Below are 105,043 nucleotides of genomic sequence, written 5' to 3'. Positions count from 1 at the left end.
AAAACATACAAGACACATACATGTAAAAAAAATCTAACATAGTCTCTCTTAAGAAAAAAATAAACTAAAGAAAATGCCACAAAACAACAATCCTCTTCTGATTGAACCCTTAAGCTACCTTGAAACTTGCAGCTCCATCATGGGAAGCATCTCTTCTTTCTTTTTCACCTTGTTTTTCTGCTCATTGTTCTGAATTTCTTTTGAAGACACGGGCCAATCAATCAAAGCTTTTTAAAAGCTGATACATGTTAAACTTCGACCAACATGTGGCTTTTAATTCTGAAAGCCACTATTTTATACTTTCAGCTATAGAAGAGTCCCTAAGCACTGTATACACATTAAGGTATAATCTGGGCAGACTACACAAAATCTAACTACTTAGAAAAATTTTCAAAAATTAAGATTTGCATTGATCACATTTTATTCAACCACAGTTAAGTTCCTCTGCCTACCACTTAAAAACCCTTAATAATGTAAACAGTTTTACTCACTGTATTTATGGTTCCCTCAAATGCTACAACAGGATTATCTAACCTAAAATACATTAGGTAAACTAAAAAAAAAAAAACGATCTCCAGCTGGGTGGCTGACTGCTCCTCTGTTAACAGGCACTGCCCACAGAAAGAAGCTCACTGCTTATACACCGTAACACCCACCCGCCCTCATTTAGGCATCCTCATCGCAGGAACATGAATCTGCAGTTTACTTATGAAAATCACATCCATTACCACTGTCATTACTTCATCTCCATCGCCCGTAATAATACATTTCAGGGGAAATGTCTAGATGTCAGTTTCACTTAAAGTTTCTAATCAGCAGGTCAAAAGCAGCTGATTTTTGATGGTGACAAGTTTGGGGTGTTTTTTTGTTTTTGCTTTGTTTTTTTAGTGTCAGAAATTGTCTTTCCTGATTAACCTTGGAAGGAATGGGGGGAGAGAAATGGGAAAAAGTCAAGGAAGACACTGAGAGAAGGGAAAGCAGCCAGTTGAAGGTTAAGAGCAGCACCCTCCAGAATCACAGCGACCCTGGAGCTCAACAAAACCCACAGAATCCCCGAGATTCACTGAGAACAGCAATGACAACGCCATTCATCTGAAAGGAAGTAGGATTACAAGAAAAGTATCTTATACTATTTCACATTTTTATAAAAATGCCATTAAAACTTACAGCTAAAACTGGCTCTCCCCATACGAACCACAAAATTTTCATTTACTAACATTTAATTATGAAGCAACTGCTTTAAAAAAAAAAAGAGAGGGTTAGGACAAGTCAAGTCTCTCAGTATGCAGAACAGAGAGCAGGACGGGCTCCAGGTGAGACTGTGTGCGAGGGCCCGGGGAGGGCACGGGCCTGCCGTCAGCCAGGGAGACCGGCTCTAACACTTGATTTCTGCTTCACAGAAACACCTGCTAAAATCTAGGACTCATCTATTGAGTCGATTAGAGGAAATGCTGCAGATTGTGCACACAGACACAATATTCTTAAAACAAGTGGCTTAAGGAGTGCAAATAAACTCCCAAGATTGTACCTGGGAGTAGACCCCACATATGTGAGCTCAGACAGCACGTCACCGTGGCCCTGAGCACAGCCTGCATTACAATACTGTTAGAATACAGATTGCACTCCGATTATTCTCATAAATTATATCTACCAATTTGAGTGCATTAAGACTTTTACCAATAGTACATAACAAGGTATGTATTTACATTTTCATTTGCATCTCTAGGACAAAACTGAATGATAATGATCATGAAAAACAAGATTAAAGGTGTCCATCTGGGAAAACGTGTATTAATATCATTCATACAACAACAAACATTTTTGTAATAAATGCAACACTGCAAAACAATTCACAGCTCTGTAAAAAGTTGATAACATAGCTTCACTACAATTTTTTCTAATTCAAAATTAAAGAGTTCAACTTACATTAATGCTTACCTATTTTACTCTAAAACCTGTAAAACATATAAAATACCAAGATTGTCGACAGTCACATATGTTTTGAAGTCAGGAGACACGTGTATCTTCTTGAGATTGGTTCCATTTGTATAGAAGGTCTGTAAGGATTCCCCAGTGACAACATTCCACCACTGCGGAGAGAAAAACAGCACCCTCATTAGATGGTAACTGCACTGCAGGGCCATTTGTAATACAAGCAAGAGCCTCTGCTCTGTCACTGTCCCTCTCCCAAACTCAAGCAAAGAGCAGGAAAGAAAGATTGAGGATTAATGCCAAATACATGATCAACCTGATCAGCCTTTCCCAATGCAGCTTGCAGATGGCCTCGTAGTTACATCAGCACTTCACAGCGAAGTGTGAAGAAACGTGCAGGCTGCCGGAGAGCTGCCAACACGGGGGGACAGAACACGTGCCTTTCCCTGTGGAAAGGACAGAAGCTTGCCCTGCCGGCCCCTGCACTCAATACCCCATTTTCAGACAAAGGCTGGTATTCTGACAGACTATTGGTTATATGAACTGTACGATACGAAGTTCCAGCTACCAAATACAACCTTTGATCAGGAGTGATCCGAGACCCTGTGACCAAATTTCTTTATAAAATAATCTGTATATTTACCTGCTAATTAAACACTGAACAACTCAGTGTAGCAAGTGCACTGGCAAGTTTCATTTATCTTCCAATCACAGAGTTCACTACAATTTTAATGGAACAACTGGAGACTGTGAATGAAGTCTTTCTGTGTATCTCCCAGCTACAGCGAGGGCCAGACAATGTACCTGAATACGTTCTGAAAACAACTCGGGACACCAAGATTCTGAGCATCCTCAGCCCGGTAACAGTGCCTCCCACCTCTGTGTCCAGGGCAGTGCCCAGACTGCTGCCTTGCTCGCACAACTTGGTTGTCGACTCATGTTCACTGTTAATAATGGCAGTTGGCAAAGCATCACCTACTGATTTCAGTACACCAACGTTAACCTGAACTTCCCAGAAATGTAATCAAGTCTGCAGGGGACACACTCCACCTGAGAAACCCTTTAGTAACCCTTTAGTTTTCAGTCACTAAGCCTCTGGGAGATATCCAGTCCTACCACCTTATTCTACAAACGAGGTAACGGAGAGGAGGAGGAAGGCCTTGTCACCCAAGATGACACTGCTGGCAGGTGGCAGAGGTAGGATGATTCCTGACTTCCTAATCCAGTGCTCCTCCTTTTCCCTACACCAGTCACTGTCTGAATATGGACTCCAAGCTAACGATACTGTGAAAGCAGCTAAGAGAGACGACTCTCAGGGCAGTGAACCTGTTCTTTATGGCACTATACTGGTAACACACGCTGTGACAAATCTGTCCCAATCTATAAAATGTCGAACACCAAGAATGAACATCAATGTAAACGGGGTCTTCAGGTGGTATGGTGTGCCAGTGAAGGCCCATTGCTTACAGTCAGGGCACACTTCTCATGAGGGAGAAAGACACTGGGGAGACTATGTGTTGGGGCCATGCCCATTTCACAGAAAGGTTAAGCAACTTAGGTAAGATCACAAAGCAAGTGACTGTCCAAGCCAGGTCGTGACCTCCAGCAGGCTCCTCGCTGTCACCCCCGACTGCCTCCCAGTGATGACCCAGTCCCCTCTGTCACCAGGCAGTCTGTATTCCAAGTCATCTTTTTCCTTCACAGGTATGAAATACTGTGACTTTCTTGTCCCAACAGTGTGCACTCTGTAACATTCTGTGGAGAAGCAGATAACCTGTACTTTTTTTTTTCTCACTTTTAACAGTAACAATTTTAAAAGTTAAGAACGTTCTGGCTCCTGGAGTCCCACTTTCATCTACGGGCATTCCCTTTACACAGCTTAGAGTCTAAAGTAAATAGACTCAAAAGGCCTCTTTCCTTAACCACTACAGCAGCTGTTCCTTTTTTACTTTTAATTTGCTCTGTACTTTTGGATAGTCTCATTAACAGGCCGGGTCAATGCAGGCTGAGCTAAAACATAATTAGTTTAACCAGGCAAGTAATCAAACCAGAAGGCAAAAGCAGCCTGATCCTCACTTCCACATACAGACTAAATATAGAAGCTTTCGGTTGTCTCACCCTAAGGACACAGGCAAAACAGTACAAAGGTCCATTCTGCTGCTTCATTCCCAGGTTCTCCAAGAAGACAGAAACTCTGCTCACTGAACTTTGCAGCAACTTCAGAGCTAGACACAATGACCTGACAGCACTGTACAGGGCCCAGTGAATAAATGACATGGTTTCTGCAAGTATGCTGTCAAAGCCGAGCAGTTACATTTTTTAGCAGATCATAGCTGAGGATGTCAGCCTGGAACACACACAGCAGTGTGACTTCCCTAAGCACCGTTCCTCTTTACAATGGAGTGAGTGATGTATCAAGATCCTCTCAAACTAAATAAAGCAGCATATAAAAAAAAAAGATGCAGATTAAAGTTATGTGCACAGTCTCTTTGTGAGATGGTTCATTACAATCCCCTGTTCATAGTCTCAGTATTTTCAGTAGGAAGCAACAGGACGAGGGCTGGCACCCACAGCCAGCCAAGCTTAGGCCTGTGGCCATCTTCATGAGCACCAACTCCAGTCTTGGCGCCTCCATTCTCCATCCCACTCCCTGTGAATGGCCAGGGCAAGCAGCAGGGGATGGCTCCTGGCTCCTGTCCTTGGGCCTCTGTACCCACACGGGAGACCCAGAAGAATTTCCTGGCTCCTGGCTTAACATTGGCCCAGCTCCAGTAGCTGTGGCCATTTGGAGAGTGAACCAGCGAATGGAAGATCTCTCTCTAGGTAACTCTGCCTTTCAAATTAAAAAATGAGCAATAGCTTAAAAAAAGAAAAGAAGCAAAAGTATCATGAGATCTTAATTCAGGATGTATTTTCAATTAAAAGCTTCTCACCCCTTTGATAAACAAAACACTATTCAACACACACCTCTGGAGAAGCCCCTTCCATGTAAAGCTCTGCCCGGGGTCAAACAGGCCCTTGACTCTCCTTTGTGCCTCCAGGACCTCCACAGTGCCTCACCCCCTCCTACCCTTCGGGGTTTTCCTTATTTACCCTCTGCTTTCCCTATAGATCTGTCTTTCAGACACTGAAGGACAGGAACCAAACCTTAAACTTTACAATACAGAGAAATATCTAGGCCAAGTGCTACCGCCAAGTGCAGCCCAACAGAGGGGTAACTACTAGATACAACCAGAGACAACCGCAGCACTCCAGTACTCTCAAGCCTTGGCCTTAGCTGTCGCTGCTCAGTCTGCCTAAGTAAGCCAGCTAGAGAAAAAGGAAGAAGACAACCTGGGCTTGACTCTGGTAAAGCCACCATCTCCAGGAAATCCATCTCCTTAACTGTAACCAAGGATAATAAAATTTAAGCCTCATAAAAGTGGTAAGATAAAGAAAATGAAGCCTTTTGTCATTGTAAAGCAATATTCTGCTATTATGTCATAATACACAAATATACTGTTTTACATCATTTCAAACACAATAGTTAACAATGTCTAGTCATTCTGATCAGCAAAGCTTTGTACGGGGCAGAGTGAGAGCTCTGGATGAGAGCATCTTAAACATTACCACGAAAGCTGCTCCGCAACAAGGGAGAAACAGTGAGGGAAGCCTGGAGAGGAGAAAAGCTGTTCTTTTCTTTCAAGTCTTTGAGGAAGTCTTACCTTAAGATATCCTCCAGCAGAGACGAGCATTTTGCTATCTGGAGAAAAGCAAATGTCGGTCACCCAGCCTCCATGGGTGGCAGCGCCCTCTTCTCCAGGGATGGGTGCACAGAGGTGAAGCAGCTCTCCACTGGAAACATTCCATATCTACATCAACATGACACAGCACGTCATTAGCACGGACTCGGTTCTGTGGCACTGCATCTTAGACCTCTTTCAGCAGTGCCAGCATCTTGTGCAGGCGCCAGAGCGAGTCTCAGATGCTCTACTTCTGATCCAGCTCCCTTCTGATGGCCTGGGAAAGCAGTGCAGGATGGCCCAAGTGCTACGGCCTCCAGAAAAAGCTCCTAGCTCCTGGTTCCTGGCTCCAAACCAGCCCAGCTCCAGCCTCTGTGGTCATCTGCGGGAATGAACCACTGGGGAAGATCTCTGTCTCTCTTTCTCTCTCTCTTGTTACTCTGCTTTTCAAACAAAAATAAATCTTAAAAAAAAAGGAGTATTAGCCAGAAGCTTCTCTAGTATGAACTGGATAAACATGCCTTCTGGGAAGTATTTAGCAATCCTTCTTAAAAAGCAAAGGGGTGGGCCATCATTGCGGCCTGTGACTGACATCCCATGGCCATCCCACCGTTCCCTGCTAATGGCCTGGGAAAGCAGTGGAAGATGGTTCAGAGGCTTGGCCCCTGCACCGAGTGAAGAGCTCTGATGAAGCCCTGGCTCCTAGCTCTGGCCCCAGCCACTGCAGCCATGTGGAAAGTGAAAACAGTGAAGGCAACATTTGTCTCTAACTCTGCCTTTCAAATAAATAAGTCTTTAAAACAAAAAGAAAATATAAGAAAACTAAACAGAAAAACTCAAAGACTTCAATTAGACAACTAGACAATACAACAACTTTCCCGCATTTTGTATAATCAGAGAGAAAAAAAAAGTTTTAAATGTACCAAAGAAAATGTCTCAATTAACACCCAATATTTTATCAGTGAAAACTGTTTTCTGTTTCTGAAAAATGAAGCTCCGCCTCTCAGCCGGGCCAGGAAGCTTTCGGGCGAGCGCCTGCTGGATGGAGACAGCATTGGGGTGGAGGGAGCAGCAAGGCTGGTGATCCAGGCCTCAAGCAGGCTGTCCTGAAGAAGCTACCTGCTAACACTGATTCCTGCAAACTGCATTCTCCCCCACTCTTCTGCATCATATACCTCTTCCTTCAGTTTTAAATCTTCCTCTGTTTAAAAAAAAAAAAACTGGCTCATATACACTGGTTAACAAAGCCACCACCCAGTGCCCAGCCTCTAGCCCCCTCAACTAACTGTCCAGTTCATCTAATACCACAAGTCCACTGAAGCCTCTCCCTTGATTTCTGAGCTTTCAAACGCAATACTGTCCATACTGCACAGTGTTTCCACACAAACACAACAGTATTCCACGCACTACAGGGTAACAAAAGTGGGCCTATCGTGTGGATGCTACCCCAACAAAGCCCTTCGGTGCCCACCCAGTAATGCACACGTGAGGGCCTGTACTTTTTAAATAACAAAGGCCCAAAGAGGACTGCAAAAAAAAAAAATCACACCATGACGAATGACTAATGAATATAGCACAAGAGATTTTCTTCTTTCAATAATGAAAACAATTTATAATTCATTTAAAACCTAGACAATCATTTACAAATTATTTTCTTCAAATTCTGCCACTAAAAACAGCCTTTAGTTGAAATCCAAGAATTAAGATGAATAATTCTTAAACAGCAGACAATTCTACTACAAATGACTGGGGCATCTGCCTCCACACATGTGGGAAGTGCCCCACTCTAACGGGAAATTTCTCGGGCAGTCAGGTGTGTGGCTGGGAACGTGACGTACGTGCACAGCAACACACGCACACGTCATCCAGCCACAAGCCGGGGCCTCTCAGTCCCACTAACAGGGGTCCCCAGGGAGGCGAGGGCATTCCCATGCTGTCACGTCCAGCAACTCACCCTGATCTCTCCCTTGTCATCTCCTGTCGCCAGCAGGGAACTGTCCGCAGAAAAGGCAGAACAGCGCACGCAGTCACTGTGGCCCCTCAATTCATGAAGAGGGGTAAGGAGTTCAAAACTCCAAATCTGGAAGGCAATCAGGGTTGCTTGTGGGTGGAAAATATCCTCAAGAGAAGCCTCTAACCCCTGCCTTCAGTGTTACTTAGTGATGAAATCAACCACACGGAAGTCCTGACTCTGTCAGTATAGAAATTTCCACAAGATGTCCAAATTCCAACTGGTAACCTTCTCAATTTTTCTCATTTTCTCATTAATTATTCAAGTTAAATTTGGATCAAGAACCAAAGCCACAGCTTCCTCATCTTTAGTTGTAGAAAGAAGAACACAGAATCAGTTAAGAGAATCTGGGAGAGGAGACATGACTGTGACCCTGGCTCCACTATCACCGGTTCCGGGTAACCCAAGACAACTCACAGGCTTTTCTAGTTTTGGTTCTTACATCTGTAAAATGGGAACATTACTATCTGTGGTAAGAAGACTGAATCAGATGGAACAAATGAAATCCCTGGCGTAACACCTAGCACATGGCAAGAGGCCTTTAAAGGTTACACAGTCAAATGCCGTCCACTTCCTTCCAATGCGCTCTCACAATTCTGTCATCACAACCTAACATCACACACTGAAAAATCCCATGTCCCAAATACTGCCACCTAAAAACTAGTGGCACACGGACAAACCAGACAGGGCACCTCTTCTTCAAAACAAAATGTATGGGCCAGTGTGATGGCTCAACTGGCTAATCCTCCACCTGCAAGCAGCAGTATCCCATGTGGGTGCCACTTTGTGCCACAGCTGCTCCGCTTCCCATCCAGCTCCCTGCTTGTGGCCTGGGAAAGCAGTTGAGGACGGCCCAAGGCCTTGGGACCCTGCACCCACATGGGAGACCTAGAAGAGGCTCCTAGCTCCTGGCTTCAGATCAGCTCAGCTCCAACTGTTACAGTCATCTGGTAAGTGAACCAGCAGATGGAAGATCTTTCTCTCTGTCTCTCTTCTCCATAAATGTGATCTGCATTTCCAATAAAAATAAACAAACCTTTTTTTAAACAAATAAATAAAAGTTTAGGAACTGACACGGTGGCACAGCAAGCTCAGTCGCCAGCTGCAATGCTGGCGTTTCCTGTGGACAACGGCCGGAGTCTCAGCGCCTGCACTTCCGATCCAGCTCTGTGCTAATGATCCGGGAGCGCGGTGGAGCTCGCTCACATGCTCACACGCACAAGACTCCGAAGAAGAGCCCGGCTCCTGGCTGTGGGCTCGCCCAGACCGGGCAACTGTGGCCACCTGGGGCGCAAGTCGATGGAAGGACGAGTCTCTCTACCTTTCTCTATAATTCTCTCAAGTAAAATAAATAAATCTTTTTAAATGAAAAAAACTCAACCAGATTATATACTTTCATCAGAAACAAAGTTCAAGAAGAGCCAGAGAATAACTGTATGAAGTTAAGTATTCTGGCAGAAATGAATAAAATGTAACCAAAACATTGAAGGTAGAGCAGCTATAACTGCTTAAGAGCCAGCAAAGGCTTCATTAAAAACCGGGGTGTAGAACCCCTCCTAAAACTGTTCTGCACTTCACCTGTTGACATACACCTTGTTAGAGTTATAAGCCAGTTTAGACTATCCTAAAATCTGCAAAATTAAGCTTCAACACTATAAACTGCTGAATGCTAAAATGAAAATAGTCACAAGACAGCTGAATAGTACCCTATGGGCATTTTAAGGTGTATAGAAACTGGTTCTGTGTATAAACCAAAATTGAAATGTCAATGAAGTAGTCAGAGGATGCGGTTAAGAACTTGCATTTTTTAACATACTTGTTACTCAATACCATGTCAATTAATTCCATAATGTTGTAAATTGACGTCGATGTTATGGTAGGGCTTTTAATTGATCGGGATGATATTCTGCCAGCCCTGCCTTCAGACCAGTGATGGTCTCCCCAAGAAACCGCTGAATTTATCTGGACAATAAGAGGTTGGACTCTATGCTTGCAATGAAAGAATCTTAACTGAATTTGAACTGTAATACTACAACAAGGTGGAGGAATCCACCATGGGCGGGGAGGGTGTGGGGAGGAGTTGCGGGAATCCCAGAGCCTATGAAACTGTGTCATATAATGCAATGTAATCAATAAAAAATAATATAATAAAAATCTGGGTGTAGAATGGTGAGTTATAAAGCTTCAGTTCAAAAGTGAGTATAAGGTCGTATCTAAACACAGTTACAGCACCCACAAAAGCACAGAGGCCAGAAATAGCTGGCGGAGAGGGAGCAACCCAGCAGCAAAGAGACAGAGATGGTTAGGGAGCCAGCCGAAAAATGAGCAGGGGACAGGCTCCCAGCAGGGGGTTCAGGAGCAGCACAGAAGACAGGCCGAAGGAGGCGCAGGCCAGGGCGGACGTGAGGACCACCCTCCAGTGAAGGAGGAGAGTGACATCTCGGTGTCTCTAACACACTGAAAGAACAGTGTCCCCAACAACTCCAAAGTCTGTTTGGGAAACTGAATAGACAGTGATCTCAGTAACAAAGGTGGAGAAAAGAAAGAGAATGGGGCACTCAACGTTCTCAACAAAGCCCAACAACCACTGGAATGTGATATTCATAAAAATTCACTCTGGATGTTTAATAGAAAATTTCTTCCAGTGATTTTAATTGTCCACGATACACAATACAGACTCCATCTGGAGAACTCAGAAGTCTTCAATGTCATTCATTTAATCTACATGAAACAACTAAATGCCACTGAGAGGCAGCATGACGACTCAACTAACTAATCCTCTACCTGCAGGCACCAGTATTCCATACGGGCACCGGTTCGTGCCCCGGTTGCTCCACTTCCAATTCAACTCCCTGCTTACACCCTGGGAAAGCAGTGGAGGACAGCCCAAGGCCTTGGGACTCTGCACCTATGTGGGAGACCCTGAAGAAGCTCCTGGCTCCTGGCTCCTGGCTTCAGATCGGCTCAGCCATTGCAGCCATTTGCGGATGAACCAGTGGATCAAGATCTCTTTCTGTCACCCCCTCTCTCTGCAAATATGCCTTTCCAATAAAATTAAATAATTTTTAAACATTTTTTTAATTGGAAAGTCAGATATACAGAGAAGAGGAGAAACAGAAAGATCCACCATCAACTGATTCACTCCCCAAGCAGCTGCAACAGCCAAAGCTGAGCCAATTTGAAGCCAGGAGCCAGGAGATTCTTCTGGGTCTCTCACACAGGTACAGGGTCCCAAGGCCTTGGGCTGTCCTCAACTGCCTTCCTAGGCCACAAGCAGGGAGTTAGATGGGAAGCGGGGCTGTCAGGATTAGAACCGGCACCCATATGGGATCCTGGGGCATGCAAGGGAAGGACTTCAGCCATTAGGCTACCGCACCAGACCCAAAAATAAATAAATTTTTAAAAAAGAATGCCAATGAGCATCTTCCAAACACAAGACACAGACAAGTATGAATTATTACTTTCCTGTTTTATATATCATTTGAACTCATATAAGTAACATTAAATTTTATGCAGACATTTAGACTTGACCTACCTTTGCAGTCTTATCAGCCGAGGTAGAAGAAAACTTGGCAGTGTCGGAAGAAACAGCACAAGAAAGCACTGTAGCCTGGTGGCAGACAAAGTCTTTCTCTATTTTTCCAGTAATAATATTCCATACCTTTAAAAAATGTCAAAATGTTAAAATTTCCATTTCATAGAAAGAGCATAAAGAGATATCAGACATCTGTAAAAGAACTCCAGCATACTGACTATCTTGATTTCTTCAAGCATCTTTTAGTGTAAGTGCTGATTAACACAACACATAGGTGGTCACAGTGAGCAGAAAACAGGCTTTACCTCTAGGTAGTTACTAACATTCATGTTCTTTTGGTTGCCACAACATAATCATTGCAGGATCAGAACACTTTTAAAATACTTTTTAACAAGACGAATGTTTCAAATTACCTTAACTGTTCCATCAAATGACCAAGAAAGCAGTCTTGACTTTTTCAGGAGTCTAAAGTCTGTCACAGTTTCCTGATGGGCTTGTAGGAAGACATATTCCTCTGACTGCCGATTCCACACCTAAACATAGAAACAGGCCTGCTGGCACCATTCCCAACAACATTTCAGCAGCAGCTCAGTGAGTGCACACTCACCTGAGGTCTCTTACCCATGTGTCATTGCAGAAAACAACAAAGAGTAACAAGGAAAAAAATGTATCCACAATTACAAAGAGGAAAGCTGGAGTTAATTAAGAGGCAAAATATTTTCCAGCTAAACAAAATTTGTGTGTGTGTGTGTGTGTGTGTTTCGGTTGCTTGGAGAATAGTTAATTACCAGGACATACAGGAAAGCAACAATATGCCAGTGAGCTCACCATCTGATTAAATTTTCCAGAGAAAATTATCCCAATTACATGTCACAGATTTCTGAACCTATAAGCTGGTTAGGCTTGCAGATTCTGGCTCCAAGAAAGCCAATTCTATTGCCTGGGAAAGTCAGTTGGCCAAAGCAGTTTAAAACCAGGTCACGACATTTCTAAGCGTCAAAGATCTGTGCTGGCCCTCTCTAATGCAATCCTCAAAATGACAGAGGTGCCAGTGCCATGCTGTAGCACGCTAAGCTTTCACCTTAGGTGCTGGCATCCCACAGGGGCACCAGTTCCTATTCTGGCTGTTCCACTTCTGATTCCACTTCCTACTGCTGGCCTGGGAAAGCAGAGGTTAGACCAAGTCCTCGGGCTCCTGCATCTACATGGGAGGCCCGGAGGAAGCTCTAGGCTCCTTCCTGCCTTTGGATCAGCTCAGCTCTGGCCATTGTGACCATTTGGGGAATGAACCGGTGGATAGACTAACCTCTCTGTTACAGAATTTCTTATATCCAGGATCTATTAAAAAAAAAAGAAAGAAAGAAAGAAAGAAAGAAAGAAAGAAAGAAAGAAAGAAAGAAAGAAAGAGCGAGCCGCAGAAACTCAACAACAAAAAAATCCACTTAAGAATTAGCAAAGGACATGGACAGCCATTTTCAAAGGTTGAAATTCAAATGGTCAACTGACATGAAAAACTGCTCAGGTTCACTAACCATCAGGGACATGCAAGTAAAAACCTCAATGAGGTCTCACCTCATCCCACTTAGATGACACTCATAGAGAAACCAGAAAACAATGGATGCTGGTGAGGATACAGGGAAGGAGTACCCTAATCCACCATCGGTGGGAATGTAAAGTGTTACAACTGTTACAGACGACAGTATGGAGACTCCTCAGAACATGAAAACAGACCTACCAAGTGACCCAGCCATCTCAGGCCTGGGAGTTCACCCAAATGAAATGAAGTCAGCATATGAGAGAGTTCTGTGTACCCCTATGCTTATTGTAGTTCAATTCATAATAGCTAAGATCTGGAATCAGCCCAGATGCAAATCAACTGATGACTGGATAAAGAAAATGTGACATATATATACTATGAATGCTACTTGGCCAAAAAAAAAAAAAAAAAAAACTTTGTCTTTTCCAACTAAACGGATCCAACTCCAAACCTACACGTGCCAGGATCCCATATGGGCACCGGTTCTAATGCCGGCGGCCCCATTTCCCATCCAGCTCCCTGCCTGCGGCCTGGGAAAGCAGTCGAGGATGGCCCAAAGCACTGGGACTCTGCACCCGTATGGGAGACCCAGAAGAGCTCCAGGCTCCTGGCTTTGGATTGGCTCAGCTTCGGTCATTGCGGCTCACTTGGGTACTGAACCATCGGATGGAAGATCTTCCTCTCTCTCTCTCCTCCTCTCTGTATATCCGGCTTTCCAATAAAAATAAATAAATTTTTTAAAAAATAAATAAAAATAAGAAGCCAAGGAGCAGCATCACGGCTAGTGGGTAAGGCCACAGACTCCAACACTGCCACTGAGTGCTGGCAGTCCATATGGACACCAGTTTGTGTCTGTCCCCGCTACTGCACTTGCAATTCAGCTCCCTGCTGGGCTCCATCCACACAACTGGGAGACCAGAAAAAAGTCCTAGTTCCTGGCTTTGGCCTGACCCAGGCTCAGCTAGGAGGCCATCTGGGCAGTGTGCCAGCAGGTGGAAGATCTCTTCAGCCTCCCCTCTGTTTTCCCCTCCTCCTCTCTCTGTACCACTGATTTTTAAATAAATAACTCATATGAAACAAAAAACTGCACTAAAACAAAATAAACACAACTATGTAATTCATATCTGTGTGTATAACAAAACAGATGCAAATGTATATATAAATTACACATATTGGGGCAGCAATGGGATGCAGCGTTGGAGACCCTGCTGGGAGCCCCACATCCCAGGTCAGACTGGCGGGGTCTGAGTCAGCTCCTGCTCCAGCTGCAGCTTCCTGCTGATGCACACTTTGGGAGGTAACAGGTGACGATGCAGCAGGGCTCCTGTCGGCCACACAGCAGACTTGGACTTCAGTCCCTGTCCCTGGCCTTGGCCTGACCCAACCTCAGCTCTTTTGGGAATTTGAGAAATAAACCAGCGATGGAACAGCCATTTCTCTCTTTTTTGTCGGTCTCTGCCTTTCAAATAAAAATTAGAAAAGTCTTAAATATACATATATAATAAAAACTACATATACTCATCTATAACATGCAATGTGTGTATATATATACAACTTTACATATATTTCATATGTATTTATTTATACAATAAATTGGAGTCTTCAAAAAATTATTGGAAAATGTATCTAATCCTTTAATTTCATTTACCATGGATTTGTCCAAAAACCCCTGACTGTCCCAGAGAAGACAAAGAAGCTCTCTCACCCACAAAACAAGAACACAGTGATTTTCTTTCTTTCTTTTTCTTTTTTTTATTGGAAAGACAGGTTTACAGAGAGAGGGAAAGACAGAGAGAAAGATTTTCTGTCCGATCGCTGGTTCATTCCCCAAGTGGCCTCATGGCCAGAACTGAGCCAATCTAAAGCCAGAAGCCAGAAGTCTCTTCCAGGTCTCCCATGCGAGTACAGGGTACCAAGGCTTTGAGCCATTCTTGATTGCTTTCCCAGGCCACCAGCAGGGAGCTGGATGGGAAGTAGAGCAGTCGGGACAGGAACTGGTACCCACATGGGATCCCAGCGCATGTAAGGTGATACTGGCTCTGGCCCCACAACTCTTTTCAAAATAAACAATAAAATGAACTCTTGAGCATTAAAATTAGAAATGCTTAAAATTCAATAAAAATGGGCCCAGAGCAATTACCTAAGAGTTAAATCTTTTACTCGCACATGCAGATTGGACCAATAAATAAATAAATAACATAAATAAAATAAATAATTCAAGTAAACTTCCTGAACTGAAAGACACAATATTCTAAATTAAGAATAGGTACTCAATATCCAACATAATGGATGAAAATAGACACCAAAGTTCATCATCATGAAATTTTCAGTTTTGCCCATAAAGAGAAGATCCTAAAAGCTTCCAGAGAGAAAGATTAGGAAGCAGAATAGCTTTAGACATCCCACCATGGACTCTGGAACTTAGAAGAAAATTAAGACCTTCCAAGTTTTAGGCTAAAATGATTTGCAACTACATTCAGTCAAAAGTTGAATTTCCTTCAACTGCGTTAAGCAATAAATGCATCACAGAACCCTCAGTACACACAGTCTACTTCATCACAGCAATGATGCTAAGGATCAAAACAAAATGTAACTGTATTGGGATGATGGGGATTCAGAGATGTGCACGGGTACACCCATATGTCAGAGGCGTGGCAAGGGAGAGGGGAAAGGCAGTTCTCTTACACAGGAGTCAGTAGATTCCCCAAAGGAGAAACTCGAGGAAAGCACTCTAGACACACCCTATAAGGGCATGAAGGTAAACGAAAAACAATATTTATGAACTAAAAGTGTTGCTACTGAGAAATGGGAATCGGGAGGGAGTCTAATTTGTATAATGAGCCTTTGAATTGCAAAACTACATACATCAGAACTCATATTTTTTAAGTAAATTTTATAAGAATATATGACAAAGCTTAAGGCTTCCACATCTATAAACTTTCATCATGGCAAACTATTCTCTTTTCCACAGAACTTCACTGCTTTAATAAACAATTTATCCCTAAAAAGAAAAAATGAAATTATTTCAATCAGATTTTCTACTTTAAATACAGATAAATTATTATAGCCAAAAGTTCATTTATTGTCAAATATATAAATACTAAGGCAGATAGCAAAATTCAAGTGAGTCCTTAATTTTCAAACTAAACAGCCTTCCACTGAGGGTTCTTAAATTAAAGAGCCTATCCTACCCAGAGGAAAACACAAATGAATGTCATCCAAGCCTGCACATATAATCTGAATGCAAAGGAACACGTTGCAGTCAGCATGGCACACATCAGGAGGTTGTCCTCCTCACCTGAATCGCAGAATCCGAACTTGAAATGACAGTCTTCCCATCCACTGTGAACCGGATGTGCTGTACAGCTTTCTTGTGCCCAATCCTGGATTGGAAGATTTTGTTGTTTGGAAGCTCTAAAATCTTCACAAAGTCAAAAAAAAAAAAAAAAAAAAAAAAAAAGAAGAAGAAGAAAGAAAATTACTACAAATAAATTCAGCAACACCCAGGTATTATAGCTTAGAGATATAGTAAATTTTATATAAGCACAGAAGGTTACAGAGTTTCCAATTCCTGGAGCCTTCTGTTTAACCAAAAGCGTACACACAAATAACTTACACACACACCTACACACTAAAATAACGCACCCTCTAGACTGACTACATGATGGCTGCAGCCAACAGTCTTTCTGAATATTCAACTACCCAGTTCATCAAGTAAGTGACATTCCTAGGCTCAGCTTCCGAAAACAAAAAGACATTCAAAATTAAAAATCCTGGTTGTAACAAATGAAATTCTTCATGAAACAGCAGAAACGCGAAAAAATAAAAAGGTGACATGGGAAGTTAGTCAAGAAAAAGACATGGGTGGGCCCGGCGGCGTGGCCTAGCGGCTAAAGTCCTCGCCTTGAAAGCCCCGGGATCCCATATGGGCGCCGGTTCTAATCCCGGCAGCTCCACTTCCCATCCAGCTCCCTGCTTGTGGCCTGGGAAAGCAGTCGAGGATGGCCCAAAGCTTTGGGAGACCCGCGTGGGAGACCCGGAAGAGGTTCCTGGTTCCCGGCATCGGATCGGCGCGTACCGGCCCGTTGCGGCTCACTTGGGGAGTGAAACATCGGATGGAAGATCTTCCTCTCTGTCTCTCCTCCTCTCTGTATATCCGGCTTTCCAATAATAATAATAATCTTAAAAAAAAAAGAGAGAGAGAGAGAAGAAAAAGAAAATAAAAAGAAAGACATGGTGACAAATTTGAAAAAAGAAAAACACACATACACATGAAAAAAGATAGGACAATACAACCAGAAGGCTGACCAGAATTAAAGACTACAAGTCTGTCAAATGCAGGGATTAGAAAAGCAGAAACAGAAACTCAAAAAATGATCATAATGCCAAAAAGGCTTCACACCAACTTACTCTCTGAACCCTTCCCTAAAGAAAAATTCGTAAATGTGGTTGCTTTCCTCCAAAGTTTAAATATACTGAGGAAAAGCTAAGGAAAACAGACTGTGCTACAACAGTTCCAGACATTCAAACCTAAACCAGTCCTGAAAAAGTCTCCCTGGAATGTGAACAAGATGGACAATCTCACAGTTCCTGCGGGGCACAGCCAGATCTGAAGCCTAAGCTCTGCCACTTGCTGGCGTTGGGAAAGCCGTGGGAACTGAGGAGTCTAGACATTCACAACACAGTAACGAGAACATCCAATGTCCAGAATGCCAGAATTCAGTGCAAACATATCGCAGATGGCACCGCTCTCACCTTATTTGATGACACCTGGCTAACACATATGGAACTGCCCATTTCTGAGATGAAAGCTGTCAGCTATTAGTGATTCCACATGGTCCGTTACGTGTTATTTACATTACCTGACAACTCGGAAGAGGTGAGGAGTTGATGAAGCACATGTATGTTTTATGAGCTGTTTCTAAAAACCAGCAGCCAGCACTGGTTAAGGCTGCCGCCTGCAGCACTGGCATCCCATTTGAACACCAGTTCAAGTCCCTGCTGATACAGTTTCCTGCTAATGTTTTGGGAAGTCTGCAGAAGATGGCCCAAGTGCCTGGGACCCCGCACTCCTACTGGAGACAGGAAGCGCTTGGCTTCTGGATGCAGAGGCTCAGCTATTGTGGTCATTTGCAGAGTGAACAGTGGGTGGAAGATCAATATTCTCTCCCTCCCTACGTCTATAACTCTGCCTTTCAAGTAGAAAACATCTTAAAGAAAACTAGGCGTTTTAAAAGATACTCAATAGTAAAACAAAAAGAATTTACTATCACGGCCCAGTGCAGTAGCCTAGTGGCTAAAGTCCTCTCTTTGCACACCTGGGATCCCAAATGGGTGCTGATTCGTGTCCCGGTGGCCCCACTTCCCACAAGCTCTTTGCTTGTGACCTAGAAAAGCAGTTGAGAACGGCCCAAAGCACTGGAACCCTGCACCCGTATGGGAGACCTAGAAGAGGCTCCAGGCTCCTGGCTTCAGATCGGCTCAGCTCTAGCCATTGCGGCTGCTTGGGAGTGAATCATCAGACGGAAGATCTTCCTTTCTGTCTCTCCTCCTCTCTGTATATCTGACTTTCCAATAAAAATAAATAAATTCTTTTTTTTTATAAAGATTTATTTTTTTTTTTTATTACAAAGTCAGATATACTGAGAGGAGGAGAGAGAGAGAGGAAGTGGAGCTGCCAGGATTAGAACCAGCAGCCATATGGGATCAAGGCAAGGACCTTAGCCACTAGGCCACGCTGCCAAGCCCAATAAATTCTTTTTTGAAAAAAGAATGTAGCACTAAGTTGACAGTAAGGCATTTTCTTTTTTAAAAAAGATTTATTTATTTATTTATTCAGATGTATGCAAGGTGAGGATTTTAGCCACTAAGCTACCACACTGGGCCCAGCAATAAGGCATTTTAAAAACAAATAACAAACAACAGCTTGAGAAAACAAACTGAGATGAAAAACTAAGGTTTGCTTATAAATTTACAATCTACTCTTGCTTAACAAACAGCTATTTGCTCATCTTAACAAATATTACACAACAGAGGTCAGCACAGTGGCACAGAATGTTAACCCTCCACTTGCAGCCCCAAATTCCATATGGTTGCTGGTTTGTATACCAGCTGTTCCACATCCAAGCCATGTCCCTGCTATGGCTAATGAAAACATCAGAGTCTGGCCCATAGCTTTGGGTTCCTGTACCAAATGGGAACCCCAGAAGATGCTCCTGGATTCAGATTAGCTCAGCTTCAGCCTTTGTAACCATTTGGGAATGAACCAATGAATAGAATGCTTTCTTTCTCTCTGTGTGTGTAAAACCTGCCTTTCCAATAAAAATAAATAAATCTTAAAAAAAAAACACCTAGTGTATAGCTAGAGAAAAACGTTTTTGTGATAAATTGTCATAATAACAGCATTTTTATCCAGAATGCTTTTTATTATATCAGCCCTATTTTTCTTTTGAAAAATATTTACTTGTGTTGAAAAGACGACTGCATTCATGCAGAGCAGAGACAGACAAAGATTTGGTTCACTTCCCAAGTGGCTGCAACAGCCGGAGCTGAGCCAGATCCAGGAGCCAGGAGCCAGGAGCATCCTCCAGGTCTCCCACCTGGAGGGTACAGGGTCCCAAGGCTTTGGGTCACCCTTGACTGCTTTCCCAGCCATATATGCAGGGAGCTGGATGGGAAGACAGGACATGAATCGGTGCGCCAACATGGGATCCCAGCACTTGCAAGGTGAGAATTTAGCCACTGAGCCATTGAGCCGGGACCAACCCTTATTTTTCTTACACATGACTGTATTTTTACTTATTCAGTCTTGTTAGATTAGTTAAGAGTTTCAGGTACTTCTGGGTCTGGCGGTGTGGCATTGAGCCACCATCTGCAATGCCTGAATCCCATATGGGCACCAGTTCAAGTCTCAGATGTTCCATTCCTGACCCATCTCACTGCTTATACTAAGCCTGGGAAAGAAGTGGAAGATGACCCAAGTGTTGGATCCCAGCATCCATGTGGGAAACTTGGAGGAAGCTCCAGGCCCCTGACTTTCGTCCAGCCCAGCCCAGCCCAGCCCACACTATTAAGGTCATTTGGTGGAGGTGAGTCAGTAGATGGAAAGTCTCTGTCACTCTGCCTTTCAATTAAATAAATCAGTACATCTTTAAATAAATTAGATACACTTCGAATGACAAAAGTAGAACAGCAAGGATTGGTGGACAAGCACTCATATTTCCAATGAACCCTTAAGTACCAACATGGAAATAACTTCGAAAACTTTACATGAATCTCTAACAGACACTGTTTGATATGCATTGAGAACAGGGTAACAACTAGGTACAGAATAAAACACACACACACACACACACACACGATGACAAAAAGCATGGCAAACAGTAGCAAAGGCCATCTGAAAATACCAGCTGGGTAAGCATTTTAGTCTGATGAAACAATGACCAGTAAGTACACAATGTGAACCATGTAATAATATTCAAATCAGTAATCCTACTGCACACCAAGACTGAAGAGCAGCTCTGCATACCTTGACGGTTCCATCTTCATGTCCAAGCGCAACATCCTGAAGATGTGGACTTAAGCAGCAGCAGCTAACGTGAGCTTTAGTCAGGTAATCAATCTGACCTGTTCTTCCATTAATGAGCTAATGAAAAGCAAGGCACAATCAGTTATTAGGCTCTACGAGCAGCTTTTGTCCTCTGGAACAGAGGGTTCGACTAGAAACATAAAATAAACCACAGAAAATAACCAACAAGGGCTCCCAGGGGAGCCCCAAACGCCCTCTCCCGGGCTCGCAGCTGCATTTAGCACTTCACGCTTTCATTTCATTTCACTTTGTGGTTCAAATACATTTTCATAACATCAAGCGAGCTTTTAAAGGTCTAAACAGCAGCTGCTGTGCCCACCACCTGAGACACATCTGTCTGATTTGTAATCCCACAGCTAGCCACCATACCCCGATTTCCACTTCTTCACAAAACTGTTTTTTAATAGGGCTATCATTGATTAAAATAGACTCTCCTGGTATCTTTCAAGGGAGTTGGTGAAACAGGAATGAGGTAGACATTACATAAAAAGATAAATCCAAACAAAAATGGATTTTCACTCCTCTAAATTACTAACAAAACAATATAAATTCAAACTATTTTCTATTGGAAGGGAATATTGGAAAAGAATCATAAGAAAAAATTTTTTTTAATTTTATTTATTTGAGTGAAAAAAAGAGAGATCTCAGCCTTTGGTTCACTCTAAATGGCAACAACCAGAACTAGGTCAACGTCAAGGTCAAAATTAGAAACAGAATTCAATGCAGGTCTCTCACATGGGGCATAGGTTCCCAACCATTTCAGCCACCCAGGCTGCTAACTGCGGTCCACTTCAACATGAAGCTGCAGTCAGGTGCCAGGGACCCTGAAAGCAAACACTCCGATCAGGAACTAAAGGGTCTTACCCGACATCTCAAACACTAGGCCAAATAGCTCCCGCTGAAAATACAACTACTCCATGTGGCTACCTTTGTAATCCTTCAACTAAGATTACTCGATTCCATTATCATGTGCTAATGCTATTTTTAATACTGCAAATAAAGATGATTATCGCTCAACCAAATTACATGACCTGAGAAGGTATTTTTCAACCTCTTAATATCACAATCTAAAACTGAACATGTTCCTTCTCCCAAGAATCAACTTCAAGAGCTCTTTTAACAGCTGGAAAAAATGAGGGTGGGGTGGGGGGACTGCACTGAACTGCAAGTTAAGCTGCAACCTGGATGCCTGCAATGCTGCATCCATATCAGAGCGACATTTGGAATCCCAACTACCCTACTGCCATTTTCCCGCTAAGGCACCTGGAAAAATCCTTGGGCCTCTGCACTCACACAGCAGACCTGGATGGCAGCCATCTGGGGAGTGAACCAGCAAACTCTCACTCTGTCTCTCCCTCTCTCACTCTGTCTTCCAAACAAAATAAATCTTTAAAAAAAAAATTTTTAAAGATGACTAGAGAAATAACAATTGCATTGTTCAGCAAAATGGAACTATTTATCAATTAAACTGTCTTCTAAACTCTGCCATAATCGCTGACGTGAAACACTTTTATAGTCATACGGCTACTAAGTTTCACAGTTATGACAACTGTTAAAGAAAGGTTTCATGATATTAATAAGGGAAATACATGCATGAGTCACTGAACTCACAATGAAAACTCACAATGAAAAATACCCCAAGTGTATGTTGGAGCTTTTAATTGATCGGGATGATACTCTGCTGGCTCTGCCTTCAGACCAGAGAGGGTATACCTAAGAAGCCGTTGAACTTGACGGGACAATAAGATGCTGGACTCTGTGTTTGGTATATGCTTGCAATGAGGGAATCTCAACTGAACTTGAACTGTGGTTATGCAACAAGGTGGAGGAATCCACCATGGTGGGAGGGTTTGGGGAGGGGTGGGGAGAATCCCAGTACCTATGAAACTGTGTCACATAATACAATGTAATTACTGAATAAATTAAAAAAAAATACCCCAAGTGGAACAATCAGCCTTTTAAAAACCAGTTAGTGAGGAATTCACATCCAATTGCACATCCTAACCCTAATCAACACATTGAGGGTGACAGCACAGTCCACATTTAAGGGCCTCTTACAGCTTGACGCTGATGCCCACAGCACATAAGGACAAGTTATGACAAGCCATAAACAATTTACAACCGGGGATCTGTCTCCTGAATGTGTGTTCTATCTATGTTGGCTAAATAGACCGTTGAAGCTTAAAAGTCTTAACAGCTGAATAAAATAAGGCTCAGAGAAGTGATGCAATTTACTCAGCATTAGAGGGCTGGTTGATGAAATCTGAACTGGTGTCTCCTGAGTGAAGTCACTGTTCTCTCCACTAGACCACGCTGAGCTCAAGTCACAGAACTCTGTGCCAGTGTGTCAGGGTGTCTCGAGCTCTTCGCTCTCATCTCTCCTCCCCAGCTCTACTTCGCTGTTAGTCATTCTCACACACACATTCTTGCTTCCTACTTCTGACAATTAAATCAAGAAAAATCAAATGCAAAGGTGGCATGAGATCACATTATCACTGCTTAACTCTTTTCCCTAAAAGTTATTAAGGCAGTTCTATAGCCTACCTGGGGAAAAAAATAACTTAAATTGCACCCTATGCTCTAAGAGCTAGTGAAAGGACCTAAAAGAACTAATACATCACAGCGAAGAGTTCATGGTATCATTAGCCTTCTCCTGAGACAGGTCTCGTCCCCTCCCTGCCCCTTTTCCTATATCTCTCAAAGAATCCTCAGAAAAGAAGAATGGCTCACTGGTTCATGTAAAGGTAGGCCTTGCCTCTCTTTGGCAACTCTCATCACCTCTCAGCCACAAGTCACTGACTCTGCTCCACATGCTGAAAACTCCTACAGTGGGCTACTGCGCAGCTGTCCCACCTGGACAGGTCAACACGAAGAGTTTCTTGTATTTGACTTTCCATAAGGTACACACTTAATCTGCTGCCACTGTCTACAGTGCCACCACCACTTACAGGGTTTCTACTGCCAACTGCATTGGGCTTCCCTATGGATCTCAAGTCACCACCAGAGTGGTGCTAACCTGATACTGAGTATCAATGTTCTGTAGGACATCTGTTCTCTCTGTTACACTGCTCAAAGCTCCTTAATACCATTTCTCTACCAAAAGATCCCTGGGACTCTTTCTCTTCAACCAGTCAAGATAACACGTCTGTGTCCTACTCCGTTAGGGGGCTGAAGGAGAGCAGTCTGAGTACTGCTGTCTGGATTCCTAAGCAATGTACTTCTTCCATTTTTATCACATTACCATTCCCTTCTCAAGGACTAGTAAGTATTCAATAAATATTTAAGTAAATAACTGAACAAGTACATCTCAGTATGAATGTAAACTTTTGTTTTTTCCATCTAAGTTCTGGTAAGTCATACTTTTTTTACTTATGCTACTCCCGTTCTTTCAAAGATCCTACCACGGCAAAAGTTGCGGCACAGTGTGTTAACTCATTCTTGGGATGCCCACATCCCACAGCAGTGATGGGATTGAGCCCCGCCTCTGATTCCAACCCAACCTCCTGCTAATGCACACTTTGGGAGGCAGAGATGATGGCTGTAGGACATGCAAAGACCCAGACTGAGTTCCTGGCTACTGCTTCCCATTCCTACCCCATCCTATCACTCCATCTCTCAAGTAAATAAAAATACACAGACTTTTTTTTAATCCTGTCTAGACATCTTTCAGGTTTTAAAACAAACCAAAAAAGACCCTTGGCTCAAGCCCCAGATGCTCTGTTCCTGATTCAACTGCCTACTGACGCACCTGCAAAGGCGACGGAAGATGGCTTAAGGGATGTGGGACCTTGCTACCCAGGTAGGAGAACCAAATGGAGCTCCAGGCTCCTTGCTTCAGCCTGGTCCAACCCCAGGTTTTATAGCCATTTGGAGAGTCAGGAAATGCAATATTGATCTCTCCCTGCCTCTCCCTCTCTTTCTCTATCATCCTGTCTTTCAAACAAATAAAAATAAATCTGCAAGAAAAAATACGTCTTAAAGAAGTATACACACTTCATCTGCCGATTCCACAAAGACATACCTGAATCACTATGGCAAGGACGTTCAAGCTTGTCCTCATGGTGTCGCTAGACTCTGAGGGCCGTTGACCACACATTTCTCTTCATAGGGTACCAGCTTTCCTTTAACGTAAACCAGCCTGCACTGACATGCTCAAACTCACCGTACCCATTTGTTTGGAGAGGGAATGGCTGCGTTATCGTTTACAAGTGTCTTAAACTGGACAGAGTTCAGAAATAAAGCTTTTTTTTTTAACCTTTTAATTCTATTTTCCCACAGAGTTTTTGAAGTTCCTTCACATACTCATACACCAAAAAAAGTTACTGCCTAATTTATTTAAATACTGCTGCACATCCTGTTGTATACTATCAATGTAACCAGTTAAAACTTTTTAAAATAAAAAAACAAAATACTGCTGCATCTGACCCTCAGCTCAAGACCCACATACTTATTCAGCTAACGCCTACTGGGTACTTGTCCATATCGTGCCTGGTCCACTCCATAAGAAAGAAACAAGAAAATTCTAAATTCTGAATTCAACTAAAACAAAATTTTTAAGTTATTCTTTAGAATACTCACTTGTAAACGTCTTACATCATCCACTGCAAGGACCATCACTTTGTTTTCTTGAAAAACAACATCTATTTCTTGTTTTAACACTATTGCAGAGTTCTTACATACCTTCTTTGTTTCCCAGACCTTATTAAGAAATAAAGAAACTATAAGATAACCATTACCAGTCCATGCCCTGAAATACAATATAAAGATTCTCCCCATTTTAAAGCAAGATACAAACCATGTTTTACAATTAAAATGTCCATGCTAGAAAATTTTCAGTTATGAGATTATAATTCAACAATAAATATTCATTAATACATCTTACAGTAAGAAATAGTACTGAGAGAGAGTTACGAGGCCAGCACTGTGGCACTGCACATAAAGCCACTGCCTCTAATGCTGGCATCACATTTGGGTGCCAGTTCATGTTCTGGCTTCTTCACTTCCAACCCTGCTCCCTGCTAACAGCCAGGGAAGACCTGAGGAAGATGATGGCTCAGCTGTTGGTGTCCTGCTACCCATGTGGGAAACCTGGAAGATGCTCCTGGCTCTAGGCTTCAGCCTGGTTCCATCCTAGCTGTTGGAGCTACTTGAGAAGTAAACCAGAAAATGGAGAATCTCTCTCTGTGTAACTCTTTCAAATGAATAAAGCTTAAAAAAAAAAAAGTTACAGGCTCAAAGATGGGGTTCATCTCAGAGGGTAGTAAAGTGCTTTAAGGCATCTATATCTTGTTTTACAGTCTGTGGGGTTAATGCCCAGTTCTGGCTCCTGACTCCAGCTTCCTGCTAACATAAACTCCAGGAGTCAAAAGAGAGTGGTTCTCGATTGCTTTCCCAGGCCACAAGCTGGGAGCTTGATGGGAAGCAGGGCTGCTGGGATTAGAACCGGCGACCATATGGGATCCCAGCGCGTGCAAGGCAAGGACTTTGGCCACTAACCCACCGCGGTCACTTGGGGAATGAATCATCGGACGGAAGATCTTCCTCTCTGTCTCTCTTCCTCTCTGTATAACTGACTTCACAATTAAAAAAAAAAAAACACTCTAAAAAAAAAAAAAAAGACAATGATTCAAACGATTGGGTTCCTGCCATTCACATTAGAGATCAGGATGGTGCAAGTAGGTTCAACTTCAGAAAACTGGTACAGTCATTTTTAAGAGTGAACCAGCCGGGGCCCAGCACAATAGCCTAGTGCCTAAATTCTCACCCTGCATCCACCAGGATGCAAAGTACCGGTTCTAATCCCAGCAACCCTGATTCTCTTGCAGCTCCCTGCTTGTGGTCTGGGAAAGCAGTCAAGGATGGCCCAAAGCCTTGAGACCCTGCACCCGCGTGGGAGAACTGGAAGAAGCTCCTGGATCCTGGCTTCGGATTGGCCCAGCCCCAGCCATCTGGAGAGTGAAACAGTGGACGAACATCTTTCTGTCTGTCTTTCCTTCTCTGTATATCTGACTTTTCAATAAAAAATAGATAAATCTTTAAAAAAAAGAGTGAATCAGCAGTTGGAGTGCTCTCTATCCCCCTGAATCTTTGTTTTTTCATTTCTTTATTACTGTTATTATCATTTTATGATATAGTTCCACAGGCCCCGGGATTCTCCCTACCCTCTTCCCAACCTCACTCCCCCACACACTGAGTCCTCCCATATCATTACAGCAGCATAGTTCCTCATAGACAGTCATAGGTCCATCATTGTGGGCATGGACAATGGCAGAGTCCACCATCCCATTGTCACGACACATCCAACAGTTTCACTGGGAGTCCATCCTTGATGCGGAAGTAGAGCTGCACACTGCACCCTATCCTCACATCTGGACATGTCAGTCTCCACTACACAGTCACTGGAAATCCCCACAAGTGAAAAGCCACAACAAAATCAATAACAGGAAGAAAAACAGAAAGTTACAATGCCATGAAGTTAAACAACATGCCACTGGATATGACAGTCTCCATTACACAGTTACTTATTATACATTCCCTTAAATGAAAAGCCACAAAACAAAAGCAACAGGAAGGAAACAAATAGAAGTTTACAACTCCATGAAATTAAATAACATGCTATTGAATCACTAATATGTCACTGAAGAAACGAAAAAGAAAATCAAGAACTTTCTTGAAGAAAATGATGCTACTGTATGATCTGAGTCACTGAAGAATTTAATGAAAAAAAAAGTGTTTTGAAGAAATGAAACTAAAAAAAAAAAAATCAAAATCCATGAGATACAGTTTTTACTGATCTTTGTTGGTGAGATGTATCTCCTGAAGACAACAAATAGATGGGTTTTGTGTTTTTAATCCAGTTCTACTAATCCATGATGTTCGATTGATGAGTTTAAGCCATTTACATTCAGGGTTAATATAAATAAGTGGTAATTTAGTCCTTTCATTTAGCAATGGGTTGTTCGTTGATTTAGTCTTCTGTTGTTGTTTTACTAGGATGCTCTTCACATTTGGCCCCTGTCTCTTAGTTTTGCTATCTGTTTCTTCCTCTCTGCTTCCCAAATAAATAAACTTAATTAAAAAAAAAATTAGGGGGGTTCAGTATGAATTCTAGCTCTACTTAAAATCCTAAATTTGGGCTTTTGTTACTTAAAGATAAGGACTAGTGTGTGACTCCAATCTACACCCAAACTAAGGTACTTACACCAGAAGGTAAATCAAATGAATCATTAAACACTTTATTAAGGTGCCCTTAGTGATATAGTTCGGTATTTTTAAATAAGTTTTTTTTTTAATAAAGAAAGTAGTGTATTCACTCAAGCTCCTTGGTATTAACACTACACAGCATCAATCCTTCCAAATCTAAATTTTCTGTGCCTTTTCCCTTAGTGGCAGAAAAAGACTGTTGTGACAATAAGTAAATTAATGCACTCACATAAGTATTTTCACAATATCTACTTTACAGCAGATACTGTAATTTTAGCTACACACTACATCAAATGCTATAGTGACCAACCTTGATGCCTGGCCTCAGAGAGCTTATAATCTAAGACACATAAACAAATCAGAGGAACAATGCAGTGTTAGAGGTTGAGCAGCAAATGAAATTTGCATTCTATCTCAAGTCAGAACTGATACGCATCACTGGGAATAGACACAAAATTATAAAGTATTAAAGAAGACAGACATTTCTCAGAATGGGAAAATGAAGTGGAAGCATAGGATGCATCTCAACAAAGAAAAGGAGAATATCCCAAACACATGACATCACTGAAGTACTGAGGTGGGAACTACCGCGTCTTCAAAGACACATAGGCAAACCCAGTTTGGATAGGAATCATTGGAAAAATGCAGAATGGGCTAAACAGTGATGAAATTTAACTGTAGGCTTAGGGGAGGAATGCCAAGATGGCTGAATAAGAGAAAACAACACGCTGATTCTGACTAGGGAATGCCTGTGCGAGCAAGGTGGAGACAGCCTCACTTCCAGGAGTTCCCGAGGCAGTGGAAAGACAGCATGGATTAGAATGCCGATTTAGCATAATAGCAGAATACTTTCCAGATGTGGAGAAAGAAAGCAGCAGTTAAACACAGGATGCACATGTAACATCTAAAAAAACCAATCTTCACCACTACAAATTGTAGTCAAACTTTCAATGGTAAAACATAAGAAAAAGATTCTAAAATGTGCACGAGAGAAATGCCAGGTTACCTTCAGAGGATGCCTAATCAACTAATGGCTGATTTTTCATCAGAAACTTTGAGGCTTGAAGAAGAGGGGGAGGCACAGCATAGGTCCTATTAGAAAGAGAAGTCCAATACAGCACTCCATCCAGCAAAGCTCTCATTTACAAATGAAAGTGAAATAAAGGCCTTCCAAAATAAACGGAAATTGAATGAGTTTGCCATCCTCCATCCAGCCCTACAAAGAATGCTTAGTGATGTGCTACCCACAAAAACAGAATAAACACAGTGAAAATATGTGAACGTAGAAAATCTTCAACTGCAAAGGAAATCCAAACAACAGATTCATAGGAAAATGGCAGGACCAACTCATTCCCTTTCAATAATACTCTGAATTCTCTATCCAAAAGTTACAAAAAAGCAGAATGGACTAAAAACTAAGACCTATCTACTTATTGCCTACAAGAAAACACACCTCACAAAGATTTGCCAGATGGAAAGTGGAAGGATGGGAAAGGTATTCCACGTCAAAAAAAAGGAAAAATAAGTAGATCTGGACATCATAGCATCAGACAAAAATAGACCTTAACACAAAAACTGTTATGAGAGACAAAGAAGGGTATTACATAATGTATCAATTCAATAAAATATGTGACTATAGTAAATGTATATTCACTCGGGCCCGGCGGCGTGGCCTAGCGGCTAAAGTCCTCGCCTTGAACGCCCCAGGATCCCATATGGGCGCCGGTTCTAATCACGGCAGCTCCACTTCCCATCCAGCTCCCTGCTGGTGGCCTGGGAAAGCAGTCAAGGACGGCCCAAAGCCTTGGGACCCTGCACTCATGTGGGAGACCTGGAAGAAGCTCTTGGTTGCTGGCTTTGGATCGGCTCAGCACTGGCCACTTGGGGAGTGAATCATCGGATGGAAGACCTTCCTCTCTGACTCTCCTCCTCTCTGTATATGACTTTGCAATAAAAATAAATAAATCTTTTTTAAAAAATAAATGAATAAACTGTAGACTTAGAAGGACACGCATACATACTTTGACAGACAATGGAGGTACCATTTTTCAACAAGAATGGAGATGAATGCATTGCACTTCGGGGAAAACAACTTAGAAGCAGCATGTTGAACAGCAAGAAACAAGACACCTGGCAGAGACTAATCCACTAAGAGCAGTCACAGATATTAAAGACTTCAACAGGAGCAGCAAGAATGGAAAAACAGCAGCAAGGGATGGAAAACAGAGAGGAAGAATCTATGAATATTTGGCAAGGGACTAAATATGGGGGATTCAAAGTAGAGGAAAGATTCAAAAAGTACTCTGAGGAATCAATGCTAAAGGTGTCAATTAACCAAAATACCAAAATACAATTTAATCTTTGGACTTCTCACAGTCCCTGGTAACACTAAATCAATATATGCCAAATGAATCGAGCTGTATCAGTAGAACTTTCCCAGGTTGAATATGAACTGGTAATTTCCAGTTTTATTTTCCCCAAAACTGTCCATCAATTTCTTGACTTGAATGTTACTTAAATTTACCACCAGTAAATGTTTAAAACAAAAACTCAGTATTTCTTACCCTGATGGTCTGGTCATCAGAAGATGTCAAGAATGATGATCCATCAGGTGAAAAGGTTACACCATGAACCCAACTTAAATGTCCTCTGCAGTCAGCCACCTTTAAGCATGACTCCGTATTCCACAACTACGGAACAAAGCAGACAGCAAATCACAGCCATACGTTTCAAATGCAACAACAGTGAAAACAACCTAATCTATTCCTATGAATTTAGTCCAAAATACACTATCACAAATACAAAATTTCTTAGACCAAAGATCATTCATTGCATTTTTATTTGGAGACAATCCACTGGCTAGCAATATGGAACCAACTAAAAAAAAACTACATTAGGGCCCAGCAGCGTGGCCTCGCGGCTTAAATCCTTGCCTTGAACGCCCTGGGATCCCATATGGGCGCCAGTTCTAATCCCGGCAGCTCCACTTCCCATCCAGCTCCCTGCTTGTGGCCTGAGAAAGCAGTCGAGGACGGCCCAAAGCCTTGGGACCCTGCGCCCGCGTGGGAGACCCGGAGGAGGTTCCTGATTCCCGGCTTCGGATCGGCACAGCACCAGCCGTTGCGGTTCACCTGGGGGGTGAATCATCGGACGGAAGATCTTCCTCTCTGTATATCTGACTTTATAATGAAATAAATAAATCTTAAAAAAAAAACATTAATCCCATAAGATATTATTATTATGCCATCAATGCAATGAGAAAAATACCCTAAGGACAGGCCGACTGCTCAGCTGCACTGCAGCAGAAAACAAACAAAATGCAGAGGAACATACACACCATATCATGTTTCCTGAAAGTATTTGAATATACAGATACTACAAATATAGAGATGTATGCATATGTATATAGATACCAGCTTACATGAGAGTACCAAAAAGTTTGCAGAAAATGGTTACGCTTACTCTGGTGAAAAAATTCTTTAAAACTTTTTAAAGTACATGCATGGTTTTCCTAAATATACTCATTCTGAAGATTCCTTATATGCATGGATCTTAAGATACTCTGCATAGGGTCCGGCGCTGTGGCCTAGCGGCTAAAGTCCTCGCCTTGTATGCCCAGGATCCCATATGGGCACCAGTTCTAATCCCGGCAGCTCCACTTCCCATCCAGCTCCCTGCTTGTGGCCTGGGAGAGCAGCAGAGGACGGCCCAAAGCCTTGGGACCCTGCACCCGCATGGGAGACCTGGAAGAAGCTCCAGGTTCCCGTTGCGCTCACTTGAGGAGTGAATCATCGGATGGAAGATCTTCCTCTCTGTCTCTCCTCCTCTCTGTATATCTGACTTTGTAATAAAAAATAATAAATAAACCTTTTTAAAAAAAGATACTCTGCATAAATATAAACTTATCTTTTAATTCTATTCTTCATGAACTTTTTGAAGTACTCTTGTATATGCAGGAAAAAACATGGAAAGTTAACCCAAAGTTAAAAAGAAAAAAAAAAGATTACTATTGAGGAAGGAGACTAGGGAGGGATGAGGCAAGTCTTCCCTGAAGACTTACTATTATTATAAAGCTCTTAACTTTGAATCATGCAAACGTTACATCAACGTTGCAAGTTAACCCAAAAAACTGATACATATACAGTTTTTATAGACAGACTATTTTCTACTAAAAACTGTCATCTAATCTTCATTTCAAATGACTGCAGAGCCTTACAATGAATGAATGCTCTAGTTGCAACATGCACCCATTTCCTCTGTTACTCATGTTTATCACAGACTGTCAACACCCGGCACTAGGCTGTGCTGTGTTCTCGGCTCTGGTGTCAATCACTCCGCTGCATTTCAGTCCAATGAAGCACTCACTTGTGCCTGAGCTCCTTTCATTACATTTTTACTTACACACCTACTTTGCGATTTCAGAACCAGCACGGACAACCAAGCCCTCCATCGCATGTGCAGTGGTTTCATTTAGCGAGTACGATGCTTACAATCTAATCATATGAGATTTCCTCTGCCTTATCTCAGGAATCCAAGCTGAAACAGAGCTAACGGCCAGAAATGTTGTTCCACAACCAAATATATATATATCTCTTGAAAATCCTTTCCAGGACCTCCAGCACAGTAGCCTAGTGGCTAAAGTCCTTCCCTTGAACGCGCTGGGATCCCATATGGGCGCGGTTGTAATCATGGTGGCCCCACTTCCCATCCAGCTCCCTGCTTGTGGCCTGGGAAAGCAGTTGAGGACAGTCCAAAGCCTTGGGATCCTGCACTCGCATGGGAGACCAAGAAGAAGCTCCTGGCTGCTGGCTTCAGATAGGCACAGCTCCAACCATTGCAGCCACTAGGTGAGTCATCAGACGAAAGATCTTCCTCTCTGTCTCTCCTTCTCTCTGTATATCTGACTTTGCAATAAAAATAAATAAATCTTTTTTAAAAATCTTTTCCTTTCTTATCACTCTATTTTCCATTCTCTCCTAGCATTTCTTTGTCATCTGGAGCCTCTGAAATCCAACCCACACTAAAAGAAAGCTGAGGTTATGTCCCTCCGCTTTCAAAGCATGACACAGGGTAAGGATTTTTGTAAAGCGGCAAGACTGGCTGAAAAAGACTCTCTCTTTAAAATGCCTGAAAAAAATAATAAACAGAGAAAAATTCCAATTACACCTATCTTGAGGATATCCAGATACCCAGTATCTAGACTTTCCAGTTGACCTGTAATTTGCAGTTCAAGTCCACTGACCAGCAGGACCCCTACAGCTTCCCACAGATTTGAACAGGACTTACAACCTGCTTGCAATGGGAACCTGCTAAGCAGGAAGTTCTTCCGCATGAACTGTAGGAGGCTGCGGAGCTCCTTCACTCACTCTGAGTTCCCCAGAACCTCCATGGGGAGGGGCTAGCATAAATCAACTCTGGCCCAACGGCCTGCCAAGAAGGGACAAGATGGGCAGGACCACTAGCAACGACTGAGGTTAGTCCCAGGATACAGAAGAGATGCTTACAGTAGCCCAGATCCCTCTGGAGAGGAGCCTAGGAACCACATAAATCTACTTTGCAGATAAAGATATGTATCGATCAAGTCTTCAATTAATATTAAAGTAATAAAGCTGTATAGGTTAATATCCTAAAGCTACGTGGGTCCTAAAGCTATGTTTAAGAAAATATAATTTGTCAAGCCAGCATATTCAGTGTTAACAATTTAGACAGGCGGGGCTCGGCAGCGTGGCCTAGTGGCTAAGGTCCTTGCCTTGATCCCATATGGCTGCTGGTTCTAATCCTGGCAGCTCCACTTCCTCTCTGTCTCTCCTCCTCTCAGTATATCTGGCTTTGTAATAAAAATGAAATAAATCTTAAAAAAAAAATGAGATGTATAGAAAATCTGAAACTTTAAAAAAAAAAAAAAAAAAAAAAAAAAAAAAAAAAAAACAATTTAGACAGGCAATAAACTTAAAGAGACTCAAACTTCACAGAATACATTCAACTACTCACCTCCACACAGTACTGAGACAGAGCCACTACTGCCAGGTGGTTGTGGAGGGAGAAGTCGCAGTATTGGATGGTGCTGTGACGGCCCGTTTGGATCTCTGCCAATAGGTCACTGGTACGAACATCAAAAAACTACCAACAAAAACAGATGCCTCAGAAGGTAGAAATACTTAAAAAGATAAGGTATGCCCAAACAGAATCTAAATTTACTTTTTAAAGAATCGCTTACCTTTTCAAATATAAGCCCTAAAACAAATACTACAATTGTTAATAATTTGCATAGTTAATAACGCATACATAAGATTTATATCAATATGCATATACCTTTAAAATATTCCTCATCTTGAAACAATTTTCCATAAAGGAAAATTCATCACAGATATCTCAAAGCAGTATAGAAATAACACTACCTTTGTAAAGAAATTAATGAATTAACCAAATTAACATACTGACCAATTCTACCTAATGCTAGTTTACTAAAAAAAGAAAAAAAATGCGTAGGGCCTGGTGCGGTACCCTAGTGGTTAAAGTCGTCATCTCACACGTGGGCCAGGATCCCATATGGGCACCATTCTATCCCACCTGCTCTACTTCTCATCCAGCTCCCTGAAAATCAGTCAAGGACGGCCCAATAGGGACGGACCTTGCACCTGCATGGGAGACCCAGAAGAAGCTCCTGGCTCCTGGCTTTGGATTGGCTCAGCTCCAGCCACTGCAGCTACTTGGGGAGCGAACCAGTGGATGGAAGATCTTGCTCTGTGTCTCTCCTTGTCTCTGTAAATCTGACTTTGCAATAGAAAATAGATAAATCTTCAAAAATGCATACTCATCAATAATGACCAAAATAATATATAGAACAGAAACTTGCTAGAATGAAATTAGCTCAATTACTTCTATTTCTCTCCAGAGCTACCAAATTATTCCACTTTACTATTTTTTGAAACCAAAAAAAAACTATTTTCAGATAATTTAAGCTTCTTCATTTCAATTTTTAAAAGATCTTTAAATGCTGAATGTATTCTCCCAAGATTTCTGCCAAATGATAAGACAGTTTGTACTTAAATAAAATATATTATTACAGTATAGTGACTTAAGACCAAAGCATTTTTAGGAATTTTTAAAAAACGGCTTCCAATAGGACTCTAAACAATATTTAACAAATGCATAGCCCTGCACAGCATGCCCAGACAGGAAGCGGGACATCACTGAAAGTCAAAGACAAAACACACCGAGTCAAACCTAACACACCTCCCAGGAAGGTTTGTTTTGAACAAGCATTGACTGAACGTGGCAGAAGGAATTTGGCAAATGTGGAACGGTCAACTGTCTCATACAAGGCAGCAAAAAAGAACAGGCCTAACAACAGGTGTGAGGAAAGAGAAACCCAGAGAAACCGGGATCCATAAGTGATCAAGGATCATCCTGGGAGAGCCTTATTTTGCATGGTAAAATGTAAACGCAGGCACAAGTTTTTAAAACAAGAAGGTATTTCATACAACATGAATTATCTTCCTCTCACTGAAAGATTTCTTTAAAAAACCTTTTTAAAAAGTATTTTGCTTGGGCCCGGCATGATAGCGTAGTAGTTAAAGTCCTCGCCTTGAACGTGCCAGGATCCCATATGGGGTCCAGTTCTAATCCCGGCAGCTCCACTTCCCATCCAGCTCCCTGCCTGTGGCCTGGGAAAGCAGTCAAGGTCGGCCCAAAGCTTTGGGACCCTGCACCCACGTCGGAGACCTGGAAGGGGTCCTGGCTCCTGGCTTCACATCAGCTCAGCTCTAGCCGCTGTGCTCACTTGGGGAGTGAATCATCAGACGAAAGATCTTCCTCTCTGTCTCTCCTCCTCTCTGTGTATCTGCCTTTCCAATAAAAATAAATCTTTTTTTTTTAAGTATTTTGCTTAATATCACTAACTCATTAGAAAAAACGCAAATCTATCACAATAAAATACCATTTCACACACCAGTCGCTGGGAGGTGGGCTGAAGTGCATAGGAATTATTATTTAACGGTTATAGACTTTCTATTTGAGTATGTGCTAGGCAGAACCAGGCAGGACTGCAACACCAACTGGTTCCAGTAGAAGTCGGGGCTGAAAACAGAACCAACCCAGCAATTGCAACCACCAGCTGTTCGGGGCGATGGACTATGCCGGGGCCTGGGCTTGCTAGAACATACAAGAATCTGGTCTGGGAACACCTCAGACAAAGTTTCTTTGGGGATCCCCCCAATCGAAATGCCGGACTCAGAACCCTAACCAAGAAAAGAAAGAAGAAAGAACAAGTCAATCAACTACCTCAGCTATAAGTTGGCAGCAAAATACTGGACAAATGGAGACTCTATGATGGACTGTGTCAATCAGTGGATTCTTCAACAACCTCATCACGCTTGGAGTGGCAAGACTGGCAGCAATTCATAACTGGTGAATTATCAAAACCACTTCATTAAGTATCTCGGAGCATGTCCTACGTCCGGGACCTGGGGTAGGTGGGAAACTGGGTGGGGCTTCTCCCCAATATCCCGCTTTACCTCAGATACATGAAGGAAACAATTTGGAAATAATAGTCTTACCCACTTTCCTATAGCCCCTGAACCTTTTTACCCTAATTAACTATGTAAAGATTGTCAAAAATACAATAAAAAATGAAAAAAAAAGAATTTTTATTTGAGGTGATGCGTAAGATTTGGAGGTAAAGGTGTTGAGGCGAGCAGTGAGGATGCCCACATCAGAGTGCCCAGGCTTGCTCTGCAGCTCCAGTTCCTAACTGCAGCTTCCTGCCTGCGCAGATCCTGGAAGCAGTGGACACGGCTCAAGGAACTGAGTTCCCATCACTGCAATGATTTCCTGGCTCCTGGCATTTGGAAAGTGAATCAACAGGTCGGAATTTACTCTCTCTCTCTTTCTGCCTTGTTTATTTCAAAGCTGGAGTTACAGGTTGAGGATGGTGAGACAGAGAGAAAAAAAAATCTTCCATCACTCTCCAAAGCAGTATAGGGATGTCTACCCCAAAGGCAGGGATTTAGCCTGTCATGACCCAAATAAAACATTTTTTTTTAACTTGGTAAATATACAGTGGTAATGACTGTACAACAGTGTAAATATAATTACTGTCACTGAATTACATACTGAAAATTAAAGCGCCAAATTTTACATTAATATATTTTACCACAATCAAAGAATTCTTTGAATCTCCGAATTTTACAAATGTGGTGGTTTCATTTCTGTTTTCACAACTGAAGATAAAAGGAGACTGGTTCCTTGTCTGAAGTTTTCTGCCAAAGCAGTTACCTGTAAGTAACTGAAGCCCAAAGGTCTAGCTACTGGATCAGTAAGAACCATGCACATGATCCTACACGGAGTTCTTACATAACTATTTATTTCAACTATGCCATTTAAATAGTAATAAACTTATCTACATCTTTTTAAAATTATGATTAGAAAAGTTACTCAATCATAAAACAAACCCGATCCCCTCCTATCTGCTGTAACTGCACGCACTTTAGCTGATCTGCCTTACTAGCACCATGGGGCTTTTGGAACCTATTGTATTTCTTGAATATTTATATCAAAAAAATATATATGTCACAACATTCTCAATACTTTAGATGCAAGCTATTATTAGACCTGGAAAAATAACAAGCTATCTTCTGGTCATTTACCTTTCTTCTGCACATCTTCCTCATTTACTTTAGAAAAAGCTCTCTGCTCAATTATTGGTATTTCCACATAAACCACCAAATCACACAATTTTAAGGGGGAAAAAAAAGCGCTCTGAAATAACCTCAATGAGTATATCTCAAACGGCAACAAGATGTAAAAGGAGTGATGCGGAAAGCATTCCATATTTTAAATAATTGCAAGGAACCTAGGACTCCACAACATACCTGGCTGTGCCGTGACTGAGCCGTGACTGTGCCGTGACTGTGCCACGACTGTGCCGCGACTGTGCCGTGGCTGTGCCACGACTGTGCCGTGGCTGTGCCGTGACTGTGTGAGCTCACTCCATGACCTCTACTGGAGGAAAGCAGTGTCCACACTTCGCAGAGGCGCATGCCTAAAGACACTCGTGCTCACGAAGCCACAGATTCACGGCCTTCAGAGCACAGGTGCCAACCAGCAGGTGAGGGAGCTTGCCCAAAACCAAAGGGCTCGGCTTCATCTAGATATCATTAAACAGTATCAACTGCAATAGTAAAACAAATCTTGATTTTCTTTAAATCAAACTAAATCTGACTTTCGCAAATACCAATACTTACAAAGATTTTATTTTTTGCTGCCACCATTATTCTAGAACCATCAGCAGACCACGCACAACATTTCACTATTACTTCCATATCGTCTTGAGGGTCCTCTGAGGTTAGGAAAAACTGCTTCACATTAATGCTTTTCATCTCATTCGCTGATTTCACATCCCAAAGCTGCAAATTAAAGTAAAAACAAAAAGTTTAAGCTTTTTCAGTACTCCAGTTTCATTCATCACCTTACTAGACAAAACTAAAGACTTGCTGCCTTATTAAGTAAACTGCTGGCAGAGCTTTGGATGGCATGGAGGTAGCTAAGGATTAGGACCTGACACAGGCACAGGTGCAGAAGCAAGCTGAGGGCAGACTCACAGCTTGCCACTGCTGCCCTCTGCTGTGCCAGGCAGCAAATGTGCTGCTCAGCTTCCCCACACACAGCAGGAAGACTGCACAGGACCCAGTCCAAGCCAAGTTATAAACTGGCAGACCAAAGACAGACATAAAGAAGTTCCTGAAAATAAGAAAATAAGGACACACTGAAAGGAAGCATGGTTCCTTATGTGCTTAACGCAGCGAGATGAGGCTGTAAAACTGGATCCTGAAGATTGGGACATAAAACACTCTGAACCTCACCGCAGCAGGGCCACGGGAATAGTCCAGAAGACTCAGGCCTCGGGGAACGCTCACCTTCACTCCCCTGGACTTCAAGCCTAGTGTCTCCAAGTGACAACAGCTACCATGCCCAGACCCAGGGCTGGTTCAGAAACCCCCTCCAGATCCCCACCAAAAAATAAACAAATTTAAAAATTATACTGTTTCTCTCAGACCTACTCAGCTTCCAAAGTACAGCTCTCACACAAAATCTGGTTTGTCTGGACAAGCACATAGTTCAGTCTCTCTTAAGTTTAGATAAGTGTATATGATCAAAACCAAAATCAAACAACAGTGTATGACCTGGATAAAACAAGCAGGTGCTGAAACAGTTGGCTTTCCCAAATATTACAGTGAGGCAGAGAAACAAAGAAAACAATATAAATGCCATAAACTTCAGTTTCATCAGCCAAAATATATGAGAAAGCATATTCAACCGTTGCCTGGATTTAGGAAATGAAAAGAAAGCTAACGAAACCATTAAATCATTAAACCCTGCCCAAGGACAGCACGTGGCACAGCAGGTCAAGCTGCAGCTGTGATGCCACTTCCAACTCCACAGTGCCTAGGTCCAAGCCTCACTTTCACCCGTGATTCCAGCTTTCCACCAAAGCCCACCCCGGGAGGCAGCAGGTGGCGGTGAAGCAGCTGGGTACTTCCTCCCACCTCCGCAAGAGACCCACACCGAGTTCCAGGCACCTGGCTTCAGTCTGGCCCAACCTCGGCTGTGGCAGACATTTGGAAGTAAACTGGCAGCTGTTAGATCTTATTCTCTCTGCCTTTCAAGTAAGTAAGTAATATACTTTTTTAAAAAATGAATACATAGTATCTGTCTAAACTATACCTTCTGCTTTTGCACCCGGACTTTAAGCAGCAATGAAATCCTCCCTTTCAAAGCATCATGTACCCTAATATCAGCATTTTGTTCTGAGTAAGTGACTGCACTATATTCAGGGCCCTGGTGCACCTTGTACCCTTTGTATTTTAAAGTGACAACTGCTAAATCAGAGCCAGAAAAACATGCTTATCAACATGATACTCTCCAAAAAGCTTAGAAAATTACATAATTTTCTAAGGGGTTAGGGGGAGTACATGGTCACCCTCTCAGAAGGCAGAGGCTTTAGAACACCCTGACCTTGAAATACTGCTATCTAACAGTCATTTTTCAAGATCTCTGCTTACACCTATCACTATTAGTGCGAACCAGCCAGCAATACTGGCTTAACAGCACTGCTAAGCACTGTGGGAAGACAACCACAAACCCCAGGCAGTTCTCACCCACAGTACAATACCGTCTGCCCCCTAGTGCTACTGCTCTGGGCTGCACAAGCACCTTTTGGTACGCACACATGGAAACAGAAATCAAACTCCTACATCAGATAAATGAAAACCTTTCAAAGTTTCTCTCTGTGTCTGATGAAGTCTTAGATCGATTTGGAGGGACACAGCAAGGGTTTATCATCTTTAACACATATCTTAAACACTGTGCTTCTCACTCTGAGATTATATGAGTGAATCAAGATACAGACATATGCACCACCCTCAAGGAGTTTACAGGCCAGTAAAGGAATAAGACAAAAGAAATTACTCTAGTACAAGACACATCAGGTGTGTCAGAGAAAGGCACAGCACTGAGGGACTGCTGAAAGCAAGCTATGAGGGCTGAGCTCAAGCTGCAGGCTCATTCAAACACTGTATGTTAAGAGGGGGCCACCTCACTCCTTAAACATCAGTCTCTCTGTAAAGATTAATTCTGTAGTCACGCTACAGAACTCGACACCAACTTGAAAGGGACAGCTCTGACACCAAGCAGACAGAAAAAACACTACAGGGCTTAGAGTCGAGGCTAGGTGGCAGCAGGAGCTAAAGTACAAAATGGGCAAATAAATAGGACAATAAGGGAGAAAGTCCAATCTGAGCACTTCCGAAAAGAGCACTTATCTGCTCTAAAAGCACCTCCCATCACTTTTTATCATTTTCATATTCCATTTATTCATTTACCTCCATTCCCGTCTTTAAACAACTTCAGGACAGAAAGTGTATTTTTCTGTTTACTATTCAAAACCCAAATGTCTAGTACAGCATCTGGCACACAGTAAGCACTCAGTAAATGACAGATAAATACATTTTAGGTAAAAAGATAATTATTCCCAAGTTTAATTACAGATAGCTATAGAAATAGTGTCACTAAAAGAATGAGCTCATGTTAAGGACACAGATGGAACACATACATTCCTCTCCACAACTCTGTAAAATGCAGGTAAAACAGTAAGTCAAAGGAATCTTTTTTACTGGGCGTAACTCACAAAGTGAAGCGGAATGGATGAAAAGGTAATAGAGAGGACAAAGTGAGGAGACTTCTGGAAACTGACTCTGAGGCTGTTGGGCGCAATCAGCCCCCCAGCTCACGCTACAGACCTCGTCAAGGCTCAGGAAGGACTGGGACCCAGGACCTGTGACGTAAGAGGAATTAACCTGAGAGAAATGTTTTTAAAAGTCCACTAAAATGCTTTCCTACAATCCAAGCAGGCTCTGTCCCTATGCCAGTCAAAGGACAGAGGGATTGTTCTAGATCCTACAATATGGTTAATGAAAAACAGACAAACTGAAACAAATTCTATATTCTTAATGCTGAGATCTCTACCCACACATCCTGAACTCACCAGCCAGCTTACATCCTTCAAAAGCAGACTAAAGATTGGTTTTTTTATCATAAAGTAAAGACACAAAACATTATGTCTTTGACATCTGAAGTTCATTATCAAAACACGACAGCAAGATAATCTAATAGGCAAATAATAAATACTTCACAACTACCAATCAGCTTTCCAGGGCTGTACCATTAAATATGAGCAGACAGTTAAAGATTAGATAGCTAAAATACGCGCTGAGATACAAAACAAAAAATAAAAAAACAGAAAAACAGCAACTATATAGGAATTTTTTTAAAATTAAAAAAAAACTATGGAGACTGTCATATCTAGTAACATGTTATTTAACTTTATGGCATTGTAAATTTCTATTTTTCTTCTTATTGTTGATTTTGTATTGTGACTTTTCATTTGAGGGGATGTACAGCAGCTGTGAAATGGTGCAGTATGCATTTCTACTTCCAGTCAAAGATGGACTTACAATGAAACTGTTTACTGTATCTTGACAATATTCTCTGCCACTGTCCATGCCCGCGATGATGCACATATGACTGTGTATGAAGAATTATGCTTTAATAATGATATAGAGGAACTGGGGGGGGGAGTTGGGGAGGGGAAATCCCAGGAGTCTATGGAACTGTATCATAAAATAATAATTATAATAAGAATAATAGCAATAATGAAACACTGGACAATAGGGGAGAGGGAGAAGGGATTGGTGGGGGGGAGGAGAGAGGGAAGAAGCCCTATGCCTGCAAAATTATAAAACAGAAAATAATAATAATAATAATAAAGAAGTAGAACTTAAAAAAAAAACTATTAGTAACACCAACAAAAACACAAAAGACACTACACATATAAAACAAGAATAGGATTGGCACAACGGCTCACTTGGCTAATCCTCCACCTGCAAGCATTGCCAGTTCGAGACCTGGCTATTCCACTTCCCACCCAGCTCTCTGCTTGTGGCCTAGGAAAGGAGTTCGGGACAGCCCAAAGCCTTGGGACCCCAAACCTACATGGGAGACCTGGAAGGGGCTCCTGGCCCCTGGCTTTGAATTGGCTCAGCTGTGGCCACTGCAGCCATTTAGAGAGTGAACCAATGGTTGGAAGACCTTTCTCTCTGTCTTTCCTCTCTCTAAATCCACTTCACCAATAAAAACAAATCTTTTTAAAAATCATAACACAAATTAAAAACACAATGGAAAGTCTGGAAAATAAAACTAAAAAATCTTCCAGAATATGAGACAATGGACAAAAAAATAAAAAAATAAAAAAAAATAAACATTTCAGAGAGAAAAAATTACAGAGGAAGAAATCGAACAATTCAAGGAAACATCAGAACTGAAGAATATGAGTTGCCAAACTCAAAAATGCCAGTGCTAACCAAAAACAACAAATAAACACAGACTCACACTCACAGCAAAGCATATCATCACAAAATTTCAAAAAAGAAAAATGCTTGGATAGAAAGATCCTAAAACATTTCGAGAACGAAAAAAAGATCACATATGAATCATGAGGGAAGAATGGCTCCAAACTTCTCAAGAGCACACCGGAAGCCAGGAGGGAATAAAATCTCCAAAACTCTAAGCGAAAAATAAACTATTTCAGACCCAGAATTCCAAACAGTCCAAAAATACCAATTAAACATGACATCAGGGTGAAGACCTAAAATTTACCTTTCATAGATCCTTCTTTAGGAAACTGAAGGAGATTCTCCATCAAACCAAGAGAGGAATACAAGAAGTCAAGAAATCCAGGAAACAAATTTTCAACTCAAAGGAAAAGCAAAGGGAATTCCCAGGATGGGAGGTAAATGCAGGGAATAGGATCAGCAGAGTAAGAGATCCCTCCCAAAAAGTTACTACTGGGTAAAGAAAATGGAGGGGATGTGATAAACTAGAACAGTTAACAAATCTGACCAATTTCAGAGGATTATTTGACAAAGCTTTAAGAATCACACACAGCAAAAATGAAACTATATTAACCAAAGGAAAACACTTGCATGAGAAAATACTAATTGGCTCAATTTCAATTAGTCATAATGATGTAAAGCCTGATCCAGCCCTGTTCTAAGGAAACTCATGAAACACAAAGGACAACAAAACCTGGCTCATAATAAGGAATAAAATAATTAACGTAGTTACATAGTAATGCTTATACATATCCTGTTACTTAAGTGACACCTAATAGGCAGTTAGGGATACACACAGGAAATATGAGAGCTAGAGCTAACACATCTCCATCACTCATGAAGACACGATCGTTCAAGTGAAGCGACTGGACAACCTGGCACACCAAAGAGATGATGAAAATGGCGGTCAAGGGAGAATCAAGATGGCGGAATAGGGTGGGGACACCTTGAAACAGACGAAAAATTACCCAGTGTAAAGCAGAGAGGGCACATTCCAGAAAACAGAGGACAGAACAAGAACAGAGGGGCACCTGGAGACTGACAGACACAGGAAAGCACGGAAACAATGGTGTGGTGTTGCAGTGAGCGATAACCTGGTGGCAGTCGGGGAGCTGTGATCTGATTTGCACTGGCAGCCAGAACTCCACCAGCAAGCAGGTGGGAAGGGATGTTTACCAGGAGCTCAGGAGGAGAGCCCAGAGAAAGAACTGCCTGTCCTGCTGGTCTGTGTGATTTAACCAGGAGCAGAGACAGAGTGGCAGGTCCCAGATGGTGAGGGAATAGTGGATTTTACAACCCAAGCCCCACTACAGCCAAATCTGGTGCAATCTTGTGAAGGGAGGAAATGGCCATAGGAGAGGACTGCACATGCATGAAGCTAGCAGGGAACTCATTCCAGGCTCAATGAATTGCAACTGCATGGCATCCTTCAGGTTCCACCCAAAATAGGTCCAGATAGCCTCCAGACCTAACGGCCAGAAGATCAAGAACTCCATTAGTTTCACTTAAGGTGCCATTTTGTACAGTGTAACGAAGGTTTTGCCACTCTAGGGACAACAGTCAGCTGCACATGCGCCATCATCCTGGGAACCGCTCAAATTGGAACTGGGAAAAATGTTGTACCGGCAATGGTGCAACAATAGTGCTGGATTACAGGAGGTGGAGTGCTGAACCAGGATCTGGGCAGACCATGGTGTAGGTCAGACATAAGAGCCCAGATCTGAAACTTGCTGGAGGGAGTGGCACAAGTGACTGCAAACAAAGAGCCGTGTACAACCACAATAAGTAAAATCAAACTACAGACCTGTGGGTGACACAGCTTAGAAATTTGCCCCAAGGAGAAGAATTTGCTAGCCGGAAGTACAATGACCCAGAGCAAAAGAAGCAATAAAGGCACAATGAATATTACTGCAGACTCCCCTGCATAGGAGTAAAAGCCTTTGCCAAGCTCAGAGTTAACTGAAGCAGACATCGAGAAAATGGGGGATACAGAATTCAAAACACTTGTTATAAAGCTTCTTATCAACAAGAAACACATAAAGCAGGAGTTCAAGGAATTTAAGGAATATGTCACACAGGAAATGAATCACATGAAAGCTTATATATCAGAAATTAAGAATAAAGTGGAACAAATTAAAAGTACAATGCAGAGTGCCCAAAATAGAATGAAGGAGGCAGAAGAAACAATCTCAGAATTGGAAGATATTTCTTGTCACAAGGGGGAAACAAACAAAAAGCTGGAAGCAGAGCTGGATCAGGCCAAAAACAGTATTCAAGAATTGAAAGACACTATTAAAAGGCCAAACATAAGAATTATGGGAGTCCCAGAAGATACAGAAAGAGAAGCTTGATTTAAAAATGTATTTAATGGGGCCCGGCACTGTGGCCTAGCAGCTAAAGTCCTCGCCTTGCACGCACCAGGATCCCATACGGGCACCGGTTCTAATCCCAGCTGCTCCACTTCCCATCCAGCTCCCTGCTTGTGGCCTGGGAAAGCAGTCGAGGACGGCCCAGAGCACTGGGACCCTGCACCCACTTGGGAGATCCGGAGGAGGTTTCTGGCTCCTGGCTTCAGATCCGTGAGCACCGGCGGTTGCAGTCACTTGGGGCGTGAATCAATGGACGGAAGATCTTCCTCTCTGTCTCTCCTCTCTGTATATCTGACTTTGAAATAAAAATAAATAAATCTTTAAATATATATATATATATATATATATATATATATATATATATCTGACTTTGAAATCATAAGGGAAAATTTCCCTAATCTAGAGAAAGAATTGGGAAACAACATTCAGAAGAGGCACAGAATAATGAAGTAGAATTGAAATTTATTTGAAAAGTGGGGCAGATGTTCAATCGACAGCATGAGGATCAAGTATTATGTTATAAGCCATTGATAAACAATCATTACAGGTAACTATAATTACATCAAATATGCTCCTGAAAGCTGAATGGAAGAGCTTTCTAGAGAAGTGTAAAAAACAGAACCAATTTCCAAATCCAAATCATAAGACTTTCTGTAAAATTACAACCCACTTTAATGATGTCCAAAAAACATACCTTTAATGTTCCATCAGCTGAACAACTAGACAACAGTTTATCATCTGGGGAAAATCTGCAGTGACTGACTGAATTGGTATGACCAAACATCGTATTTCGGCATTCATTTTGATTCAAATCCCAGAGCTACTTGAGAAAGATAAAAACAAAAATAAAAAAATTAGGACTGAGGAGAAGTCACAAAACATAAAATTCTTCCTTCCCTCCCATTGAAGTTTTGATTGTAGGATGTGGTTCAATTCACGACACAAAGGTGTCCATCACAAAGATGGATTTGTGACTAACAATTAACTGGGTGCATCGAAGGGTCACCTAGATTCTCAGATAATACTCTAAGTGGCTGCCAAAACAATCAGTATTATTTACAAAATGCTTATTTTTTTTTTTTATTTGAGAGGCAAAGAGAAAAAGAGGGAGCTTCATTCCTAAGGCAGGAATTCAACCCAGTCCCCATGTGGGTAACAGAGACTCAATTACTTGGGCCACGACCTTCTGAGTCCCAGAGTATACATCGGCAAGAAGCTACAATGGAGCAGAGCTGGGGCTCAAACTCCAGCATACCAACACGGGATATGGGTATCCCAAGCAGCATCTTCACTGCTATACCAAAAGGGACTAAATATATATAATTGTAAATTATAAGGGATTAAACTTAACATAAGTTAAGCAACACCTCTAAAAATTAATCAATCAGCTCCTGGGTATGACACATTCCATGAGACAAATGACTTAATTTCTCTAACAAACCAATGGCATAAGACAGAGGCAAAAAGAAAAAGAAAGTTGTTACAAGTAAAGTGGAATTTGAAGATATAATTACCAAATATATTTGCCTGGATTTTGATTAAGAAACCTATGACACAAAACAGGTTTTAAGATGACAGGAGAAAATAAACATGGCCCAGGTAATTACAAACCTATTTCATTATGTTTAGTAGGATAATGGCATGGCACTCAGGTTTAAAGAACCCAAGATGCACAATGAAATCTTACGGGTGACACAATATCCAGGATTTGTAATAAAATGTTCTAACAAAAAAAAAAAAAAAAAAAAAAAAACAAGCAAACAAAGAAATTAAACAAAAAAAAGAAAGTGAGGGAGTGTTGTATGTTATAAGATCGACAAAAGGCCCAGTGCCATGGCGTAACAGCCAAAATCCTCGCGTGAACACACCATCAGGATCACATATGGTGCCAGTTCTAGTCCCGGCAGCCCTGCTTCCCATCCAGCTCCCTGCTTGTGGCCTGGGAATCAGTCAAGGACGGCCCAAAGCCTTGGGACCTTCACCCGTGTGGGAGACCCAGAAAAGGTTCCTGGATCCTGGCTCCGGATCAGCACAGCACCAGCCATTGCAGTCACTTGGGGAGTGAACCATAGGATGGAAGATCTTCCTCTCTGTCTTTCCTCCTCTCTGTATATCTGACTTTGCAATAAAAATAAATAAATCTTTTTTAAAAAATTTGACAAAATATTAATCATTATTGGAACTAAACAATAGCTACCACAATGGTTCTTTATTATAGTCTCTGGATATATTGTGGCGGGAGAGGGTGCGGATAAAACACATTAAGCCTAGAAGAAATCCCCAAGATAAATCCCCAAGGTTGGCAGAGTTCCTCGGGAACAGTCACTGAGCCACACCTTGTTCCCCAAGCCTGTGTGCAGGCTTGGTTCCCCTCTCCCAGTCCTAAGTATACTCAGTTCTCCAGACAAGACGAGTTACACGGAGGCAGCTTCAGACCGACATATTTTTCACTGACTTCTCAGTTCAGAATCACAAGATGTGTGTTCCAATGGTCTTTACTGGTAATGCTGGTATGATCTGAGTAAGTCTTAAAATTTGTTCTTCATTAAAACTCCAGTAAGCAATGAATCCCTCCCACATGACAGAAGCTTTTGAACATTTTAGGAGGAAGGAATAGGCCAGTGGCATCGATAGCAGACTAAGCTTCTGCCTGCAGCACCAACATCCCAGATGGGCACTGGCTCGTGTCCTGGCTGCTCCACTTCCCTGCTAACAGCTTGGGAAAGCAGGAGAGCAGGGTTCAAGTGCTTGGGCCTCTATACCCACATGGGAAACCAGGAGTAGCCTCCTGGCTCCTGCCTTTAGATTGGCTCAGTTCTGACCACTGCAGCCATTTGCGGAGTGATCCAGCAGATGGAAGATATCTCTCGCTCTCTCTCTCTCTCTCTCTCCCCCTTTTTTTTGTAACTCTGCCTTTCAAATAAAAATAAATCTTTAAAAAGAGGAAGAAACATAAACTTCCCAACATGCAGAATGTCACAAAAGAACATTAAAAGTTGGTTAAATAAGAGAGAGGGATATTCAAAAAACTCATCAAAAATTTACAGTGGAGCAGCCAGGACATGAACCAGTGACCATAAGGGATGCTGATACTACAGGCAGAAGCTTAATCTACAAACGTCTTAAAAAATATATCTATTTATTTATTTATTTGCAAGGTAGAGTGACAGAGAAACGGAGAGACCAAGAGAGAAAGAAGTCTTCTATATTTCGGTCCACTCTCAAATATTACAAGAGCCAGGACTGCCAGGCCAACGCCAGGAGCCTGGATCGCCACCCAGTTCTCTCACATGCGTGGCAGCAGCCCAGATGTTTGGACCATCCTTGGTTTCTCTCCAGGCACATCAGTAGGAAATCGGCTGGGCAGCAGAGCAGCCAGAACTCAAAGCAGCACTCTTCCAGGGCAGGCTAAAGTTGCAGGCAGCAGCTTAGCCCCTGCACAATGCTGACCCTTAAGCTTACCTATTTATTCCATTTTCCAAAAACTTTTTTAAGTATACTCACAGTACAATAGTCCTATCTTTTTAAGAGGTGGATTTGTTAAAATAGGAAACAGTTTTTCAAAGTAAAAGAGAAAAATGGCTGCAGCACAATTTTATTATATTATTATATCAGTCTATTATTTTAGTTTAATCAAGTATGTTCTGCAGAGCCCGATATTTCACAAACATGCTTGATGGTCATACGGACTTTTGTTTTGTTTTGTTTTGTTTAAGTTAATATGCAAGTTTCAATCCCCGCAACCAAAAAAACATGGTAACACAATACAAGGCAAATAAAAGGAGATGTTCTGACGCATCATTCAATTGGTCAGCCTATTTCACAACAGCCACACCTACTTTGAGGAAGAAGTCGTTTGACCCAGTGGCCAAGAGGAGGTACTGACTGTGGTTGGTGAAACAGCAACAGTTGACTTGCTCTGAGTGCTCATCGTAAGTACGTACTAGTTCCCCAGTCACAGAATTCCAAATCTACAGAGAACAGAAAAAGCACAAGTTATAAATATGCATTATTTTCCAGGACACAGCCAAGGGCCAAGGCAGCCAGGAGACACCTCACAGGGCTGTCCACCCTGCCACAGCAGATGTTCCCAGTCAGATGCTATGCTAAGGAATGTTTCCTTTCTTCTTTAGAATAAGGCAGTGTTATGCCTCAATGTTGTAAAGCTAAAACAAAAACTACCTCCAAGTATACACATTTTTTCAACAGCATAACTTGAATCTAAGCCAATCTTTCAAGGCAAAATTCCACATCCTCCTATCAGCAGCAGAGAAATGCTGTAAAAGAGGGTGGCATACCGGACTGCAGATCAAAGGGCTAAGTCCAAGACCCGATTCTGCCCTCTCCATAGCTTACCTGCTCCTCAGTCCCCACCTCTGTAAGTGGGGATACTGTGAACCCTCCTACACAACTCCAGGCTGCCAATGAGACAGCAAACCTAAGTGCTCTGCAGACTTCACGGTGTCATATAAATAAGTAAAACTGGACTGCTCAGTAAAAAACACTGGCAGAGGAGACTTCTGAGTCTGAAAAAAAAAACCTAGCTTTCAACCTTGTCTTAATCTTTTTTTTTTTTTAAGATTTATTGCTTGATTTCAAAGGCAGAGTTACGAAAAAAAAGAGCTTCCCTTTAATAGTTCATTGGAATTACTTTTTAGAAGCACTGATGTCCCCTCTCCCATAATTTCCCTTTTGACTTTATCGAAGTATTTATTAGAATACCCAGAAGCAAAAAGATTTTCTCTTTTAAACATACACATATGCACTTGAAAGCTAAAGAAAGCAGGCGGGGAAGATTTTCCATCTGTGATTTCACTCCACAAGTGGCCTCAGCAGCCTGCTCTGGACCAGGTTGGAGTCAGGAGCCAGGACTTGGACCACCTGCCATTTCCCTCCCAGGAACATCAGAAGGAAGCTGGATTGCAAGGAGAACACCAAGGACTTAGACATGCATCCAGTGTGGGATGCCACCACTGCAAACAGCAGCTTAACCCATTGGACACAACACCAACCCCCAGAATTCACCTTATTTTGAAGTTATTTAACAAGTATTTCTGCCATGTTACTTACATTGAGTTCTTAGGAAACAGAATTCAGTATTATTTCTTTTTCATGTAATTCTGACTTTGAAACTACCCAGAGTAATCAACTCGAAGTATGACTCCAAGTGGTATTGCAAAGCAAAGAGATTATTAGTTGTAAAGCCAGTTAGTCTAATCTATCAAAAAACAAATTCTCCCAATGTCTCAGTCTAGTCTAGATTGTTCGATAGTATGCTTCCCTTTGAATGAATGAAAACTCAATATAATTTTCTACCAACCCAACCTACCACCTTTAAAACAGGATAAAATGAGGTCTTCCCTCCATATATCAGTGACAGAACAACTCCAAGTTTTCAGTTCCTTTTTTAACTGGTATCTATACTCCAGTAAAAAGTTAAATGTAGTAGTAAGAGACAAGAAAGAATAATTAACAAAGATACAAATTGCCCTCTGATTACTTTTCAGACCACTAAGCCACTAAGCTAAGTATTCAGCCATCTTGTTCTGCCACGAAAGTTTTTTTTTTAAATCTGGGTTGTATTTCACAAATTTCCTAAATCCGTAATCTTCACACAACGTTTCTGGCCACAACACATACCACATTTTCAAACAATATTTAATCTGCAGACCTATCAATGAGCAAACAAATTCATTAACTTGGAATTTTTATTTATTTATTTATTTGGCCTGGTAAATTTCTCTGGCTGATCAATCTAGGCATTTCTGCTGGTGCTTAAAAATAAAGAACTTCCAGTATTACTTTACAATGGATAAAGTTAGCAAACCAACAGGCAAGATCTTTATTAACTCTAGTTACCATAAACTCCATTACATGAAAAGAACATGAATTATGTGGTAACTACAACTCAAGAGGAAAATATTCTCCTACCTTTACTTTTCTGTCCACTGAACAGGTTGCTATAAATTTTCCATCTGTAGAGAATGCACAACAAAGAACTTCATCTTCATGAGCCTTGATTTCTAGAAGTTTCTCTCCTGTTTCAGCTTTGAACACCTACACAAACAGCAATGATTATCTTTTTTTAAATAAAGTCACTAAGCCACTGCTCATTATTCAACAGAAATGTTTCCTTACAAGTTCTCAATCACTGTTATTTGCAAAACACAAACAAAACTGACAAAATTAATCAAAAACTCCAAATTTCTGTCAGAACTTGCAAAACTTCTATAAACTGAGGGAAGCTACCAAAAACTATAGGAAAAAATGTGCATTTTCTGCTAAATCTACCCCTACATGAACTTTTTAAAAACCTATTTATTAATTTATTTATTTATTTATTTTGACAGAGACAAATGCCCCTAAGAGCCAGGGCTGGGCCACGACGAAGCAGGAGTCAGGGGCTGCAGTCAGGCCCCTGGTGTAAGCGTCAAGGATCCAAGCTCTCGAGTAGCCCCTTGCTGATTCCCAGGCTGTGTCCCAGCAGGGAGCTAGAGTCAGAAATGCTGCCAGAACTCAACCTGAGCAGTCTGATAAAAGATACAAGGATCCCTAGGAGCTGATACCCCAACACTCACTATGAGCTCTTTAAAGCACCATCCTAGAGAACTAACTATCCATTGCTGAAGCAACAATAAAAAGACATTAGACAGCAGCTTCTGAGACAGTTTTGACAACTTCTTAACTATCAGACAGAAATGACTCACAATAGGCTTTATTTCCGGGGCTCATAAAATCAAAATCAATAGAATGAGTAACAAAGTACATATGCAGAAAACATATTTAGTCATGACTTTACAAAAACTAATAGTCCTAAATACAAAAGTTTTAACCAATTTAATCCACTTGTTTTCAAAATCAACAGGTGGGGCACTCAACTCTATTTACTAAAAACATTTAGTTAAAACAAGGATTGAATTCCTTAATGCACATTAGGAAACAGCTAACCCCATTACTCTTTATTTTAAAGCTTTAGTACTAGTACTAGTACTAGTACTAGTACTAGTAGTAGTAGTAGTAGTACTAGTAGTAGTAGTGGATTACTTCTATTTGAAAGGTAGAGAGGAGGAGAAACAGAAATTGACTTCCATCCGATGCTCACTCCCCTAATGGCAATGACTGGAAGAGGCTGAAGCCAATAGCCCTGAAATTCTTCCAGGTCTGCCACACAGGTGCAGGGGCCTAAGTTCTTGAGCCATTTTCTGCTGCTTTCCCAGGTGCATTAGCAGGCAACTGGATCAGAAGTGGTACAGTCAGGATTCACACAGGTGCCATGTGGGATGTTGGCACTGCAAAAGGCTTAATGTGCTAACCCACAATGTCAAGTCACCCAATTTCTTCTTACACTTGGAAATTTATGCCTAGGCCTTTGACAACATAGCTTTCAAAATTAATTATATTATAAATATAAATTAATTATATTTATTGTTGATGATAGCTGATTAGGGCGATAAGGGTCAAGGGCGATAAGGTGGATGAGGTAACAATTTTCCACATTCTATTTTTTTTTTCTTCCTGTATCTGGGGGAAGATGGGGGACAAGCAGTGAAGCCACACCTAGCCTCCCAAATGCCTCTGCACCCTGGGAGGGAGGACAGCCACTTGACATCACCCCAGGTTTCCTGATGTAGGGCACACTCTGAGGGTCCTGCTCAACAATTCTGAATTGCTGCTGGACGAGAGACCTGCAATTCTCTCCATGTTTGGGGTTCTGAGTTCGGTGATTCAGTTGAGCGAATTCCCAAAGAAACTTCATCTGAGGTGATCCCAGACTTGATTTCCTGTGTGTGTGTGCATGCCAATACAAGGTCCAGCACAGTCCGTCGCACAAAGCAGCTTAAGCCTATGCTGGTAGTTGCAATTACTGGGTCAGGTCTGCCTACAGACTTGTCTTCTACACAAACCAATGAGTGTTGTAGCCCAGCCTGATCCTACCCACCACACACTCGGAACTCACACAAACCAGTGGGAGCTACAGCCTAGTCAGAGTGACCCGCAATAACCCCCACCAGGCCCACTTTCTCCCTAAGCTCCTCCATCAGAACCTCTCCCAATGCTAGATACTGTGCCCATCGGTGGGTCCATGGGCCAGCCCTACCTAATCCACCTTCTGTCCTAGCAGGAACAGTGGCCTTTCCTGACTGGCCTTCAACCATTTCCATTTTTTATTGTTGGGTGTTACAGCCCAGCCAAGCCTGGTCCACACCCAAATACACCTCACACCTGGCTCAGCAGGAGCAAAGACCTAGCTTAGCCTGTCCTACAACTACCCTGGTTCTCACGAACACCAGTGGGTGCTGGAGTCTAGCCTAGACCAGCACACCCCAGACCCAGTCCACACTTGTGCCAAGGAACTACCTTGCCCAGCTTGCCCGAACCCCAGGCCTGAAACACATGCTCACCAGAGGGGGCTGTGACCGACAAGGGGAGTTTCCTACACTCCCCCCAGACCCAGATCTCACGCATGTCAGCGAACGTTAGGTCCTTCCCTGGCATAGCCTACCCCTACATCTTGGCCTTTGTATGAGCTGGTGAATATTACTGCATGGGCCACCCTACACTCTGTTTTAGGATACACATGCGGGTGCTGCAGCCTGGATCTGCCTAGTCTGTTCTTGGTCCCTATACCCGTGAATGATGGCAGGTTCCATGGTCACACCTAGTTCAGCCGATCCCCACCCCAACTCTTCAGCTAACCAGTGGGACTTATATTTCCACAGCGTTGGGCCCATACATCACCCACAGAATCTACCCCCAGACTGGTTCTCTCATGTGCTGGTTAGTGTCATGGCCTTGCCTAATGTGACCCATCCCTGTTCTGACATTCAGTCAGGTACCAGGATCTAGCCCTAGCTTTCACATGGACTTGCATGTGGTGGTCAGCAATGTTCCATGCTAACAAGCCCTACTCAGGACTCCAATGTAGGCTGGTATATCAACCTGACCCATACAGATTTTCTGGTCTCTCCCCTCCAAACCACCAGGTCTCAGTCCCCTCACTTACCTGCAAATACAGTGGCCCTGTAGTTGGAAGTCCCTCAAGCTTCATTCCTCATCTACATGCACAGTGGCCTTATCCATGGATGTCCCTGGGCAGTAATTCCACACCCCCAAGCTCCCATGCTTGCCACTGGGTAGCCAGCAGACAGAGGCCAGCACTGGTTGGCACTCTGGCTGCCCGCAAGCCTAAGATGGTGACAGCGAGCAGGGTCAGGGGCCGAATCAAGCTCCTGAGAGATTGCTTCACAGTTTGCTTATCGTGAAGGGAGAAAACTCTCTGGTCCAAGCAAGCTCAGAACTCGCTCACCACTTGGCAGCAGTGCTAGGGCCAGGGCCCCAAGCATTGAGTCCAACCTGGCTCAGGTACCCCAGCAGCCCCCACGCTGCTGGGAGCTGCTTCCACCCAAGCCCTGAAGTCAAATTCCCATTGGCTCCTCACGCCAAGACGGCAGCAGTGGTGATAACAGAGTTATTTTACTTAATTGTTGTTTCTTCATCAAAGCCCTATTTCTTGCATTATAAAGCCTTAAAAATTTATTCTTCATTTCTCTTAGCTGACGAATGAATAATAGCTGAGTGGCAGAGTAAAAGCACATCTTTGTCACCTGGAAATTCATAATCACAAAGGCATTTAACTACATCTTTAAAATCTGTGGAAAAAGATTTCAGAGCATTCAAGAGATTTTAATTTCTCTGCTATTTCTAATTGTAATATTGTTAAATTTTAGAGTTAAACATACTCGTCTAACATTTACTGCTTGTTTTGAAGGCAGGGCAACACACACACACACACACACACACAGGGAAAGAGAGAGAGATCTTCTATCTGTTGATTCTTCTCCAAATCCCAAAAAGCTGGACTAGCACAAATCCAGGAGGCTGAACCCCATTTTGAGCCTCCCACCAGCGGGGCAAGGGCCCAACTACTGGAGCCAAGGCCTGTTGCTTCTCAGGGTATTCATTACCAAGAAGCCGGACAGAAGCAGAGCCAGGACTTCCACCCAGGGGCATTAATGTAGAAAGTGGCTATTTCAACCCTGAACCAAATGCCAAACTCTATACAAATCCTACTCCGTGTGGGACTGGTACACGCCCTTTTCCACTTACCTCAGGAGATAAGTTTACCTGTAAGGTTTTGTCAGCTCCACAGGAAGCTATTTTCTGACCGTCCTCAGAAAAGCAAGCACAGTAAACAGCATCTGTGTGGGGGCGGACAACCAGGCGGGAGAGATTCTTGATGGCTTTTTTGTTTCTGAATACAAGGAAAAAAATAACAAATCCAGTAAGCTAGAGTAAAAGCAACTGTCTTCTCAGTAATAGAGCAAACCATATCTTGTAACACACATATACCCAAAACCACTATAAAATTCTTTAAATTACTAGTATGCAAATGACAGCATAGATCAGCCAAAGAGGAAACATACAAAGTGATACAAAGTATCACTTTGCAAAAAATGCTACTCTGTATTAAGCAATCTGTCATACGTCACAAATGTCACTAAGTTAGAAGAAATCTATTAATCAAATGCATGTCACTTTCTATTTTTATTTGATACATTGATATATGAGGCATGGATAAAACATCATGTATAAGTATCTTTTGAAAAATGTCCATTTCTTAAAATGAAAAAAAGCACAGCAAAATGAGATTTGTTTCCTATCTAAAATCTGATGGTAAGCCCACTATTTTTTTTTAAAGATTTACTTATTTTTATCAAAGGAGATTTTTACAAAGAGAGAAGGGGAGACAGAGAGAAAGGTCTTCCATTTGCGGATTCACTCCCAAGATGACCACTATGTCACAGCTAGGTGGGTTCCAAGCCAGGAGCTTCTTCCCAGTGTCCCCCAGGGTGCAAGAGCCCAAGGATTGGACCATCTTCTGCTGCTTTTCCAAGGCACATTAGGAGAGAGCTGGCAGAAGCATAGTATGTAATGCTGCCACTGTGGGCAGAAGCTTAACCTACTATGCCACACTGCCAGCCCCTCAGCCCTTTTACTAGTTGTGTACTTTTGCAGGAAAGTAACTCAACTTGTCTTGCCTAAGACTAGCATTATTACAAAATAAAAGGGAAAAAAAGGAAAATTGGAGACATTTGCCCCACCCACCTCCCCGCATGCCTCAACCCTTCCCACACTAATGAGTGGTCTTCATTGATATACATTCTTATCAACCATGTAAACTACATCAAAAATAAAATTAATTTTTAAAAAAATTTAAAAAGATTACCATTGTTATCAGTATTACCGGAGTCAGTATGTAGGTACAAGCACACATCTACATATAGTCTTTGAATAGCACCTAGTCTGTAGAAAGTATTCAGTTAACGTTAGTTGTTCCTGTTAAGAACAGCATTTAGCAGGCTAGGAACAGCAGCCTAGGGTCCTCACCTTGCATGCACCAGGATCCCATATGGGCATTGGATAGTATATTGCCTCCTCCACTTCCCTTCCAGCTCCCTACTTCTGGCCTGGGAAAGCAGCAGAGGACAGCCCAAAGCCTTTGGACCCTGCACTCACGCAGGAGACCCAGAGGAAGCTCCTGGCTCCTGGCTTCGGATCAGGCTCAGTCCCTGTCGTAGCCACCTGGGGAATGAATCTCGATCAGAAGATCTCTGTCTCTCCTCTCTGTGAATCTGCCTTTCTAATAAATAAAACATCCACCCACTGCCGCCATCTTGGTGGGCAGAGCACAGGTAAGCCTGAGCAGCGGCGTGGATACCTTACGCTCCCGGCCACGTGGCTGCGGCTGGGAGAACCCATGCAGGGCCAGGCTTCCTGCTGGAGATCCTAGCTCCCCATCCACCGCTGCTAGGCAGAGGGAGAGTCAGAGTCCTGGGCTTATGGACAGCCAGAGCACCAACTGGTGCCAGGCTTTGCCCGCTGGCCACCCTGCAACAAGCTCTGGGGTCTTAAGGATACGGAATCACTGCCTAGAGACATCCATGGATAAGGCCACTGGATGTGTAGGTGAGGAATTAATCCTGAGAGATACCCCAGGACAGGGCCACTGTACTTACAGTGTGTGCTTAGGCCAATTTGGGCGATGGACTGTGCCAGACCCTGTATTGGCATGCACACACAAGAAACCATGTCTGAGATCACCTCAGATGAAGTTTCTTTGGGAATCCCCCCAAATGAATCACTAGACTCAGAACCCTAACCATGGAGAAAATTGCAGGTTCCACGGTCAGACCTGCAGAGGACACCTGGTACCATAACAGAAGACATATGACAGAACAATTCGACCAACGGCCCCAGCAAAAAGTTGGCAGTGAGTATCTGGGCAAATATAGACTCTAAAGTAGACTATGTCAGTCAGTGGAGTCTAGAGAGATTTTATCGTGACTGGAGTGGCAAGTTGGCAGCAATACAGAACTACGGAACTAACAAAACCTCTTGAGCAAGACCCTCGGAGCGTGTCCCACATCAGGGACCTGAGATGGTTGGGAAGCTGGGTGCGGCTTCTCACCTTATCTCTCCACTCCCCACAGACACAGGAAGCAAAGAAGAGAATGTGAAAACACTGGCCTCATCCACTTCCTCTAGCCTTTAATCCTTTACATTCTAATCAAATATGTAAAAATTATCAAAAATTTTAAAATAGATAAAAAATACAACAAAAATAAATAAATCTTTAAAAGAAAGAATAGCTTTTAGCATTTTGTCAGCATCCAATATTAAATATTTGGTATTCAATAGCAATTTATAGATAAATAAATTGATGTTACGGTTAGTGAGAAATCTTTTTAGAGATTTATTTTATTTGTGGGACTCATGCGGTGGCCTTGCGGCTAAAGTCCTCGCCTTGAACACACTGGGATCCCATATGGACGCCAGTTTTAATCTCGTCTGCTCTGCTTCCCATCCAGCTCCCTGCTTGTGGCCTAGGAAAGTAGTGGAGGACAGCCCAAAGCCTTGGGACCCTGAACCCGCGTAGGAGACTGGAAGAAGTTCTGGCTCCTGGCTTTAGATCGCCTCAGGTTGGCCGTTGCGGCCATTTGAGGAGTGAACCAGCAGATGAAGCTCTCTCTGTCTGTCTCTACTTCTCTCTGTAAATCTGCCTTTCCAACAAAAATAATAATCTCTTTAAAAACAAACAAACAAACAAAACCCAAACATCAATCCCCAAACCATTAGGTCTACAGCTCCAAAACCCATGTTCATCACGATTAGTCCACATTATAGGAAATCAAGAGCTTGGTACTAATATTTAGGATGACTTCTCAAAATGCCTACTAGGACTCTGAAAATAAAATCATTCCTCCTATACTCTTTTCTCTGGAACTTTTCAATAAATACAAATGCTTACTAAAAGTTCTAGCTCTTAAAAAAAAAAATCTAGCTCTTTCCAAAATAGTTTCATCTTCCTGGAGGGTACTTACTCATGACCTGAAAAATAATGACATAGTTTGCCCTCCACTGCCTGTGGTTTCTCTCCTTAGCTACTCACATCCACTCCAGGTAGAGCATTCCATCATCGACCTCCTGCTTGGCCTGCAGCTTGGCTTGCTGATACACTTCTGAAGTTTCCGGTTCACAGAGACCCAGTTGTATAATATTAGGAAATGGTTGTCGTCCAAGAAGGTGTCCATTTAAAGATAAAAACTCCTGAAAATTTTCACAGACTGCGCAGTTCTATGAGTAAACAGAATGCTCTTTAGAAACATAACCAGAACTAGGATCTGACATTTTTCTGCTTCTGTGATCTTGGCACTTTAAAGGCTTAAATAAAATAGTCTACATGAACTAAAACTAGTCAACCATAAAATCACAACAAATATGTAGAGATCCTCTTATGACTTCTAAAGATGGGGCAGAAATCTCATTACTGAACATATTTTTTCTTAGAATGTTTTTTAAGTCACTGAAAAAAAATCTCTCTCCCAACTTTCAAACCTCAATCCTACTTACATTCTCAATAGGCTAAGAGGCAAACTAATTAGAAAAACTGAACATGAAACAGAATTAAATGTCAGGCCCAGCGCAGTGGCCTAGCAGCTAAAATCCTTGCCTTGAATGCACGGGGATCCCATACGGGCGCCGGTTCTCATCCCGGCAGCTCCATTTCCCATCCAGCTCCCTGCTTGTGGCCTGGGAAAGCAGTCGAGGACGGCCCAAAGCCTTGGGACGCTGCACCTGCATGGGAAACCCAAAAGAGCTCCTGGCTCCTGGCTTCGGGTTGGCTCAGCACCAGCCGTTGCGGTCACTTGGGGACTGAACCATCGGATGGAAGATCTTCCTCTCTGTCTCTCCTCCTCTTTGTATATCTGACTTTGCAATGAAAATAAATAAATCTTTAAAAAAAAAAAAAAAGAATTAAGTGTCAACATGAGGTGTCCATTAAGGATTAGTGTTTCATACTACTATATACCTTTTCATCCAATATATGCCTGTATTCCACAAATTCGTGGATCAGATGAGCAGGGCCAACAAGTTCTGTTTTTGCTTTGATCCAATTCAGAGAAAACATTAAAGCAGAAAGTTCCTTTAAAAAAAAAAGATCAGTAGCACTGTTAATGAATCAAAGAATTTGAGGTACAACATCATCATCATAACACTACTGAGAGAACTTGGCCAATATGTAGAAAGAGAGCACATAAATAACACAAAGAAATATAAAACAGGCCTGACTTCAACCAAATCAATGTCAGTTGCACTGAAGATTCATGCATAAAACATAGTCTCTCAAAGACAAACCAGAAAATACAGTTAAGTATTTTTTTATAGCACTGAAGTGAAGGAAATCTTTGTAAGCAAGACTCTGAAGCAAAATACAAAAAAAAAAAAAGTACTGCATATTTAACTACTTAAAAAGTCAAATACAGCTAGGATTATGGCAAAGCACGTAGAGCCGCAGCCTGATGTGCTAGCACCCAAACAGGTGGCAGTTCAAGTCCCAGCTGCTTGAGATCCAGCTCCCTGCTGATGGCTTAAGAAAAACAGCAGAAGATGGACTGACTCAGGGCCCTGTTACCCACGTCGGGGAGGACGAAGCTCCTGGCTCCTGGCCTTAACTGGAATCAGTCCTCAATCCTAGCTGCTGTGGCCATTTGGGAAATAAAGCAGCAGATGGAAGATCTTTCACTTCCTCCCTTTCTGAGCTCCAAATAAATAAATAAGTCTCTTTAAAAAAAAAACTAGTCTTGAGGGGCTTACACTGTAGCACAGTGAATTAAACTACCAAAAGGTACTTCTCCAGTCTCATCACATATCTGAGTTTGGGGTTCAAGTCTCGCACGTTTTACTTCCAATCCAGTTCCCTGCTAATGCAACTGGGAAAACAACAGAAGACAGCCCAACAGCTGGGCCTATGACACCCACATGGAAGACCCAGAAGGAGTTCCCGCTTTTGCCTTCAGCCTGGCCCAGAACTGGCTGATGCAGCCATGTGGGGAGTGATCAAAGAGATGCAAGAACTCTCTCTCTCTCTCCCTCTCTCTCTCTCTCTCTCTTGTTCCTTCTCCTTGTCACTCTACCTTTCAAATAAAATAAAAAGTATTAACAAAAAGCTTTAGTGTAGCAAAAGTAATATAAATTAAGGCAAAAAAAACAGAACATATATGCAACATACATGGAAAACGAGGAGATAAAATTTAGGATGACATAAAAATCTACATAGGCCACCTCACTTTATGCATGTTGGCACTGGCCATGTGGTAGGCCAGAAAGTTGTACCAGTACATGCAGTCCTCCTGATCCGGGGACAGAGTGCACGGCTGCCGACACCTCTGGAACTGAGTGACCATCTTTTTATGCAGATCCTGAAAACCAAATTAAACATTTCAGAGAACACAAGCAAGACTCTGAAGCAAAATACAAAAAATCATTTTAACTCCAGCCTCTCCTCACAAGATACCCACTAATTAGAAAAGGAAAACTAGGGACTGACACCGTGGCTCAATATGCTAATTCTCCCTCTTGTGGCACCAGCACCCCCTAAAGGGTGCCAGTTCGTATTCTGACTGCCCCGCTTCCCATCCAGCTCCCTGCTTGTGGCCTGGCAAAACAGCCAAGGATGGCTCACAGCCTGGGACCCCGCACCCACGTGGGAGATCTGGAAGAGGCTCCTGGATCCCAGCTAAGGATCAGCTCAGCTTCGGCTGTTGCAACCTTTTAGAGAGTTAACCAGTAAATGCAAAATCTTTACCTTTCTCCTTCTGTCTTTAGTCTGCCTTTTAAATTAACAAAAAAAAGATCTTTTTTTAAAAAGGAAAAATAGTAACTTTACAGTGGATAAACCTGACAGATATCACTTTAAGTAAATCATCAACATTAAGATGATACAAGATTAGCCCTGTCAACACCAAGTGCTCCCTGATATTAGGTATTCTTACCAAAACATGTCAAACATTAATCCTATCAGAAGACCACAGAAGACAAAACCAAATTAGAGGACACTGCAAAACATCTGGCTAATATGCTTCAAAAGTATTGAGGCCGGGGGCCAGTGCTGTGGCATAGCCAGGTAAAGCCACCATCGCCTTTGACCCCAGCATCTCATATGGTCACCAGTTCGATTCCCAGTTGCTCCACTTCCGGCCCACGTGTCCGCTACTGGCCTAAGAAAGCAGCAAAAGATGATCCCAAACCTGGGGGTTCTGTACATATATGGGATACCTGCTAGAAACTTCTGGCTCCTAGCTTCAAATCAGCCCAGCAGCCGTTTAGCGGCCATTTGGGGAGTAAACCAGCACATAGAAGATCTCTCTGTCTCTCCCTCTCTCCATAACTGTGCCTTTCAAATACATAAGTATTATGTCAAAATATTCACAGTCTATGGATTAGTTAATAGTATTATATCAATGATATTTTTCTGGCTTTGATCATTGTGTTGCACATACAATACGTCAGCATTAGAAGTTAGATGAAAAGTTGATGCATGGAAATCACTACTGTTCCGTAATTTTTCTGTAAGTCTAAAATCATTTCAAAATAAAAAATACACATTTTTAAAATATACAGTGACATAAGTACCTGAAGCTGGCCACGATTTTTCTCTGTAAGAAAGTCCACTTGCAGATCATGTAAATAATAACAAAATGACTTTCCATTCCGATCGCAAAATAAGAGAGATTTATTAACAAACTCCTGCAGTATGTCTTCCACTTCTTCAGTTTCCATGTCCCACAGAATACATAACACCTGCAAAGGAATCAAGCACTTAATGTGCTGTAGAAGTGTAACGACCAAGACTGCAGACGAGATGTGCACACGCACACACACCCCAACTTAAAGCACTGAAAATAGAATGCCTCTACTTCTTAAGAAACTCGATGATTCCTCAAGAGAGGAAAAAGAAGTCAGATGCCTTTCAGTCTCTTTAAAATTGCTGAGAAACAGGTAACTCACACGTTAGACACAGAGCCTTGACGAGGAGTGGCCGCCAACGCCTTCCCGCACTACCTCTGTCCGTGGGCTCCCTCCTTCCAATACTCTCCCCACGATGTCATAAGCACTATTTCAGAAGTTACAGGCCATGAACACCCGTGAGGACTGCTGGCCCATCTGTTACCTTTGTAGGCACCTTAACACCCTTCTGGAAGATGGAAAGATCTGTGTAATAATCCTTGATGTCTTCTCTGAGCACATCAACACTTATGGACATGGCTTCATCGAGAGCTTCATAATCGTAAGATGAAGACTTCCTTATTCTCTTAAACTGCTTATTCTGAAGCTGCCTGAGGTAATACTCCCAGCGGTTGGGAAAATCACGTAAAAGTGCACCAATTAAAGACACTACAAGAGGCGAACCTAAAAAAAAAAGTCACAGTTTTAATATTGTTTTATGTTCAAAATCACCACTAAATCAGTTTCTTCCTCCTCTTCGCTCTCCTACTGACTCCATCCCGTTCCCTGTCCCCCTCCATCTTGTCCCTTCCCCTGCCCTGGAAGCCCCATCCTGCCACCATGACATGAGATGTGTCCCTTCCACTTCCCCCCCCCACCCCTGCTCCCATTCCTACCCTGAAATAAATAAAAAATATGAAAAAAAAATCAGTTTCTTCTTAAGAAACAGCCCTATGGGGCCCGGCATGGTGGCCTAGCAGCTACAATTCCTCACCTTGCATGCCAAGGGATCCCAATGGGCACCGGTTCTAATCCTGGCAGCCCCACTTCCCATCCAGCTCCCTGCTTGTGGCCTGGGAAAGCAGTGGAGGATGGCCCAAACCCTGTGACCGTGCACCCATGTGGGAGATCCAGAGGAGGTTCCAAGCTCCCGACTTCACATCTGCGCAGCTCCGGCCATTGTGGCCGCTTGGGGAGTGAATCAGCAGACAGAAGCTCCTCCTCTCTGTCTCTCCTCCTCTGTGTATATCTGAATTTACAACAAAAATAATTAAAAATCTTTAAAAACAAAAGAAACAAAGAACAGTCCTATGAAAATCAGAGCAGTGCACTGAAGTAGGACATGTCGTTGCCCCCCCCCAACTCCCTTCCTGACTCAGAGATGAATGGAATCACCAGTGTGGACCTTTGGGGATACTCCCTTGAGGCAGACACCTGCCCCCGTGGCGTGAGCGGCTATAGGAGGGTCCCAGCAATGGAGAGGGCTACATGCTGACACCCTCCTCTACGCTTCTTAGACCCAAATGAAAATGCACCACAGGGGACAGAGGCCATGGCATAACAAGCTAAGCCTCTACGTGGAGGGCTGGCACCCCATATGAGCACCAGTCCTGTCTGCTCTACTTGTGCTACAGCTCCCTGCGAATGGCCTGGAAATGTCCCAAGTCCTTGAGCCCCTGTACCCACGTCAGAGACCCAGAAGAAGCTCCCGGCTCCTGGCTTCAGACCAGCCAAGCTCTGGCCATCATGGCCATTTGGAAAGTGAACCAGCAGATGGAAGGTCTCTCTCTATCTAAATCTGCCTTTCAAATAAAAATAAGTAAATATTTAAGAAGAAAATGTGTACAGTATGAAAATTCCTAATAAAAATACAAATTACACTAGTTTTTACTTTTTTTTTAAGATTTATTTTTTGTTTTTATTGGAAAGTCAGATACATAGAGCGGAGGAGAGACAGAGGAAGAACTTCCATCGCTGACTCACTCCCTAAGTGGCCGCGATGGCTGGAGCTGAGCCTATCTGAAGCCAGGAGCCCGGAGTTTCTTCTGGGTCTCTCACGTGGGTTCAGAGTCCCAAGGCTTTGGGCCGTCCTCGGCTGCTCTCTCAGGCCACAAGAAGAGGGCTGGATGGGAGCGGGACTGCCAGGATATAAACAGGTGCCTACACAGGATGTTGGCACGTGCAAGGCGAGGACTCCAGCCACTAGGCTACCATGCCAGGCCCTAGTTTTTACTAATTAAATTACAATATCATTTTTATAACATTCCAACGAACAAATCTGAAAATCTCTCAACAGACTTTTAATTATTTGGTAACAGAAGCTGCATATTGAGCTTACTGTTCTCACCATCTCTGATATACTATGAATATATATTAATTTTACTTTAATAAATGAATATCATAAATGCATCCATTTCAAGTATCAGACAATTTAAAAGACTAAGCATGCTAGAAAAGTTCTTTTGGATGTTCAGGCACTAAACTGTCATGTTGATTAGCTTCATTCCAAAAAAGAACAGGGATTTATATTCTTATCACAAAATAACCATACCTTTACATTCTTTTATAATACTATGAGCCTGTTCTGGCAAATCTGTTTTCTTCATATTAACAAATAGGGATAAAATTTCAAGTCCTTTTTCTGTTCCTAGGCCACTCTCCACAGCAACTACATATTTAGGACCTGCAACAAAATCACATTAGTTATAGTAAAAAAAAATTAATATGTCACATATTTACATATAATCAAATAACATTTTTATTAATTTAATGACTAAGTTATTAACTTTTTTTTTTATTAAGGTATTAAGGTACTAAAATGTAAATCAATGGTTCTTACCCATCACTGAATCTGTAACACTCTTATCTCTGGTTGTAAGAAGAATCTGACATTGATTGTCAAAAGCTTTTAACACCCAAGGATCCCAAACATCATCCAAGATCAACAGAGACCTAATCAAAAAGCAAGCAAAATGAACCAAAAATGACACTTCACTTTTTTCTAAAAAATTCCCCCAGTGTCTTTCAAAATCTACTTACTGGACAGTTTAAAAAGAATAGACAGCTACTCCATAATTTTTCCTTTTTCATGTAATACTTTCTCAAATAAGGGCAAAAAAATGTAATTTTTTTTTACTTCTCACAGCCCATATTAAAAGCCTATTAAAATTTTTATAAGAAATTTGTTTTATTTTTTATAATATTTACACATCTGGGAAGGATGCATGCGCATGTGGACCGCCGAACAGGGTGGCAAGGGTCAAGGAATGGGGGAAAGTGGATGAGACAACTGCCTCCAATCTCCTCTTCTCTTCCCATGTCTGCAGGAAAGGAGGAGAGAAGGGGAGACGGCCGCTCCCAGCAGCCCAGCCATGTCAATACCCCACGTTCAGGATGACCACCCAGTATCATCCTAGGGTCCCGATGTGGAACATGTTCCAAAGTACTACTTAAATGGTTCTGACAGTTCTGAGACGCTGTTGATTTTGTTGCTCCAAGACTGAAGAAATCCTTCCAAGGTCCACTGGCTGACATACTCCACCTTAGAGTCTCCACTTGCCTAGAAACTTGCTGTCAAAACTTGGCTAGGAGAGCTGTCCAATTTGTTCTGTCTCCATCTTCTGCCTTCACACTAGGCATCCTCTGCATGCCTCAATGAACTGCCATGTCCCTCATGTGCATCTGGGCCTGCTGTCCACAGCACAGGCTTCAGCAACCAAGGAGGCCCAGTTCTGACGCAGCACTCCATGGTCAGGCCACAGATCCTGGGATTTTCACCATGGTTGGAGTTAGGAGGTCAAGTCAGGAGGTCCCCAAAGAAACCTCACCTGAGGTGGCCCCAGACAGACTCCTGTGTGTGTCAGCCAGTGCGGGGCCCAGTTCAGTCCATCATCTGCATCAGCCTTCACACGCAGGTGGTTGTAGTCTCCGACCCCCATCTCATACGCAAACCAATAGATGCTGCCTACCCCTGCCCACCACACACTCAGTCCTCAAGCACACCAGCAGGAACTGCAGCCTGCTCAGAGGCACCCTCAGTAATGCCCACCAGGCCTGCACCCAGCCTCAGCTTCTGTACATACCCATATATGTAGCTAACTGTTCCAGTCCATCCCACCCACAATCCATTTGGCTCTCACCATTGAGTGCTGCAACCTAGCTCAACCCGACCGATCCCACTATCCAACCCACACATACACTGGCTGTTGTTACCACCTGTCCAGTCAGGCCTATCCCAAACCCTGTTTCCCATGCTCACTAGTGGGAGATGCAGCCCATCAGACGAGTTCCACAGTTTTCCTACTAGGCCCACTCCCAACTCCAGGTGTAGTACAGTCTAACCTGACAGGACTTGCCCTCAGTCCCAGCATTTACCAGTCACTGCTGTGGCAAAGCCCAACCAGCCTACACTTACTCTGGCCTACGCATATACCAGTGGATATATTCACCTAGCCCAGCTTGGCTTTCTCCCTAATGAAGCTCACATGCAGGCCAATGGGTTTTGTAACTCTGCTCAGTCTGGTCTGTCCCAAGTCCCAGCTCTCACGCTCACCTACTGGGCTCACCCACCCTGTAGGGTCTTACATGTGCTGGTGGCCGCTACGGCCACGTCCAGCACAGCCTGCCTCACCTCGGCATTCTCCAGCAGGTACTGCAACCCGGCCCAGTCCGGCTTGTCCCCAGTTCCAGCTCATGCTGGTGGGTGCTGTAACCCAGTCCAGCCTGGAACAACCCCCAGTCCTAGTCCTACCATAAACTGGCTAGTTTTGTGGCCCAGCCCAGCCTGTCCTGAATCCCACCCTAACTCGTTTTCTGCCATTGCAAACCCTGGGAGGGAGCAGAGATGGCTTAAATAACTGGGTTTTTCCATCTACATGTAGACATAGATTGAGTTCTCAGTTCCTGACCATGGCCCCAGATGGGAGCGAGCCAGCACAGGGGAGCTCTGGCTGCCGCACAAATAACTAATTAAAAAATAAACGAATGGTGGTAGGTAGAATTTGAAAAGAAAACAACAGGCATTTTGCACAACACCTGGGCTGCTTTAAAGAACATCCACAAGCCATACTGGAGCTCCTGGGTTCAAGCCACAGTCTGTCCTCCACTCTAGTTTCCTGCTAACACACACCTGGAAGGCAGCACAGGGCCGCTCAGATGCCCACCTGGAATCCTGGATCGAGCTTCTGGCTCCTGGCATGGCCCAGTCCTGGCTGTTGAGTGCATGTGACGAGTGAGCCAGTAAATGAGACTTATTTCTGTATATGTGCCTATTGGTCCCTCTCTCTCTGTGGTTTTGAAATAAATATTATTTTTTTTAAAAAAAAAGAAGGCAAGCAACAACCCTCTGCATAAAGATATGTATCTATTTTTATTTGAATGGCAGAGGTACAGAGAGAATGAGGGGCATGGAGAGAAAAACAGAAATCTTCCATTCACTGGTTCACTCCCCAAATGGCCTCAACAGTCAAAGTTGGGCTGGAGCCACGAGCTGCTTTTGGGTCTCCCACATGAGTGCAGGGGCCCAAGGACTTGAGTCAACATTTGCTTTTCCAGGGCATAAGCAGGGAGCTGGTAGTAAATGGAACAGCTGGGACTTGAACCAGGGCCCATTTGGGATGCAGGTACCAAAGGTGGAGGCTTTAACCTACTATCCCATGGAGCTGGCCCCTGAGCATTTTTTCCTAATACACAAGAAAGAATGGGAGGGCAACACCTCTTAACAATCCCTCTACCCAACAGCAGGAAAAGGACATGATGTTCTTAACGTATTAGCACAAAGTCTCGCTGAGGCTTCACACATCAACTAAATTGGACCATCAGTACCTTGGGTGTTTGTGCAGCATCAGAAAGCGGAGACGGTCTTTAGCCTCTTCAATGTTAAGTGGAAGCCTCTGGAACAAACTGTCGCCCTGATCCAATCGCGTGCAAAGATTCTGTAGCTTCATTAGAAGCTGAGATTTATCCTGCTGCCCAACTGAAACCCAATGCACTCCTCCTGGGAAACAGTCTAGCGAAGGAAAGAACAATAAACAAGGTTTTAAACAACAGTCCTCATCTTAGTGGCTTCACTGCTTAACTCACCTTCACCTTCTCTGGATTCAGGGTGCACATTTTTTTGGATGCTACTGTTGAGCTGTAAGGCCTGAATCTAGGAGCAAGTAAAGGTGTGAAGAAAGAAGCTGCTTAGCAGAAAAGCCTTACGAAACAAAATTTCATAATCTTTGTCCTGTGTCATCAGCGATCCCTGCACAGGACCATTAACCTCAGCACTTCTGACATTTCAGACTGGATAACTCTTCACTGTGAAGGACTTCACTGTGCGTTACAGAATGTTTAACAGCGGCCAGGCATCTTCCCTCTTCCCGATACTGACAACCAAAAATGACTCCAAACAACGAGGGCAAAATACCTCTGGTTGAGAACAATGATGCCCCAAATGACTCACTCATTTAAAATCCTACGCAGATTTAAGTCCAGCTCTACTGCTTACTAGTTATTCAATCTTCAACAAATCTTCAACAAAAACGATCAGGACTGCTGTTTTCATTATACTGGCATAAGACCACTATACCACCTATTCCAGAGTTCTTGTAAGAGATCAATGACAAAAGACATATGAATACTATGCTAACTGTAAAAGAGTTTAACAGACAGGATTATTAGCACTTTGAGAATGTTGACAGAGTGTTCACAGCTACCAAACAACTGTTTTCTGCCTGACGAAAAGACATGAAGTGGAGTGTTACTTCCTGCCCTGAATGACAGTGATGCTGATTCAAAGTCTGAAGCTACACTACAAAACTCTCAACTTCACTCGACAGAAAAATTAGAGGGGATCATTAGAAAAACAAAAATTTCACACTTCCCAACACAAAGACCAAAAACTGCAACAGACACAAGGATAAACAAAAAGGAGAACATCCTTATGGAATTCCTCTAAATACATGGGACAAATTCTGAGAACTGTATTTTTTAAAAATTCAGAGAATAAATCTAGACCTCATCTGTTTCAAAGAAAAAGAATGCTCCAGAAAAGACACACCAGTGAGCAATTTTCAAGCGAAACCTAAAAGGAATCAATGATAGATTTCATCCCTGTATTAAACAGGAAAAAAAAATGCCAAGTCAAGCTTTGGAAAGAGCACAGACTAGGCTGTCGACGAGTGGGACACTGAGAAGGAAAACATCTGTGAAAGCCAAAAAAGGCTGAAAAGCCACAGCATATATTTTTTTTTAATATTGGAAAGGCAGATTTACAGAGGGGATACAGAGAGAAAGTTCACTCCCCAAGCAGCTGCAACAGCTGGAGCTGAACCAATCCAAAGCCAGGAGCCAGGGGCGTCTTCCAGGTCTCCCACATGGGTACAAGCTCCCAAGGCTCTGAGCTGTCCTCAACTGCTTCCCCAACCCGCAAGCAGGGAGCTGGATAGGAAGCAGGGCAGCCAGGACATGAACTGGTGTCCATATGGGATCCTGACGCATGCAAGGCGAGGACCTCAGCCACTATGGTAGAGCACTGGGCCCATGGCTGCTCTGCTTATGATCTCCCCTCCTACTAATGTAACTGGGAAGGCAGCAGAAAATAGCCCAAGTACCTGCACTCCTGCAACACCAGGAGACCAGGATGGAAGGACTCTTGTCACTCTGCCTCTCCAACGAACAAACTAACTTTTTATAAACTTATTTGCATTGGTAAGGCAGATTATACAGAGAAACAGCTTTATGGAGAGGGAGGTTCAGAGAGAAAGGTCTTCCATCTGCTGGTTCACTCCCTAAATGGCCACAATTACTAGAGTTGAGCCAATACAAAGCCAAGAGCTTCCTTTAGGTCTCCCACATGGGTGCAGGGTCCCAAGGCCTTGGGCCATCCTGCATTGCTTTCCCAGGCCATCAGCAGGAGCTAAATGGGAAGTGTAGCAGGCGGGACATGAACCGGGGCCCACTTGGGATGCCTGCACTTGCAAGGGGAGAACTGGCTAATTGAGCCACAGCACCAGGCCCAGAAATAAATCTTTTGTAAAAAGATTTGTCACAGCAAAGTAGTCTAAGTTTCCACTTGCAGTACTTACATTCCATATGGGTGCCAGTTTGAGTCCTGCCTGCTCCACTTCTCATCCAGCTCCCTACTAACAGCCTGGGAAAGCAGTAGAAGATGGCTCCAGTGTTTGGGCTCCTGTACCCACATGGGAGACCTAGAAGAAGCTCCTGGCTTAGACTGGCTCAGTTCTGGCCATTGTAGCCATTTGGGGCATGAGCTAGTAGATGAAAGATTACACTTTCATCTCTCCCATCCTCTGTGTGTCTCTCATTCTCTCTGAAACTCTACCTTTCAAGTAAAAAAAAAAAAAAAAAAAAAGCTTAAAAAAAAGACAATAAAAATTTTAAATATAGTTAACAAATCATAACACATCTAGAAATGTGTATTCAATTACAGAAGTCAAACTTAAGTCTTTAGAATTAATTATCTCCAGATATGTACAAATTTCAAAAAATTCAAGAAAAATACACATTCTTAGTTGAGACAGAAAAGAAGATGAAGGTAGAAAGAATGCTCTAGTTCACCCCAAAAACATCTGAAATTGCAAGAAGTAAGTTTGGGGGTGGGAATTCAATCCAGGATCCCAGTTACTTAAACTATCAACCACTGCCTCCCAGGGTCTACATTAGAGGGTACTTCACCCAGGCAATATGGGATGTGAGTATCTTAACCGGCATCTTTTCTTTTTAATATTTTATTCATATTCAATTCAAAAGACAGATTTACAGAAACAAGCAGAGATGAGAGCAAAAGATCTTCCATCGTTGGCTCACTCTCCAAATACCACAAAGGTCAGAGTTGAGCCAATGCAAAGGCAGGAACCAGGAGCTTCCTTGTGACCACAAGGGCCCAACGACTTGGGCCATCCTCCGCTGCTTTCCCAGGCCATAAACAGGGACCTAAATGGGAAATGGAACAGCCAGGAAACAAACTGGCACCCATGTGGGATGCCGGCGCTTGAGGATTCGCATGCTAGCCTGTTGATCCAGAGCACTCGACTTGTAACTGGCATCTGTACCTGCAAAGCTAAAGATCTGCTCCTGCACTATTTTTTTTAAGATTTTATTTTATTTTTATTACAAAGGCAGATTTTACAGAGAAGGAGATGCAGAGAGAAAGATCCTCTGTCCACAGGTTCACTCCCAATATAGTCATCATGGCCGGAGGGAGCTGAGCCTATCCAAAGCCAGGAGCCAGGAGCATTTTCCAGGTCTCCCATGCAAGTGCAAGATCCCAAGGCCTTGGGTGGTCTTCCACTGCTTTTCCATGCCACAAGCAGGGAGCTGGATGAGAAGCGGGGCTGCAAAGACACAAACCAGCACCCATATGCAATCCAAGCACATGCAAAACAAGGATTCAGCCACTGAGCCATCACTCCAGGCCCGTGCATTCCTTTAAATCCATTTTCTATGAGCTTTTTGAAGAATGTCCTGTATATTTATGTATCTGTACATGTACCTAAAAGAGGAATTCGCATGTGCTGAATACAGTGAACAGAAGCATTAAATCATAACAGAGTTGGGCCATGAAAATTTCTACTCTGTAGTCAAGTGCAAGAAAAAAATATATATACAAAAATAAATGTGTTGGGTCCGGCGGCGTGGCCTAGCAGCTAAAGTCCTCGCCTTGAACGCCAAGGGATCCCATATGGGCGCCGGTTCTAATCCTGGTGGCCCTGCTTTCCATTCAGCTCCCTGCTTGTGGCCTAGGAAAGCAGTGGAGGACAGCCCAGAGCACTGGGACCCTGCACCTGCGTGGGAGGCTCGGAAGAGGTTTAAGGTTCCCGGCTTCGGATCAGCACAGCACCAGCCATTGGGCTCACTTGGGGAGTGAATCATCGGATGGAGGATAATTCTCCCTGTGTCTCCCCCGTCTCTATATATCTGACTTTGCAATAAAAATAGGTGGATCTTTTTTTTTTTAAAGATTTTATTCATTTTATTACAGCCAGATATACACAGAGGAGGAGAGACAGAGAGCAAGATCTTCCGTCCGATGATGATGGCCGGATCCTCATTAAACTTCTCTGCTAGAGACAAAACAAGAAGGGGAATGTTCTTGTATTAACAAACAGGTTGATAATACAGAGAAGGGAATCAAGAGGGTATGGCAGAAAGCAGGGGAAGGGCCCGGGTTTGTAGCCTGGTGGCTAAAATCCTTGCCCTGCAAGCGCTGGGATCCCATATGGGTGCTGGTTCTAATCCCTCTGGCCCTGCTCCCCATCCAGCTCCCTGCTTGTGACCTGGAAAGCAGTATAGTCTGGCCCAAAGCCTTGGGACCCTGCACCCACATAGGACACCTGGAAGAAGCTCCTGGCTCCTGGCTTCGGATCAGCACAGCTCCCGCCATGACAGCCACTTGGGGAGTGAATGAGCGGACAAAACGTCCTCCTCTCTGTATATCTGACTTTCCAATAAAAAATAAATGTTCAAAAAAAAAAAAGAGAAAAGGTCAGGTATTCAATCTAGTGGCTAAAACACCAATTAAAATACATCTAGGGCTCAGCATAATGACTCAACTGGCTAATTCCCTGCCTTGTAAATTCCAGGATCCCATATGGGCGACAGTTCATATCCTGGCTGCTCCACTTCCCATCCAGCTCCCTGCTTATAGACTGAGAAGACAGTGGATGATGGCCCAAAGCCTTGGGGCCCTGCACCCACGTGGGAGACCTGGAAGAAGATTCTGGCTACTGGCTTCTAGCTACTGCCTTCAGATCAGCGGAACTCTGGCTGGCATTTGGAGAGTAAACCAGTGGATGTGAGATCTTTCTGTCTCTCTATAAATCTGCCCTTCCAATAAAAATAAACAAATTTTAAAATTAAAATAAATAAATAAAGATACTCACTTGTGGGGCTAGCGTTGTGGCACAGTGAATAAAGCTGCCTCCTGTGACACTAGCATCCCTTACGGACGCTGGTTGAGTCACGGCAGCTCCCTGCTAATGTGCCTAGAAAGCAGGGATAACGTCCCAAGCAGTGAGCCCCTGCTAGACTGGCTCTAGACCGGACCAGCTCGCTGTGGCCATTTACGGAGTGACCTAGGGAATGGAACACTTGTCTCCTCTTTAACTATGCCTTTCAAATAAATCAATCTTTATCCATGTCTCCCATCAGAATGGGCTTGGTGCCCACTTCAGCCTTCTGAGTCCACTTCCTGACAAGGCAGCCGCTGGGCGACAGGAATGATGGCTGACATGACTGGGTTCCTGTTACCCAGGGGCACAGCTACACTGTCGGCTCCCGCCTTTGCTCCCAGCCGAGCCAGCCATTAAGTGAATTTAGAGAGCAATCCAGCAGATAGAAGCTCCAGCTCTTTGAGTCTCTCTGCCTTTCAAATAAATATTAAAAAAAAAAAAAAAAGAAAAAGAAAGAAACTAAACAACCAACTCACCTGCAAATCTCTTACCGTCACAGTATGGCATTAGCTTAAATACTGAATTATTCTTTCTGCATTTCAGAAAGAATCTCAACATCAAACATTTTTGCTGGACACAAGAGGGAGCAATTTAACCTTAAATGAGGCTTACAATTCACTCGAGTAAACTGATTCAGAGAAAAACTGTCTTTTCTAGAGAAAATTAACCCCATCCTACCTTCATTTAATGCTTATTCTGATAACAATAAATCATCTAATAACATCAAGAAAATCTTGGGATGGACAGAAACAAGTAAACAGCCTATATATTTTTAAAACTCAGCATGTTAACATAGCATTGCACATGGCTTACAGATGGCAAGTCTTTATAATTTCCCCAGAAGAAAAAAAAAGTTGGCCGTTCAAAAAACTTAAAACACATGCCTAGTTAACTTCACTTATTGTCTTAAACCAATCACCACCTTAAAATAAACTTTCTATAAGAACCATAATATTTTTAAGACTTTGTTTCTTACTCTGAAAATCAGAGGTACAGAGAGAGAGCTTTCATCTTCTGGTTTGCTCTCCAGGTGCCGGTAACAGCCAGGGATGTGGCAATCCAAAGCAGGAGCTGCTTCGGGGTCTCCCACAGGGGTGTTGGGGCCTAAATACCTGGACCATCTCCCACTGCCTTTCCCAGGAAGCTATTAGCAGGGAGCTGAATTAGATGCAGAGTAGCTGGAACTCACCAGCACACACTTTACAAGCTTTGCCAAAATGGCAGCCCCAGAAACCAGAATTTTATTCAAGTTTCTAATCCTTACAATAGCTAGCTTTTTTTTTTCTTTAGCTTTAAAAGAACAGGTTTTAAGGACTGAACAGTGGCTTAGCTCATTAACCTTCCACCTGCAACACTCGCTTCCTGTATGGTCACCGGTTCTAGTCCTGGCTGCTCCACTTCTGATCCAGCTCCCTGTATACAAACTGGAAAAGCAGCAGAGGATGGCTCAAGTCCTTGGGCCCCTGTACTCACAGGGAAACTCAGAAGAAGCTCTTGGCCATTTGGGGAGTGATTCAGTGGATGAAAGATCTCTCTCTGTCTCTCCTTCTATTTGTATCTCTTTCAAATAAAAAGAAAGAAATCTTCAAAAATTTTTTAAAATTAAAAGAACAGGTTTTTAAGCCTTTCTGCAAAACCCAATGGTTATGCAGCCAGCATGGTGCCCAGCAGACTAAGTCTCTGCCTAAGACCCCAGCATCCCATATGGGTGGTGGTTCAAGTCCCAGCTGTTTCACTTCCTTTTCTGCTTCCTGCTAGGAGGCCCGGGGAAGCAGTGGAGGCTGGCCTAAGTACTTGGGCCACCACACCCATGTGGCAGATCTGGAAGAAGCTTCAGCCTGGCCCAGCCTTGGCTGTTGTAAGGCAATTGAGGAATGAGCTGATGTACAGAAGATTCTCTGTCCCTTTCTCTCTCTTTCTCTCAGTGTTTCACCTGCTCTATTTGTAACTCTGGCTTGTGAATGAATAAATAAATAAATAAATAAATAAATAAATAAATAAATAAATAAATAAGAAAGAAAGAAAGAAAGAAAAGAAAGAAAAGAAAGAAAGGAAGGAAAGAAAAGAAAAGAAAAGAAAAGAAAAGAAAAGAAAAGAAAAGAAAAGAAAAGAAAAGAAGGGTCAGCGCCGTGGCATAGTAAGCACTGGGTTCGGATCCCAGCTGCTCCACGTCCAGTCCTGCAGACAAGCAATGTAAGAACTCACCCTGTGTGACCTTCTCTCCGTACCTCTGCCTTTCAAATAAAATTAACAAAAGAAAAATAAAAGGAGATGTGAGACAGAAGCAAAGATCAGAGAGGGTGAGAGATAAACATCTCAAGATGCTACACTGTCAGCTCTGAATATGGAGAAAAAGATCAGGAGTCCAGAAACTCAGAAATGCAAGGGGAATCCTCCCTACAGCTGCTAGAACTCAGCCAGCTGACACCCCATGTTAGCCTAATAAGAACCTCCAGAACTCTTAAGAAAATAAACACATGTTACTTTAAGCAATCAAATTTAGGGAAAACTATTACAGCCAGCAACAGAAAGCAAACAAAATGTCTAATAACAATGAGTCTGGCGCGGCAGCTTAGCAGCTAATGTTCTCGCTTTGAACACACCAGGGTCCCAAATGGGCGCCAGTTTGTGTCCAGGCAGCCCTGCTTCCCATCCAGCTCCCTGCCCGTGGCCTGGGAGAACAGTCCAGGATGGTCCAAAGCCTTGGGACTCTGCACCCATATGGGAGACCCAGAAGAAGCTCCTAGCTCCTGGCTTTATTGGCTCAGCTCCAGCTGTTGCGGCCGCTGGGGGAGTGAATCACTGGACAGAAGATCTGTCTCTCTTCCTATCTGACTTTCCAATTAAAAATAAGTAAATCTTTTTTTAAAAATGCCTAATCATTGCTCCTCAGGAGGCAACACACATCTTGATCAAAACCTACCTTCTAAGAGAGAATGATCTCGAACAGCTTCCGCAGCTAATACAGACTTGCCACATCCTGCCATTCCATATATGGTGACCCAGCCCGGTTCACCATTCAACTTGAACAGCTTCTGCTGAATTGCATTCACCAGCTTCTTCCTTGTAACAAAGACAACCGGCCTCTGGGGTACCCCACCTTCACGCAGCACTGTCCTTACTGAAATACAGAACACGCACAAATGAATAACTTTGAAATGATTACTCATCTCATGCGACAAAAGCCATAGAGAGCCAGGCCGAGCCGTGGCCTCGGAACTGACAGAGAAGTAACATGGTTAACATGTCAACTTCATCTTCCTGATTCCTCAGAATACGGAAAACAAATGCAAGTGCACATCCTTTGAAATGACAACAGGCAGCCTAAGTCTCCATCTGCCCGTGCCCTCGCTCACCCGCCTGCTCCCTGAGGCCCTGCACCGCCCGCTTCTACTGAAAGCAGCGTAGGGGGACAGTGGTTATGCATTCCCTTCAAGTTAACAGAGTTTTAAAACCGTGCTTTCCTAAGAGCACGTAAAATTGGAAAATAACTTGTTACAGACCTACATATGGTTCTATTTTCTCTAACAGCACAAATATGATGTCAACAAAAATAATTTCCACAGGCAAAAAAAAAAGGAAGAAGTAACACATATACAAATATTTAATTTGAAAGCATCACTATATTTTTTGTATGCATTTTCCAGAGAACTAATCACACTCTCTTCAGCAGGTGACAGTAAGACAAACCTGCAGCCATGCTAGCCTTCCTGACAGCAATGTGACAGAAGACATCACGGATACGAACCATAGGAAGTCATTCCACCAGCTATATCTTTGCTACTGGAAGAAGTGACAGCAGGAATACCACTGCAGAGAAGGGCAGCAAGATCTTTATACCCTTCACAAAGTAGAGCATTGTAGAATGATATATAGGAATTATTATCTTTTTTAAGTATAATTTGAATTAGCATAGCTGCTCGTTGACGCTGAGTGAGCTGAAAAAAACAAAAAAAGAGTTTAGTGTAAAATAAGCAAAATGCTTACAACCTGTTAGTGGAGACCAGCACAAGCTCTGACCCGCAGAGAGCTTTACCTCATTTTTCACTTTTTCCTCCTCCAACAGTGTTAAAACGCCATCGCTAATCATGTGATCCATGATGCAGGATGTCTTGATGTCCTTGGCCAGAGCTTCTCTGTGTTGTAATAAACAGTTTCGAGCTTTTGCATCCATCCTCCCTCAACTTTTTCTCTCTCTGAACTGTCAATCATGAGCTGCAGGAAAAACATTAAAATAATCATTAAGCCAAAATATATTTGAAAAACAATGTAATATCACTGGTCATCAAGAAAAATAAACTTTTTTTAAAATTCCTATAAATGGTAAAAGCTAATGTTATGAAAAGTGTGAAAAAAAACAAGGAGTCTTGTACACTACTTAGGGACAGAAACAAAATGGATGCAACTTTTCCAGAAGGCAGTGAAATACAGAAATGTTTAAAATAAGAATTCTTTGTAACTCAGAAACTCCACTTGTAAAAATATGCCTCAAGTATATATCCACATATGTCTCTAAAATATTCACAAAAAGACTCTAAGAGAATGTGCTCAGCTGATTAGAAACATGAACATACGAGACCAGCATGGTAGCCTAGTAGCTAAAATCCTCGCCTTGCATGCATTGGGATTCTATATAAGCACCGGTTCATATCCGGACTACTCCACTTCCCATCCAGCTCCCTGCTTGTGACCTGGGAAAGCAGTTGATGACAGCTCAAAGCCTTGGGATCCTGTACCAGCATGGAAGACCAGAAAGAACCTCCTGCCTACTGACTTCGAATTGGCTCAGGTCTGGCTGTTGAGGCCACTTGGGGAGTGAACCAGTGGATGGAAGATATCTCTCTCTCTGTCTCTCTTTCTGTCTCTCCTCTCTGTAAATCTGACTTTCAATAAAAGCAAATAAAGCTTAAAAAATAAAAAAGAAACATGAACACAATCTAAATGTCCATCATCCAACTATGCATTAGAAGTAACTAGGTTGGGGCAGGTGTTTGGCACAGCAGCTAAGACAGCCCTTGGGAGGCACATACCCCATATCAAAGGGTGTGGGTTTGAGTCCTGTCATTTTTGACCCAGCTTTCTGAGACGTACATCCTGGAAGACAGCACCCACCAGCACATGTGAAACCTCAGGGGGGTGGGTGTGAGCCTGCAGCAGGGCTGAAGGGGGGGCCCTTTGCGGGACCACTGCCCCCACTGGTGAGCATGAGGACTAGGAGCGAACCAGGCAGGCAGGCTGGCTAGGCTTTGCCACAGCATCACCTGGCAGGTGCTGGGACCGGGGGCAAATCCTGTCAGACTAAGCCACAGAACCACCTGGAGAGGGCAAAAACCAGGACTTTATATAAGAGGCAGGGCTGGAGACAGAACAGACCCAGCAATTGCAACTACCACTGGGTGCATAGGCTAAAGTGGGTGACAAACTGAGCCAGACTCCCTACTGACAAGCTGAAGCAAGTCAGATCTGGGTCACATCAGATGTGACCCAGGAAGGATCTCCTCATCCTTGGATCTGGGAGACTGACAACATTTCAGAACTATCAAAACCACTTGAGCAAAATCCTCGCAGCATGCTACACACCGGGTACCCTGGGATGACATCAGGTGGCTGTTCCCCATCTCTGGGTACTAAGGTTATTGGGAGGCTGGGCGTGGCTTCTCCCCTTATCTCTCCCCTTCCCCCAGATACAGGAAGAAGAAAATTTGGAAACAATGGTCTCACCAACGTTCCCCTAACCTTCAACTATGTAAATATTATCAAAAATAAAATTAGTCGAAAAACTTCCTACCATAAATTACCATTACATAAAATAGTGGCAGGCATTTGGTAGAGCAGCTAGGATGCCTCTTGGGAAAAATACATATTCCAAGTCAGGCCATGTGGATCCCAGCTCGGCTCCTGAATCAGCTTCCAGCTAATGTGCAGTCTAGGAGGCGGCAGGTGAAGGCTTGAGGGCTTGGGGTCCCTGCCCACCATGTGGAGACCCCAGACAGGTTTCCTGGCTTCAGCCTGGCCCCACCCCAAGTATTGCAAGCACTTCAGAAGTAAGCCACAGGATGGGCAAGCAACCTCTCTCTGCATGTTCCTACATTTCCAAATACATCATCATCATGATGTGCACATTAAAATTTTGAAAATCATCATATTGAAGTCCTAATGTTTTAAATTTGCTATTTATTTTCCTCATCCAACATAAAACTGAACAAAGCTTTGTTGGTAACTGAGTATTAATTCTAAGTGGGTTTCTTGAATTAAGAACACATCAGGAAAAAAAAATCAGGTTTTTAATTACTTTATGCCAAATAGTACACAAATTTTTCCATGAGCATACAACCCAATTCCGAATGCTTCTAGGCTTTCAAAACATTAACAGGGCTCAGCACAAAGGCTCAATTAGTTAAAGCTCCCCCTTCAAGTGCCTGGTGCCATATGGGCACCGGTTCGTATCCCAGCTGCTCTACTTCCCATCCAGCTTCCTGCTTGTGACCTGGGAAAGCACTGGAGGATGCCCCAAAGCCTAGGGAACCTGCACCCGTGTGGGAGACCCAGAAGAGGCCCCTGGTTCCTGGCTTCGAATTGGCTCAGCTCCGGCCATTATGGCCACTGGGGAGTAAACCAGAGGATGGAAGATCTTTGTCTTTCCTTCTCTGTAAATTTGCCTTTCTGATTAGAAAAAAAAAAAAAAAAAAAAAAAAACTTAAAAAAATAGGGCCCAGCCCAGTAGCCTAGAGGCTAAAGTCCTCACCTTGCCCGCACCAAGATCCCATATGGGTGTTGGTTCAAATCCTGGCAGCCCTGCTTCCCATCCAGCTCCTGCTTGTGGCCTGGGAAAACAGCTGAGGACAGCCCAAAGCTTTGGGACCCTGCACCCGCATGGGAGACCTAGAAGAGGCTCCTGGCTCCTGGCTTCGAATTGGCTCAACGCCAGCCATTCAAGCTGCTTAGGGAGGAGCAACGGACAGAAGATCTTCCTCTCTGCTTAGGCTCCTCTCTATATATGTGACTTTCCCAAAAAAAAAAAAAAAAAAAAGTAAACCTTTGTAAATAAATAAAACATTAGCAGATAGGGCAGACTCTGTTACTTAGCAAGCCTATGGCACTGGCACCCAAAGGAGTGCCAGTTCAAGACCTGGCTGTTCCACTTCCAGTCCAGCTCCCTGCTCGTGGCCTGGGCTTGAGTCTGCACCCACATGAGAGCCCTGAAAGAAGCTCCTGACTGCCAGCCTCGGACAAGCCCAGTGTGGCCACGGTGGCCATTTGGGGAAAGAACCTCTGTGTCTGCTTCATTCTCTGTAATTCTGCCTTTCAGATAAAAAATCAGCTTTAAGAGCCCAGCGCGGTGGCCCAGCCCTGAACACGCCGGGATCCCATATAGGCACCATTTCTAACCCCAGCAGCACCACTTCCCATCCAGTTACCTGCTTGTGGCCTGGGGAGGCAGTTGAGGACGGCCCAAGGCCTTGGGACTCTGCATCCGCGTGGGAGACCTGGAAGAAGCTCCTGGCTCCTGGCTTCAGATCAGCTCAGCTCGTTGCAACCACTTGGGGAGCGAACCAGCTGACAGAGGATAGATGTTTCTCTCTTTCAACCCTCCCTCCCTCTGTAACTCTTTCAAATAGATAATATTTTAAAAGGGGGGGAGGGTCATCAACTGTAAGCACTTGTAAAACTAAGGAAGTACTATGTATTTTCCTTTGCTTGAGCAGGTTCACAAAACATCCAGGACCAGTATGAAACTGAATTAATAAAAGTTATGATAAAAATTAAGGCTATTGCATTTTCAAAATGTTAATATTGTTTTTGTTTTCTTCAACATACAACGGTCCTGTACTCACAGCTGTGACAGTGGACTTCACAAAAACGCCGTTTTTTTTAGGTTAGGGTCTAAGCAATGTAATAATAAACAGGTGCTCTTTGGGTTGCTGACACTCATTCCCCATTCTGCTTAGCGCTACTCAACATACAGATTGTAAACTTGCACCTACTGAAATATTCTGAACAAATTTCGAGGTGTTCCGTTTGGTGTAAACACATCGAAATAGAAAGCCAGAACTCTCCACTGACATAAACACAGGAAAACCGTTCACTACTTCCTCCTTAGATAGTTTCTCTTCCTGCTACAAAACATAGAGGCTCATCAAACATTCCCTGTTCCCTCCAACACACCTGGCTCGAGGGGAACGCTGAGCAGGTTAACTTACCCAAGCCTTGGATCCGAGGTCTTACTGGCGGGTGGAGACAGTGGCAATGGGGGCTACCCAAGAGGGGCGCACAGCCAAGGGCGCAGCCCCTGCAAGTGCCCAGCGCCCCCCAGGCGCCTCCGAGCCCCACAGGTGCCTCACCTGGGCCTTCCCACCTCCAGGTACAGGGAAGCCAGACTCCGGCCCCCGCCCCCCACAGCCTGCAGGGTCCCCTTCCGGGGAACCCCGCCCCTGGACACAAAGGGAGGAGGGGACACTCGGGCCGCGGCTCCGGCCTCCCGCGGCAGCTGCACCCACACGGCGCCCCTCGCGCCCCCCGCGCCGCCGCCACGGCTCCTCCGGGCCCTCGCAGCCCAGCCGCCTCCCCTCCGGCTCCCTCGGCGCTTCTTTCTGCCCGAGGATAAGGAATTCACACTCTTATCGTTGCCTCCTCCTCCGGCTTCAGCAAGTCAAACACCCGCCGGACCCGCCCAGCCCGTAGGCCGCGCACACACGAACACGTAAACTCCTGGGAGGCGGGAGCGCGCGCGCAGACCCACCCCGGCTCGTGCACGCGCACGTCGAGGGACACTCGCCCCCGCCCTGGGCCTGGGGTGCCGCGGGGGCGCGCCTCGCTCCCGCCCGGGCTGGACCCCGGCGGCCCGCGCGCGCCCGCGAGCTCCAGTTCCTCAGGGAGGCCGAGGAGCTGAGGCGCTGGGGGAACTCGGAGGAGGGAGACTGGGAGGCTGCCGGGGTGGCTGGGAGGGAAAAGGGGCCGGGTGTCTGGGTGTCTGGGCGGCGCCAAGGCGGTGAGGGGGCGCGGTCACCCAGGACGAGGCGCAGAGGGCCACGTCCCCCACCCCTGACTGGTGAAGAAGTCCGCCCCGGTGTGTCTCCCTCGCGGCCTCCAGACATGTCCGAAGTGAAGAGCCGGAAGAAATCAGGGCCGAAGGGAGTCCTCGCGGACCCCGGCCAGCGGAGCGAGGGCGGGAGGAACGCGGAGCCCCGGGGCGGCGGGGGCTGGGCAGACCCCCGCACGGGCCTCAGCCTCCTGTCGCTGGGGACGTGTCTGGGCCTGGCCTGGTAAGTGGACACGAACGCCTGTTTCTACCCCGGCCCGTCTCCGACCTCCTGGGTTCCCCCTTGCTTTTCTGAGCTCCGCGCCACATCAGCTTCCACCCGGCCACCCCTAACCTCCAGCCCCCCAGTCCAGAGCCTGCTGCTCCCAGGCCGCGACCCCACAAGCAGGACCCTGCCCAACTTTGCATGTTCTTTGCCTTGTTTCTCGTAACCAACTCCGCCTCCCTTCTAACAAGCAGAGGCTAACGTTTGGGGAACGAGGTGGCCGTTCCGCTAAGATTTGCAGATGGAGAGCAAACCTTGTTGAGAATGCAAAGCATTGACGTTGCCATAAAACCTCTACTCGCTCTCCCTGGGTCCAGGACATCTGGGCCTCAGTCACCGGCCCCACGAACACCCGAACATCCGATAGAAACCTTGCAACCTTTAGAGTGCATTGTCTCCACGCAGCAAATGTTAATGATACCGAAGTTGGGGAGATTTCGAATTTCAAGTCTTCCTAAACTACTAAACTTCAATATGTATTGTAAAGCTACAGAAATAGGTTGCTTGCCTTAAGATTAAACATACATTAAATCCCAGTCTATACGAAATTGTACCACATAATTCAAAAATTCAAAATAAAAATACATTTAAAAAAAAAAGACTAAACATACGTGGTGCCAGAATGATGGCTAATTTAGCCAATTAGCTAATCTTTCATTTGCAAGCGCCGACATTCCCCCAAAGACGCCAGTTGTGTCCCAGCTACTCCACTTCCCATCCAGCTCCCTGCTGCTCGTGGCCTGGGAAAGCAGCTGAGGATGTTCCAAGTGCTTGGGACCCTGCACCCACGTGGGAGACCCAGAGGAAGCTCTTGGCTCCTGGCTTTGGAATGGCTCAGCTCCGACCTTCGGGGCCATTTGGGGAGTGAACCAGCAGATGGAAGATTTCCAGGGAGCTAATGTGCCTGGGAAACCAATGAAAATGGCCCAGATCCTTGCGTCCCCACACCCACTTGGGAGACCCTGAGGAAGCTCCTGGCGCCTGGCTTCTAACTCACGCACCTCCCACCTTTTGGGAGTGAACTAGCAGATGGAGGATCTGTCTCCATTCTCTTATTTTGCCCGTTTTCTTTAGGAATAATCTATTTCATTTTAATAACAAGTGATACTATAATAGTAACAATTTGCCTGTTTCTCTCTCTCTCTGTTTTTTTTTTTTTTTTACTTTAGGAAGTCCTTTATTGCAACTGGGTAGAAATGGGAGCAGGGGTGGAGGGGGAGAAAACTAGAAGGGGCATGTCAGTGGTGGCAGGATGGGGGCTGCCAGGGCGGGGAAGGGGCAAAATGGAGGGCAGGGGAGGGAAGGGAAGCGAGAGGAGGCACAGGTGGAGGCTCATTTATACAACCAGGGGGTCTGGGGAACTGGTTGGGAGGAGGGGCTGTGGGTGGGCCCCAAGGGACAGGTGACAGATTATCTGAGCCTCGGGTAGGGGATGGGGACTGGGGGAGAGGCCCGAGAGATTGGGGGTGTTGTCTGTGTTTTTCATCCCTTTGTGAAGTATTCAGAGGAGAGAGCAGAGGTTTCTCTCTTCCAGAGACCCTGGGGGTCCTGGGGTCTAACACGTCTTTAATGCTGGTACACATTCAGTCATACTTACTCATGACTCATCCCAAGTTGCGTATTTTCCAAAGTAAAAAAAAGAAAGTTGAAATGTTGATTATATGTTCTTTTCAGAAATCTGTATTTTATTCAGGCGGTACATGTTTATTGAATACTGGATTTAAATAAACTCTTCCACCTTTGTTTAGATACTATTTAAAAAAAAAATTGGGGGAAAGTTATTGCGGTAATAGACCTTAGACTAGAAGATACATTGCTGATTTTAGTTGCTTATTCTCTTTAGAAGCCAAAACTTCATCGTCATGTGAGATCCACCACATCACAAAATATTCACCTTTTCAGTTCATTCTTTTCCTGGGAAAATGCTCCGATAGGAAACTAAACTTTTAAGGAAATAAAACTTGAAAAGCAGATGCTTTAGTTAAGAAATGTACCGTTAGAGTTTTTGTTGTCGTAATTAGCTACAATGACAAGCGCATGTTGCATTCATTAGTAAAATTAAATTTAAGATATATATACAAAATATTAATGCAGAATCAAAGGGCTTTTTAATGGACAGTTCTGTAACTTCTAAAATAGTTGACTTAGTTGCCGTTAGGAAATTTTTCCCAGTAAGAATTAAATTATGTATACATTGTGCACTTTGGCAAAATAGCTATTCATGATCAACTTTGGAATCCAAATTTATCCTAGTAAGATATTTGCAAGCCAGTTCCAAATTTAGATGTAGCACCTCTGAAAATGTTAAACCACACTAAAGGCAAAGGAGTTTGGTCCGGTGGTTAGGTCATCCATTAGGAATGCTCACATCCCAAATGAAGTGCCTGAGTTCAAGTTCAAGTCCATTTGGAAACCAGCCTACCACTGAAGCACACTCCAGGAGGCATTTCAGTGACTGCTTCCTGCCATCCTTGTGGGAGACCCAAATCGGCTCTCTACCTCGGCTTTGTGGTCCAGCCCTGGCTGTTGCAGGCAGTTGAGCAAGAGACCAGTGGAAGGACAGTGTTTTCCAAAAACCAGGTTCTAAGTTCATATTGGCATGCACAACAAAAGATAACCTGTGTGTAACGTAGGTTTCTAAGTAGCACCTATGGTAGACAGTAGTTTCAAATGAAACTTATTTCATGTACCATAATAGGCATTAGTTAGATCCTATATGGGCGCTGGTTCTAATCCCGGCTGCTCCACTTCCCGTCCAGCTCCCTGCTCATGACCTAGGAAAGCAGTCAAGAACGTCCCAAAGCCTCAGGACCCTGAACCCACACGGGAGACCTGGAAGAGCCTAGGTGCTCCTGGCTTCGAATTGGCGCAGCCTCAGCCATTGCGGCTCACTTGGGGAGTGAATCATCGGATGGAAGACCTTCCTCTCTGACTCTCCTCCTCTCTGTATATCTGATTTTCCAATAAAAATAAGTAAATCTTTTCTTTAAAAAATCAGCAAATCGGGGGCCAGTATCCTGGTGCGGCAAGGCAAGCCAGCAACTCCGGCATCACATGTGAGCACGGGTTTGAATGTGGACTGCTCTGCTCCCAGCTTCTGCTGATGTACCCCTGGGAAAGCAGTGGGTGATGACTCAAGTACTTGAACCCCAGCCGCTAACGAGGGAGACCTGGATGGAGTTCTGGCTCCTGGCTTCCTCCTCGCCAGACCCCAGCGCTGTGAACCAGTGGATGAAGAAATCTCTTGTCTCTGTAACTCTATCAAATCTCTTGAAAAACAGAATCCATTTTGGCTTTGGACAGTTTTACAACAGCTGTAAGCTTAATAATGCCATCTGTGAGTTGGAAACATCACCCACCATCTTTGCAAGGGTGCACAAAGCTCGTAGAACTTCACCTCTCCATTCAGTTTGGAAATTTTAAAATATGTATCACTGGAAATGAATTTTACTAAAAATAGTCAATTAGTGGTTCTCAACTATGCACTCAGTCTCAGGGCTGGGGGCAGGCACCTGCCTGTTAGAGCTGCCAGGAGCTGCCAATGTGCTCTGCAGCTTCCGATCCGCGGCATTCAGTGCTGTGATTTACACGGGCATTAAATATGCCTCTTTTTTTTTAAGTTATGTCTTTTTTTTAAGATTTATTTATTTATTATTACAAAGTCAGATACACAGAGAGGAGGAGAGACAGAGAGGAAGATCTTCCGTCGGATGATTCACTCCCCAAGTGAACCACAAGGGCCAGTGCTGCGCCGATCCGAAGCCGGGAACCTGGAACCTCGTCCAGGTCTCCCACAAGGGTGCAGGGTCCCAAAGCATTGGGCCGTCCTCGACTGCTCTCCCAGGCCACAAGCAGGGAGCTGGATGGGAAGCGGGGCCGCCGAGATTAGAACTGGCTCCCATATGGGATCCTGGTGCATTCAAGGCGAGGACTTTAGCTGCTAGGCTGTGCCGCCGGGCCCTCAATATGCTTCTGCTCCACTGCCTTTTGATGACTCAATGGACAGAGTTTCAACTGCTGCTTTTTCTGAGCTTGAAGAATTGAGCTAAAGTAAATAACCAGTATTAGATCCAACGCATTTGTTTTGTGCTCGCTCATTCAAGTCCTATGCAAACAGACGTTCACTTACTCGGACAGCTTTTTTCCCTTCTGCTTTGCCCTGTATTGTGCCAAATGAGGACTACACTCCAATTTTATATCTAAAATGCATCAGTGTGAAACATATCATAATCAGTTGTACATTATACATACATGTGTTCTGTTGTCACTTTGAAAATGGCTCTTGTGGGGCCCGGTGCTGTGGCCTAGCGACCAAAGTCCTCACCAGTTCTAATCCTGGCAGCCCTGCTTCCCATCCAGCTCCCTGCTTGTGGCCTGGGAAAGCAGTCAAGGACAGCCCAAAGCACTGGGACCCTGCACCTGCATGGGAAACCCGGAAGAAGTTCCTGGATTCTGGCTTCAGATCGGCACAGCATCAGTCGTTGGGCTCACTTCGGGAGTGAATCAATGGACAGAAGATCTTCCTCTGTGTCCTCTCTGTATATCTTACTTTGTAATAAAAATAAAATAAATCTTAAAAACAAAAGAAAACAGAAGATGCCTCTCTTTCTTAAGACGTATTTATTTGAAAGACAGAGAGACGGGGAGAGACAGAGAGAAAAGAGAGATCTCTTGCATCTACTGATTCACTCCCCACATGACCACAACAACCAGTGATGGGCCAGGCTGAAGCCAGGAGCTTCGTACAGTTCTCTGATATGGGTTCGGGGGCCCAAACACATGAGTCATCTTACACTGCTTTCCAAGATCATTAGCAGGGAGCTGGATCAAAGAACAGCAGCCAGGACTTGAAGTGGTACTCGTACTGAATGTCTCAGCGACTTTACCAACTACATCTCAAATCCAGCCCTTCTCTTGTGTTGTTATACCTTTTCTCTTACATGGCATCTTTTTTTTTTTTTGAAGTTTATTTTTATTTGAAGTGCAGAGTTACAGAGAGAAGGATCTTCCATTTACTGGCTTACTTCCCAAAATGGCTACAAAGGCCAGCACTGAGCTGATCTGAAGCCACGAAACCTGAGCTGCTTCCAGGTCTCCCACATGGGCACAGGGACACAAGGATTTGGGCTGTCCTTCACTGCCTTTCAAGGCCATTAGGAGGGAGCTGGTTGGGAAGTAGAGCAGCCAGGACTTGAACCGGTACCCATATGTGACAGATTCTTGACAGATTCTTACCCTAAGCCACTGTGCCAGCCCCACTCTGAAACTTCAAGTCACTGTCAACTCTCCTCTCTCCAATGCTCTGCTCCTCCCTGGACTACTGTTCAATGTTTTATTTTTTAAATATTTTTGTTTTTTTTAAGATTTATTTATTTTGGGCCCGACAGCGTGGCCTAGCAGCTAAAGTCTTCGCCTTGAACACGCCAGGATCCCATATGGGCTCCGGTTCTAATCCCGGCAGCTCCACTTCCCATCCAGCTCCCTGCTTGTGGCCTGGGAGAGCAGTCGAGGACGGCCCAATGCATTGGGGACACTGCACCCGCGTGGGAGACCCGGAAGAGGTTCCTGGTTCCCGGCTTCGGATCGGCGCAGCACCGGCCCTTGTGGATCACTTGGGAAATGAATCAATGGACGGCTCCTTAAAGATCTATTTATTTTTATTGAAAGGCAGATATACAGAGAGGAGAGACAGAGAGGAAGATCTTCCGTCTGATGATTCACAGGCCACAAGCAGGGAGCTGGATGGGAAGCAGGGCCGCCAGGATTAGAACCAGCACCGGTATGGGATCCCAGGCGTGCAAGGTGAGGACTTCAACCACTACGCTATTGCGCTGTGCCCTAAAATACTTTTTAAAAGTAGATAACTGGCTTTTCCCACATTTTAAAGCATAAGAACATTTTCTAGAGGTTGTCTAAATGGCCTTGAGGAGTAAAGATCAAAGATTTTGTTCTCCATATTCTCAATAGTTTACTCTGTCTTCCTGCAAAGTTTTCTTCTGTATATATCTGATACAGATATTGCATCATCTTTCTCCCAGGAGTGTAAACTATGAACAAGGGTAGTGTTGGACCCACCTTTGCATGAGTTAAGCCAGTACCTACCCCGTACGTGGCTCTTTGAATAGTCATAAAAATAAAAGATACATCTACCTATGCAGAAATTCAATTTTTAATCAGAAGCAGGTGTAATGCTCCTTTGAAATTCAGATTTAAATGCATATAAATTAGACAATAATGATTCTTTTTTCCTTTTCCAGGTTTGTATTCCAGCAGTCAGAAAAGTTCGCAAAGGTACAAAACCAGTATGAGTTACTGAAATTAGAAACCACCGATTTCCAAGGACTTCAAAGCAAAATCAAGTTAATTTCAGAAAAGGTAATGATTGATTGACTTATCTGGAAATGATTGTTTTTTTCTTCCCAACTGCCATTCCTCTACCCCAGTTTCTTTCCTGCTGTGGCTTACAGCACTAGTCTTAATTTGTACTGGTCTCTCTACCTCTTGACATTTTGCTGCTAGTTCAGTTTAAATTCACATTGGACCTTGGAAAGGCAAGAACTATCTTAATAGTTTCTATCGTTTAAAGAAAAATTACTTACTAGCCAGATGTTCATTTTCTACGCAAGTGTCAGTTATCTAGACCCAGTAGTTGATCTCCAGTTATGAAATTAGAATATGAGGGCCTGGCATGATAGCGTCTAAAAGGCCTCACCTTGAACATACCAGCATCCCATATGGGCGCTGGTTCTCATCCCGGCAGCTCCACTTCCCATCCAGCTCCCTGCTGTGGCCTGGGAAAGCAGTCGAGGACAGCCCAAAGCCTTGGGACCCTGCACCCGCATGGGAGACCCAGAAAAAGTTGCTGGCTCCTGGCTTCAGATCGGCGCAGCACCGGCCGTTGCAATTGCTTGGGGAGTGAACCATCAGACCAAAGATCTTCCTCTCTGTCTCTCCTCCTCCCTGTATATCTGACTTTCCAATAAAAAATAAGTAAATTTTTTTAAAAAAAAGAAATTAGGATATGAATAGCACTTACTAGAAAAACATCTATCAACTTACTTTCCATTCTTAAGGATATATACATATGCATATAGGAATAACTGGTCTAAAATAGTGATTTATTCTTTAGCCAAAAATGTTCAAGTGAAAATTAAAATAATACTATGTCTATATTTTGTTTCTTCAAATTGCAAATGATAATTTCTACCAGGCATATTATTACAGTGACTCTTAAAAATATGAAACAAAACCATTTTGTAACCCACACTTGCAGGGACAGGGTCGGCTATAATCACTGAGGCATCGCGTGAACCTCTTCCAGCTCTCTGAGATCAGACGATCATTGGGAATCATGCTTGGGTCAGTCATCCATTCATTGACTAAGTGTGTTCATGCTATGAAGTGTGCAAGGGCTTGTACTTGGAAACAAGGTGGTCAAGGATATTACAAAACTAGGAGGTAGGCATTTGGCCCAATGGCAAAATGCTATTTGGAACACAAGAATCCCAGATCTGGAGTGCTTGAGTTCCCTCATCTAGGCTTCATTGCTAATTCTAGCTTCCTGCCGATGCATACCCTGGAAGGGAGCAGGTGGTGGCTCTGCTGGCTGTGTCCCTGCCAGCCATCGTGTGGACTGGGTTTCCAGCTCCTGGCTTGCCATGACCTGCTCCTGGCCATTCGGAGGATCTGGGTTATAACCTGCAGTGGAGCACATTGACTTTCTCTCTCTCTCTCTTAAAAAAACAAACAAAAAAAAGTTTGTGGGCCCAGTGCTGTAGCTTAGTGGCTAGAATCCTCGCCTTGCATGCCCCAAAATCCCATATAGGTGCTGGATCATGTTCCCCTGGCTGTTCCACTTCCCATCCAGCTCCCTGCTTGTGCCCTGGGAAAGCAGTTAATGATGGTCCAACACCTTGGGACCCTGCACCCATGTGGGAGACCCAAAAGAAGCTCCCGGCTCCTAGCTTTGGATTGGCTCAGCTCCAACCATTGCGGCCACTTGGGAAGTAAATCAGCTAACAGAAGATCTTACTCTCTGTCTCTCCTCCTCTCTGTATATCTGCTTTTCCAATAAAAATAATCTTAAAAATAATGTTTGTAGTTAAAACAGACACAGACGAAGTGGAAAGTCCAGTTCCCTGCGGCTACATGCACAGAATGAGTGTGTGGTCCTCGGGGCTGAAGAGCCAGCATCCCCCCTGTGCCAGGGACGTCCCTGCGGGGGCCCAGGCGCTCATGGGGAGGAGTTGGTGTTTTTGACCTAAGTCAGACCAAGTTGGAGTTTGGTTGTAATTGTCGGGAGAACTCTACCTTATTGATAGAAATCCAGGAACTAGAAACTTCATATACTCAGTTAGAAACTTAATGTTAAAAGATATGTTAAACCAAGTTAAAGTTTATTTTTCAATAAAAATCCTGTGACCTAATGTTTTTGAAGCAGATTTTTAAAGTATCATCGCAGACTTGAAGAAATATTCTCGCCCTGGCTGCTTTCTCTCGGTCTGCCGTGAGAGTGGTGGCAGCATGGCTGTCCTGTGAACAGCTGGCCCTGCAGCTGGCCGCGTGCAGGAGGAGGGCGGGGCGCCTGGCGTGGGCTCAGCACCATCATTTTCTCGGAGAAACACGTGAAATCTTGGCCTATATGTCATGATTTATTAAATAAGATTCTTATGAGGATGGGGTATCATATCTATGCAAACTCTAAAAACTTACAAGCACTAATTTTTCTTTAAAGATTTATTTTATTTTTACTGGAAAGGCAGATAATAGGAGAAAATACAGCCAAGATCCTCCACCCAATGATTCACTCCCCAGGCGGCCGCAATGGCTGGAGCTGAGCCAATTGGAAGTCAGGAGCCAGGAGCTTCCCTCCGGGTCTCCCACATGGGTGCAGGGTCCCAACACCCTGGGCCGTCCTCCACTGCTTTCCCAGGCCACAAGCAGGGAGCTGGATGGGAAGTGGGGCCTCTGGGATCTGAACCGGGACCCAATGGGATCCTGGCAGGTAAGGCGAGGACTTTAGCTGCTAGGCTACCGCGCCTTGCCCTTAAGCACTAATTTAAGGTATTTGCTTTCTTTTTTTTTTTTTTTATTCATTAATTACATTGTATTACATGACACAATTTCATAGGTACTGGGATTCTCCCCCCTTCACCCCAAACCCCTCCCCCATGGTGAATTCCTTCACCATGATGCATAACCACAGCTCAGGTTCCGTTGGGATTCCCTAATTACAAGCTCACACCATACAGAGTCCAGCATCCCACTGTCCAGTCAAGTTCAACAGCCTCTTAGGGAGGCCCTCTCAGGTTTGAGGGCAGAGCCAGCAGAGCGTCACCTCGATCAATTAGAAGCTCCAACATATCATCAGCAACAGTCCAGGTACAATGAGACTGGTGCAGAGTCCACTGATTGACATAGTCCATCTTAGAGTTTCCCCTTGTCCAGTTTTCCGCTGGAAGCATATAGCTGAGGTGGTTGATTGATCTACTCCATCTTCTATCTTTTCTTGGTTAATGTTTTGATTCCTCCATTTTGTTCAGGGGAATCCCCAAAGAAACTTTGAGGTGTTCCCAGTCCAGGCTCCTACATGCACTACTAGTAAGCACAGTGCCCGCCACAGTCCATCATTCCGATCAGCTGGTGGTTGTAATCCCTGGGTTGGATCTATTCTGAGCCCCGACCTCCATTGGAACCAATGAGTATTGCAGCTCTTCCCGGCTCTGCCCATCACACACTAGTCCCTCACCTAAACCAGTGGGAGGTGTGCTGGTTGGGTGCTGCATTCCCTATTGGCACAGGCTATTTCACCTTGGCATTTGGTGTTTTGTACTGTTTTTATCGCAACCAAACCTGGCCAGGCCCCCACACAGTTCCAGCACTCGGACTTGCCAGTGGGTGACGTGAACTGACTCAGCCTGGTCTGCCCCAACCCGAGCCAAATGTATGCCAGTGGGTCACTTTCCAAAGCCTCTTCTGGGTTGTTTACCTCCATGCTTCCTGCGTTTATTTGTAGGGTCAGTGTCCTGTCAGAGGAACTGTTCAGATTCCTCCATCCGACCCCTTCCTGGTGTCAGGCTTCACGCATACCAGCAGGTCCTTCGGCCAGCACCGCTCTTCAACCCATTCTGGTTCCTGCTGTTGAGAGTTTCAGCCCAGCCACTATTAAAATACCCCGGCAGCCTCTAAATGCTAGTTACTCTGGTATACTATTTGCGGATTAATCACAGTGGTGCTCTGGTGAAAATCTAAATGGGAAGGTCCCTTCGGTAAAAACGAGCTTGCCGCTTCAGAATACAGCTCTGAAAGAACTAAAGCTAACAGTGTATGCGTTTCCCCAGTGTACAAGGATTTCTCAGAAGGGGTGTTTAAAGGAGTGTGCATTACAGCTGGATATGTACTTTCAAAATAATGTTTGTACACAATGCTGCAGACTGTGACTGTTACCTGCTCCGTATGGACACGTACTGTTGCCCTCTATCACCTGCTAGCAACCACTTCACTGGAACGGCTTATAGCCAGGGGTGTTTTGTTTTTCCCCTAAAAGTCAACACACTTGTCCTTGTACTCTAAAACATGAGGATTGTAAAAAGCCATAAGACGTGGTCTCCGGTGCTAGAACTGTGGCATAGCATGTAAAGCCACATCCAGATGTCTGCTTATGTCCTGGAAAAACAGTGGAAGATGGCTCAAAGCCTTGGGACCCTGCACCTACATGGCAGACCCAGAAGAAGCTGCTGGCTCCTGATCAGCTCAGCTCCAGCCATTGTGGCCATTTGGGGAGAGAACCAGCAGATGGAAGATCTTTCTTCCTCTCATTCTCTCTGTAAATCTGCTTTGGCAATAAAAAGAAATATTTATGGGTCCGGTGCAGTAGCCTAGTGGCTAAAGTCCTCGCACTGCAACTGCAGGGATCCCATATGGGCACTGGTTCTAATCCCGGCAGTTCCACTTCCCATCAGCTCCTTGCTTGTGGCCTGGGAAGGCAGTCGAGAACAGCCCAACACGTTGGGACCCTGCACCTGCGTGGGAGACCTAGAAGAAGCTCCTGGTTCCTGGCTTCGGATCGGCACAGCACCGGCCATTGTGGTCACTTGGGGAGTGAATCATCGGGCAGAAGATCTTCCTCTCTGTCTCTCCCTCTCCCTGTATATCTGACTTTCCAATAAAAAAAAATAAATATTTTTTAAAAATTAAAAAAATAAATATTTAAAAATAAATGAATAAGTAAATAAATCTTTTTTTAAGCCATGTCCCTTAACCTAAAGGATTTAGATATAGGCCAGGCCTGGACCAGGCCCTGACCAGGAGCCAGGAACTCAATGTCACATGGGTGACAGGAATCCAAGGACCCGGGCCAATGTCTGCTGCCTTCCAAGTGCATTAGAAGGAAACTGGATCAGACAGAGGCAGGACTCAATCCCAGGCCTCCAACCAGCCGTTTAACCCACAGCAACTTCCCCTCAACTGTATTTTTAGCTCATTCTTGCCTTTGTAAAATTAGGTTTCTAATAAATATAAGAGGTTGATCAAGACTTTTTTTTCCAAGCAGGAACTCCTTAAGTATTTAGGAAAATAGCAAATTTGATACTAAGTTTCAATTTGTAAAAAGCTAGATAACCATTCAAAAAAAAAAGCCATGTAAGCTACTTTTTGTAGGAGGAAAAAAAAAGAGGAAAGTAATTTACTTCAGGCTCTGTAGCACTTATGCCTCCATGAAAATGCACAAATGTCGAAGATTCAGCTGTGTATTTTCCTAAAATAAAATTTGTTAAGAGACGATAATGTGTTTTGCCAGGATGATTTTGATGTACGTGGATATCTTAGACATCCTCATAATCTGAAGCCAGCTTGTTATTCTCCTGAGTGTTAAAGTATGTTTCTCTAATGTAAACATTATTAAGTAGCCTTGGGAATTGTTTTGTGTGTTACAAATGCAGCTTGAGTCTACTGAGAGTATCCTGCAGGAAGCTACGGCGGCCGTGCCTTTGCTGACCCAGTTTGAACAGGAAGTTGCCAGCCTCCACAGTGTCGTGCAGGGCATGCAGGATACTGAAGAAGCACTCGGCCAGGAGATGCAAAGGGTTCATCATAAGCTCCGGAACAGTACCGATTTCTGGAAGAGAACCCTAGAAGAAATGAACGTGAACACAGACACGTTCAAGTCGGAAGCCAAGCAGGTACATTCTCAAGTCACTGTCCAAATTAACTCAGCTGAGCAAGGAATAAAGCTGCTCACGGAACGGCTGCGAGACTTGGAAGACAGCACACAAAGAAACATTAGGACAGTAAGACGACAAGAGGAGGAAGATCTTCTGAGAGTGGAGGAGCAGCTTGGCTCCGACAGCAAAGCAGTTGAAAAGTTGCAAGAGGAGCAACAGGCGCTCGTTGCCAGAGAGGAGGATCTCACTCGTAAACTCGCCGACTACGCGCCCAGAGTGGACGAATGCAAGACCCATCTGCCGACCATCGAAGATGCAATTCGCTCCATTCTCAGAGTCTCTCAGGATCTGCTTGGAACAGAGAAGAAAATGCAAGACTTGACCTTGCAGATGTTCAGTATGGAAGATGATATGCTGAAAGCCGTATCCGAAATCATGGAGATGCAGAAAACCCTGGAGGGAATGCAGTATGACAACAGCATACTAAAGATACAGAACGAACTGGATGTTCTGAAGGGAAAGGTTCGACATGTTGGCACATATTCAAGAGAAAAGGGGACTTCAGAAGGTCAAAATCTAGAAAATAAAGAAAGTGGTGATGACTTCTAAATTCACCACATTTACTCTGATGAGCCACATCATATATTAACCTAAGTCCATGTTTTTCAGCTTGCAAACGCCTCACTCATCCTGCGTTATTGGAAACTGCCATCCCCATACACATGGACTAGCCACAGCGTTTCTCTTTTTAAAAGTTTCATTTTAACCACTTGAGATAGAAATTATTCTAACATATATTTCTTTTTAGAACAATACACTTAATATTTTTAAAACGTTTTTCTACTAGCGAATGGATTTCATTCTGAATTTTGCTTGTTATATTGGACCCAAGTAAGTGCTGACGCAAGGAACCATTGAAGAATTTTTACCATTTCATTAAGTTGCTGTTTTTCAAGCCTATGTCTACTTGTTATACCATTTCTGTCAACTTGTTTTGCTGTCGGGTTGGCCAGTAACGTGCCAGTCACAGCCAATTCTTCTCGTCCCTCTGTTATTTACTGCAGGGTAAAAATCCTTACAACCCAAGTTTACAGGAATTTTGTCCAAAATAAAACATAGCGTGCCGGAGGGAGAGCCCGGCGGCTTTGCTGTGTGTTACTATGCACTTTCTCAAAAGTATGAATCCTGGGAAATGCTTTACTTTTTTTTTTAAAGATTTATCCATTTTATTACAGTCAGATATACACAGAGGAGGAGAGACAGAGAGGAAGATCTTCCGTCCAATGATTCACTCCCCAAGTGAGCCTCAACGGGCCGGTACGCGCCGATCCGAAGCCGGGAACCCGGAACCTCTTCCGGGTCTCCCATGTGGGTGCAGGGTCCCAACGCATTGGGCTGTCCTCGACTGCTTTCCCAGGCCACAAGCAGGGAGCTGGATGGGAAGTGGAGCTGCCGGGATCAGAACCAGCACCCATATGGGATCCCGGGGCGTTCAAGGTGAGGACTTCAGCCGCTAGGCCACGCCGCCGGGCCCAATGCTTTACTTTTTATTAAGGTTCTAAACTGTGTTAAAGACACTAACACGACTTTTTTTTTTTTGGTACAATTCAATTTGGACTTATGTAAGACCTTCCCTATGAATTACATGTTTTATGAGCTTTTGGGATATCTTCACATACTTGGGCTTTTTTTTTTAAGGTTCTGAGTTTAGAGTCTTGAGTTTGCTAAATAATAATCTCTATATAAACTGGCCTTGTCAAAATAAAAATACAGCAGCAAACTTACAGCTTATTTTAGAAGAAAACACAGCATCATAATAAATGGAGACAAATATGATAACCAAAAGTATGTCAATAAAGATTCCTCAATCTGTGGAACTAAACCTGTGTTACATGCTTTCTTTTATTCCAGAGTATGGAGTGCGGTGAACCACACTCAGGAGTTCTAGTCTGGATCGTTTTCTTTGTGCCGGTCATCACCCACTTGTATAGTACAATTTTAGTCAATGTAGAGAACTTGTAAGCATTGGTTATGAAAGTAACTGTGATCAGGTGATCTTGGTGGACTTGCAAGTTTAGAGACATCCCCAACAAGCCATATGTCGGAGGTAAAGGTCCTATGGTATAGGCCCTTAAATTATACAAATAGCCCTACTGTTAAGGAACATAAGTTCTGCAATGTTAATTATTGAATTTCCTGTCTTAAGATCTTACCTATGTGTTGGGCCCGGAGCTGTGGCCTAGCAGCTAAAGTCTTCGCCTTGAACACCCTGGGATCCCATATTGGCGCCAGTTCTAATCCCGGCGGTCCCAATTCCCATCCAGCTCCCTGCTTGTGGCCTGGGAAAGCAGTCTAGGAAAGCCCAATGCTTTGGGACCCTGCACCCGCGTGGGAGACCTGGAAGAGGTTCCAGGTTCCTGGCTTCGGATCAGCACAGCACCAACCATTGCAGTCACTTGGGGAGTGAATCATTGGATGGAAGATCTTCCTCTCTGTCTCTCCTCCTCTCTGTATATCTGACTTTGTAATAAAAATAAATTTTTATAAAAAAAAAGATCTTACCTATGTGCACTGACAGAATTGTGCTTGTTTGCGTTTGTTTTGTTGTTAATAAAGTAGATCATGATATTGGCTTTGTGATCATGAAGTTAGGAAGATTACTAAGATCATAAAGTTACTTTGTGGGGTTTTTTTAAAGATTTATTTTATTTTTACTCGAAAGTTAGATATACAGAGAGGAGGAGAGACAGAAAGGAAGATATTCCATCCATTGATTCACTCCCCAGGTGACCACAACGGCCAGTGCTGCGCCAATCCGAAGCCAAGAGCCAGGAGCTTCTTCCAGGTCTCCCATGTGGGTGCAGGGTCCCAAGGCTTTGGGCCGTCCTTTACTGCTCTCCCAGACCACAAGCAGGGAGCTGGATGGGAAGCAGGGCCACCAGGACACAAACCAGCACCCATATGGGATCCTGGTGTGTGCAAAGCAAGCACTTTAACCACTATGCCACCGCACCAGGCCTGGGACATTGCCTTTGAATTAACTGTTTACTGTCCCTTTCCCGCACTTCACTGTAATTTTTTCTGCACTACTTAAAATTAAAAGTTTGTAAGTTAAAATTGCCATCAAAATAATATTCTGGGCATATTGTGCTTTTATTTGTGCTAAGGTAAATTTATGACAAAAAAAATCTCGAAAAAGTTGAATAAGCTAAATTCAAGAAAAATAACTCACAAAGAAATATACTTTAGGAAAAAACAGTATCTTTAAACTACAAATTTTAACTTTATACGCATGTTTTGAAACTTGCATATTTTATTTTGAAGTCTTTGTTCTGTATTTTAAATTATCCATTTTTTTGGCTTTCTATATGCCAAACTGTACTACAGACTCTTAAGAAATGCAGACTTTTCTGTTTCTGAATTTTTATAATCATCCTCTTTGAAAAGTAGAGAGGTTCCCTCCACTGGCTCACTCCCCGGTGCCTGCCATAGCTGGAGCTGGGCCAGGGACTCCACTGGCTCTCTCGCCGGGGTGGCAGGGACCCAGGTACAGAAGTCAGACCTGGCACTGCGACGCGGGATGCGGGGTCCCAAGCGGCATCTTGACCGTCACAACCACACCTGCCGCCCTGCATCTTTTCACTTGTTTAAGTTCTTTTCATTTATTTGAAAGGCAGAGATGGAGAAGAATCTTTTACTTTAAAACAATCTGTTTCTGGAAAGTGGACTGAAGTCTCCCGTGGATGAGTGGAGTAGTTACCACATTTCCATCTCCTCGATTTTGGGGCCATAATTTATTAATAATTCATTCTGGTAGAGTAAATGTAGCGTAAAACCAAACAATTGACTTTCACAGTATAAACAAGATACCCTGGCAGCAGCCCTTGGCAATCTATTTGCATCATTTTACATTTGCTGTTTATCTTTCCTCATAGTTGAGCATAGAATCCATAGGCTGAAGTTAATTTTCCATTTGAACCAAATAGCCCCAACTGACCAATTTCCATTCTTGGTTTAATTTTTAGCTTTATATTATTTATTGGACCTACCCATCTTATCACTAGGCTCAATTAAATTTTTTCATTCCCCTCTTCATTTTGTTAACCATACATTAAATTTCCAATATTCAATATGTAATAAAATACAATTTCCCCAATGGTGCATGCACATATACACACACACACACACACAGAGCCCAAAATCCATCACTATCACCACCAACAAAAACAACTTTAAATATTGCCAGGCATTTGGCCCAATATATTCATCAGCTAGTATGTTCAAGTTAAAACAAAGTGGCAATTTAAAGACATCAGGATAATAATGTGTGTATAAAAGTATGTATATATATCAGTGTGCACCATAAGTGTATTTACTGAAGCTGAAATAAAAGCTAACTTGTCTTCCTTCCCAAGTCTAGCATAGCTTGTGTACAGATTTCTACCTCCTTTTTCCAGCACCTGAACAACGTGTGTGTCCTGTTTAGCTTATTTTGTTATTGCACAGAGGGCTTATGGTTCAAAAACGATAAGAGAATCACTTCTCAGCTTTCTGACTCACATCAAGTGTAAAATGATAAGAGGAAAAAAGGTTAATAGCCAGTAGCATTTTATGAAATGTCTTTGTTTTCCTTCTTACTCATTAGTAATGCACTTATGTTGTTCTAAAGGATCTTGCTTTTGAAGCATCTTTTAACTTAAGCTTTCCCAAAGAGCAGTGACGTTGTAGTTAATACATTAAATTGAAGTTGAATCGTGTTCAGCTTTTTAACAGATTTAATCACTGTGGTATTATATTTTCTCATAGTGTCAGAAATCTGAAGCTATCACGGAACAATTGAAGTCTTTACAAATAACTGCTCATCTAAAGCGTCTACAGGAGGAAATTAATGAGGTAAAAAGTTGGTCCAACAGGATAACTGAAAAACAGGATATCTTGAGCAATAATGTGACAGCTCTTTCTCACGACATTACCAAAGTAGACCAAAGGACAGCTTCCTTGGCAAAAGATGTCGGTCTCAAGGTGACAACTGTAAAGACAGATATACGGCGCATTTCGGGTTTAGTAACTGATGTGACATCATTGACCGATTCCGTACAAGCACTGGAAAGTAAAATAGTGACAGTCGAGGAAAACACAGTGAGGAACATAGGTGACCTTCTCTCAAGTAGCATTGACCGAACGGCAGCTCTCCGCAAGACGGCATCTGAAAACTCCCAAAGGATTAACTCTGTTAGGGAGACGCTCTCTAAGCTGAAGCATGACTTCAACAAGCACACGGACAGATTCTTAAGCTTAGAAAGTGACAGAGCTAAAGTTCTGAAGACAGTGACCTTTGCGAATGGTCTAAAACCAAAGGTATACAACCTAAAGAAGGACTTCGCCCGCTTGGAACCGTTGATCAACGACCTAACGCTTCGCATTGGGAGACTGGTTACTGACTTACTACAAAGAGAGAAAGAAATTGCTTTCTTAAATGAAAAAATATCCAATTTCACACTAGTCCGGGCTGAGATTAGTGATATCAAAGATGAAATAACACACATCTCAGATATGGATTAGTTTGGCATTTAGAATAGACTAAGGTGGCCTTTTTTTAAGTAGGAACAATGTTATGTATGGAAAGACTGATCAGAAACAATGATATTTTGGAAAGAATACATTTTGTATTTGATTGTTTTTATAGTAAAAATAAATGTCTTAACACTTTATTTTCCAAAATAAATACACTTGCAACTTTATAGAGCAAGAACCTCACCCATACCCCCGACATGCATGTGCTTAGACAGTCACACACATGTACACACACATACATGTGCACATACTACCACAAGCGGGGGAAAGCACAATGTGCCTCAACAGGCTTGATGGGGCGGCGGTACCTGAACGCCAGCTTCCCCTCCCTGGCCGTCAGGAAGCAGGCTGTGTGGTCAGGGCCCCGACAGAACTGCCTGACAGATGGCAGAGCTGCCGAATGGGGTCAGGTGGGTAACACGCCACCGCATGCGGCCTTGGGAAACACCTGGCCTGGCCCTGCCCACGTGACTAAGGGCGGGGCTCCATTCACTACATCTGTAGCAGGCTGAGTTTTGAGTTGATACTTTTGTGAGGCCCACGAATGGTGTTATAAATACCCAGATGGACCTTGGCAGAAAAAATATATATATATTCCCCACCCCTGATAGAGGAAGAGCAACTAAAAAGGTCATGCTCAACTTGCTGCAAAAGAATGAGGCAGGACTTTGAGGCCCTCCGTGGCTTTAGGGAACGGGAAGAACAGTCATTTCAATCACTTCGGGTGCCATACAACAAAGTGCCATAAACTGGCAGCCTAAACACCAGAAAAGATTCTTGTCTAGAGGCCAGGATGTCCAAAGGCGAGGTGTCAGCAGCCCCGCAGTGTCTGGTGCGGGCTTCGTGGTTCACAGCGTCTGCAGCCATTGCTCACAGCAGCTTTCTGGGGCCTCTATTCCAAGGGACTGACTAATCCCATTCACGAGGGCTCCTCCGTCTTGACCCATTACCCTCTTAAGACCATCCCATTAGTCACTAGTTTTAGCAGAGGAATTGGGGCAGACCCACAAGCATTCTAGACCCTAGCAAGCACATTGCCTCAATTGGCATTAGGGCAGTGGCATCCAGACAGCCAGTTAGAAAGGGGTCTGGATCTCAGGAACTCTGCCGAGCCTCAAAACAACACAGTGTGGCGATGCCAGGACCAGGAGCAGCCACAGCACCTGCAGGAGAGGGTTCTCAGGTTAAGGAGAGAGGGGACACTGGCCTGGCAAATCTCCACTCTGCCTGATCTGAAACAAATCATCTCACCTAAGGTGCTGATGTTACTTATCTATAAATTACTGAAAATAATAACTATTTATAGAGAGTTCTTAGGAGGATGAAAGGAGACAATGCACACAAAATTTGCAACAATAGCTGGCACATGACAGTGCGGAGTAAATGGTAGCCATCACCGCTCAGTTTCTAAGAGTCTCCAAAGTAGAAACTCTCTAATGTAAACTCTACAGAAGTTAAAAGCAATCAGAGAGACTGAGGAATCAGAGCAAGTTCAAATCCATCCCTGTCACACCCTTGCTGTGTGACCTTAGCACAGTTACTTAAACATGCTTTTTCCTTATTTTAGAAATAAGAGTCAAATCCATTTTGAAGATTGACAATGACGATTATTTAACATTACAACCATGACATGATTCAATAGTGATACTAAATGGACGTGACTATTACTAGCTAATGTTCTAATAGCTTTATTCTAGCTAGGAAACTATTGTGCACTCTGCAGAAACTGTGGAAAGCACATAAATACGAGAGAAAACAGTAACCATCCCTAAGCAATCAAACCCAACACACAAAGATAACTTTTTAAAAACTTCTGACATTTAATGCAAGAAATGAGCACCTTCTCCAAGCGGAAGCTGGTTCACTTCTTCACTGTAATCCTTAATACTCTATATTTGTGAAATTAATGCAAATATATACCAAAAACAGAAGTGGAAAAGGATGAGATATAATTGCCAACCAAGTTTGCTCCCCATACGCTTCTTTGTGAAGACTGCCACCTGCTTGGATGAGCCAGCACAAGCTCTAGGTAGCAAGACAGTTCCCTGGGATAAGATTATTCCTTGGGGGTGAGCAGCTCTACAAGGGTACTTCACGCTTGTGGAAGAAAACAGAATTAGCGGCCCAGCGAGGTGACCTAGTGGCTAAAGTCCTCGCCTAAAACGCACTGGGATTCCATATGGGCACCGATTCTAATCCCGGTGGCCCCAATTTCCATCCAGATCCCTGCTTGCGGTCTGGGAAAGCAGTCGAGCACAGCCCAAAGCCTTGGGACCCTGCACCTGTGTGGGAGACCTGGAGGAAGTTCCTGGCTCCTGGCTTCGGATCGGTGCAGCACCAGCTGTTGTGGTCACTTGGGGAGTGAATCATCGGGCAGAAGATCTTCCTCTCTGTCTCTCCTCTGTACATCTGGCTTTGAAATAAAAATAAATAAATCTTAAAAAAAACAGAAAATGGAATTAAAAGATAATTCGTTTAATAAAGTACAAGAATTTGAAATCTTAAGGTTTCATAATACTAAGTGTTTGAGCATTCCTCTTATACATACATCTCAAAATATTTTAATACCAACATAAACACCTGTTAATACCATTTTCCCACAAACTTTTTGAGATTCCCTCATGGATACCACATAGAGAACATCACTATAGTACATTCTCATGTGAGATTTGGTATTTTTAATAACACCCAAATAAACAATTATAATCCATGTAATCCTTTTAATAAGACAATATATTTTTTTCATATGAAAATGACTTAAGGGCCCAATTAAGTGGCCTAGTGGCTAAAGTCCTCACCTTGAACACATTAGGATCCCATATGGCCGTCAGTTCTAATCCCAGCAGTCCCAATTCCCATCCAGCTCCCTGCTTATGGCCTGAAAAAGCAGTCGAGGACGGCCCAAAGTCTTGGGACCCTGCACCCATATGGGATACCCATAAGAGGTTCCTGGCTCCTGGCTTCGGATCAGCACAGCACCGGCTATTGTAGTCACTTGGGGATTGAACCATCAGATGGAAGATCTTCCTCTCTGTCTCTCCTCCTCTCTGTATATCTGACTTTGCAATAAAAATAAATCTTTAGGGCCCGGCGGCATGGCCTAGCGGCTAAAAGTCCTCGCCTTGAAAGCCCCGGGATCCCATATGGGCGCCGGTTCTAATCCCTGGCAGCTCCACTTCCCATCCAGCTCCCTGCTTGTGGCCTGGGAAAGCAGTTGAGGACGGCCCAAAGCTTTGGGACCCTGCACCCGTGTGGGAGACCTGGAAGAGGTTCCTGGTCCCGGCATTGGTTTGGCGCGTACCAGCCCGTTGCGGCTCACTTGGGGAGTGAAACATCGGATGGAAGATCTTCCTCTCTGTTTCTCCTCCTCTCTGTATATCTGGCTTTCCAATAATAATAAAATCTTTAAAAAAAAAACACACATGGAAAATGGAGTAAAAAGATGAGTTTGTAAAAAAAAAAAAATCTTTAAAAAAATGTTTAAAAAGCATTTTAAAAATGCTTAAAAAAAAAAAAAGGAAAAAATTCCCAAAGCAGGCATTGTGACACAGCCTCCCATCAAAGCATAGGTCTTGGACAATCCTGGCTCCTGGCTTTGACCTGGTCCAATCTCGGCTGTTGCACACATTTGGGGAGTCAACCAGACGGCGAAAGACTTCTCCCTGTCATGCTGCCTTTCAAATCATCTTTAAAACATTTCAGCTAAGAGTATTCCTCTCAGTGCCAAATAAATAAAACCACTTATTGATTTGGTCCTGGTTCTACTCATTATTGGAATAATGGCCCAGAAATCTATCACTGTTATTAGGTAGCCATGCTGAGGAATTTTCTTGATGGAACCACCAACTACAGAACATCTCTACACTAATTATTTGATTTCAGGATTTTGCCTTCAAGTCAGACAGTTTTTGTAGCAAATATAAAGCAACAAAAAACTTCACATCTATCTTCCAATAGAAAATATAGCTAGTAACTTCAGTAATAATTTTTTTTTAAAAAAAGACTTACTTTATTTGAAAGGCAGAGTTACAAATAGAGAGAATCCCCAGATGAATGCAAGAGCCAGAGCTGGGCCAGGCCACAGTCAGGCGGCACACAGGGGATACCAGTCATTGTAGGGCAGCGTGATAGAGCAGATAACAGTGGCAGCTTCAATAGATGAGTTTATTTTTCTATTTTATTTCCTTTTAGATTTATTTATTTTTATTACAAAGTAAGATATACAGAAAGAAGAGACAGAAAGGAAGATCTTCCGCCATTGATTCACTCCCCAAGTGAGCGCAACGGCCAGTGCTGAGCCGATCCGAAGCCAGGATCCAGGAACTTCTTCAGGGTCTCCCATGCAGGTGCAGGGTCCCAAAGTATTGGGCCGTCCTCGACTGACTGCTTTCCCAGGCCACAAGCAGGGAGCTGGATGGGAAGTGGAGCTGCCGGGATTAGAACCGGCGCGCATATGGGATCCTGGTGTGTTCAAGGCGAGGATTTTAGCCGCTAGGCCATGCCGCTGGGCCCTCAATAGATGAGTTTGAATGGCTCAGTCATCTTTAGTTTTCCCTGTTATGTTCCTGCTTATTATTTAAAGTCTAACTATGTTGTCAAGAATCAATAATTTTAAAAGTCAATAATTCATAGATTATAACATACATATTAATGTCTTAAGATATAGCAATTTTAACATTGGTTGATGGAGGCCTCTGGTGTCAAGATAATGGATCTTGCAATATTAGCACCTTCAAGACTGCAAAACATTGCATTCTGCCCAGAATATTGACATATTAAACAGTAATTATATGTTGTATAGGAGACACATCCTCAAGTCCTTTCACTCAGTACAGCAAGACTTTAAATAACTATTGCTTGCATGGCACTTGGGTCTTTGTTGGAATAGATGCTTTCTAGGAAACTTGTCAGGTCATTTAAACCCAGATTAATATCTTAGTTCCGTGAAGTCACAGCTGGCTTGTAGATTACTCAACAGATAATACCAGAGGTAAGGAACTATCAAGTTAAGTCAGCCTTTTAATACACGTTATTATTTGATATAAGCACAGCATTCAGTAGTGAACTACTAGTTGCTCTTATCAAAATTTCTTTACCGCATGGTTTCTGAGATGGGATTTTTACCTCATTAATTTA

General features: G+C 43.5%; 2 protein-coding genes across 3 annotated transcripts; one reads left to right on the top strand and one right to left on the bottom strand.

Annotated features, from left to right (window-relative positions):
• Nucleotides 1-1,771: 1,771 nt before the first annotated feature.
• Nucleotides 1,772-81,353, bottom strand: APAF1 (apoptotic peptidase activating factor 1). The gene is made up of 27 exons (XM_058673030.1): nucleotides 81,069-81,353; nucleotides 76,904-77,082; nucleotides 76,616-76,805; nucleotides 75,791-75,988; nucleotides 67,736-67,919; nucleotides 64,752-64,864; nucleotides 64,464-64,595; nucleotides 62,358-62,596; nucleotides 61,820-61,987; nucleotides 60,475-60,606; nucleotides 59,217-59,330; nucleotides 58,296-58,480; nucleotides 54,971-55,097; nucleotides 50,777-50,902; nucleotides 48,685-48,816; nucleotides 45,540-45,665; nucleotides 37,773-37,934; nucleotides 33,520-33,648; nucleotides 30,093-30,218; nucleotides 24,904-25,023; nucleotides 20,266-20,382; nucleotides 16,036-16,158; nucleotides 11,614-11,733; nucleotides 11,201-11,326; nucleotides 7,609-7,734; nucleotides 5,637-5,783; nucleotides 1,772-2,090 (listed from the first exon to the last, which is right to left on the bottom strand). The coding sequence occupies exons 2-27, from the start codon at nucleotides 77,039-77,041 to the stop codon at nucleotides 1,944-1,946; spliced, it is 3,747 nt and encodes a 1,248-aa protein (XP_058529013.1). The 5' UTR covers nucleotides 77,042-77,082; nucleotides 81,069-81,353; the 3' UTR covers nucleotides 1,772-1,943.
• A 485-nt stretch (nucleotides 81,354-81,838) lies between these two features.
• IKBIP (IKBKB interacting protein) lies at nucleotides 81,839-100,135 on the top strand. Of its 2 annotated transcripts, none has more exons than XM_004583126.4 (3): nucleotides 81,839-82,130; nucleotides 88,430-88,547; nucleotides 99,140-100,135. In XM_004583126.4, exons 1-3 carry the CDS (start codon nucleotides 81,961-81,963, stop codon nucleotides 99,893-99,895), a joined length of 1,044 nt encoding a protein of 347 aa, XP_004583183.1. In that variant the 5' UTR covers nucleotides 81,839-81,960; the 3' UTR covers nucleotides 99,896-100,135. The 2 variants fall into 2 exon arrangements, with proteins under 2 accessions (XP_004583183.1, XP_036348349.2); XM_036492456.2 differs by lacking the exon at nucleotides 99,140-100,135 and adding an exon at nucleotides 94,112-95,010.
• The last annotated feature ends 4,908 nt before the right edge of the window (nucleotides 100,136-105,043 follow it).

The sequence above is a fragment of the Ochotona princeps genome, chromosome 15 (assembly GCF_030435755.1).
Source record: "Ochotona princeps isolate mOchPri1 chromosome 15, mOchPri1.hap1, whole genome shotgun sequence".
Classification (NCBI taxonomy): domain Eukaryota; kingdom Metazoa; phylum Chordata; class Mammalia; order Lagomorpha; family Ochotonidae; genus Ochotona; species Ochotona princeps.
Note: the sequence above shows the minus strand (reverse complement) of the source record. Positions and strands in the feature narration are given on the sequence as shown.

Excerpts from the sequence above, each read along its gene's own strand:
- APAF1 (XM_058673030.1), bottom strand. The coding sequence starts at position 77,041 with ATGGATGCAAAAGCTCGAAACTGTTTATTACAACACAGAGAAGCTCTG. Across the intron at positions 60,607-61,819 it reads AAAATCGTGGCCAGCTTCAG|GATCTGCATAAAAAGATGGT; the intron begins GTACTTATGTCA and ends TTTGGTTTTCAG. Across the intron at positions 25,024-30,092 it reads CTGATGACCAGACCATCAGG|GTCTGGGAAACAAAGAAGGT; the intron begins GTAAGAAATACT and ends TTTCTTAATAAG.
- IKBIP (XM_036492456.2), top strand. The coding sequence starts at position 81,961 with ATGTCCGAAGTGAAGAGCCGGAAGAAATCAGGGCCGAAGGGAGTCCTC. Across the intron at positions 82,131-88,429 it reads ACGTGTCTGGGCCTGGCCTG|GTTTGTATTCCAGCAGTCAG; the intron begins GTAAGTGGACAC and ends TTCCTTTTCCAG. Across the intron at positions 88,548-94,111 it reads TCAAGTTAATTTCAGAAAAG|CTTGAGTCTACTGAGAGTAT; the intron begins GTAATGATTGAT and ends TTACAAATGCAG.